At 33.2% G+C, this 135,189-nt stretch overlaps 15 protein-coding genes, 1 long non-coding RNA gene, 1 other non-coding gene and 1 pseudogene across 25 annotated transcripts; 8 read left to right on the top strand and 10 right to left on the bottom strand.

The window, feature by feature from the left end:
* Nucleotides 1–9,216: 9,216 nt before the first annotated feature.
* On the top strand, nt 9,217–11,850 carry LOC107429786 (BTB/POZ domain-containing protein At3g05675). Of its 4 annotated transcripts, XM_025079344.3 has the most exons (3): nt 9,218–9,508; nt 10,411–10,576; nt 10,697–11,850. In XM_025079344.3, exons 2-3 carry the CDS (start codon nt 10,444–10,446, stop codon nt 11,752–11,754), a joined length of 1,191 nt encoding a protein of 396 aa, XP_024935112.1. In that variant the 5' UTR covers nt 9,218–9,508; nt 10,411–10,443; the 3' UTR covers nt 11,755–11,850. The 4 variants fall into 4 exon arrangements, with proteins under 4 accessions (XP_015896019.1, XP_024935112.1, XP_024935111.1 ...); XM_016040533.4 differs by having other exon boundaries at nt 9,217–9,508; nt 10,415–11,850; XM_025079343.3 differs by having other exon boundaries at nt 9,218–9,437; nt 10,411–11,850.
* A 968-nt stretch (nt 11,851–12,818) lies between these two features.
* On the top strand, nt 12,819–15,619 carry LOC107429792 (uncharacterized). The gene is made up of 3 exons (XM_016040541.4): nt 12,819–13,251; nt 14,076–14,224; nt 15,091–15,619. Exons 1-3 carry the CDS (start codon nt 13,075–13,077, stop codon nt 15,227–15,229), a joined length of 465 nt encoding a protein of 154 aa, XP_015896027.1. The 5' UTR covers nt 12,819–13,074; the 3' UTR covers nt 15,230–15,619.
* A 2,692-nt stretch (nt 15,620–18,311) lies between these two features.
* Nucleotides 18,312–20,203, bottom strand: LOC107429788 (dof zinc finger protein DOF4.6). Its single transcript, XM_016040535.4, has 2 exons — nt 19,908–20,203; nt 18,312–19,356 (listed from the first exon to the last, which is right to left on the bottom strand). The coding sequence occupies exons 1-2, from the start codon at nt 19,929–19,931 to the stop codon at nt 18,481–18,483; spliced, it is 900 nt and encodes a 299-aa protein (XP_015896021.3). The 5' UTR covers nt 19,932–20,203; the 3' UTR covers nt 18,312–18,480.
* Nucleotides 20,204–30,575: 10,372 nt separating this feature from the next.
* On the top strand, nt 30,576–35,376 carry LOC107429833 (uncharacterized). 3 transcript variants are annotated; one of them, XM_048464035.2, is made up of 9 exons: nt 30,576–30,817; nt 30,934–31,059; nt 31,341–32,524; nt 32,712–32,802; nt 32,959–33,116; nt 33,231–33,282; nt 33,864–33,943; nt 34,045–34,138; nt 34,349–35,376. In XM_048464035.2, exons 3-9 carry the CDS (start codon nt 31,382–31,384, stop codon nt 34,882–34,884), a joined length of 2,154 nt encoding a protein of 717 aa, XP_048319992.2. In that variant the 5' UTR covers nt 30,576–30,817; nt 30,934–31,059; nt 31,341–31,381; the 3' UTR covers nt 34,885–35,376. The 3 variants fall into 3 exon arrangements, with proteins under 3 accessions (XP_048319992.2, XP_015896070.3, XP_060674295.1); XM_016040584.4 differs by having other exon boundaries at nt 31,337–32,524; XM_060818312.1 differs by having other exon boundaries at nt 30,576–31,059.
* Nucleotides 35,377–37,982: 2,606 nt separating this feature from the next.
* On the top strand, nt 37,983–39,674 carry LOC107429773 (transcription factor MYB4). Its single transcript, XM_016040524.4, has 2 exons — nt 37,983–38,645; nt 38,782–39,674. Exons 1-2 carry the CDS (start codon nt 38,513–38,515, stop codon nt 39,522–39,524), a joined length of 876 nt encoding a protein of 291 aa, XP_015896010.3. The 5' UTR covers nt 37,983–38,512; the 3' UTR covers nt 39,525–39,674.
* A 2,166-nt stretch (nt 39,675–41,840) lies between these two features.
* Nucleotides 41,841–46,365, bottom strand: LOC107429790 (uncharacterized). Its single transcript, XM_016040538.4, has 12 exons — nt 46,114–46,365; nt 45,739–46,004; nt 45,122–45,195; nt 44,930–45,024; nt 44,537–44,634; nt 44,272–44,355; nt 43,972–44,052; nt 43,765–43,848; nt 43,545–43,640; nt 42,812–42,891; nt 42,515–42,603; nt 41,841–42,336 (listed from the first exon to the last, which is right to left on the bottom strand). Exons 1-12 carry the CDS (start codon nt 46,250–46,252, stop codon nt 41,990–41,992), a joined length of 1,533 nt encoding a protein of 510 aa, XP_015896024.3. The 5' UTR covers nt 46,253–46,365; the 3' UTR covers nt 41,841–41,989.
* A 2,171-nt stretch (nt 46,366–48,536) lies between these two features.
* LOC107429796 (short-chain dehydrogenase TIC 32 A, chloroplastic) lies at nt 48,537–51,529 on the bottom strand. The gene is made up of 8 exons (XM_016040544.4): nt 50,945–51,529; nt 50,181–50,412; nt 49,985–50,064; nt 49,724–49,880; nt 49,421–49,502; nt 49,184–49,271; nt 49,029–49,075; nt 48,537–48,908 (listed from the first exon to the last, which is right to left on the bottom strand). Exons 1-8 carry the CDS (start codon nt 51,066–51,068, stop codon nt 48,705–48,707), a joined length of 1,014 nt encoding a protein of 337 aa, XP_015896030.3. The 5' UTR covers nt 51,069–51,529; the 3' UTR covers nt 48,537–48,704.
* Nucleotides 51,530–54,274: 2,745 nt separating this feature from the next.
* Nucleotides 54,275–61,167, bottom strand: LOC107429789 (probable trehalase). 3 transcript variants are annotated; one of them, XR_007237890.2, is made up of 12 exons: nt 60,475–61,166; nt 60,221–60,340; nt 59,809–59,924; nt 59,599–59,699; nt 59,394–59,500; nt 59,241–59,313; nt 58,983–59,147; nt 58,798–58,885; nt 58,146–58,245; nt 57,817–58,030; nt 57,485–57,621; nt 54,275–54,411 (listed from the first exon to the last, which is right to left on the bottom strand). XR_007237890.2 is itself a non-coding variant. In XM_048463697.2 (11 exons), exons 1-11 carry the CDS (start codon nt 61,077–61,079, stop codon nt 57,538–57,540), a joined length of 1,773 nt encoding a protein of 590 aa, XP_048319654.2. In that variant the 5' UTR covers nt 61,080–61,166; the 3' UTR covers nt 57,402–57,537. The 3 variants fall into 3 exon arrangements, 2 of the variants coding, with proteins under 2 accessions (XP_048319654.2, XP_060674554.1); XM_048463697.2 differs by lacking the exon at nt 54,275–54,411 and having other exon boundaries at nt 57,402–57,621; XM_060818571.1 differs by lacking the exons at nt 54,275–54,411; nt 60,221–60,340 and having other exon boundaries at nt 57,402–57,621; nt 60,475–61,167.
* A 740-nt stretch (nt 61,168–61,907) lies between these two features.
* Nucleotides 61,908–64,936, bottom strand: LOC107429774 (trehalase-like). Its single transcript, XM_060817991.1, has 8 exons — nt 64,693–64,936; nt 63,878–63,944; nt 63,514–63,586; nt 63,257–63,421; nt 63,083–63,170; nt 62,669–62,768; nt 62,333–62,546; nt 61,908–62,139 (listed from the first exon to the last, which is right to left on the bottom strand). Exons 1-8 carry the CDS (start codon nt 64,934–64,936, stop codon nt 62,047–62,049), a joined length of 1,044 nt encoding a protein of 347 aa, XP_060673974.1. The 3' UTR covers nt 61,908–62,046.
* A 2,871-nt stretch (nt 64,937–67,807) lies between these two features.
* On the bottom strand, nt 67,808–71,667 carry LOC107429783 (probable trehalase). The gene is made up of 11 exons (XM_016040530.4): nt 70,958–71,667; nt 70,704–70,823; nt 70,231–70,346; nt 70,003–70,103; nt 69,801–69,907; nt 69,649–69,721; nt 69,391–69,555; nt 69,207–69,294; nt 68,555–68,654; nt 68,226–68,439; nt 67,808–68,030 (listed from the first exon to the last, which is right to left on the bottom strand). The coding sequence occupies exons 1-11, from the start codon at nt 71,560–71,562 to the stop codon at nt 67,947–67,949; spliced, it is 1,773 nt and encodes a 590-aa protein (XP_015896016.3). The 5' UTR covers nt 71,563–71,667; the 3' UTR covers nt 67,808–67,946.
* Nucleotides 71,668–72,030: 363 nt separating this feature from the next.
* Nucleotides 72,031–76,869, bottom strand: LOC107429828 (trehalase-like). 2 transcript variants are annotated; one of them, XM_016040578.4, is made up of 12 exons: nt 76,547–76,845; nt 75,722–76,342; nt 75,506–75,625; nt 74,827–74,942; nt 74,564–74,664; nt 74,358–74,464; nt 73,995–74,067; nt 73,738–73,902; nt 73,564–73,651; nt 73,141–73,240; nt 72,805–73,018; nt 72,031–72,611 (listed from the first exon to the last, which is right to left on the bottom strand). In XM_016040578.4, exons 2-12 carry the CDS (start codon nt 76,249–76,251, stop codon nt 72,519–72,521), a joined length of 1,707 nt encoding a protein of 568 aa, XP_015896064.2. In that variant the 5' UTR covers nt 76,252–76,342; nt 76,547–76,845; the 3' UTR covers nt 72,031–72,518. The 2 variants fall into 2 exon arrangements, 1 of the variants encoding a protein (XP_015896064.2); XR_007237891.2 differs by lacking the exon at nt 72,031–72,611 and adding an exon at nt 73,399–73,444 and having other exon boundaries at nt 72,878–73,018; nt 76,547–76,869.
* A 698-nt stretch (nt 76,870–77,567) lies between these two features.
* On the bottom strand, nt 77,568–79,932 carry LOC125419171 (uncharacterized). The gene is made up of 3 exons (XR_007238180.2): nt 78,023–79,932; nt 77,890–77,929; nt 77,568–77,809 (listed from the first exon to the last, which is right to left on the bottom strand). It is a non-coding gene; the product is annotated as an uncharacterized LOC125419171 (long non-coding RNA).
* A 7,087-nt stretch (nt 79,933–87,019) lies between these two features.
* On the bottom strand, nt 87,020–87,734 carry LOC107429829 (uncharacterized). The gene has a single exon (XM_016040579.3). It carries the CDS (start codon nt 87,550–87,552, stop codon nt 87,292–87,294), a length of 261 nt encoding a protein of 86 aa, XP_015896065.2. The 5' UTR covers nt 87,553–87,734; the 3' UTR covers nt 87,020–87,291.
* A 183-nt stretch (nt 87,735–87,917) lies between these two features.
* TRNAG-CCC (transfer RNA glycine (anticodon CCC)) lies at nt 87,918–87,988 on the top strand. The gene has a single exon. It is a non-coding gene; the product is annotated as a tRNA-Gly (tRNA).
* A 563-nt stretch (nt 87,989–88,551) lies between these two features.
* On the bottom strand, nt 88,552–95,555 carry LOC107429832 (ABC transporter F family member 3). The gene is made up of 18 exons (XM_016040583.4): nt 95,183–95,555; nt 94,526–94,741; nt 94,088–94,277; nt 93,607–93,815; nt 93,277–93,423; nt 92,936–93,064; nt 92,702–92,803; nt 92,425–92,571; nt 91,849–91,911; nt 91,590–91,636; nt 91,357–91,416; nt 90,940–91,022; nt 90,639–90,733; nt 90,184–90,270; nt 89,789–89,876; nt 89,436–89,521; nt 89,166–89,228; nt 88,552–88,984 (listed from the first exon to the last, which is right to left on the bottom strand). The coding sequence occupies exons 1-18, from the start codon at nt 95,384–95,386 to the stop codon at nt 88,862–88,864; spliced, it is 2,139 nt and encodes a 712-aa protein (XP_015896069.2). The 5' UTR covers nt 95,387–95,555; the 3' UTR covers nt 88,552–88,861.
* A 3,803-nt stretch (nt 95,556–99,358) lies between these two features.
* LOC107429775 (glutamine-dependent NAD(+) synthetase) lies at nt 99,359–104,132 on the top strand. The gene is made up of 13 exons (XM_048463692.2): nt 99,359–99,685; nt 99,836–100,141; nt 100,341–100,567; nt 100,671–100,774; nt 100,881–101,009; nt 101,687–101,855; nt 101,981–102,116; nt 102,211–102,349; nt 102,475–102,651; nt 102,821–103,006; nt 103,153–103,248; nt 103,441–103,569; nt 103,668–104,132. The coding sequence occupies exons 1-13, from the start codon at nt 99,492–99,494 to the stop codon at nt 103,971–103,973; spliced, it is 2,298 nt and encodes a 765-aa protein (XP_048319649.2). The 5' UTR covers nt 99,359–99,491; the 3' UTR covers nt 103,974–104,132.
* A 2,858-nt stretch (nt 104,133–106,990) lies between these two features.
* LOC107429819 (glutamine-dependent NAD(+) synthetase) lies at nt 106,991–113,213 on the top strand. The gene is made up of 14 exons (XM_016040569.4): nt 106,991–107,150; nt 107,244–107,451; nt 107,725–108,030; nt 108,168–108,391; nt 108,515–108,618; nt 108,827–108,961; nt 109,237–109,405; nt 109,781–109,916; nt 110,643–110,781; nt 111,428–111,604; nt 111,792–111,959; nt 112,054–112,149; nt 112,534–112,662; nt 112,765–113,213. Exons 2-14 carry the CDS (start codon nt 107,258–107,260, stop codon nt 112,987–112,989), a joined length of 2,202 nt encoding a protein of 733 aa, XP_015896055.3. The 5' UTR covers nt 106,991–107,150; nt 107,244–107,257; the 3' UTR covers nt 112,990–113,213.
* Nucleotides 113,214–113,438: 225 nt separating this feature from the next.
* On the top strand, nt 113,439–134,006 carry LOC125419051 (uncharacterized; annotated as a pseudogene).
* The last annotated feature ends 1,183 nt before the right edge of the window (nt 134,007–135,189 follow it).

Genomic DNA, 135,189 nt, shown 5'->3' with positions numbered 1-135,189 from the left:
GGCTTGTGTGATACCACAGTGTCCTTAAAACGTTTTACGCCCACCGGTGCAGGAGTTTTGTAGCGAACGTCTCCCAGGATACAACGGCTGCAAAAAACTTTCAGATACAGCACCTCTGAAGCTTTTCTCTTCGAACTCTCTGTGTATCTTCACTTTACCACTGTTTCTTTTATTTTTTCTTTTTCCTTTCTGTATTTCTCTCCAAAAAAAAAAAAAAATTGAAAAAGAACGTTTCAGTTTTTGCAACCTTCAAACTCTCATAAGGAGTTATTCTCCCGTAAAACTCTCTCCCACTATATCAAAAAGATTATTTTATTTAAATAAATAAATAAAAATATTATATCAAAACTCAACAACCAAAACCCAAATCATTCACACTAGTGGGCCTAGGCCCAACTCTAACAATCCCCCACATGAATGATTTGACTTAAAAATACAAACATGACTCTAGTGGTAAAGCTCTACAGTCGGAACCTGCATAGGATAGGTAGATGTTACTTTTTGAACCTTCCCTTAAGAGACTACATTTTCTTTACTGACTTATGGTAGAAGCGATATTTTTGAACCATTTCGTCTTTTGTGTAAATGACAACATAGCCCACACATGATTCCTTCCTGATACACTTCAGTTCTCACTATTGTGTTCATTCTGGCCCTGAACACCTCCCTGGTTCTGCGAGAGTTTCTAAAGAATTGTGCCCTAAACAATTCTCCTTTGAAGCGGCCACTCTTCTCTCTCACATAGGTGATTCCTATTTCTTTTATAATCAGCATACCTATGCATAGATTACTAAACACACGCTTATAGGAATCATTTAAAGCATACTTTTATGCTTAACCTCTTTTTATCACTGTTTCATCATAGGAATGGGCAGAGGATTAACCCCCCACAGTGATCCATACTAGTCTTTACAATTGAGTTGTCCCATTGAACCTAGATCTTGGGATCTCCAGTCAACTAGGTTGGGTTTCCATCGTATTGACTTTATTCACGGGCTTCAATCTCATTCCTCTCGATGACTTCTCAACTAGTTCTCTATTTAACCCTTTGGTTAGCGGATCCGCAATGTTATCTTTTGACTTTACATAGTCAATTGAGATAACTCCAGTTGAGATTAATTGTCTAATGGAATTGTGTCTACGACGAATGTGTCTAGACTTTCCATTATACATAATATTCTGTGCCCTGCCAATCGCAGATTGACTATCACAATGTAAACTTATTACTGGCACAGGTTTAGGCCACCTCGGAATGTCCTCTAAAAACTGGCGTAGCCATTCTGCCTCTTCACCACATTTATCCAGAGCAATAAACTCGGATTCCATAGTGGATCGAGCTATCACAGTTTGTTTAGAGGACTTCCATGTCACAGCTGCACCTGCTAATGTGAATACATAGCCACTAGTGGATTTTGAATCCTTTATATCTGATATCCAATTTGCATCACTGTATCCTTCTAATACAGCAGGATATCTTGTATAGTGCAGTCCGTATTCACGAGTATATCGTAGATATCTTAGTACTCTAACGATCCCTTTCCAATGATCTTCATTTGGATTACTCGTGTATCTACTTAGTCTACTTATTGCGTAGGCTAAGTTTGGTCTGGTACAACTCATCAAGTACATCAGACTTCCAATCACCTTAGCATATTCTACTTGAGATACACCTTCTCCTTTATTTTTGGATAAGTGTAAACTCATATCTATGGGTGTTCTGGCTATACTAGTATCATCATTACTAAACTTAGCCAGTATTTTATCTACATAATGAGTTTGACTAAGAATGATTCCATTCGAAGTTCTCATGATTTTCATACCTAAAATCACATCTGCAAGCCCCATATCTTTCATGTCAAATTTAGAATTTAACATGACTTTTGTAGTTCGGACCATATTGTCGTCACTATCTACTATGAGTATGTCATCTACATACAAATATAGAATAACATATCCATTCTCTGTATCTTTTACATAGATACACTTGTCATATTCATTTATTTTGAACCCATCTTTTAGCATGATATTATCAAATTTTTGATGCCATTGCTTTGGAGCTTGTTTAAGTCCATATAAGGACTTTACCAATCTACAAACTTTCCTTTCTTATCCTGGAGTAGTAAAACCCTCAGGTTGCTCCATGTAGATCTCTTCCTCTAGATCTCCATTCAGAAAGGCTGTTTTCACATCCATTTGATGTACTACAAGATCCCGCAATGCTGCGATTGCCAGTACCATCCTTATGGAATTTATCCTCGTTACTGGAGAATAAGTGTCAAAATAATCAAGGCCTTCCTTTTGCTTGTATCCCTTAATTACAAGCCTTGCCTTGTATTTATCTATTGTCCCATCTGCTTTCATCTTTCTTTTAAAAATCCATTTGTAACTCAAAGGTTTACAACCTGGAGGAAGATCTACCAACTCCCAAGTGTGATTCTGCAGGATGGAATCAATTTCACTTTTAACCGCTTCTTTCCATAAATTCCCTTCAGGAGAATTTATGGCCTCTTGGAAGCTTCGAGGTTCACTTTCTAGCATATAAGTAAGAAAATCCGGACCGTAGGAATTTTCAGTTCTTACTCTCTTGCTACGTCTAAGCTCAACTTCAGTTTCTTGTTCTTGATCACTATCATGATTATCATCATAAATAGTATCATAAGTTCGTTTAGACGTACTCGGTCCTTCTTCCACTTTATATGGAAAAATGTGTTCGAAAAATGATGCATTTCTCGATTCCATTATTGTGTTCTAGTGTATATCAGAAATTTCTGACCTATACACGAGAAACCGATATGCATTACTATTCTGTGCATATCCTATGAAGATGCAATCAACAGTTTTGGGACCTATCTTCACCTTCTTAGGTGTAGGTACTACTACTTTAGCTAGACACCCCCACACTCGTAAATATTTGTAGGAGGGTTGTCTTCCTTTCCATACCTCATAAGGTGTCTTTACCTTATCTTTTCGGGGCACCTTATTTAAAAGGTCATTTGCCGACAAAATGGCTTCCCCCCATAAGTTCTAAGGTACTCCAGAACTTATCAACATTGCATTCATCATTTCTTTCACGGTTCTATTTTTCCGTTCAGCCACACCATTTGATTGTGGCAAATATGGTGGAGTAACTTCATGTATTATGCCATGTTGAGCACAATACTCTCCGAAAGGAGTTACATACTCTCCACCACGATCACTTCTGATCACTTTAACTTTCCTGTTGAGTTGATTCTCAATTTCCGTTTTATACAAAATAAATTTCTCTATAGCCTCATCCTTACTTTTAAGCAAGTATACATAGCAGTATTTCGTGCTATCATCAATAAAGGTGATAAAATACTTATTACCACCTCTAGTCGGTGCGAATTTTAAATCACATATATCACTATGTATTAAATCCAAAGGTTCGTTATTTCTATCAATTGTTTGATATGATGACCTCGTTAATTTTGCTTCCACACAAGTTTCACACTTATGATTGGAATCAATTTCAAATGTGGGAATATGATTTAAGTTAATTAATCTCCGCAGAGAATTAAAATTAACATGTCCTAGTCTACCATGCCATAAAATGGAAGACTCAAGCAAGTAAACAAAAGAACTACTAGCTTTATTCATTTCTTTAGGCTTTACAGTCATTACATTCAGCTTAAATAAACCATTGACTACATAGCCCTTTCCCACAAACATCCCAAATTTAGACAAAATAACCTTGTCTGACTCAACCACTAAGCGAAAACCATGTTTGCTCAGCAGCGATCCAGATACCAGATTCTTGCGAATGTCTGGAACATACAATACATTATTCAGAGTCAGCTCTTTCCCTGAGGTCATCTTCAGGATTACTTTGCCCTCACCTTGGATTTCTGAAGTAGCGGAGTTACCCATAAATAGCTTCTCCCCATTCTTCTTTGGTTCGAAGGAAGTGAACATACTCCTATCCGAACACACGTGGGGGGTCGCACCAGTATCTATCCACCACTCTCTAGGATTAGATCCCACCAAGTTCACCTCAGATATCACAGCACTTAGGTCAATATCGTCAACCTCTTTAGTGATGTCTTCCATCACTTGTGCCTGATTCCTCTTTCTTTTTGGCAGCCTACATTCAGTAGCTCTGTGACCCATCTTGTCACAGTTGAAGCACCTGCCTTGAAATTTGGCCTTCTTGGAGATTCCTCCTTTTGGCCCTAGCTTAGAAGCTTTTCCAATTTGCTTCTTATTCTTGGAGCCCTGACCATGCTCCACAACATTAGCCTTCAACACGGCTTTCGAAGTTCTCTTATCAGACTTCCTGTTGTCATCTTCTATGCGAAGCTTGCTAATAAGAGCCTCCATATCCATCTCCTTTCTCTTGTGCTTCAGATAATTCCTGAAGTCACTCCAACTCGGAGGTAGTTTCTCAATCATGCAGGCCACTTGCAATGCTTCATTCATTATCATCCCTTCAGCAAGCATTTCCTGAATCAGCACTTGCAACTCATGTACTTGATTCATTATTGGCTTTGCATCCACCATCATGTAATCCAAGAATCGGCCTGTAATAAACTTTCCTGAACCCGCATTCTCGGTCTTGTACTTTCGGTCCAGTGTTTCCCACAGCTCTTTTGCTGATTTCGTGCCACAGTATACACCATACAGGGCATCAGACAGGCCATTCAGGACATAATTCCGACATAAGTAATCAGAATTATTCCACGCATCCACCGCCATGAGAGTCTCCTTATCACTCTCTTCATTACTGGGTGGCGCATCTTCAGTCAAGTACCGCTCAAGTCCCAGGGTGGTCAAATAAAATAGCATCTTCTGCTGCCATCTTTTGAAGTTTGCTCCATTAAACTTCTCAGGTTTCTCTGCATGACTAGCAGAAATCAATTAGTTGTTATTTTCTATATTAACAAACTAATTATATGCAATTTCCATAAGGAAAACACACAAAAAATGATTTTTAGGGTTTCTGCCATCGGTACTGTTCATGCAACGCGTCATCATGCTGATGTGGCACCAGGCCACGTCATCACACTGATGACGTGGACGTGCCACATGGCGATCCTGTTGGCACTATTTACGACATGTGTCGCTACTAGAGACAGACACGTGTCACCTGTAGGAGGTCGACACGTGGACTGTCCAGAGCATGAAACGTGGCCGTCCGAGAATGAGACACGTGTCATCTGTATCAGGTCGACACGTATTCCATCCATTGGGTGACACGTGGCTCATGGTGTTTGCGACACGTGTAAGCCCATGGCCATTGGACCGGGTCTCTTGGGCCTTGATCTCAATCGGGCCTGGGTCATAGGTTGAACAGTAGCCTGTTCTAACCTAGTCTGGGCTTTAGAACTGGGCCTGACCCAATAACATTAGAAAAACCGGCCTAGCCTTTCACAAACAGCCCAAACCCTATTTCTTTTCTTCTTCAACCTTCAACCGGGTCATTTTGACCCGGTTTCTCTGGTAAACGGGTCATACGACCCAGCAACAATTTTCCTCCTCTTTTCCACTCTCCCAGTGGCCAAAAAATTACCAAAATTACACCAAAATGTTTAGAAATTTATGGGTAATTCAATTTTGGAAAGATTTTTGATCAAAAACAAAAAATTAATAATTACCCATAAATTTTTATACCCACGGGTTTAATAAAATATATATATTTTTTTTCAATGGTGAAACACACATAGAAATATTTAACAGTAAACAATAACATAATAAATAACTTAAATTTCCACATTATATTTACATATATAAAAATTGTAAAACGTCTTAAGATTGTTGGGAAAATATCATGGATGAATAAATGTAAATACATGTGGACAATTTAATACAAAATCAATAAAGCATTTTAGAACCTGTAGGTCTTTAAAATTGATCTACTTTTTACAAAGGTTGACCGAGGCCTGTGTGATACCACAGTGTCCTTAAAACGTTTTACGCCCACCGGTGCAGGAGTTTTGTAGCGAACGTCTCATAGGATACAACGGCTACAAAAAACTTTCAGATACAGCACCTCTGAAGCTTTTCTCTTCGAACTCTCTGTGTATCTTCACTTTACCACTGTTTCTTTTCTTTTTCTTTTTCCTTTCTGTATTTCTCTCCAAAAAAAAAAAAATTGAAAAAAGAACGTTTCAGTTTTTGCAACCTTCAAACTCTCATAAGGAGTTATTCTCCCGTAAAACTCTCTCCCACTATATCAAAAAGATTATTTTATTTAAATAAATAAATAAAAATATTATATCAAAATTCAACAACCAAAACCCAAATCATTCACACTAGTGGGCCTAGGCCCAACTCTAACGGTTCTTTGTCTTCTCTTCCCCTCTGTCTTTCTGTCTCTTAATATCTCTTTCTTGATCTAAATATTTTGGTACACATCATTTGGTATCAGAGCATCTTTCCATGGATGCCTGTGGGAAAACAGATGCTGAATTCCAAAGTGAAGTTCTGGCCATTTTGGCAAGGCATGAAACTAAATTTGAACGAATCAATGCGACATTGCAGATGATTCTTACCGATTTACAAGATCTGCGCGTCCATCTAGTGCAGCAACCAATGGAACATGACCTTAATTCGTTCCATAAAGGAGATTCTTCACAGGTTTGTCTTACTCCTTGCTATGGGTACATCTCTGTACCTTCTATAATGGACAACAATTCCATGACTTCCTATTTCCTTAGCACAACTAACATCCAAGTGATAGATGACCTCCTTCGCAATCGACACCAACTTCCAAAGGATTTACAACACAAGCTCACCATTATGGGGATTTTGGTGTTTTGTGCGGGCTTCCTAATTTACAATACTTTCCATATGAGTTTACTCAAGAAACAAAAAGGCCACGGGAATCAATCTACACATCCAGAGGAACCATCCATGCCAGAAATTTCATTTCATGCAATGACAGGGTCTACCAATTTTAGACACGAGAGTCATACAGAGAGGAAACTATCGTTCTAGAAAAGAAATGTTGATCAAATGGGCAGGTACTACCAATGTGGATGCAACTTTGGAGAATGCAAGACGGTTTGGACGTATCTGCTTTCATCCTTGAGGGCAAAGATGATTTTCAGAGGGGGAGAATGATGTGGGCCTCATGTGGATAGTTCATTAACATGCAATTCATGACCACTTGAGCGTGGGATCGTGGTAGAAGGAGGTTATAGGAGGAGATTACTGCCAGTTATTTATTTGTATGTTTATGGAAGTTATGTGTTAGTAGAAACTGAATCTTATTCATGTATATATATATATATATATATTTAGAAATAAAGTTGGAGGGAGGTATTATGAATGAATGAAATTGACTTCCAACCTATCTTGTTCTTTGTCTTCTCTTCCCCTCTGTCTTTTGTCTCTTAATATCTCTTTCTTGATCTAAATATTTTGGTACACATCATTTGAAACCTGGCTCTGATACCAAATGATGTGTACCAGAATATTTAGATCAAGAAGGAAATATTAAGAGACAGAAAGACAAAAGGGAAAAGAAGACAAAGAATAAGATAGGTCCGAAGTTAATTTCATTCATTCATAATACCTCCCTACAGCTTTACTTCTAAATATATATATATATATATATATTACATGAATAAGATTCAGTTTCTACTAACACATAACTTCCATAAACATATAAATAAATAACTGGCAGTAACCTCCTCCTATAACCTCCTTCTACCACGATCCCACGCTCAAGTGGTCATGAATTGCATGTTAATGAACTATCAACATGAGACCCACATCAAGTCATTATCCAGATTTTGTTAATATTCATGCCTCTGCTTGCCTTTTTCTCAGATTGGCAAATGCATTCCTGTTTAACGTGGCCAATGTCTTTAAGAGAGGGTTTAGTGGCAATGTTCACAGCGTTCTCAATAGCTTAGTGATAATGTTTGGTGTGGGAAAAATAAATTCAAGACACATGGTGCTATCACTGCCTTTAATAAGTATTGATTTCACTACTAACCAATGATTGATTAGGAACTGGTCTCCCAGCGATTGGACAATAAATATTACAAATATCACTGAACAAAGTTTTTGTATATTTAAGATTCAAATGATAATAGATACAATTTAAATTTAAATTAACTATCTTTTATTCAAATAATACAGTATCAAAGATAACGGATAATATCTCATAATTTATTCAGGTTTGAACTATAATTTGATGAATTTAAATTCAAATGGCATTGCCATATTCAAAGTCGAGGCACCACTATAAATAGCCCTCATTTCTCTAGAATGATATGATCTAAAAGTTCTCTCCAATATTTCTTTTATAAAACACCATGGTTAATTTTTTATTTGAATATTAGAATGTCTTTGGTTTATACCGCATCGATATCCCAAAGATTTAACTTTGTTTTTGGTTGCAGATTAGTAATCTAATACTGACAAGAAGTAGTTGAATAATGGTTGATAAAATGAAATAACAGTCTGTCAGATAAAGCGACAATTAATTAGATAGAATAATAATTGATCAGACAAAACAATGGTTGATCAGACGGATAAATAAGTAATTCGATAAATTGATAGTCCATGTACGAGTTGGCTAGACAAACAATTAATCAACTTGATGAATTGGTGGTCGATAAAACAATCAAATTAAAAAAGATATTGAATGATAAATTTTTTACATTTATAATGTTCATATTTTTCTTCGTAGCTTAACGATAATATTTACACTCTTGCATATGAAGTTTTAAATGCCCCAAAAAAAAAAAAAAAAAAAAAGGTCCAAGAATTATTTTTTGCAAAATGGGTCAATTGTCTTCTTCTACTTTTGTACATGGCAATCCTTTCAATCTTATCCTGCCCTCTTTAACTTGCAGCTTGTGCCAGTTTTATTTATTTATTTTTTTCTAGGGTCAATGCAACTTGTGCAAGTTGATACAAAATCAAAGCAAAAATTATCTACTTTTTTCTACTTCAATTTTTCCATCTTGTCGTCACTTATAGGAGATGCTATATCCAATTAAATAAACTACAAATTGGATTTTCTTAAAGTCATGTATCCAATTGAATTGAATTAAATTTGATAAAACAAAAAATAAGAAAAATAGGGGGGAAAAAAAAAAAGAGTAAACTAATAATAATAATAAAGTTGGATGCAACGAGTTGAGTCTTACATGCTCAGATCCAACCAAGTGCAAAGAACCATAGTTTCTAACCAATCATTTGCTACCCATCCTAGGGGTAGTGTCACAATTTATTCTACAAGATTACCCTTCGAAAGTGTAAAAGTTTCCTTGCCATTATACAGTTTATGTTATAATCAGGATAAAATTGAAGGCCATTTCTGTCATTTTATTGGTATTTCACTTTTCGAGTTTAGCTTCTTCAGGTTCTTACAAGCTGAAGCTTAGCTTATTGTCAGAGCCTCCAAAACCTAATGGAGAGATTCACAAATGCCTTTTTCGCTTCAAATTGCTGGACAATCTACGGTTAGAGTTCGAACCCATTACTGGGGTTGATTCAATTTGGGTTTTTTATTCTAAAGCAAACTTTTTTCTGGGTAAGTTGCTATTCATTTCAGATTTCTCATATAAAAAAAAATCTTCTTTTTTCCATCACAGCTCATGTGTTTTCTCTTTTTTTAGCATATTAATATCATATAGCTGTTGTGGGAGAGCTTTGATTCAGCTTTTGAGTAATGAAATAGTGATCTTCTTCCAGGGCTAGAAAAAATTGAGAAATTGAATACTGCATATGATCAAAAACCCAACTGAAATGAAATTTTTCTGTCATACAAATCCAAAGTATATAGATTTATTGTTCTGTTTTCTGTGTGAACCTTAAGTATCTGAAATTCATTATAGTGAATAGTTTAGAACGATTAATTCGCTATCCTTCTATGTTAATGGATGTTTGGTAATTAGTGTGTAGATTTGACTGGTAAAACTCATCCATTTCTGTGCTTGCATTCTAAATGGTTTAAATTTTTTGCTGTGGAATAGTTTTTGGCTGAATTAGTTTTCTTTGTTAATTGTGGGTTTAATACTTTTTGTGAATATATGGCTGTATATTTATGATACATATTTTGATTGGTTGTGGAAAAACATAGTTGAAAAATATTGTGGTGGGGCTGGTCACAGTACAAATGGATGAATTTTCCTGATCTCTAAATGAACGGAAGGGTAGAGCTACCTAATGTATATTATCATGTTTCTTTCTACTTTTGGGATCGATTTTCGTTTTAGGGTGGGATTAAGTATCTTGATTTGCAGTATTACAATCACAATGAGGGGTGGAAGAATGTGAACTTATGCATGACCATTGAACAGCTTATATCTATGTCTTTACCATTGTATTCTCCATTGCTTTTGCAGTAGCATTTATTTTCCTATTTGATGCATTTTCAAGCTTATCAGTTTGCAGCAATCTTATGCATTTTGATGGTTTGCTCTTTCGATGTAGAAAGCATGAACTTTGTTGTGATGCCTCTTGCACATGGACAAAGCCACAATAACCAAGCCTTGCCGTCTTGGTAACCAGAACAAGAAGGATGTTATTATATGCTTGAAAAACGGAGAAGGAAGACCTGAATGGTTCTGCTCCAACTCTTCAATTCTCACAGTTAAGAGTAAGTACTTTGCTCAGAGGCTCTCTGATCAAGACATTAGTAATCTCATCGAGATTCAGTGCTCAGAGTTCAATTATGATCATCATGTCGACCTTTTGAAGCTGCTGTATCTCCCTGCAGACTTGATTTTGGAATCCTTTAACTCTGTTAAATCTGCTCTGGGTATTCTTGAGGTTGCAGTTGCCTTCCAATGTGAAGAGATCATACAGTGCTGTATCCAGTTCCTGGAGGCCATTCCTTGGGAGGAGAAGGAGGAGGAACAAATTTTAAAAGCTGTCTCAAAACTGGGTTCAATAGCCATGCCCATATTAGCTAGGATTCAACCAGTGGATTTAACTGCCACGAAGAATGTTTTTGTCTCGGCAGTTAGAGTTGCCACATCCATTGGTGAACCTTGCCCTCCATTTGGCGATGAGCTGAAAAGTTCTGCTCAAGAGCAAGTTGAATACATGCTTGGGGAAGATGAGGACACACCATTAATCACAGTGGATGATGAAGTAAGATCGGTAGTAAGAATGGGTCTTTCGAAGATCTGTTCATCATTTGAAAAGGAACTGTCTTCCCTTACAGAGCCTAACTTTGCATCAGAGACTGCAGAGTCTCAATTGTTGCGTAGTTTGTCTGATCTGGAATGGATGTGTAACATACTTCCTAAGATGGACTTGATGAAAGATTTTGTTTCTAACTGGCTGGACATGTCCAATAAAGTTTTAGGAGTCATCGAGGATCAAAAACTCGATTCTCATGTGTGGGGCTTGAAAATTAAGCTCATAGAAGTGACTAGTAAGGTCTTGGATGCAGTAGGCTATGGTAGTGTGATTCTTCCTGCACCAGGCCGTGTAACATTACTAAAGACATGGCTCCCTTACATTAGGAAAATGAAACCCCTTTTAGATTCGAAGGGCAGTGAGGAGACCGGTTTTCCTTACAAGATGGATGAAGAGCTGTGCCAGAGCATAGAAGGAGCAATCGTTTCGTTGGTATTGGCATTGCCATCCAATGATCAAGCAGACATTCTTGCAGACTGGATGAAAGCACAGCAGGTTCGATATCCGGACTTGAGTGAAGCTTTCGAAATCTGGTGTTACAGAACAAAGTCTGCAAAGAGGAGATTAATGGAGAGCTTGAGCAGCAAAGTTGAAGAAAGCTCTATTAGCCTTCAAAATTTAGCTCCTTGATGCTTTTGTTGTAAAATCAATTTTACCAAACAATGATGAACTATTATTTTATCCATTAATATTCTGATATAATCCAAGCTCTATTTGATTCTCTTAGCTTTATCTCCATCAAATTCTATGTGTCCTTTTGTGGAATGTCTGGTTTGGTAGATTATACCAACCTTAACAAGAAATCAAACTCTAAGATTGGAGGTTGGTATTATGGGGCACAACCACCTTTGCAGCGTTCTTTCTACACAGTCCTGGAGCCCACCGACCTCTTGAGAAAAAATCATAATAATAATAATAATAATTATAAATAATAAACCATATACTATTTGTGCTAACCTCCACCATTTGAACATGGTTTGAATTTTATAGACAATTTGGTTTGGAATATGTGGTCTGTCGGTTTGTTGGGTTCTATTGGAGTTGTATTAAAAGATCATAAATAAAATTCAATAAAGCTTGGCTTCCATGATTGAAACTGGGTGTGTGGTACTAAGGTTGTGAACATCATAATATAAAACTTTTTATTTATTTATTTTTAATTAATTATTTATTTATTATATTTTTCAGAGAGCGAGCATCATAATATTGTATGCATTGTTGATAGTCCTCCTTTGCTTCTAGTGGTCTACAGGCGTATATCATACTCATCTCCTTCTCGTCCATGGATCGCAAGCTCAATGGACACTTTTATATTACTCGATAATTTAAGAATAGTGAATTTTTGTCGATCAAATTATTGTTTAAACCCCAAATTGACTTATTTTATAAAATATTATGGTTTCGAAAAAATTTAAAAAAAAATAATAATAACAATAACAATTATTAATATTGGGACTGTTTTTTTGTTTATTTTATATGAGAAGAGAAATGAGAAGATCCACTCAATATTCATAATAAAAGATCGTTCCTAGAAAGTGGTAAATCAAAAAATCTTCAGGGTCCCACCAAAACCAGCCTCAGTTGCGAGGGTTGGATGATCTGGACCGTTGAAATTCGTCAAAATCTGTGATCAAAGATGCGTGATTTGATCTTTGTTACGGTGCTCCCAACAGCACAAAAGAACCGGTAACAATAAAAACGCCATTTCCCCAATTTCTCAGCTGTTCTCTCGTTGTTTCACGACTTCCATTGTCGTTGGTGATAAGCTCTTCGTCATCCCTTTTTCTATAATATATATATATATATATATATATATAGTCGCTCTTTTTCCTGATTCTGATTATTCAAAAGGGTTGCGAAATTCACGAAGAATAAATTAATAATCGAAAAGAAGGAAGAGAAAAATAGAGGAAGAGGAAGAAGAAGAAGAAAGAAAGAAAGGAAAAGAAGATGTACGTAAGGGCGGTTCCGACGACGGATCTGAACCGGAACACAGAGTGGTTCACATACCCTGGGGTTTGGACTACCTACATGTTGATTCTGTTCTTCTCTTGGCTCATCGTTCTCTGCCTCTTCCGATGTTCGCCTGGCATGGCCTGGACCATTGTCCACATCTCCCATTTCCTCGTATGCCCACTTCTTTTTTCTATTTTTTTTTTTTTCAATTCATCGCTATGTTTCGGTTGATTTGGGAATCTGGGTTTTCGATTTTATGGATTAGTATTCTGGTTTTGATTGTGAAGATTGAATCTTTGTTTCCTTTGAAGTTTGATTTTCTCTTTTTTTTTTTCTTTTTTTTTTTTCTGGGTTTGGATGATTTGTTTCTCTTTGTGTTTTGGGTAGTCTTGGATTTTTGATTGGGTTATTTTGTTTGATTTCATTGTTTTTAGAGATTTGGTTGGGAAATCTTTAGGGTTTGAATTGAATTTGTAAGGATATTAATTAGAAAATTTTCACCACAGACGAGACAATATCGTGGTTTAGGCTTTATCCAAATTGGGGGCGTAAGATACTAAGATAGATATTATAAGGTTCTTCTTTTGATCCCACTTAATGGAATCCACATATAGAAATTATATGGGTCGATATAAACGCCTGAAACACACCAGATCCTAATTCTGATTCAAAGGTTAACCGTTTAGGTGCTTTGTGATATAGAAAGGTTAATCATAGAAGCAATAATATATGTTTCTCACAAGCTCTAGTAGTCGAGACTTATAATTGCAAAGTTTGCTTCCATTTAGTTGATGCTAATAGGAGAATTCTTATTGCATATTGGGAAGAAAGAGAAAAGAAATTATATTTTGCTGGGCATCAGCCGCTTAGCCAGTTTAATTAATTGTATGCACATCTTTTGAACTGACACAAGTTTTAGTTTGTTGCAATCTCTTCTTCGGTTGTAATCTAGTGGTTACCTTATTGGATGATAATAATTTGCTTTGCACTTTCAGGTTACTTACCAATGCTTTCACTGGAAGAAAGGAACACCGTTTGCTGATGATCAAGGTATCTACAATGGGTTAACTTGGTGGGAACAGATAGACAATGGCAAGCAACTCACTCGAAACAGAAAATTTCTAACTGTTGTACCTGTTGTGTTGTAAGTACTCAACTTTACATCATATTGGATAATATAGATTTTCAAAGCTATAAATATTAACTGTATACTATTTCAGCATTGTCAGCCATATGCAATTTAAGATTATGTAAAATGACGACTTGGTTTTTTCAATCTTCATTTATCAAAGTCACTTGCCTGTACCGTTACAGAGTCTTCTGTTAGCTAATTTTTCTATACTTTACGTATGCTATGCACATCATACTTCGGTTTTCTTTTTGTCCATGGACTTGGGCTAGGTCACTGCAGAGTTTTAAATAGTCATTTCTGGGTTTACATACATGGTGGATAAACACTTGGCTTGCAATTACTATATCTTTCTTTTCCCTGATTATTTGAGGATAAGATTTCTGATATGAGGCTGAACATTAAATATCTTCCTTTCCTTCCAATCAAGTTATGATGCTAAATTTTCTATTTATTCCCTCTCTGTTTCTGTCATTTGGACCTGAATGTTCATTCAGTTTCGCAAAGCTGTCAGCAATGACATATGAGTGGGTTGTTCATTTTATAGTCGCTTTGAAATTATTATTATTATTATTTTTGGTAATAACTGCTTTGACATGTTTGTTTACTCTCTCTATCAATTCTGTGCATTATCATGGCTAGTTTTGACTTTCCTAACTTGCATTAAAAGGCTGTCTGCTTTGAATAAAAACTTTCAATTGTTTTCTTATACCCATTCTTAAGAGTTTCCATGCAAAAGGTCGTCAATAGTGTGACTTATTGTTTTGATCTAGTATTAAATTGTACAGACCAAGAGCAAATTCATGTTATTGGATGCTCTGCACCTCAAAATTTGATAATTTTTACTCTTAACAAGAACGATTTTCTCTTTGTTTTGCCAGGTATTTGATAGCCTCACATACAACAGACTATGAAAACCCAATGCTTTTCTTCAACACACTGGCAGTGTTTGTACTAGTGGTTGCAAAGTTCCCTAACATGCACAAGGTCCGAATATTTGGCATCAATGCTGATCATTGACTTAGCAACGGGAATTCGAGTATCGCAGCTTAACTCGAGTTTATTTCTCTCTCTAATCATATTGGATTTTCCAATTGAATAGTAAATCCATGTAAAAGTGTTGAAAGTGAAGAAAAAGGGGGGGTTGGAGAAGAAGGTTTATCATATCTCTTAATGTAGTTGAGATTTTTTTGTATCCCGCTGTTACGCGTTTTGGGGGGTGGGAAAAAATGTTTACATGTATTTTTCTAGTTGACGAGCTAATCTTGGTGAATTTCAATGCTCGTTCATTTTTCTCCATTTTCACTTTGGAAGAAAAATTTTCTTATTTTGTGAAAAATTCCCCTTTGAGATTTATAATCCTGAATGAGTAGTGTGGTTTTGGGAAGAAGTCGAAACCAAAGTTCTGCATCTCTGTAAGGATCCGATTTTATTGCTGAATTGACAGTAAAATAATAGCTTACAAGGATAGCACGAATGTGTTCATAATTTGAAAAATAAATGCGCCAAATATTATATGGTTTAGGGTCAGAATGTAACTAGCCCCTTTTTTTTTGGGTAACGATATATTATGGCGGTTGAAATTAGGCCTCTTGTGAATGGTATGCTAGTGGTGGATTTGATTACATAATTCCAAAGTAGGAAGGTTCTTGTATGATAAAGCATTTTTTTTTTTTTTTTTTTTTTTTTTTGCTAAGAACAAGTGTTGTATAAACACTTCTACCCAAAAAATAATAATAATAATAAAATAAAATTAGTGTAGGTATAAACACCAATTTCTTGTTTCTTTTTAATAATAATAGACAGTCATAAGAGGCATTCATTGCATTAGCAGTGATAACGAATAATATTTTGGTGCAACATTATATAAATTATCCCGTGGGATTGATATTTGTGGATAGTGGCTATAATAATTCATAATTGGGATGACGTACCGACAATTTTTGACTTTGTTACGTTCTGAATGGAGTGTGAGAGAGAGGGGAGAAAAATGATGTACTTCATGGTTTTTTTTTCTTTTTTCTTCCTGAAGGATGTGACTTGAGACCATACAATATAAGATCTCTAATGGAGGCCATATGAATATATATATATATATATATAAATACATAAAACATAATGCTGTAATCTTAAGTTTCAAACCCACGAGATTATGTAATATAATTCCACCACAATATTGTTGGCAAAATCATATGATCATTTTCATATCACTTCTATCTTTATATATTTATATAAAACCCACTACCATATTCAACCCTTGTTTCAGATCAGATCTCACTTCCAACATGTGAAAATTGATATAATCGTGCACAATATATATTATATATGATATTGCATCCGATAAACAAAAGATTTAATTATAAAAGCATGTCGCTGGAATTAATTCTAGGTCGAGAAATATGTCAAGTTCAAGTGTATATATCTGGTCAGGTGGTGGTTCAAATTCATTAATTAAGACTTGCCTATAGTTTCTGTCAACAGAGCGACAAGCCTTTAGAAGTTAGAATGGATGGTATTTTTTCATCTCTCTCTTAACTTTTCAGTAACCTATTTTAATGCAAAACTGGCTTTTAAAAAAAATAAATAAATGTTACATATATATAGTTTTGGAGCTATGTGCAATTCATTCTTGGTGTACAAGGAATTAAAGTTGATCAACTTGGACCAAAAGTGGTGCATGGGGTGGCTGAATATTCCAGCTCCATGAACAGCCCACATAGAAATTAATCAAGGTATAATTGAAAAAAAAACAAGGTAATTAATTAATTGATTAAACCGTTAAAATTTTCCTGGAAAAAGACCTCCACCATATATATAAAGGAGGTGAATCATATATATTACATTTTGATTGCTATGTTAAGTGCCTTACAGCAAAGAGCCAAAATATATACATATTTTATCTAATATTTAATATTATTTTGTACATAGAATTTAATAAATGGAGGGTGTAGATCTGGATGGATCAACTTAGTGGGGTGTATTATTCTTGAGCACACTTGCCAAGGAGAATGTTTTGTGGGTCCCAAACTAGGACCCAAGAAAGGAAGGTTTGTCAGATCTTTCTCAATCTTTTTCACTTGGAAAAAAAATTTACTGAAGAAAAATAAATAAATAAATAAAGAGTGGGCATGGAAAAGCAATGATCATACATGGAAATAATGGGACATTGTAAGAGAGAGTCTTTCAAAAACTGTTTGGATATACCAAGTCAGTAGGTGAGCTTTTGCTTTGAGGCGGGTCTTTAATCGCTCTAAATAACATAAAAACATTTCCAGTTACTTTTTTTGAAGACTGACTCACTTTAGTTTTAATTATTTTTTTTTAAAAAAAAGTCACGTGATGGAAAAATTCCGATCGCAGAGTCTTACCCGCTGGCTCTTTTTCTTCAACTTAGTTCTTTCTAGCTCCTTTCACTTGCTGCGTAATGACTGGAGTTTTGAAATTATATATACACATATAAGAAAATAATCTGCTAAACAAAACATAAACCAGCAGCGAAATATATATATATATATATATTGGAATGAAAGAAAAACTTCATTGATGAAAAAACAAGCTTTATATGTAATCATTTCATCCATTAATTAAAACTCCTTACAAAGTTTCACATTATACAATTTATTTCTTTTTTTTTTTTTTTTTTCGTACCAAACTCAACAAATTACACATGATGGTAGTAGTACTGGGAAATTTCCTTTGCTCTTCATCCTCTAGTTGATCCGATCGATAGAAGAAATTATACATAAAAGAAAATGGCATATAATAATATGTAGTAGCTAGAATATGCCTTCCCTTCTACTTGTTATGCACCCTAAAAAAATTTGGGTTCATCATCTCTCTTTTATCTTTAATATCTTCTATCTTTACAGGCTACTATCCCAAATCAGTCACCCTTCCTTTTTTTTTCTTTTTTTCTTTTTTTTTTTTTTTTTTTTTTTTTTTTTTTTTTGTTCTCTCTGAAGCCAATCTAAAATAAGCTTCAAAATTCCCACCATGTTCAAAGTCTAAAAAGAAGATAAATGAAAGGAAAATTAAGAAAACCCGAAAAAGAAAAAAAAAAAAAAAAAAAAAAAAAAAAGAAGAAGAACTAGAAGGAAGAATATAGAGAAACCCATGTATCCTATCTGTTAGTTATCGAAGAAATCCAAACAAGTCGACCCACAATGAGAAATTAAATATAAAGTTAAAAGAAAAAGAAATTAAACCCAGGAGAGGGGGAAAAAAAAAAAAAAAAGGGGACGAGGATCTTTTTTTTTTTTTGGTTTTTGTTTTTACCATGATCCTCCACCTAACATTCCGGTCCAATACCCAGTAGTTTCAGCACCTTGGTCTTTACTTGGCTCAATCCCAGGAGTGGTTGAAACTTGTTTCAAGTCTTCAAATGGAAACAAAAGCCTTCCATTACTTTCCTGAACTCCTTGCAAGCTTCCATAGGCAGCACCTCCAAGCCCATCCAATGAAAAATTAAGAGTTGGCTTGAATTCCTGTAAATTAGGAAACCCAGATGCATATACAGCTGTATTAGGATCTGCAGGTACTGACATAGGCATGAAGGAATTGAAACCCCTTGAAGTGAGTCCATTGAGAAGCTCCAAAGCTGAGAGATGGGTTGCAGAACTTGTACTAGTAGTGCTAGTAGTAGAAGAAGAAGAAACATGAGCTAAACTATGGTTCTTGTTGTTGTTGTTGTTGTTGTTGTTTTCAATATTATTGTTTGGAAGTTGAACCAAGTCAGAGATATTTGGGAAAGCAAGGTTTAGATCTTGGGGTTGGTTGATATTGATCTTTGCGTTTTGATGATGATGAGGTTGAACCAGATCAGGAAGTCTCTTTGAAGAAGAAGTTTGATGAGAAGATTGAGATGAAGAAGATGATGATCTCTTGTTCTTCCTTGAACCTCCTCCAACTGGTATATTTCTGAGGGACCCACCTTCAGTCCAGTACCTTCTACAAGTTTTGCAAAAGTACCTGGGTTGTGTGAGGCTGTAATTGTTGTAGTAGCAGAATTTTGTATTTGTTGAATTGCACCTTGGACAGTTTAGGGCTTGTTCTTTCTGAGGCCTTGCTTTCCTCTCTGCTAAATTCCCAGGTTTTGGAGTACATGTATTTGTCACTACTATATCTTCTATTGGTTTCACCACAATTTCCTATCATAAAAATTAACGATGATCATATAAAGAAGAAATTAAAAGTTTTTAAAAAAATAAAAGTGTAATTAACAAATTAAATTAATATGTAAGGAAAAACCCATATACATATTTAAAAGTTGAAGATCAAACAAAAGAAAATTCATCAAGGAGAAATATTTTAAAAAGAAAGAGTATACTGCAGAAAGACAAACAAAACAAAACAACTTAGCAGCTTTGCTTTTTCACTTTTTTTTGAGATTATATTAGCTCATCAACAAAAAGAGTTGGAAAAAAAAAAGAAAAGAAAAGAAAAGAAAAAGGAAAAGATAAAGTGAAACATGTTGAAGATTAACTGATAAAAACTAAATCCGATACAAGTGGGGACTATCTCTTCCACCATACACCATGAATATATAGAAAGAAGAACAAAAGGGCACTCTTAACCAAGCAAAAGTCTAGATTATTCTCTTGAAAAATAGAAGCCAAGGAAAACCCACCAAGAAAAAAAATTTATATAATTAAGATGATAAAGAGCTAGCTAGCTAAGTGGGTTCTGGATCTCTCTATACCTGTGGCCATTGAGCAGTATCCATGGTTGAAACTGATGAAGAAGAAGAAGAAGAAACTGTTTATCCTCGGAGAAAGAAAAAGAAAAAGAAAGACGAAAAGAGAGAGAAAATCACTTCCTTTCAAACTGGTTGTAGAGCTGGAAAATGGAATGTTTATTTTTTCTTTTTGGGATGGTTTATGTGTGTGGACGTTCCTGTATGAATGATCCTCTCTTTATTTGTTCGGTGCATAAGGTAGAGAGAGAAGGAGAGCCAAGGGGAGAGACAAAGAGAGAGAGAGAGAGAGAAAGTTATTTTCCATAATTTATAATACTAATAATAATATTCTTTTTTATTTTTTATTTTTGATTTGAGAGTATTTTATTCTAAACTTCCGAGTGGGAATATTTGTCTGCAGATTTAATAGTTTAATATTTATATACATATATATATATATATATTATATTTAATTATATGATTATGCAGAGATTTCAAATTGAAACTTTATGGTGGCTTTCTATGTGGCTTTCTATGTACATTAATATTTTGGTGGTGGCTTTCTCTATTCTGACCAGAATACTGGGACGACTCTCTTCTCTAAATTTAATTCCATCGGCCAAATGTGATCTCTTTTTATATATACTTAGTATTATTATTATTATTATTACTTTTTTTCTATTGGCTCGAACTTGATCTGAAACATCATTAATCTGTGCTTGATACTTTTGCTTCTTGCTTAGTTATCTCATATTATAAATACATTAATAAAATAAAAAAGATAAATTTATATAATCTTTAAAAATATATAGACAAATTAAGATATATAGAATTTACAGTACCTTGTATACAACAAATTAACCAAAAATGCCCTATTACCAAAAAATAAAAAATAAAAACCCAAAAATGTCCAATCCCAGCCGATGATAAATTTCACAGGTTTTGCACACACTTTATTGGTTTTCTAATAAAAAATAAGAAAAATTAATTTAGTTAGAAATAACTAGTGTTGACAAGGTACACTGTCCAAAGAAATGGACTGTATACAAAAACTGCAATAGGAACATATATGCTATGTATATTCAATTGATGGGTCATATTTGATGGACCAAATGTGGGAAAATGGTGCTCAAATTCTTAGATCCGTCTATGAATTAAGTGCAATCCCATCGATCTTGGCAAGTACATACATATGAGAAAAAGCAAAAGCAAAAGAATGAATATATATATATATATATATAGTTTTATATGTATCTATGTATGTATATATATGTCCAAGTTGAAAGGTTTCAAAACCCTCCATATATATCTACATTACTTTAGACAGCCAGACTCCCAATAATTTTTCTTAAAGCAGTACAAACCCTTTTTGCATGAAGCATCTAAAAGTGAGTCAGCATTCATTCTCATGGGCATGAATATGGTAAGCCTGTTGGTAGTGCCACTTCGCACATGGTTGATTACACCACATATTGTTCTTAACTCATGCTATAGAGGCTCATTAATTAGGGCTAGCTTTACCTTTCTTTACGTATCTATAAATAATGCATGATGACAAAGTGTTCAACGAATTAATTCGAATTAAGTAGGGTGGAAGCTCATTAATCAGGATGGAGCTAAGTTCTAGAATAATCAAAACTAAAATACTAATCAAACTTTTTGTCTGAAAAGACAATAATTTATGGTTTCAAAATTTTTTTGACTACGATATAACTATGACCTAGTCACACTGAATTTTTGTCACAAATGAATTTTGATGATATGTAAAAATCTAATTTATTGTTAACGTAATTTGTTTTAGTGTTGTTTAATTTAAATAGAAAATTAACATTTAAGAAACGGGGTTTGGCTTAAAAATTTTATGGACTTTTTTAAATTGAGATCTCATAAATATTTTTTTACATGATATTATGTGGAAATTACCTCTATATATGTATATATTGAGAAGGCGACTTGACCGCACCAACAAATATGTTCTTACATCCCATTTTCAAAATCGACTTTACAAAAACCCATCTCTTTCACCACCTTAAAAGACCCTCTATCTAATTAACGTCTACTTTGAAAAAATACCAGCAAACAAAAATGTCAACCATTAGTTGCACCATCTATGGCAATATGCAGTTAACTTTGTATAATGGAAATGATGAATTTGCCATCTTGGGTAAATCATGGTTAGAAAAGTTTTCATTAGAGTTAAAACAAGCACTTAAAAACGACAACTTCTTTTTCTTTTAAATTACAAAATTAGTACAGCAACTTGTCCCTATTTCTCAAAGTGAATACTTAACTATACCATTTTAAAGACTACTCATCTTAATAGAACCCTACATCCAACCACTACAATTATAGGTATAATGATGTTCTAATAGAATAAGCAAAATTTAAAGCACATAAAATAACTTATAATCAAGGCCATGGTATGTTTATTGTCAATAGCTTATCCAAAAAAATCAAATTGTGAGAGCTAAATCTTCTGCTCCATATATATAATTTTTATTTGGAGCTTGACCTATGAAGAAAAATATACATATATATATATATATATGTATAATTATGATATGTGGATTTTGTAGCCTACTTTATGGTATATGATGTAATCATAAAATAGGCAAATTATAAACGACAACTTTTGTTTTATTTGTAAATTCCATTGGATTTTTGCAAAAAAAAAAAAAAAAAAAACAAAAAATGAAAAATTATATGTTTTTCCTTTGTTGCCCCGACCTACTATTGTACCGTATCAGGACTGTCATATATCATAACATCATAGCATAGGCTATACAGCCTACTAAATTAAAACTTTATATATAACACATTTCTTCTGGGCATTGTTCCCGTGTTTTATTATTAATGATAACTGGGCGCTAACATTCAATTTAATTTGAGCAATAATATGCCTAACAAAATAAAATTATACATAGTTAGTGCTCTATCATATTCATTTGAATTGATTCATATGTAAATAATAAATGCCTACTAATTTAAAATTTATACATGGTTTACTAAAAAAATAATTAATTACTTAAAATATTTTTATTTTTATTTTAGACAAATTAATTAATTTACAAATTATTCAAAATTTTTATATAATTCAAATCTATATTTTTATATAAATACTGATAAAAATACTCAACTATTAAAACTACCTCTTCGTCTGCTTAAAAATATTTCTTGTTAGTATAATTTTTGTTTCTTTTTAACATCATATGAAACATTGTTTACATAAATAATTTAAACAGTTTTCAAAATGGATATTCAAAAATGAAGAACAAAACAAACACTGCTTCACCTTTCACATGGAGAGCAGTTGTTTAACTTGTCACTTAAGATTCCAAAAGAGCATGTATGCATGTTTAGTTTACTGACGAACTGACACGTGCGCCAGCTCTATGCGAACGACTTCTTTGAGGACAATGAGCCAACGGTCCTGATTGGCTGAATCAAAACCTCGTAATCATGGCTTTCGATCGATTTAAAAATGGGGCCCACCTACTAATCAATCATGTAGGCCCACGTGGGTGTCTTTCTTTCTGAACAAACTGCTACAATGAGCCTCCATCATTAGCATTCCCAAATCATAATTCCCAGTCTGGCCCACCCAATGCTTCTCAATCTTCCAATTGGCGGTATCCTTTTTCAAACTTTCAACACGTGGAAAACATCTGACGGTTTGATGCTTTACGTTTTGAACACTCCTCCTTAACTACCTTAATCTCAATTTTGTCATAATTAACTTTCCACAAATGAATGGTAATTAATTCTTTGTCCTACTTTGTCAACCAATTGTCCGCGAATTTTTCTTTTAATCAAAATATTATAATATATGACCCAAAAAAATAACTATTTTTTTCCCGTAATTATATGAAGAAAATAATCTACTGAGAATAGCTATAAATGGGGTGACATTTTATTTATTAAAATGATACTATTTTAATTGACACTTATATGAGTAAAATAGATAGTGTCGGATCTAATAATATAGAACATAGATTGGTTTTTAACATATCCATTGAATTTGACTTGAAAATTATTTTCTATAATAAGGAATAGAATTTTATGGAAAATTTTTGAATCCACGTTCGATTAATTGTCAAATTCAGATAATAAAATCCATTTGGTTTTGACAAAATCTTTACATAAATTCACTTTCAGTGAGTAAAATTATTTTTCCTTTGCTACAATGCTTCAAATTTAAATTTGAATTTTTCTACTCTTATATATATAAAATAAAGTGTATATATGTATATATATATATATATATATATATATATATATAGTTTTGATTAATCTATACAAATAAATCAGGAATAAAATCGTTTTTTTAATTTAAAAATAAAATAAAAAGAAAATCGATTTTCTTTGTATTGGTTATGAAGTTGTGGAATTGTAATGTGCCACGTACAAACGGCTGTAGCTGTCGCAGTAGGCCGTAGGCTATTACCACTAACGTACCACTGAGAAGAAGTACTGTAGGAAATGGCGGCGATTTGAGGCCGTCAGATGTGGGGGGTATCTTAGATGGTTGGGACCCACATCGGAGCATACATCGCGAAATTGGGCCAATCAAACACGTCCCACGATGTTGACCCCACGGTAGGCGCGCGCACACAGACACCCAACCCCGATTGAAATCTCCGAGAAGGGGGCGGTGCTGGTGGTGCTGCGTGTGGGGCCCCGGTTATATCAAAACCACGCGCATCTTCATTTCAATTTCTTTTACTCAACCAAGTAAAGAATCCAACCACAGCCGTCTGATCGTAACTTTTTTTTTAAAAAAAAAGGAAAATTCTAAGCCAGCCCCTCATTTCCGATCCTGCGGTCTGATGATGTCACGTGATTGGGCCCCCCACCACCCCCTTTGACGTGGACCGCATGTGGTAGTGCGGAACACATCAGCGGATAAAAAATTAAAAAAAAATATATATATATATATATATAATTTTTATGGCAACTTGGAGGGAGTGACTTTCTTATACATTTCACATTCAAAATCTCCCAATTTAGTCAAACTCCATTTAAATCAAACGTGAATTCGTTGGATTGTTACAACCGTCCGATATTCTTTGACACGGCTCATCACGAACCTAGCGTGAAATATCTCCTGTGGGTCCCCACTAAATCCCAGTTGGATTGCTTTGCCTCGTTTTTTCGTCCGCTATTCCATCGGTCTTACTGTGTATGAAATTCGGTCAACACACTATAAAATTTTCAATTTTTAAATTTTTTGAAGGCATTTCTATTTTTTTTTTTCTTGACTATCCTTTTCTTTTTCACAAATAATATTCTAAAATGAAAAGGGGAAAAAAAACAAATGTCCGTTTTATAAACCTATCTGAAAATTGCATAGACATGTTTAAATATATATATATATTTATTTAAATTTGTACATAATTACTTTCATTATAATTATTTAAAAAACAATAACACTTTCACATGGAAATTTCATATAAATAAATTCTATTTAAAGGGAAAAAAAAAAAAAATAGAGCCGTGTTTGTTCAGGAGTAGTGTGGGCAGTTGGTTGATATTTAGTGAATACAAAATGAGGTATATGAGTGAATGGTTGGGTTCGTTCTTGTGCAAAACATGGCTCAACTATGGATTTGAATAATCAAATAAAACACAAAGGCACGCCAAACACCAACTAAAATGACCCCCTCCCAAACAAAGACTAGGCCAAATCTCTATTTAAATATACATTCTCTCTTTAAGTAATATTTGAATGTTCATCCACATGCTAATTATTCATGCTAACCAACATTCTATTCCTTTTTTTTTTTTTTTTTTTAAATAAAATATTAGAGACAAAGATCCATTGAGATCGAGATCAATCACTTTCTTTTTAGCAACGCATGGTTTTGGCCTCTAAATTTTTAAATTTTATACTACCTATAAAACTATTACTGCCTAAATAATATTTTGTTGCGAAATTCTTTTGTCTTTTAATTAAACATATAATTAACAATTATTTCATCGACCTGCTTTAATGAATGGGAGTGTAGTCGGGATGCATATATAGACTTCTCTCTTTCAATTTTTATTTTAAGTATTTTTTTCAATTAGTTGGATATTTACTCTTTCTCGAATTAATTTATGCACTTATCCATGCATGTACATAAAATATCAATTAATATTAGTTGTCACCATTTGTGATAAATAAATATAAAAGAAAAAAATCTTTATTTTTCAATTATAAATCCAGGCATTTTAAATGATTATAAACTTAAAAAGAAAAAACCACCAACACAATTTAATGGTTTTCAATCTGGTATTTACTTATTCTTATTTTATCTTTTTTCCACCTAATGATGCCTGGATTTTATTACTTGTACGTGAAAATATATGTTCAATACCAAACTTTTATTCGTTGAACATCCACCACAAAGCTCGTATATATTAGTCGCACGTTCATAAGTATTTACTTTTGAGGTGGGAAAAGGAAAACGCGAGAAAATCTAAAACTTGGTATATAATTATTCATATTGGATAAAACTACTGTTTGAGAATCACTTGCCAAACTCATGATTCCACTAATAACAGAACTATTTTTAAACGGCAGTAGATGATGGTTTTGCGTTTCCATTGATGCCAAACAAGTGTTTGATATATGCAATATTCCCCCAGTAAAATCAGAATAAAAATCCATAGAGCACCCATAAAAAATATAAATAAATAAAATTATTAAGACAATTTTTCAACTTTCTTGCCAAATTATATGTTATTATTTTATCAATATCACATCATTTGACACGTCGGATATCCAGATAATTATAATAATATTATTATTATTGTTGTTGTTGTCAATGTATGGAAATCAAAATTCAAATTCAGAATAATTGTTTAAAAAACCTGATTAATTAAGCACCCACTAATATTTTTTTCTTAACATGGATTAGGTGTTTATATACATGTAAATTGAAATAATTAGGATAGGATAAGAGACTTTGGTTGATTATTGAAAATTGGGAAAGAGGGGACCATGCAAGAATAGGGCCTATAACGGTGACTGTCTAACAAAATGAAGTGGCATTAGGTGATGAAGACAAGGCAACCATACAAGCGGCCATTGATATATATAGTTTTTAGAAAGAAGAAGCACAACAAATGAAGCCCACTTGGTTGGTGCCTAAAGAGGGCCTCACTAACGCACTCACTCACACTCAAAACCCTCCAAAGTTTTGACTCCCATAAGTCTCCCAAATTAGGGCACACATCCACTGCTCTTGGACCACTAGGGTTTTAATTTGTTTCTTTTTTATTTTTTATTTTCATTTTTGTAGGTAATTTAGGGTTTTTCGTCCTTTCAAAAAACAAAAAGTTAGGGGTTTTTTTGTTTTGTTTTGCTTCTTTGTTTGATAGAGCTTAGTCTGGTTGTGGAGTCTATGGCTGAGTTTTCTTGGGCCTGACCCATCATTCTAAGTTTTGCCCAATTGTCATTCTCAAACCATCAATTTGTATTTTCTGTTGTCGAAAGATCATCAAGAATAAACAAACACCTTAATATAAATAGAACATAGAAAAAGGAAGTAAAAAAAAAAAAAAATCTAATATTTTGGAATGAAACTTCTAGGTTAGAAACAAAGATTTACTAGCTCTATAATTATTTATTTTTGTTTTCAAATCACTTATTTAGAGTTAAACTGGAGCTTAATTTCTGAGCCAAGATTGGGAACTGTCTGGCAATGGTCTCTGACCCTAGATAAAGTTTTGGTTCAAAACAAGGAAAGGGCCTGCAAAAGAAGAAATAAGGTCTTTATGGGCCATGGTTAAAAACTTAGAAGTCTTGGACAGCCATTAATGTCCATGCAGGTCTCCATTATTAATAATTAATTAATTACTTAATTAGTACCAAATAAAGTTGAAGTTGATAAATTTTCAAGCTGCCAAAATCCTATACCTTGACTTCGGGACCTGATCCTAATTAGGAATTTATGATTGCTGATATTTGTTAATTATTATATGGTTGGATTTTTTAGAAAGCCAAACCATGGGTTTTTTATTACTTTTTCAAAACCTGCTTAAGACAGAGGCAACCCCCATAATTTTTGCTATCTTTCCTTGCCTTTGAAGCTGTCAACAGTATACTGCCTTTTGTACGGATAAACTCTCTCTCTCTCTCTCTCTCTCTCTCTCTCTCTCTCTCTCTCTCTCTCTCTCTATGTGTACTTGAGCTTTAATATGACCATGGTTGTCTTCAATTGTATAATAATTTTTTTTAAAAGAAATATATATTTTGGAAAAATAATTTTTTTAAGCAATCGAAATGATATATAAGTTTAACAGTATTTTCCTTTCTTTTTTTTAGTTCTTTTTTTTTTCAATTATTTTAGATTTATATGATTATTTAGAATTATAAATTTAGGGGAGGGTTCTATCATTATTTATTAAAAAAAAATTATTATTATTATTATTATTTTTTATCCAATGATCAATAATTTTTTATCTTTGGTAAAATAATTATTAAAAAAAAATCAAAATTTAAAAGTTGTAATCCATTTCATATAATACAGTTTTAAATCTCCTCCACTGTTAAAAAAAATTGTTAAATCCATTTTATCCAAAGAATGAGCCCCATAAATTTATATCACCCATTTAAATTTTATTTTTAAAGATAGATCCAATAGATTCAGTCCAATAAAATAGATACAAAAGACTCTGATAATGGTCTTTAACGTAATGCGTTCTATTCAATGACTTGGCTGAAAAGTAAACTTGGAAAATGAGTGATCAAATTGACGAGCTAATCACAATTTTAATGAGAATTTATGAGACTTTTTGAATTCCAACTGCCTCTAAAGTCCAAGTCAAAACACAAGCTTAATTAATTATGTTAATGCGCTCCTGCTGTGGAAGTTTCTCCGAAACATTAATATGACGATTAATCAAATACCTTATCATTATTCTCATCCAAATTTATCGTTTATCGTACTTTATATACTTGTTTAGTTCAACTAATATGTGTGACAAACACGGCATCATAAAAATTAGTATTACTAATTTATATCTACTGCTTAATAATTAATAATTCACATTTTGACCAATACATATAATATAATATAGAATTCCTTGATTATCCTGACAAAATATATATTTTTGTGCTTTGGGTGAAAAAACTTTTGTCTGATTAAAAATATGTTCATGTGTTTTTTGTGAATCATAATTTGTGTCATTAGAAATAGGCTTATTTTATTGAATTCCATATGGATCATGATAATAGTGTACGGTTGTAGCTCGATGATATTCTCGGTGGCAAAAGCCCATCAAAGTCGACCATGTATTAAAAAAAAAAAAAAAATGAAATGTTACAAACCCAACTGCTTGTAATTTAAAAAATATAGAAAATGAAAATAAGAAGGAAATAAAGAACACCAATAATCAACTAATGATCTAAAGTCGTAATTATAATAATTTACCGTTTATTTCAGCAAAACAACCTGGAATAAATTGGTTGTATCGTAAGGATTTTTTTTATTTTTTTGGGTGAATTAGGTTGACTACAAGCCTAAAAACTAGGTAAAATGTTAATTAAAACTAAAATCCTCAACAAACTTAATACTTACATAACACTAAACAAGTTTTGACTATTATATATATATATATATGTGCAAAGTTTTGATTAAATTCATTGTAAATAAAATCGCATAAAACTTTTATTAAAAACGTGTGACATTCTACTAACCAAATAATATAAAAATTAGAAAATAAATATTTAACAAAATTGTGTTCGTAACATTAAAGTTCCTATGAAAATAGTGCATGTGTCTTACAATTAGTTTTTGCTACAAATTACATTATTTTATTTATTGTTTGGTGAATTACAAATTATATTTATTTGATGGTTGATATATATATATATATATACAATGTGTTGGGCTGTGTGGGCCGTGTGCTTGTCATGGCTAAAATTTTTGATAAATTGAAAAATTCAAAAGAGAGAGGGAGTGGGACCCATTGGCAATTTGGGAAGAGGAAATATTCATAAATGACGACGAGAAATTCAAAGTCAAATGCACACTGTCCAAATTCCAACTCTGAATAGTCTCTTTGATGGTTGCTTCTCGACTAACTAATTTTCTTTTTCGGAATTATGATAAATACCAAAAGCCCACTTCCCAATGTCCCCAAGAAAATAATAATTATAAAAATAATAATAATAATAATAATAAAGCATGAAAACAAATAGTAAGGCCCCATTTATTCTTCTTCTTCACTTAAAATTATTAAGATACAGACAAGTGTATGGTCAAGATGATGTCATTGATTTCTCCTAATATTTCTCTCTTTTTTAAAAATATTAATAATATTTTTAAAAAAATAAAAAAAAAGTGGCCAAACGGTGTGTTAAAATGTTTTTAATTTTTTTTAGGTAAAAAAAACCCTTATAATTATATATTGCAAGAACCAATTAATTTCGTATATTAGATCCTAAAACTAATAGGTAGGCACTAAAAGTTAGTGGACAAAATGGTTTGGTAAAATGTTGAATGAAAGTAATTTACAAAAAAACAAAATTAATTTAATTTTTTTTTTTTTTTGCAACGAAATTAAAAATGAAAAAATTGGTTGGTAAACGAGGTTGGTCCAACGGAAGCATAGAAAAAAAAAAAAAAAAAAAAAGAAAGTGAAAAAGTAGGAGGTAAAACTGGAATGGGGAAGGTAGTTCAAAGAGAAGCCAAATTAGAACAACAGAGACCATTCGACATTACGAGAACACACCCCATCCGTACCAACCGATTGAATCCAGACACTGAGACGTACACAGAGAGAGAAAAAGAAAAAGAAAGAAAGAGAGAGAAAAGAGTTAGAAAGTGATAGACAAATTTTACGCTTTCATAAACACAAACACAAAAAGAGAAAAACACCACCTTCCCAGTCTGTTTTTTAACCTTCTCTTTCCTTTCCTTTCCTTTCTTCGCGCTACCAAAACGCCGGTATCGAGGCAATTTTTGTTTTGTTTCTTTTTTTATTTATTTATTTATTTATATTTTTTGATTATTAAAAAATTTTTGTTCTTTTATATTTTGGTTGTATTCTTTGCCTCCCCAAGTGGGAAACTCCTGTGGGTGTGAGAAACATAGAGAGAGAGATAGCATCGAGGTTTGCTTTGAAGGTGGAAATCCCTATGTGATTGAGTGGATTTCTGGGGTTTGACTATAATTTCAAGACGACCCAGGTTGGCCAAATTCTTCCTTTTGTTGTTTGTTCGTTAGTGTTTTTGCTTTTGCATTTCATATGGGTTTTCCTTGTGTTTCGAAATCAATTTGTTTATTTTTGGATAGGACTGAATAAATTGTTTGTTGCTAGATCTTTGATGCGTATTTCTATTTTCTCTTTTCAAGGGTGATTTTTTTTTTTTTTTTTCTGAGGCATCTTTTGAGAAATAAAATTGAAAACCTTTATCAATTAGGGGTCTTATGATTTTATTTACTTTTTTCTATTCTTTTTTCAAGTCAGGATTTCATGGGGTGAAAGCAAAATAATAAGAGATAAAAAAGATGATTAATTGCAGTGATGAACAAGAAGATCAATTTTACGATACCCGTGAGGACCTCTCTTCTGTATCAGATTGGGGTTCGGATTGTTCTGAGGACTCTAGTTTTGGTGTTTTGGGTAGACTAGGATATGAAATTTGGGCTAAGAACCTGGATGGTGTTCAGGAGCGCCGTCACAAGTTCCTCAAATGGATGGGTATAGATTTGGATCGAGATTTCAATATGAGGGAGGAAATGGAAGATGAATGTTATGATAAAACTGACTTGGGTATTGATAGAATTGCAGAAAATGGTGGGGCGGTTCTGAGAAATTCAGGTTTGGAGGAGGATGTTTCCTCAAGTCGGTCTATCATGTCTTCCCTGTCAAATGAAGCTCCAGAGTCATCAGGAAATGTTGCTTTGGAGGAGAATTTGTTTGATGGTGGAAGACGGTTTTCTACGTACGAACGGAGTCTGGATGGACTGTTTGAGCCACAGAAAGTTCGTTCCAATCAATCAGTTAGCACTGAGAATTCTAAGAGAAACTGTGTTGGATCTCCTTCTGTTCAGAGAGTGTTGCAGAGAGAAGTTCATGACGCCAGATATAAGGTTGAGTTAAAAAAGAAAGTGAAAAGGGGCTGGCTAAGGAAATTAGGTATTGGAATGTGTGTTGTTGATGCAAATGGGAATGCTGTTTCAGACCCTGGTGATCCTGAATCAACCTTGGGAATGGGAATGCAAAGAGTTCGGAGTCATCCTTGTAAAAAGCGAACAAAGGAACTCTCTTCCCTTTATGCGGGACAAGAGTTTCAAGCACATGACGGCTCAATTTTGACTATGAAGTTCAGTCTTGATGGACAGTACTTAGCAAGTGCTGGGGAAGATGGCATTGTGCGTGTCTGGAAAGTTAACGAAGCTGAGAGATTGGACAAATTTGACACTACGAATGATCCTTCATGTGTGTATTTTACAATGGATCACCTCTCCAGGCTAGAGTTGCTGGATGTGGAAAAAGAGAAACATGGTAATACGAAGAGAATGAAAAGATCATCGGATTCAACTTGTGTTGTTTTTCCTCCAACAACGTTCCATATATTGGAGAAGCCTCTACATGAGTTCCGGGGACACAGGGGTGAAGTCTTGGATCTATCATGGTCGAACAAAGGGGTCAGTACCGTTAAAATTGATACTATTTTTTGAGGCTATGCTATGTTGTCATTTAGTAAAGAGCTTAAACTTTGTGGAAGTGAAGAATTTGATTTCTTGTCTTTGTCACTATCATACCTATTCATATTGGTTTCCTGAACTTCGTGAAGCTAATGAATTTTTCTATCTTCTCTTTTATGGCCTGCAGTTTTTGCTCTCATCATCTGTTGATAAGACAGTTCGCCTCTGGCAAGTTGGATACGACAGATGCTTAAGGGTTTTCTCTCATAACAACTATGGTGAGATTTTTTATTTCCATGTGAGCGTCATTCTTTTGTCCTTTTATTTCTTTATTTATTTTTGTTATTATTATTTTTTTCAAGTTGTTTGGCACTGATTTCCCATCCTTTCTGCTATATTTGTTTCCAATTGATTTGCTGTTATGATTGGTGCAGTTACTTGTGTTGATTTCAATCCTCTGGATGATAATTATTTCATCAGTGGTTCAATTGATGGGAAGGTTCGCATCTGGGAAGTTATTCGCTGTAAAGTCGTTGACTATATTGATATTCGAGAGATAGTCACTGCCGTGTCTTATCATCCTGATGGACAGGTTTAGATTTTATTTATTTATTTATTTTTTCTTCTCTTGCTTGGTTACTGTAATGTAAGTTTAGTTTCAGTGGATTTTTTTTTTTTCATCTGACTTATTTACTTGATCCTTCAGGGAGGAATTGTAGGCTCCATGACTGGCAACTGTCGTTTTTACAATATTTTAGGTATTTTATATACATTGGACCAAAGCTGAAGTTTTCTTACTACCATGCGACTTCATTAGAGCTGCATTTGCTAATAATCAATAGAAGATTTGGATCTCTATGCCAAACTTGTAAAATTATTATACGAAATTATTTATCTTTTTAGTCTATCAGGGGCTTGTTTTTTTCATCTTGTAGTAGCTGATATATTAGGAAAGAAATTTAGGATGGTAGATAATTTGAATCTGTTTCTTAGTTTTAGTTTAACTAATAATTTGAATCTGTTTCTTAGTTTTAGTATGACTGACAGTGAAAATTATATTATTTTTAGTTTCTCACAGCATTGTTATAGTAGATTGCTGTCATTGATTAATGACAAGATTCCACCATGAGCTATAAATTAAAATATGCTTTTGGTGATTGGATTTCTATTTATAGTCCTCTTTTACCTTTTGCTTATTCATCTCCTAACATGATTTAATGAAAATCTATCAGACACATATATCATATGATATGATTTGATGAAATGATGATTGAAAAGTTTATAACCAATTGACATTTTCGTTGCCTCTGGCTTATGTTCATGTTTATGATGTTTCCAGATAATCATCTGCAACTGGATGCTCAAATTTGCTTACAGGGAAAAAAGAAGTCGCCAGGCAAGAGGATAACTGGCTTTCAGGTAGTTCAGTTGTATCCACTTGTTTACTTTACAGTCTATTTTTGCCTTCTCTACTTTTTCCTTCTATTTACAGTGAATGCTAATTTTAAGAGCTTTTTCAGTTCTCTCCAAGTGACCCAAGCAAAGTCATGGTCAGTTCTGCTGATTCGATCATCCGTATAATTTGTGGGGTGGATGTCATCTGCAAATTTAAGGGTATGTGCCAACTATTACTTGTTCCACTTGCACTGATAAGTGTTGAATTCATTCTTTGGTAGCTGGGTAAATTATATCTTACTTGTGTGGATAGCATTCTGAGAACTTTTTAGAATGTTAAAAGATTATAGTTGATGGAGGATATTCTACTTTAGAATCTATATCTACATTGATTCTAGAGTAAAAACACCTTTTCTTTTCCATGATTAGGTCTTCGAAATGCAGCAAGCCAGATGTCTGCGTCTTTCACCTCTGATGGGAAACATGTTATCTCCGCGAGTGAGGATTCAAATGTATACGTCTGGAACTACTCTGGTCAAGACAAGGCATCTCCTCGGACAAAGAAAATATGGTCTTGTGAGAGCTTTCCATCCCACAATGCATCAATTGCAGTACCTTGGTGTGGTTTGAAAATCGTGCCAGATACCATTCAATCCCCTACGCTTATTAGCCCCAGGCAGGGAAGTAGATTTGACAATGCTTCACCCGATTGTTTCTCTCTAAGCCGGGGGTTTTTGTTAGACTCCTTGTCAAGGGGAGCTGCAACTTGGCCAGAAGAAAAACTCTTCAACTCGAGTCCAAAAGCCCTTTCACCGACAATGTGCAAGTCTGAGTATAGGCTTCTGAAGAATGCTTACCAGAGTATGTCTGGTTCACCTCACATGTGGGGTCTTGCTATTGTAACTGCCGGCTGGGATGGACGGATTAGGACATACCAAAACTTTGGATTGCCAGTTCGTGATTGAAATCTTTAGGTTCAGCAAAATTCTGAGGACCTGCAGGATCAACAAAACACATGGCTGGGGAGAGCAGCTATCTTAGGACCTAATTATGCTCTTGCCCATATGCAGTATATATGGTAGTTTGTGATAAAAGTGGTTCATTTTGTGCGTACCCTTGGAGTTGGAAGTGTATCATAGTCAAGTCAGGCCATGCCAGGGAGCCAACCGGAGTCAAGAGTCACCGAGTCGCTGGGCATTGCTTTTTGTTCTGTTTTTTCCCCCAATATACAGGTAAAGATTATATGATTCTTTGATTTGTCAAAAGTCTACCTAAAATTAGATAAAGAAATTCTATCACCTCAAGCTCCCTTCAATCTGTAACTTTAGCATACAAGTTTTGTGTATAATATAGGTGGTGTCTGTGGGGACTTTTCCCTCAGTCTTATATCTAGTATCTAGAAAATATACGTTTTTGCTACCGAAAATTTTTCATTTATGAAAGTAAATTTTTTGGTCGGTTGGGGGAGCTACCTCTCAGCAAATGCATTATGATAATATGTTACTTTTTGCTGTCTCTGATTATGGCAGCACTGATATAACATAGCACCTGCAACAACTCTCGATTACAATTGAGGGGCCCAAAAATGTTTATCATATAAAATAAAATAATTTTCTTATAGAAATATAAGATCTTGTAACTTTTTCTAGAATTCTACAAGACTACAACCCACAAAGAAAATTTTGATTAGGCCATCTTAGTGCAAAAATGGGGTCTGTTATCCCTTATATCTCTATGGTTTAAAATCACCAATTTTTTAATTTAATTTTATTATTATTATTTTTAGTATTATTATTTTTAAAATTTCTAATAAATAAAGAGTGCATCTTTTTGCACGGTAACAATTTCTGGTTACACAAGGTTTGTTTTCTTCCCCAAAATACACAATAGCAAACTTCAAACAATGCCAAGGATTTCCCTTGGTTCGCTTCTTCATCTGTATCTTCCCCTTATCATCTTTATCTTCGTTTTCTTTGTTGAGCAGAATGTTTAATGCTGATTTTGTAGCAGTCGCTAATGGTGCCTGGTTAGATGAATTAAAAATGGCGCCAGAAAATGTAAAAAAAAAGAAAGTAAAAGGACATTTTAATAATTTTACAAAAATGGGATGTGTGGATAGCAATTTAGCTCATTGAAAAAGCACCAGTCAAAATTTTTGGTGACTTATTCATTATTGGAGCCTTTGCCTTTTTTTTTTTTTTTGAGTGGGAAAAAAAAAAAAAAGCACCACTCATGAATAAGTTACAAAATTATGAAATTTGTGTGTATCAGTATTATGAAAAGGAATAAATTTTGTCATTCGTGAAAAGTCAAAACTCAAAATTATGAGATGGTAGGAGTAGGATCCTAAATTATTCCAGCAAGTTATGTCTGTTAAGGCACAGGATGGTAAAAAATGACCAACTGAATAATTAACTTTGATGCCTAGATCTGTTGGATGTGTATTGCTACCATCCTCTAAGTTATATATGCTGGTAAACCAAGGGTTAATGCTTATCAAATTCACAAGGTCACAAAAAACTTGGTAACTTAAGTGAATAAAAAATATAGAACAGGGTTGTTGGAATACTTTATTTTGTGGGGTTTTTATAATGTGGCAAATAATATTGGTGATCCTTTATTAAATATTTTAAAAACTAAAAAATTAGTTGGAGAAGTGAGAGTTCTTAATACTAATCACATAACTTTTCCAACATAATCTGAAAAATAGTTGTAGAATATCAAATTTGTACTTGGTACATATGGATTTAATAGAACATTATTCATGTTGACATTTTCTTCTAGTGATGGGACACAATAAATAAATCTGAGACCAACAATTTTTAGTCAACAGAAATGTTGGGATTTGTGATGATGAATTTGCCATGAAAATCAAGAAATCTTTTTTAGGAAGTTGAAAAGGATTAATGTGCCAGATAAGGAAGCATGCAAAATAGAAAAATAAATTTATTCATTTCATTAAAATCAAGTGTTTGGATTCTGAATCAAAAAGTACCAACAGTGGATAGAGTAGGAAAGGGGCATTAGGAGCATCATCTATAGAAGACTTTTTAAAATAAAAAAAAATTTTTTTTATATAAAAATTATTTTTTAAGATAATTAGTAAAATTTAAAATGCTCCTTAATAAAAATTTTTATTTATGTTTTTTATTTATTTTTTTTAATAAATATTTATTGTTTTACTTGTAGTTCTATTTTATCTTTATATATAAATTATCTACATCTTAAATATTATAATAGTCACATAAAAATATGTATTACATTCAATTAAATTTATATAATATTGAAATAAAGAGTGGTTATGCCTCTTTATATTTGAAGAGTCAAACCAATTCTTTATATCAAAAAGTCAAAATAAAAAATCAATTGGAACTCTTTTTTAAATATTGTCTCTTTAAAATAAATTTTAAAGAATATGATACATTTAAAAAGTCCATTAAAAATGTTTTAAAAGAAGTGTAGCTGTCATTTTATTTGCCAACCTACTTAAAAGTTGCAAATTATTATTATTATTATTTTTTGAAATAAAAGTTGCAAATTAGATATAAGTAATTCTGTTAAAAGCATCATTTTGATTTGGTGAGAAAGATATCTCTTTGGTAGTTAGGTGGATATACAATGAAAGCTATTAAAATTACTTGCGCATACTGAAAAATCTTTTGGCTTTTTGGCATTCATTGCTGGGACCTTACAGAACTATTTTCACACCAGAATTTACTTGCTTATTTGCTTATAAGGGTTTTTTTAGTACTTAAATTTTGAATATGACTTTGAATATCCTTAAACCCTAGTGATTTTTTGTTTTTTTTTTTTTGGTGGGGTTATTTTTTTAACTTTCATTTCTTTGGTGGGGCTAGCCCTACAACGTGCTTGATTAACATATATATATATATATATATACACTTTCTCTTTTTTTTAATAAGATTCATATATGTACTAGTAATCCATCACTTGGACTTATTTTATTCTCTTTCAATTTGTTTGTTTTTGGCTTGTAAAAATTTAGGCACAAATTTTTTTTCCTGTACATTTAAATTTAGAGGCTGAACATTATGGCCACCCAATTTGAGAGTGCAATGAGAAATACAAATAATATAATATATAATGAGTAGACCCCAAGTAGAGATTTTATGGAATCACGAAGATTGGTAGTGGCATGACCAAGGTGCTTCAAAAGAAGGGCAGTTGACAAGGAAGAAAGGTTGTTGAACTTTTTGCTTCCTAATACCTTGTCTTGCCAAAATATTTTATGCAGATTCCTTTATAAAGGGGTTAAAAAATGTTATAAAGCTCATTCACGCTTGTCATCATGAATAATTAATTTCTCTATGCATTAATTTTGCAAACCCCACTGTTTGTTTTAACATGTAACTAACAAAATATTTTTGCGCAAGTTGATTTTATTTATTTATTTAATATTTTCCCTCATAATATAAAAAATGTCTTAGAAGAAAGACATGTTGTGGTAGGCTTTCTAGCCTCATGTGCTCTCTTTAAGCTTGAGCATCAATTTCTGTTTTTCTTGTCCGTTTTTCAAGCTCATCTTCTAATAAAGGGCCAAAAAAAAAAAAAAAAAAAAGAGAGAGAGGGAAAATGGGTAGAGCTCCATGTTGTTCAAAGGTTGGTTTGCAAAGAGGACCATGGACCCCCAGAGAAGACACATTGCTGATGAAGTACATTCAAGAACATGGGGAAGGCCGTTGGAGATCTTTGCCTAAGAAAGCTGGTAAACAATACTTTCTCTATATATTAAATATATATTGTAGTACTTTACTAGTTACATGTAATCCATGTAAAAATTATTATATGTGTTTATTTTTGAATGTAAATTTGAATTGACTTTTGGTTTTTGTGAGTGAAAGGGCTACTAAGATGTGGGAAGAGTTGCAGGCTTAGATGGATGAACTATCTCAGACCAGATATCAAGAGAGGAAACATCTCTGCTGATGAAGATGACCTCATTGTCCGACTTCATTCCCTCCTCGGAAACCGTTGGTCCCTCATTGCCGGAAGACTTCCCGGTCGAACTGATAACGAGATCAAGAACTACTGGAATTCTCATCTCAGCAAAAGACTCAAAAACAACAAGGAACAAACTAGCAAAAACCCTACTACTACTCATAAAGGAGCACCAAAATGTGAACAGAAGAAGAAGAGCAATAAGAATGATGGTAGTATTGCTCATTGTGAAGAAGAAGAAGAAGAAGAAGAAGAAATAATTACAAAGACCAAGGTTCATCTCCCAAAACCCGTTAAAGTTTCTTCATTTCCCAATTTAACATGGAGCAACGACAGCTTTGATTATGGTATGGTAATTAGTAGTGGTACTTCATCATCAAGTCAAGGAGAGGGAGTTTCTGATGCAGAGGTTTTGAATGTTCATCCATTTTGGCCTGAGCTTGTTAACGATGCTATTATTCATTTTGATTATGAAGGAAATAGTACTACTGACCCTTCAAGCCAAAACAATGTTGCTGCTGAAAATCAAGCTCAAGCTCAAGATCATAATATGCTTGATAAGATCTATGAAGAATATCAACAACTTCTCAAAGCAGAGGATCATCATGACCAATTGGATTCTTTTGTCCAATCCTTACTAGTTTGAATTGGTGCCAATAAAAACTATCACAATCAGTGTCTTTTGAAACTGTAGAGTTTTTAGTGATGAACCTCTTCCTTATTGCCAACCTTTTGTCATTTTCTTCTCTGTTTTCTTGTATTTTGCAGGAAATAATAGTATATATATAAATATTTATATTATCATGAAAACAAAGTGCACGTGTATATATGTTGAATATATAATGCATTTCTTCTATATACTGAATTAATAGCAGGTAATAATGACTCATAGAAACAAAGATTAAGGTCTCCGCCAAAAAAGAGAAACAAAATGATTGAGACAAATTAATTAATAATGAAAATTCCTTTTTTTTTTTTTTTTTCAAAAACTCATTTAAAATTTTTTTATTTATTTTCGGTTGTCTTTTCGAGTGTCACTCTTTATATTCTGCTTTGGGAGTGTATTTCTTTCTTATTCACCAACCAAAAAAAAAAAAAAAAAAAAATCTTGAAATATGCAAAATTCCATTATTTTTTTTCTTTTTTTGCTTTCTTTCGTCACATTAGTTGGAAAAAGAAAAAAGTCAAAGCCGCAGACCAGTAGTCCCATTATCCACCTTTAGAGATATTTTTTAAGAAGGTTCCGTTTAACACATCTTGGCCAAGCAGGAAGAGCAGGAAATAAGTGGTTTGTCGGTTGAAGGTTGCAATGTATATTTCCATATAATAAGGTTAAAAATGAAATTCTATGTCTAAGGGAAAGAGAAGGATATGGATGGTTAATAATGCTAGTAAATGTTGAAGCTTTATGGTAACAAAGCCTGTTATCTACACTTTAAGATTATGTTTTAGCTACCGTACACTTTGTCCATACGCTCTAACAATCCCCTGTAACCAAACACCAAAGCCAATAACCTCCATAATTTTTTTTCTCATTGTTATCAATTTCTTTTATTGCAATCAATAATGAATTTCATAGCCTCACAGAAAGCTACCACCTTCCAGAAGTATATAAATCAAGCAGGACAAAAAACCAAATTAATTTTTATCCTCGATTATTGTGAAAGTTTATATATTATCTTTAAACATATAAATTGAACAAAGATGATCCTTTTTGGAGTTTGAGATTGAAATGAGAAACAATTTAGAAAGAGACAGTTCTTGCTGTACTGAAATGAGAGAGAGAGAGACTTTTGTTGGATGTGATATCAGGCTACTTGCTTTCTTACATTATATTAATCATATCTCACATCCAAGCGATTTATGGTAAGCTATTGTCTAAGATGGTTTTGGCCTATGAGCTTGTTACTTTCTTGACACTTAATTCGTTTCTTTCTTATTCTTAGTCTCTTTGCATCTCTACTCAGTTTTCAATATACATTTTTTGGGGGGGTGATATCTTAATGAATCACGGAGAAAAATTAGTTTATATGGATCTAAAAGCCACTAGCTAGGTTTTGTAGATTAATCAAGCTTATTAGTCTAGTAAACCACCCCATATGAACTTTAACATTTACATCCACTTAAAGCTCTGGATTGACTTTTGTTTCCTTGCCAAAAAAATGGATCAAGTTGTGGTCCTCAAGGACAGCTAACTTGTTTAAATCCAACTCATTCCCAATAATGCCCAGATTGATTTGGGAAATCGACAATCACTTAAGAAGTGCATTGCAGCAAAATTACCCATCCAAGATAATCTGGCACCATTAATCAGCCAATTTCTGGGATTTTGACATCATAATAGTTGGGAGCTTGGGGCTACCAACTCTATGGTAAGTATTTATTAGTATTTATCCAAAAAAGAACTATTTATTAGCACAGAAGAGCAATCAATGAGTTGACCTTGTAACAGTAAGTAGAGGAGCAATACATTTTTATTCATTTGTAGAGGAGGCAAAACCCAAAAACATCACTTGTAATCTTATATTAGCTTTTGAAAGAACGGAAAAGAACCAATCATGTTTTCAATACTCTTGGCTTCACCGGCCTGAAGGAGGAGAAAAAAGGTATCTGTCGGCTTTGTTGGTCAGTTTGCAGAGTGAAATGCAGGAAAGGTGAAAAATAAAAAACGAGAGACATGCCTTGGAAAAAGAAAACTCAAAAATATATTAAATGTTGGTCCATATATACACCAATCTGTCAACATTACACATGTACAGTAGCCCCAGCTAGGCTTATGCGACCGTTGTATACAAGTTTTTCTCCACAATGTGTGGGACTGAGGCAGGGGCTCTGATCTTTTCAAAATGTAATATCCAAGTTCAGAAAGAAATGGCCTCCACTTGAAAATTACTAGAGGCAAGAATATGTTGCATTTCCTTGGCAGTTCATAAAACTCAAATTGGTTAAATGACTCAGTAGATATCAGTAAGCTTATGACTCTTGTTAGATCACATTCTATCCCTCGGAAAACAATGATGAAGGTGAAACATACATTTAGATTTAATAATGAATCAGCATTAAATATAATACACGTTTTCTATACGGTTACAGGAAAAATACAACTCAACTTCAAAATGGCCACAGGTCACCCCAGAAGGATTTTCGAGCCTGATGATGTAATGTAGGGTTTTTAGTCTTTGTGACAACAATTCGCTGAAATGCACCCTCTGAGGCATCATGATTGGTTGATCGGCAAACATCCATTGTAACATGTCTCCCTCTCCGAACAGGCGCAAAGATAATTCTACCCCAACCACCTCCTAGATCAGCACGAGTCGCTCCTTCATCCTCCTCTTCTTCCTCTATTTCGTCATTATCGTCAACATTATCAGCTTCCATAACATCAGAATCATAAGTAACAGGATCTGGTTCCTCATATGGAATAATATCTACTTCTTGCGACTTAATCTGGTCCTCTGTCAAGGCCAAACACATTTGAAAGGAAAATATCATTGTTTTCATTTAGATTTGTTTGAAATGCAGACTGACTATGCAAGCATGTTAATTTGTTTCTGCTAGTAACAAAATCATAAATTTAGAAATGAGATTTTGTTGATGTTACTAATGAAACACGGTGCTGAGATGCATATATACCATCGTTTATTTCAAGATCTTCTATTTCTCTTTCAGCATGTTGTTCTTTTAATTTCTCAAATTCCACACCATCGAGAGGCCATGGTTCCCTTATCATAATTAAACATCATGAATCAGTAAAAGAATATTTACAAATAATTACCAGGACATTGCTGAAGGAGAACTGCCCCTGTAGTGGTAGGGGAAATATTTATAAATTATGTTGAATCGTTCATCATTTTTTGTCTGAAAAATGTCTTCTGCAGAAGACAATACAAATATGAAAAGGGTGGGGGGAAAGGAAAGAAAAAAGCTCACCTTGGTCGGTTCCCTCTCCTGAAAGCAACAAAACAAAATTTCTCATCTTCAAAACCACGTAAAGGCTCACCCTTGGAACGCTGTAAAAGGCCACAGGTGATAGATGAAATCATTAATGACATTACTTGCTGAATCTTTGATAAAATGAAGGAAAAACATCTTGCTTCCCTATACTACAGGATCGGAATGTTCTATTCATGATTAACAAGATTTAGAAGTAAAACTAAACCAAAAATTGTTGGTAAAACTAAAAATAACGGAATAACCTACAGGTAAATTATAAAAGATTGTGATGGCAAATGCTGTTATCAACATAAACACCTAATTGACTTGTAACTTATGAGTCTAAGTAGTAGAAGATGGCATGGGGTAAAAACACATCCTATGGGGCAGAAGGGCCCATTAATGAATATACATATATATATATATATATTATTAACAAAAAAGTGGCATATAGAATAAAAGAAGAAATTTCTAGTCAAACTTCTTCCTTTCATATGACATATGTTTTAAATGGGTACAGATATAAAAATTGCCACAATAAATATTCACCAAAGTCTAGTTAAGGATGAAAGTGTACATTAGGACAAGCTAGGTATTATCTCAGTCCAGAAAATTTGAGAGAATAAAATCAACAATGCACACCTGCAGTTAATCTGGCTAAAAATCCACATACACAAAGTAGCTAAATGAATCTTTTAATGACAAATAGTAAGGATACAATTTACGGAACCTTGTATACACGCTGTGTAGATGTCCTCTCCAAGCGTTGAACAAAATGACAGAATTTTCCAGTTTTCTCCAGAGGACATGCCCCATCATGAGGACACTGCATCATGAGAACTAATGAATAAAATGAGAGAATTAAAAATTAATATAAGGTGGAAAAATTTTGGCAAGAGCTTAAATTCCGAAAAAGTAGAAAAAAGGAGGTGAAAAATTTATATACTCACAGGAGCAACTATAAATGCACCACTTCTTTGCACTGTCAAGTCCTTAGAATCTTCATCTTTTCCAGCTTTTAATTTCCGGGATTTCTAAGTCATGAGCAAGTCATTGCATGAAGGATAAAAAAGATGACTATATCCACAATAGCAATTGAATAGGCGTCAACACAAATTTTATCCCTAAAAACAAAATAACCAGAAGATATCACTTACCCTTTTTTCCATCCAGAGTATATGTGATCGCATCTGAGATATGATATTAGAACCTTCTGGTGTTCCAGGTTCCACCAAAACCTGCCCAACATTTGGGTGTTAAAAGAATAGAAATACCACCAAATATTGCTTATGATATTATTTACAAGTACCATATCAAGTATTTCTTCTTTCTTCTTTACTCTAGTTCCAAAATCTTCAGAAATAAAAAGGAAATGTTTCTCTTTAAACTAAACAAACCTTCAAATACTACCATGAATGCTCATGGAAGACATACTTTATAATAGGTTGAAAACTTACCAGAACATCCTGTGTAAGATCCCAAAGCTGGCGTACTATAGTAACCCGGTCCTTCAGTGATGGGATCTCTCCAAGCACATATGACTTTACCCAAGGAAAGACAGTAAATATTAATTATTTCCAGCCAAGAGGTTGGATAAAATGAATACTCCCAAGGTCCAGAAGATATTAAATAAACAACTATAGGAATTAGAACTACACCTTTCATTCCATGCCGTGAAAAACATGTTTCAAATAACTACTAGATTCTAAAAATATGACTTACAGCAATTACGAGGTCGTGTTGTCTCTCTGACTTATTTATATCTTTAGTTAGGGCTTGGATGCTATCATAACTGTGAATAAGTGGCAAGTTCTTCTGACCTAAAAAAGAGTATAACACATAAATGTAAGAAGTTTGCTTAACTCAGAGATGCTTTACTAAATGAAATTAGGATTGCTTGAGAGTAGCCATAGCACATGTTGTTAAGAGTCATAAGGAATAATTCGAAAGAGATGCCTAGGGCCAAAATTTTGAAAAATTGAAAGAATAACAAAGTACATTATGCTTAGACATTCAAACAGAAGGATCTATTGCAAAACCAACGAGAAATGGCAACTTAACAAATTATATCATTTTACCATCAATTAACTAGTTGGAAAAATAAAACATTAGAACCTTGTATAAGGCTTTGGCCTGCACGCTGCATTGATTGGGAAGGCTCAACTATATTAACTTTTTGCAAAGAATTTGGCCAAACTTCACGTAATGCCCTACAAAGTTACATTCATGTAATTGGAAATTTCACAACTATATAATAATGTTTAGCAAATATGCTAAGCACTAAGATATATAAAATGAATATTTTACCAGAAGGCTGAGCCAGTACCGGCACCGAAATCCAATACTCTTGATGGCGAGAAACCAGGCAGCCTTCTACGAACCTGAAAAATGTCAAGTATATAAATTTGGGTAAAACTTGTATTTTAAAATATAAAAAGTGATAACTTTCCATTGGCTCTCTAACATCTAGAACTACTGCTTCAAGAATTTAGACCAGAGGAAACTAGAATTTTACTCAACTTATCCTAGTACATTTACAAGACAAATTTGAGCCAGCTTCTGATTTTGAGTTCAGAAAAATCAAAACTTTTATTTTCCTGAATTTTTTCAGCTACCAAAGAAACTGAGGATTCATTTCCCAAAATTTAAAACTAGCATTAATGAACAAAAGAAAGAAAAAAGGTGACTTTTTTAATGGCTCTCTAACATTTACAACTACAGTTTCAGGAATTTAGATCGGAGGAAACTAGAACTTCTACCCAATTTATCCTAATACATACACAACACATATTTCAGCCACCTTTCCATTTTAAAAAACTTCTTTGTTCCCACAATTTTTCAGCTACCAACCAAAACTGAAGATTCACACCCAAAATTCAAAACTTACTAAGAAAATCATAATTACAAATTTCATTCATTTCTACCTCACTGAGAACTCTGTAACAGGCAGAGTACACGGCGGGCATTCGGGAAGCCACATAAGCAATGGTTTCTTCGTCCCTATACTTAAGGCCAATGTCGCCATAAGAGCTCTTGATCTTCCACCGCTTTGATTGCTCCACGGACTTCAATGGGTCTTCAACGAGCTCCTTCGAAGTCGAAGCAATTAGCTGCAAGTTCACATCTTTGATTTGATTCAAGGATTGTGATAATCTCAGCACCTTCCTCTTTAGGTGAGGCTCTTCTTGCTCTGCAATTCCAGAAACCCACACAACCCACAAATTCAAACACACAATGCTTTTAGATGTATACATATAGATACACAATCGGATTTAGTGAGAGATAGAGAGAGTTTATACCTCGGAGATACTTCTTAATGGCACGGCGTAGACGAACAGGGACGACGAGACAACGCGAGGACTGTTTGGCGGCAGAGCGAAGCGTTTCGGGGTTGAAGATCTTTTGTGCAGTTTCATTGATTATGGCGGTGGTCGCCATTTTCGGAGTGAGAGAGGAGCTTCTTGGAGCTCTAGTATTACTATGACTCTATGGGAGTTGGTTTACTCTGTTTTCTTCTCGGGAGGGTTTTTGGGATTTTGAGCCTTTTAGGGTTTTAGGCTTTATTTGGGCCTACCTTGGAATGTCACTTGTTGGACCTGACTCATAGAGCAGGGTTTAAACATAGATATATGCATGTGAATAGACCAAAACAGACAAACCTACTGTATACACACACAAACAGTGAAATTGCCAGGTAATAATATATGTAGCTCGCTGGAATTGAAATTTACATGCCTGGAAATAATAATTACATTTACATATACAGCGGTTCTATTGTCAGCGAATTCTGTCCGGGTCAAATTTTTGTCGAGAAAATCATCCATTACATATAATGCCTTTTGCTATCTTATTATATATAATTGAATGAATTCTTAGATAAAAGCTTGTATAGGATTTACGGCTAAGAGAAAAATTATATGTATAAGATAATATAAATAGAAAGCAAAGTCCAAGAACAGATTTTTCTTGGAAAAATTCCATTGGTGTCTGCTATGAGAAATCTGTTTTTACATTCTTCTGTCTTTAGTAGTTTAATAACCATTGTGGTTATTCTGCATGAGAGCTACAATGAGAAAGGTATAATCCCATTCCTTGCAGTACTTTTCAGCCCACAATTCATCACGATGCATGACGAGGATTTCAAATCCTTCGGCATTTGGAGAAGAAATTTCATCCTTGGATAAATTAAAACTCCAGATTCAATCGAACACAACAGAAATATGTGTTTCTCATATCTATATATATATATATATATATACTTATTTGCATGGCCGTGGAATTGGTATAGGCATATAGGACTTTTCATGTTAGACAAAGCATAAACCTCATTTTTTTTTTATTTTTTATTTTGGTAAGAAGCATAAACCTCGTTTATTAGCACATAATTCAAACATGGATGAGACGTTACCAATAAAAAGAATATAAATCAAAATCAGAAAATGCATTATATATATATATTTCTCAACCGACTGGTCTCTGTCCATTAATTATATCTATATTGACCATCTTTGGAACTTTGCATATAAATGGGGATGTGATCCACCGGCAAAATCTAGCAACATATTTTCAATAGAAAAAAAAAAAAGAAAAAAAAAATACCACTGTAGTATAGTTAATATTTTTTTTATATTATTTTTTGAACATAAAACTTCACATATTATAGTTATGATATAATATATATAGACTATAAATATTTAGTGTATATAGTAATTGGTTATTAAATTTAGACCGTTGTACTGCTAGTGTTATACAGTGCTTGTTTAGAGATTAGATTAGAAAGAAATTGGGTTCTCTGTAACTGACATAAATATGTGCTATCGTGTCTCTGTAGTCTGTACTATAACAAAAGCTATTTTTTTTATTTTATTTATCCTTCCTATTTTGCAAACTGAGTTGACAGAACTATTGCTGCTGTCTTTGCTGAGCAAAGGCTGGTCTCTCCTCGATGCTTCATAATATTATTTTGCCAAATCTAATATTACCCTTTTGCTTTGATGTTTCTGTTTTTGGAGAATTTGGATTCAATCATCAAAAATATTATTGTAATTCCAAAAATAAATAAATAAATATGAGAAGAAAAAGAAATGGTATATGATCAGAAAGCTCTTGATTTTTCTTTCCTTGAACGCATGCATCAGTAACCATAGCCCGTGGAGCATGTTAGTAGGACCCAAAGATACTCATAAAAAAAAAAAAAAAAAAAAAAAATCAACCACCACATGGTACTACCCGACCCCATGTTCTTAATGCTCTCACTATTATTCTTCTCAATTTTCTTTGCACCCAAACATAAAATATTTTCCCCCCTAAAGATATATAAACTCAATATGTACCTTTTATTCCCCTTAAATATAATCAATTAGGGTTTCCAAGCACTTTCTTCTCCAATCAAAAACCCATTATATTACAAAACTAAAAATTAAATTTATATTATATTATCTCAATATGATCATTGTATCATTATGCCATATAACCAATCAAATCTAACACCACCAGAAAAAAGAAAAAGAAAAAAAAAAAAAAAGGTTCCACATTAATAAAGGATCACAATCAAATTGCTTTGCTAACACGTACCCAACTAAGAGGATCAATACTTATATATATATGCTCATAATATATCTCCTACATACACCTTCACAAACCCAACTTTATATCATTTATCTATATCACTATATATATCACTAAGGGCTTACTGTATTTAAAGCTGTGTACAACGTATTCATATATATTGTTTTGGTGTTATATATATATATATATATATATAGAATATTCCATCTTCCTAGTTCTCCTTCCTCTTCATATCACAAAAATTATAATAAGGTCTAATATTTTTCTAGTCCATCTCAATTACTTCTAGATTTTTTTTTCCCTAGTCATTATTAACTAATAATTAATCAAAGGCGTTGAATAATGGATCAAAACTTGCTTTAGGGTCTTCGGAGACCATGATTTCAGATGCCGACCATAACCGAGCAGCTTCGCTGAAATTCGAACCCAGTTTCACCGGAGAGGCTTCGTTGCAATCGGCGAAGTATTTTCCAGTAACCTTTTTCAGTCTTGGATTTGTGGCAACATAGCATGTAGTAGCAGCAGCCTAAATTGTTTTAATAATTAAACCCACAACAAAACAAAAAATTGTATTAGGGAAAATTTGCACATTTAACCAACTCAATATAATATAAGGTATAGAGTAAAAGGCCAAATTTTCAAGTACCTGAGGGATTGTCTTTAGGAACTTGGAAGTTAAGAAGAATACCAAATCTGCATTATTCAAATAAGAAAAAAAAACTCTAAATTCAGTACAAAAACTAAAAAGACAAATTCATATATTTTTATCTTTAAATTTAAAATAAAAATAAAAATAAAAACCTGTGACAAATCCTTCACGTTCTCTTGTGAGCCTGGTCCTTACTATACCAGGATGAACACAGTTTACGGTGACATTTGCCTCCATTTCCTGAAATTATTATTTTCAAAATTAGGAAGTAATTAAAGAAAAATAATAATAAAAAGGAAAAAAATCCTCATACTAATTTTTTTTATTAATTAATTAATAAATATTGAAATAAATAGAATATTTATGTGGTTTTTAATTAATGATGGAACCTTGAGTCTCCGTGCAAGTTCCTTGGTGTGCAGAACGTTGGCAAGCTTCGAGAGAGCATACGCACGTGTCGCATCGTAGTGACTGATGGGAAACACAATTAATTTTCAACCCCCCAAAAAAAAAGAAAACATTATGGAAAAAATTATCAAAAAAAAAAAAAAAAAAACTAAAAAATAGAAGTCAAACTGAAAACACATTTAAATTTTCCATCATTATGATTAATTTTAGAAAAAAAAAAAAAAAAAACCAATTTCGTTGATCATTTTATTAATTTTTTAAACTTTTGCTTAATTAATAATTACCGTTTGCTTCGGCTTATCTCACCGAGATATCGGATCATATCCCCGGAGAACCAGCAGTGGATGCTCGACGACACGTTCACGATTCGGCCCTGAACGCCTGTCACTTTTGCCGTTTCAATCATATTCTTCAGCAACAGTTTCGTCAACAGAAAATGGCCTAAAAATATATATATATATATATATATTCAGTTAATTTTTGGTATATAATATTCCATAATTTTAAATTAAAATATTGAAAAATATGAGTTAATATTAATTTACCTAGATAATTAGTAGCGAAGGTCATTTCAATTCCGTCTTCAGAAACGGCATGCTCGTGAGCAAACTTTCCGGCGTTGTTTCTATAAAACAATGAAGAAGAAGGTAAATTAGCAGAGTTTTCTTTTTTTAATTTACTTGGCAGCCAAACAGTAAAAACAAAGAAAAAAGTAGTTGGGAGGTTTGGAGTTATTTTTACATGAGGAGGTTGAGAGGCAAACGAAGGGTTTCGAATTCCGAGACGAATCGTCTGACAGAAGCTAAAGAACTAAGATCAAGCGACATGACAACGATCTCCGAATCCGGATTCTCAGACACTATGCGAGCCTTGGCTTCTTCCGCAGCTTTCAAACTCCTAGCCGGCAATATCAGTCTCGCACCGCGTTTCGCTAATACCCGAGCCGTCTCTGCTCCGATCCCCGACGTAGCACCTTACAAATACACACAAACAAACCAACCACACGTATTAAAACAAAAACCAAAAACAAAAAACAAAAAACCAAAACAAAAACAAACAATTTCTACTACTACAGTAGTAAAATCATCCCAAAATGATTGCTTCCAAAACTAAAAACCAACTCTGATTAGGATAGCTTTTGCTTGAAAGACGACGTACGTCTTTCTGATATGAGCTGTTTGGCAGTGTTTTCTACTTTTAGTTTTCAAAAACATTGTTTAGAGAACAAAACCAGTTTTGTTTTCTAGTGTTTTAAGAAGAGAATGAAATTTTAAGGCCCTAAAACTTCGCTATAACTTTTTAGAAAATAATTTTTAAGCCTTAAAAAAGTTTATAACAAGCAGTTTAATTTTCAAACAAGAGCGAAGTGAATAAGAAAAAAGTTTATAACAAGCAGTTTAATTTTCAAACAAGAGCGGAGTGAATAAGAAAAAAGTTTATAACAAGCAGTTTAATTTTCAAACAAGAGCGAAGTGAATAAGGCTTTCTTGTACTGAAACAAGTACCTGTAATGATAGCGGTGACGGAGCGCAGATCGGGACAAGTCTCGGTGACCTCTTCGGCCGTAGATTTGGAGCCGTAGCCACTCGCTCCGACGGCGCCGATGAAATACTTCACCGTCTCAAGCATTTTTTTGGGTTTTTGTCTTCAAGCTCTCAGCAGGACCTTATTGAACTACGTTGACTAAAGAACAATAACAATGATCGATACAGACAGAGAAAGCTCAGACACTTGTTGGGCTATTTGCAGTTTCTATACAGTACAACAAAAACAAATTTATATATATAGAAAAAAAAAAAAAAAAGAAAAAGAAAGAGTTATGGTAGGAAAACAGCGAAAGGTGGTGCTGTCAGAGTTTTTAGCATCCCTACGCCGCTTTGCATTAAACTCACACACACACACAACCGAGAAGAAGGGAGACAGAGAGTCAGAGAAGGTTAAGCCAAGCTTCTAATGCTGGTCTGCTCTTGAGGAGGGTTTGAGAGACAAAAATAATATGGTTTTGTTTGGCTAACGGGAAAAAAAGAGAGGGTTGTAGTTTCTCTCTCTCTCTCTCTCTCTCTTTTTATTATTATTTTTTTTAGCTTTGCTTTTGTGTGTGCATGTTTGTATAACTAATTAAAGCCACAAAAATTGTCAAATTATCAATGGGATATTGGATTAGATTATAATTAAATTAATTAATCATAAATTTATAATGGTCTAGTTCTTTCTAAGTGGAGAATCAATTTTAGAGAGAGTTAAAAGACCGGATTACATATTTGTCAGTGATTGATAGAGAGAAGATTAAACTTTGCATTATTAGTTTTTTTTTTTTTAATATATATATATATATATATGTTAATATGTTTTTATCTGTTTAATTATTGTAGCCTGGTCTAATCCAAAAGGCTCTTTACAATAATGCTTTTCCTTTAAAAATATCTGATGACGATTATTTGTTTAGTTGTAATGAACTGGGACAGAGGATCCTTAAAAGTCGGTGCTTTGAATTTTTATGGAATTTAATCTTTAGGAAAATTATATATATAAATAAATATATATATATATATATATATATATATGGCAATGCCATCACAATTTACAGTCAAAACGATTCCTCTTTGATGTGGATATTTTTGGCTTGATTTGGTTATATATTCAACTACTACATTTATTTTTTTCCCTCTAATTTTGTAAATTAAGTAAGAAAAAAAGGAAAAAAGAAAAAAAAGAAAAGAAAATTGATATATATATATATATATATATCGATCACACAGTTTATTATATTTTCAACCATAAAGAAGTTATTTTTTTTATTCTTTCTAAATATAGTATATTATCAAGAGATTAATCAATGTCCAAATTTGAATGGTTTTTCATTCTTTGAAAATTTCATTTAAATTAATTTTCCATATAAAACCTTTTTTTTTAAGTTAAATTTAGTAATGGTTAATTAATTAAATGGAAAATAAATAAATACAAGATTAATAGCTTAGTTACATCCTAATGGCCAAGAGGCATATTTGATGGTTGGTTGGTATACCATAGGGAAAATGCTGGTTAAGAAAGCCAAGTGTCGGCGGTTGGTTGGTTGGGAACGAGTCGGCGACTAATTAACATGGAAGAGGCACGAGGGTCGAGGTGTAGATAGGGATGAGAGAGAGGGAAAGAGGAGTTCGAAGCTCTCGTCAAAGGAGAGAGAATCGCACGTGAGGGTTCCCAAAGTTTGCAGATCGGTCAATTCTACGGCCTCGAATCTGGCATTTCCTCGGGATATGAAAGCCTTCCTCCGGTCAATCATTCTGTTCAAACTTCCACCTCCCCATGTCCCAAACTTTTTTTTTTTTTTTATTAAATCAATTTTCTTTTTCTTTTTTCTTCTCGTTTTTTTCTCATGCTAGGCCCTCTATTATGATTTTTATTATCATCCCCAACCCTACTATTGGATTCTATTTGAGAACTCTTACCGCTTATTTTCTTGATATTGTTCTAAGTATACAGCTAAGTTTATAATATAACAGAGAAGTTCATTTTTATATAGTTTTATCTTTTACATTTTTAATCATTGCATATTTCATTTTAATAGTCCATATCATATATAATCTTAAGCTATATTTTTTTAAAAGCTAGATATTGGACAATTGAAACAATTTTTGTGTTGTTTTGGCTACATAAGATGGAAAGTAAGATTAATAATATTTTTATTAACTTAAACATATGCTCCTATTGAATCATATCATAGTACTAATAATGTACAAAACAATATATATGGGCTAATATTGTTCAAGGAAAACATATATAATGTTCACAATTCGAAACTAATGCCAAATTTTTAAAGTAGATTCTAAGTGGAATATTTACAAATACCAATAATAAAGCTATTAATTTGAACTAATATTTGTTACATATAGCTACCATAAAGAACTATAGCAATAATGGTTGCCAATTTAATATTGAAGGTCTCGAGTTTATTTGGAACATCCATATTTTATAACCTTAATAATCATTAATTAAGACAAAGAAAGGTTTTTGCATATAAACAAAAATACAAAGTAAAATGAACTCTTTTAACACTTTCTCACAAATGAGTTCTTGTATATAAACAATTATTTTATGATATCATTTGGATATAAAATCTCTTAAATTGATCATCATTGAACAAGACATGAGGGAGGTGTATTCTAGCAAGTACATAAAACGCATCCTTAGAAAATCCGAATAAATAATATATATTTTTTATATCTATGATGATAATTAAAATTAAAAAAAGATGAAACAATAATAATGAAGGGGAAGGATATAATTGAGGAAGAGAGAATATGCTTTCTAAGGGCACGTTTGTTTGTTGTATAGTGAGTGAGAATAGTGTATGTAATAGTGTTGGATATTATTAGCCAAAAGGTAGATACTAAAGGAAAAGAAAGTCACGAAATTTCAGCTTTTTGGGGCACTCGTACAGCCCCCCCCGTGCCTCAATGCTGGGTCCCTATATTGCATTATAAGAAATTCTTTCCCTTTCTTTAGCCACAAGCTCCAATTTTTTATTAGCCTTTTATCTCATCCCAGCCTTTTATTCTTTTCCTTTATATATTATAGCTTTTTTTGTTTTTTATCTTCTGTTTAATTATCATTTTTTATATATATATATATATAACAAAAAAGACAGTTCAATTGTATTGTTTTTCAAAGACAATGATATGGAGTTGGAATCTCTAACATTTCAATGTCATTGAATTTAAGAGGCTCAAAGTAACTTAATAAAAAAGGAAAAACCAATTCATGAAAGATTCAAAAACTGGATAAAAAGAAAAAAAAAGCTTTTTTTATTTTAACACTAAATTTAACACTTGAACTTGTGTGTATAAAATCCAAAATAGAAATGAAGGACAACAGTTTTCTTTTTAAGAAGCACATGGGGAAAGATATTGACCTAACTATAGATTCCGCCAGGCAAAAACTCGTGGCAATACATGGACTTCAACTCCTAAACCTGCAAATTCCAGTACATTAAGTCCCCACAATTTAAAAAAAAAAAAAAACAAAAAATATTAAAATTCCCTAATTTATTTAGTAAAATTGCAAAGCGTCCCTTTTCCTCTCCAAAATTTATCTGTCCCTCCCTAATCTTCTATATTGTTGTTTACCCTTTTGCTGAAAGCTGTGCATGAAAAAAGTGTTCTTATCCTTCTCATGCTGACAGCTTGTCTACCATCTATTTTGCTTTTCATAATTTTTTTTTTTTCCCAATATATAAATATATATCACTATCTCTAAAGGTGTAAACCTTTACTCACCTCAATCATCTTCATTGTTCCCCAACCCCCATAAGAGGAATCAGAAAAATTTTACAGGGTATACATATATATAAATTTTTTAACTTCAATTCAAGAAGATATTTACGGGGTTTCAATACCCACTCATTAGACTATTATTTGGGTAAAAGTTAATTAAGCAAATAGATTCTCCGAATGTTTTCCATCCATTAGCTTATTATATTCATAATGAATGATATCCAAACATACCTTGATTTGTCACAAGAGTGGCAAACCCAATGGAGCTTGGAGCACAAGACTTCATTTTCTTTCTTTCCAAACATCGAGGCTATAAAAAGTTCAAACTCTCTCTTAGTGACTTCACCTCTAAGTTTGATTAATTCAACTTTCTAAAGCACTTAAACTTAAAAATTATTAATAAAATATAATATAGAAAAATAATATATAGAAGATTATATAAAGCAAAGGACCTATTTGGGTTCCTGGTTTTCAAGCTTTGATAGGTTAAACTTAGGCGTGTAACATGTTAATCCTATATAAATATATATATATATATATATATATAGTAACGTATAGAAATGTGAAAGTTTTAATAGGCTTCCCTGGAAACACATTCTAGTATTTGTACCCAAAGGTGGGTTTGATGCTGATTTGTCTCCTATATTTGGATACAACCCATTTCAGATCAAACATTGGATTTTGTGGGAGGTTCATTATCTTAATCATAGCTTTGTAACCCTTTTTTTGCCCTTAAAATTTTGGGTGTTTAAATTAGTTAATTAGTTCGCCAACTCTATTTGACTAATAAAAGATGCGCATAGAAAGAGGACCAAATCACATAAGATTAAATAATATGCAAGAAAAAAATTGGAGCGTCAAGTGATTGCTTTTTCCACTCACTCATTTGCCAATCAATTTAAAAAAAATATAAAAAAATAAAAATAGATGATCATCAAAAAAGCATAAATTTTTTAATATTGCCATTTGAATATATACTAGCATTGTTCAATGATTGCCACTCTTTGCAGTGGAGCTCCGAATCTTTCAGGGTCCCCTTTCCTTAGATTTAGCTCTTAGTGTTCCAATCTGTTACTCTAATTAATTCTGGTTTCATTAGTCTAATCACCCCTCACTTCCAAAAAGATTAAAAAAAATTGTTGAATATAATCAATATATATATATATATATATGTATATCTAGAGAGAGAGAGAGAGAGAGAGAGAGAGAGAGAGAGAATCTGTCAACTGGGTTAATTGAGTCTAGCTAGCTTGCAATTTAATAAAACAACAACAGGAAACCACAGAACAATACTCTTATTATAATCAGTAAAGTGAAAAAAAGATGACCTGAAAAAAGATATGTACTATAGCAAAGAATGACAAACCCAAATTGATCAATTATAATAATGAGATTTGGGTTTTTGTTTAAAATTTGATAGATAAGGAGTGAGCTATAGCAAGCTAGATAGCTGCTAAGTGGGCAACTCAAAAAAAAAAAAAATAAATAAATAAATAAAAAATGGTATCCCAACTTGGAATCCTAATTTGATTCCTGGAAAGAACTGAGTTTATGTGTCACTTGTGTGGTGGGTTAGATGAGTTGTTTTTTTTTTTTTTTTGGCTTTTTTCTCTTCTGATTTTATCACGAAAAAGAAGAAAAATTGAACCCAAATCAGCAACTATGCCAATCTCACTGCTAATTTTCTTATGATTAGAGATCTTTCAATGGCTAAAGAAAAAAAGGAAGATTATCTATCTACAGTCCGTTTATGGTGCGGACAGTCCTCATACTGACCATAGTATTGATGACAGTTTTTTATAGTATTGGTGACGATTTTTTAAAAAATCGTCGTTAATACTATGAAAAACCGTCACCAATACTGTAGTTTTCATATGGACCATCCTCACCATAGAATTTCCATATCTATCTATATCATGCTGATCCACCACCCACTTTGCAAGCCTTTTAAATCTTGATCCACTACTCGCTTTGTAAGCCTTTTAAATTTGTAATGCAAATATTTGCTTCTACAAAAAGTTGAATGCCACATACGAGGCATGAGTTGGAGGATTTTTTTATCAAATTTGGTTATGAAAAATTAATTAATTATGGTTAACCTTTTGTTAAATCCATTAGTAAATCTGTTCATGTCATTGCACTAAGTATATGTTGAGGCAACTAACTCCACCAGCTTTGGAACATTATTGAACAATCAAAAACTGCTTCTAGAGATAACATATCAAAAACCTCTTTCTGTCCTAATCACAACAAGAGAATTAGTCTTTAGAAAAACTTTAATGGAAGTTGAAATCCCACCAATTACTTATTAACAAATTGATCAAGAATCACTATATCTTTTTGTTAACTACTCGTGGAACATTATCAGCCATAAAAATTGTAATTATTAAAAATTATAGTCATCATGATGACGATGATGATTGGTGAATAATAGCGTATGAGAGTTTTGGACACAGAAAGTACAAATAGCCCAATTTCAAGATGATGAAATTGATTTGAACTTGGAATGATTTCCTTGGTGTATTTAATTGCCAAATTTAGAAAAATCTTTAAAGAAAAAAAAAAAAAAGTGAGATAATCTAAAGTATTCCTAACTGATCTCTCACTTTAGCATGAGGACCAAGATTACTTTTCACACTTTTGGAACAAGTGGATTAATTAGTGGTGGAAAATCTCACTAGAAGAGAAATAAAAAAAAGAAGTTTTAAACATTAGTGCAAAAATCAAATCACATTTAGGCCATGTAGTTTTGAAATTGCTAGGTAAACTAACCGATTGTTTGCAGTTTGAGAAAAAGAAATCATCTGCTTTGGTTGGAAAGCCTGTCAACAGTCTATGTTTAGGTCTTCAGGCCATCCAAACTCCTCCAAGAATGTCAATACTACTCCATTTGACCACCCAAAACCAGTCTGCATTGCGACAAATTTCAATTGAAGTAGAAAATAAATTGACAGAAATTCACAGCATTGACAAATCTACATTCAATTTAAAGAAATTGTAGCTACTTTAAAGTTGATGTTGATTCTTCTATATATTTGCAGGCTGATTTTTGGGAACTGAAAAGGGTGATAATCCAACAAAACTAGTGTGATAAAAAATCATACCTGGGGTATGTATTCACCACCACCTCCAAAATCTCCACACTTTTCGACATTGTATTTTTCGTGCATGGCGCTGGTTTTCTTATATGCAACATGATTGGTTCTGATCCATCCCACAGCAATGTCCATTGCTAATGACCTTGCTTGTTTTGATCCTGATCTTGCCAAACCTTCAACTATCATGTGTTGTAGTGGAGCCCAACCATTCGGGAAGTCCCTGTTTTTACAACTTTATTAGGCCATAGGCATTCAACCATGTTCTAATCTTCAATCGTTTCTGGCTTTTTCCAAAACATTGATATAGAGTTGAGCTCTATAAACAAGTTACCGACCATTGTTGTCCTGACTTTGTCAGAGATGTTGCAATACCAACAGAACGTAGCAAACCAGAACTTTGGAGACTCCTTCTGACTTTGTCCACCAGAATAGTATCTTCATATCAAACAGAACTAGATTATACTCAATATAATGGAAAAATTGAAAGGAACAAACACTAAAATTTTCTGTTTATGAGTCAACAACCAATAGCTCCAACCTTGTTAACATTATGGTAACTACCTAGGTTTCGACGGTGATTTGGAGTATGCCAACAAGTTGTGAAATCAAATAATCTTTAGGCTAAAAGCCACATGATATTTTGAACAACTGTATAATCTATTAATTAAAGATGTCCCACTACTTTGAAATCAACTACAATAACCTGACAAGAAACTGAACTTCAACAGGGATGAACAAAAACAGGGCCTGACTTGGATAAAATTAAAAACAGAACCATGCCAATGATGCTTATCAAAGCACTCATTTGCCCTCATCTAGGCTGCAAAGGAAGCTAATATAACTTCAAAGTTCAGGACTTAATCAGCAGCCTAGCTGTGACCAAGATGGATGAGCACTGTTAGAGCTCAAGTTTCACTGACATTATTCAATCAAGGCATTCATGAACAGGCTGTCATTGACACAAGATGAACATTCATGATCTCTAACCTGAATAAAACGATTTAATCCACAAAGGAATGAAATTTGAAGCAAATACTTTCGGATTCTGGTTCCGAGCTTCCCATTTTTCAGCTTCCTAAACATCAAAATGATGCAAAATTTAAACAGCTGCAGGTTACTCTTAGAAATGTTAGTAATTAAAAATTTAAAAACGTTTAACAAGTAGATAATACCTTCCATGTGCCATTGGCAAGCCAGTAGTCAAGCCACTGTCCCTTATCTGCATTCCAGAAAACAGATCTTATTGCTTTTTCTCTAGCCTGAGAAGCTTTGAGAAAGTGCTTAGAGATGTTATAGTCTCCTATTGCTTTCGCCAATGATGCAATATTGAGTTCCATCTGAATCAAGTACGCAACAGAACTTGTCACATGAAAGTGGATCCAAAGTTTTTAGAACATATTCAATTTAGAGCTTACAGCTCTGGCACATACCCCGAGAATGAAAGCATTTAAATCAGCTGGTAAGATTGATGTAGTGGCCAGTGTTGTAAAATCTGTGGTGTTTCTGCCACATAGCAACAAAACCTTATCGACCATCCTATACAAAGGTTTTTGTAGGAAAGATAAATCAGTTACTTAAAGTACCTCATCCATCTTGTACTAAAATCCCAACCAGACTCCGCAGTTGAAGCCACTTCACGAAAAAAATGTTTCTTTTCCACATCTGGGATCTTCGAAGCAAATTTCTCATCCTAAGAGACAGAATGAATCAGAGATATCAGTTCTAATTGATTCCACTGTTTGTTCATACAACACAAATTATACACCAAGTAAGATGCAGAGGACACACAAGCGTCGAAGATTCAGGCCTCGGTTCATTCCACATTGCATAGTATCGACTTAAAGTATGAGTGCAAGCCTGAGCATCCTGAATGGTCACCTTGTGTATTTCTACAACAACAAAAAAAAAGGGTTTATTCTGAAAACAATACTTGAGACAATGAAGAGTTTTATACAGTGAAACATCAAACTAGAAATAAGTATGACCTAAGTCATATACCTGAATTCCAAAATTGGTGTTCCTTGATCAGTGCAGGAAGACACTTTTTAGCAAATTCCAAATCTCCAGTCCTCTTGTATATTTCATAAACCATTGCACTTAGGAGTGGTGGCTCGCTGCAAAAATTGGCCCAAGATTATGTTTTCAATTGAACTACAGTAAGGTAGTCATGCAAGAGAAACTTCAATAAATGCAAAGAAAACTAGGAAATTTGTTAGACGTATAACATGAATTCAAAGGAAGCATTTAGTGAGAAATACTATTAGATTTCAATCTATAAAGTGAAACTATATTGGAAAACTAAGATCAAATTTTAGTATTTCTTAGAAATATCATTAATTGATAAAGAAAAGGGATAGGCAAACAGGAATAGTACTAATAATAAGGCCATGGAAGCTAACAAGATTATTACCTCCTGTTACTGTAATAAGCCCTTGCACCATTAAGAACGAAACCATATTCTTCTATAAGGGAAATTAGATTAGTCACAATTGCTTTAGCTGTATCATGCATTTTACTTGCTAGCAATCCCCTGAAACAACAAATTATATGATAAAACCATTGTCAAAGAAATGCAGTAGAAAACATAGTGGACCACTCTACCATAAAACTTTCAGAAACCTCAAAAAGAAAAAAAATAACACAGCAAATGTGAAAATAATCGACCTTATTATCCAATAAGAATCCCAATAGTAGACCTCTCTAAATCTTGAACCAGGAATTATGACCTGCTTAGGCAAAGGAAGAAGAGTATGCAACTCAGGATGTTTGTGTGTCTCACTGGAGACTCTGCGGCTCAAATTCTTCCAAAGAGAATGAACCTCCAAAGCCCAAGCCCTCACTTCTTGGTTCTTCACCTTAGGCAAAAACCCCTCTGGCTCAGGGACAAAATCCTCTGGCTCTGCATACACCACGTCATCCCCAGCAGCCTCAAAATATTTCCCAATATACCCTCTCAAATCTTTAACAGACACTTTCCCATTTCCAGACCTTGGAAGCTTATCAAAAGCCTTCTCTGCGTCTTCCAAATTGAACTTCAACGACAAGTCAACGTAGAGTTTTGGGTCGAAGTTGGATTCTCCAAAGGTGTAAAATGCCAGTTGTTGGACACGTTCTAGGAAAGTGACTAAAGGGGTTGTTGGTTTCACAGGACCAGGATCAGAATTGCTTGGAGATGAAGCTTCTGTGCTATCCGTGGCTATCAGAAGCAACAACAAGAAAAGTAGCAGAGAAAAGCATTGGATAGGCCTTTTGGAGAGATTGAAGTCCATGATATTTGGAATTGTAAGCTGAATATAGCAAGGGAAGAGAAGATATAGTATTCTACCCCATGGAAACTATAAATGAACGTATATGATGGCCAAAAAAAAGTCATAGCATAAATAAAAGTACATGAATAAAATAAACGTTACCTTTGGCTTTCTATTTTTGTCTGTTTTCGTTTCTTTTTATCCTTTTTTTTTTCTTTTTTCGTTTTTTTCCCCTTCAAGAATGCATAATGCATAATTATGTCGTTATCTATATGAAAAAGGACTTTTACTGTACATTTATGCTTTACTATTATAATACTCGTGCATTTATATATAACTGTTTTGTATACAGGAAAAAAATAAATAAATAAACAATGGTATTGCTTGAAGAGTGGTTCAAACCTCGAACAAATCAAAATAAGTTTGTCCGTATTGGAAAATGTTTACTATTGATGATAACGCAACACATAATCAAATTTCTTTCGTACTGTAAAAAGAAAAGACATGCAATAAGAATGTGTGCATATGTATGTTTACAATTTTGCTACGATGGACATTGTAAATCAGCTAATATCTGATTACATGTAGTTCAGGTAATATATCCCATGATTTACATGTAATTTGATTACATACACGTTGTATACATACATATAGATAGATAGATTGATTGACAGATATATAGATCTTGTTACGGAAAGAAAAGTACACTTAAAAATGGGTCAAGCAGAACATATAGCAGATTGCTTTCTTTTCAACCATTGCCATGGTTTATGCTAGGTGACGCTCTATCACTTAACATGGTGACTAAAGAAGATCACTCATTTGGTACAAGCGGATTAGTGGCACGTGGACCTAGAACCCCTCAAGAGAAAGAGAGAATTTTAAGCTATTTTTTTTTACAAGGAATCAAATCAGAAGGCCATATGATTTTGAAACTGCTAGGTAAATTAAGTGATATGATAGTGTTTAAAATGCACATGTTTGGTTGCTAAGCATCGCAGCAGTCTATCGTTAGGTCTTTGGGCCAACCGAAATCCTCCAAGAATGTCAGTACAACTCCATTTGACCATCCAAAACCAGTCTGCATTGCAACAAATTTCCAATCAGTAATGAACAAATTGACAGATATATTAACATAAAAAACTCTCGGCACCAAAATTTTTTAATAGTTCCATAAAATTTCATGTTGGTTCTTCTGTATACTTTCAGGCTGCTTTTTGGGAACTGAAAAGTGTGATAATCCAAACCAAAAAATGTTTGTGATCCAGGCATACCTGTGGTTCATATTCACCACCACCTCCAAAGTCTCCAATCTTTTCCACATTATATTTTTCATGCATGGTTCTGGTTTTCTTGTAAGCAACATAATTGGTTCTGATCCATCTTATCGCAATATCCTTTGCTAATAACTTTGCTTCTGTTGATCCAGTTCTTGCCAAACCTTCAACTAGCATGTGTTGGAGTGGAGCCCAGCCATTTGGAAAATCCCTGTTATTAAAAAGAACCTTTTTAGGCCATTCACATTTTTTACTATATACTAAATCTTGAATTGTCTTTAGCTTTTCTAAAATATATATTCAGATTTGAAATTTAAACTGGTCATTAATTACCATTGTTCCCCTGAATTTGTCAGAGATGTCGCAACACCAGCAGCGCAAAGCAAGCCTGAATTTTTAAGACTTTTCATGACCTTGTCCACCAGAAAAGAATCTTCATATCAAACAGAACTTAAATTATTCACAGTAAACACCAATACATTAAGATAATAGTAAGGAAAAAAAAAAAAAACAAAAGATATTTCTAAACTGTGTCACAACGTATCTCAACAGTCCAAGTCTCCAATTCTTGATTGCACTAACCTGATTTTTCCTACCCCAACCATAAATAAATCATCCCTAAGTTTCACTGGCGAATAGGAGTATGTTAACAAATTAAATGTAAAATCTATTAATCTAGAGATTCAAGCCACATAACAAAGGAATGAAGTTTTTTGGTTCAAAAGATGAAAATCTGTAATTAGAAACCTGAATAAAATGATTTAATCCACAAAGGAACGAAGTTCGAAGCAAATGCTTCCTGATTCTGGTTCTGAGCTTGCCATTTTTCCACTTCCTAGGCAGCAAATGGAGAAAATTAGAACAGCTGAAGATTACTCGAATAAATACTTGTAACGAAAATGTTAAACAAGTAGACAACACCTTGCACGCGCTATTCATGAGCCAGTAATGAAGCCATTGTCCCATTTCTGCATTCCAGAAAACAGATCTCATTGCTTCTTCTCTCACTCTTGAAGCTTCAAAGTATTTCGTAGAGGTGTTGTAATCTGCTACTGCTTCTGCCAAGGATGCTATATCAAGTTCCATCTGAATCAAGTGTACAACAGACATTGTCACCAAATAAAAAAATGGATGGGAATTTTTTTGATTTCTTCCATTTAGAGAGCCCTGAGCCATACCCCCAGGATGAATGCATTTAAATCAACAGGTAAGATTGATGTTGTGGCCATTGTTGTAAAACGTGCCCGGTTCCTGCCACATAACAAGAAGTTGGAGAAATCTTTTTCACTTCTAATATGATTTTAGAAGTCCTGAATTGCTCACTTATAGTAGTAAAAGTTATCCAAGGTCTAAAGTTGGCAGTGGACGAATTTGACATTTAGGATGTTATTGCTTGTCAATACTCAGATGGCAAAGTTTTGGTATGCGACTTAGTTTGTCAAATAGTTTCTTGAATGGACTTGAGTCATTAATTGACAAAAATAAGTAAGTTAAGCCAAACAGCTTCTTTCGTAGGAAGGGTTCTTCTGAACAAAAAAGTACCTCATCCATCTTGTACTGAAATCCCATCCAGATTCAGCAGCGGAAGCCACTTCACGGAAAAACGTTGCTTTTCATCATTTGGGATCTTGAAAGCAAATTCCTTGTCCTAAGAGACAGAATAAATTAGAAATATTAATACTAATTCATTGCACCATTTTTGCATACAATAGGAGAGCCTATGCTAAGTGAGATGCAGAGGACTCACAGTGGTTGAAGATTCAGGCCTTGGTTTATTCCACATCTCATAATATCGATTTATAGTACGAGTGCAGGCCTGAGCATCCTGAATGATCACTTTGTGTATTCCTACAACAAAGAAAAAGGCATTACTCGTAATTTTTTTTTTTTTTTTTTTTTTTTGGCTTAAAAGACAACAATCTGCAAAGGAGTTGGCTACGTGCCACGCTCCTGATTAAAAAAAAAGGAAAAGGAACTGGGAAGAGAGTTTAAAGATAAAACACCATACAAGTCATTTTTAACAGCCCAGTTACTGACAAAATGAGCAAGAAAATTCTTTTCTCCTGGGATCCAGACTACGTGAGCCTCCTGAAACTCACTCTTGAGCTGAACAATTTCAGAAATAAATCCATCTGCTGCCCAGTGACTTTTATGAGCATCCGGGTTATTGATAATCTTGACAATGTTTCTGGCATCAGATTCACACCATATTTTGTTCCATCCTTCTTCTTTTGCTAACTTCAAACCCTAAAAAACTCCAAACGCTTCAGCTACTTCCTGGATGTCTGAGCAGCATTTGACTGCTTTAGTTTTATGTATTTCCTTCTACTGATCTCTTGCTATAGTGCCAATCATACTTGCACCTCCCTTGACTGCTGCGTCTGTGTTTATCCTGATGCATTGTGAGGGAGGGTTCCTCCATTCGGACCTGCTGGGACTGAAGGCAGAGACTTCCACAGATTTCTTGTTCGCCAAGTTCCTTGTCTCTTCAAACCTGGTTTTCAGCCTCTCCATTGTGGCTTCCAAGGAAAAGGTGGCATTCTCAAAGATTGCCTTGTTCCTGATTTTCCATATTTGATCCAGCACAAGAGTTGCATACATCAAGAATTCTTCCCTGTCATTGCTATGAACTGGAAGCGCTCCCTTGGGGTCTGTAAGCAAAACCAGCTTCTCCTCTAAAGGTCTTTCTTCGAGGGTGTCCCATTTGATGCTCCAAGTTGAGGCAAACCAAATGGCCCTTACAGTTTGCAAGTGAAAAAGAGGTGGTTATCCGTCTCCACGCATCTGCATCCATGAATACAACAACTATTTTCAATTTCAAAATTTCGCTCCCGAAGATTAGAGGCTGTCGGGAGACTAAATTTTTTTCAGGTTGTTGAAAGCAAGTTATTCCTATTCATTTAAAATTTTGCAAAGATCTTATTTCAACATAAAAGACAAGGTAAAATGCCTAAGCTAACTTCAGTTTTTTCCCAAATGCCTTGAAAAGAGTTAAGTTCAGTGAAACATTTGTCCTCCTTTGTTATGCAAGTTGTTGCAGAAAAGAAGTAAAAAGTTTTCTTTTCCTGCCCTAGATTTTAATTGGAGATTTTTCATCTAAGAATTGTTCTTATTGCTTTTGACAGATTGTTCTCAATATTGATGGCATTTTATACTCTTATAATATGATTATTACTGATTCTCATGTAACTACGATTGATAGATTTGGAATTAGTGGTTGGGAAGTTGGGGGAATTGAAGACGAGATGGGAATGCTTGACAGGTAAAGGATTGCCAACTTATAGGAACTTAGGAAGACTTGAGCTGGTTCTTTTTTAGTTGCTAATCAAATTAGATTTCTACTAAATGATTCATTTTTATTTTTTATTATATAGGATCCTTGGAGAATATATTAATAAACTGCATTGGACAATGGAGATTATAAAGATTTAAGAGGTATAGGCAACCATCTTGTATATATATTTATTTTTTTCCTAGAATTACAAACTGTTTTTGTTTATATTTTTCTTTTAATGTAATCTTATTGTATTTGATACACATTATATAGTATTAATTGGTGTCTAATGAATTTTGTAATAGAAGATAACCATTTAATAAAATATTATTCTTTTATGTTAATTGCATTTCAAAAGTGGCATGTTATATTTGTAAATGATAATTAATGATATTATAATCAATTAGTAATATCTAATAAAAAAACAATTTTTATCAATTAATATTGGTAATTGATATATTATTTTTAGTTGTAAAACTGCTGTCACCAAATAATAAAAAAGTAGTTTGGATGACAAATTGAATAACTTAACCATGGTTTATGTTATACAGTAACAAGTCAATGACAAAAAATTGTTTACTTGTCACTGGAAGGGTTCAATGACAAATCAGTTTTGTCATTGATGTTTTAAGTGACAAATTGGATATGCCACTGATAGTTTAAGTTACAAATAATATTTTATCACTTAACTGTATGCATTGTCACTAATGAATAAGTTTGATCAGATTTTACATATGTATTGGTGACAAAATTTGTATGAATAATGACAAAAAATATGCTTTACATAACAAAAACTGATGTCACGGTAAAGTTCCAATCTATGATGAAATTTTTTTTTGTTGCAGTTACATGCTCTTTCATTGACAAAGTAAAATGTTCATCATGAAAATGCTTTATGATGAATCTATCATGCTAAACATAAGACAATCCAATCCTGTCACCTAAACGCTATAATGCGACAAAAAATGACCCTTACGTGACAAATTAGTTGTGCAGCGATTGTCCAAATTTTTTGTAGTGAATTGATCAATTATAATAATGAGATTTGGGTTTTTGTTTAAAATTTGATATATAGGGAGTGAGCTATAGCAAGCTAGCTAGCTGCTAAGTGGGCAACTCAAAAAAAAAAAAAAAAAAAAAATGGTATCCCAACTTGGAATCCTAATTTGATTCCTGGAAAGATCTGAGTTTATGTGTCATTTGTGTGGTGGGTTTGATGAGTTGTTTTTAATTTTTTTTTTTTTTGGCTTTTTTCTCTTCTGATTTTATCACCAAAAAGAAGAAAAATTGAACCAAAACCAGCGACTATGCCAATCTCACTGCTAATTTTCTTATGATTAGAGAATCTACCAATGGCTAAAGAAAAAAAGGAAGAGTATCTATCTATATCATGCTGATCCACCACCCACTTTGCTGGCCGTTTAAATCTTGATCCACTACCCACTTTGTAGGCCTTTTAAATCTTTTGTAATGCAATATTTGCTTCTACAAAAAGTTGAATGCCACATATGAGGTATGAGTTGGAGGATTTTTTTATCAAATTTGGTTATGAAAAATTAATTAATTGTGGTTAACCTTTTGTTAAATCCATTAGTTAAGCTGTTTATGTCATTGCACAAAGTTATATTGAGGCAACTAACTCCACCAGCTTTGGAAACATTATTGAGCAATCAAAAACTGCTTCTAGAGATAGCATATCAAAAATCTCATTCTGTTCTAATCACAACAAGAAAATTAATCTTTAGAAAAACTTTAATGAAAGTTGAAATCCCACCAATTACTTATTAACAACTTGATCAAGAATCACTATATCTCTTCGTTAACTACTCGTGGACCATTATCAGCCATAATAATTGTAATTATTAAAAATTATAGTCATCATGATGACGATGATGATTGATGAATAATAGCCTATGAGAGTTTCGGACACAAAGTACAAATAGCCCAATTTCAAGATGATGAAATTGATTTGAACTTGGAATGATTCCCTTGGTGTATTTAATTGCCAAATTTAGAAAAATCTTTAAAGAGAGAAAAAAAAAAAACAAAAAAAAAAAAGTGAGATAATCTAAAGTATTCCTAACGGATCTCTCACTTTAGCATGAGGACCAAGATTACTTTTCACACTTTTGGAACAAGTGGCTTAATTAGTGGTGGAAAATCTCACTACAAGAGAACGAAAAAAAAAAAAAAAAAAAAAAAAAAAAAAGAACTTTTAAACATTAGTGTAAAAATCAAATCACAATTTAGGCCATGTAGTTTTGAAATTGCAAGGTAAACTAACTGATTGTTTGCAGTATTAGAAAAAGAAATCGTCTGCTTTGATTCGAAAGCCTGTCAACAGTCTATGTTTAGGTCTTCAGGCCATCCAAACTCCTCCAAGAATGTCAATACTACTCCATTTGACCATCCAAAACCAGTCTGCATTGCAACAAATTTCAATTGAAGTAAAAAACAAATTGACAGAAGTTCACAGCATTGACAAATCTACATTCAATTTAAAGAAATTGTAGCTACTTTAAAGTTGATGTTGATTCTTCTATATATTTGCAGGCTGATTTTTGGGAACTGAAAAGTGTGATAATCCAACAAAACTAGTGTGATCAAAAATCATACCTGGGGTATGTATTCACCACCACCTCCAAAATCTCCACAATTTTCGACATTGTATTTTTCGTGCATGGCGCTGGTTTTCTTATATGCAACATGATTGGTTCTGATCCATCTCATAGCAATGTCCATTGCTAATGACCTTGCTTGTTTTGATCCTGATCTTGCCAAACCTTCAACTATCATGTGTTGTAGTGGAGCCCAACCATTCGGGAAGTCCCTGTTTTTACAAGTTTATTAGGCCATAGACATTCAACTATGTTCTAATCTTCAATCGTTTCTGGCTTTTTCCAAAACATTGATATAGAGTTGAGCTCTATAAACAAGTTACCGACCATTGTTGTCCTGACTTTGTCAGAGATGTTGCAATACCAACAGAACGTAGCAAACCAGAACTTTGGAGACTCCTTCTGACTTTGTCCACCAGAATAGTATCTTCATATCAAACAGAACTAGATTATACTCAATATAATGGAAAAATTGAAAGGAACAAACACTAAAATTTTCTGTTTATGAGTCAACAACCAATAGCTCCAACCTTGTTGACATTATGGTAACTACCTAGGTTTCGACGGTGATTTGGAGTATGCCGACAAGTTGTGAAATCAAATAATCTTTAGGCTAAAAGCCACATGATATTTTGAACAACTGTATAATCTATTAATTAAAGATGTCCCACTACTTTGAAATCAACTACAATAACCTGACAAGAAACTGAACTTCAACAGGGATGAACTGAAACAGGGCTTGACTTGGATAAAATTAAAAACAGAACCATGCCAATGATAATTATCAAAGCACTCATTTGCCCTCATCTAGGTTGCAAAGGAAGTCAATTTAGCTTCAAAGTTCAGGACGTAATCAGCAGCCTAGCTGTGACCAAGATGGATGAGCACTGTTAGAGCTCAAGTTTCAATGACATTATTCAATCAAGGCATTCAGGAACAGGCTGTCATTGACACAAGATGAACATTCATAATCTCTAACCTGAATAAAACGATTTAATCCACAAAGGAATGAAATTTGAAGCAAATACTTTCGGATTCTGGTTCCAAGCTTCCCATTTTTCAGCTTCCTAAACATCAAAATGATGAAAAACTTAAACAGCTGAAGTTTACTCTTAGAAATGTTAGTAATTAAAAATTTAAAACGTTTAACAAGCAGATAATACCTTCCATGTGCGATTGGCAAGCCAGTAGTCAAGCCACTGTCCCTTCTCTGCATTCCAGAAAACAGATCTTATTGCTTTTTCTCTAGCTTGAGAAGCTTTGAGAAAGTGCTTAGAGATGTTATAGTCTCCTATTGCTTTCGCCAATGATGCAATATTGAGTTCCATCTGAATCAAGTACGCAACAGAACTTGTCACATGAAAGTGGATCCAAAGTTTTTAGAACATATTCAATTTAGAGCTTACAGCTCTGGCACATACCCCAAGAATGAAAGCATTTAAATCAGCTGGTAAGATTGATGTAGTGGCCAGTGTTGTAAAATCTGTGGTGTTCCTGCCACATAGCAGCAAAACCTTATCGACCATCCTATACAAAGGTTTTTGTAGGAAAGAAAAATTAGTACTTAAAGCACCTCATCCATCTTGTACTAAAATCCCAACCAGACTCCGCAGTTGAAGCCACTTCACGAAAAAAATGTTTCTTTTCCACATCTGGGATCTTCGAAGCAAATTTCTCATCCTAAGAGACATGAATCAGAGATATCAGTTCTAATTCATTCCACTGCTTGTTCATACAACAAAAAATATACACCAAGTAAGATGCAGAGGACACACAAGGGTTGAAGATTCCGGCCTCGGTTCATTCCACATTGCATTGTATCGACTTAAAGTATGAGTGCAAGCCTGAGCATCCTGAATGGTCACCTTGTGTATTTCTACAACAAAAAAATAAAATAAAATAAAATAAAATAAAGGTTTATTCTGAAAATAAAACTTGAGACAAGGAAGAGTTTCATACAGTTAAACATCAAACTAGAAATAAGTATGATCTAAGTCATACACCTGAATTCCAAAATTGGTGTTCCTTGATCAGTGCAGGAAGACACTTTTTAGCAAATTCCAAAGCTCCAGTCCTTTCGTATATTTCATAAACCATTGCACTAAGGAGTGGTGGCTGGCTGCAAAAATTGGCCCAAGATTAGGCTTTGAATTGAACTACAGTAAGGTAGTCATGCAAGAGAAACTTCAATAAATGCAAAGAAAACTAGGAAATTTGTTAGACGTATAACATGAATTCAAAGGAAGCATTTAGTGAGAAATACTATTAGATTTCAATCTATAAAGTGCAACTATATTGGAAAACTAAGATCAAATTTTAGTATTTCTTAGAAATATCATTAATTGGTAAAGAAAAGGGATAGGCAAACAGGAATAGTACTAATAATAAGGCCATGGAAGCTAACAAGATTATGTATAATAACAATGCAAAATAAGGACATTGAAAAAACAAAACAAAACAAAAACAAAAGCATTACCTCCTATTACTGTAATAAGCCCTTGCACCATTAAGAACGAAACCATATTCTTCTATAAGGGAAATTAGATTAGTCACAATGGCTTTAGCTGTATCATGCATTTTACTTGCTAGCAATCCCCTGAAACAACAAATTATATGATAAAACCATTATCAAAGAAATGCAGTAGAAAACATAGTGGACCACTCTACCATAAAACTTTCAGAAACCTCAAAAAGAAAAAAAATAACACAGCATATATGAAAATAATCGACCTTATTATCCAATAAGAATCCCAATAGTAGACCTCTCTAAATCTTGAACCAGGAATTATGACCTGCTTAGGCAAAGGAAGAAGAGTATGCAACTCAGGATGTTTCTGTGTCTCACTGGAGACTCTGCGGCTCAAATTCTTCCAAAGAGAATGAACCTCCAAAGCCCAAGCCCTCACTTCTTGGTTCTTCACCTTAGGCAAAAACCCCTCTGGCTCAGGGACAAAATCCTCTGGCTCTGCATACACCACGTCATCCCCAGCAGCCTCAAAATATTTCCCAATATACCCTCTCAAATCTTTAACAGACACTTTCCCATTTCCAGACCTTGGAAGCTTATCAAAAGCCTTCTCTGCGTCTTCCAAATTGAACTTCAACGACAAGTCAACGTAGAGTTTTGGGTCGAAGTCGGATTCTCCAAAGGTGTAAAATGCCAGTTGTTGGACACGTTCTAGGAAATTGACTAAAGGGGTCGTTGGTTTCACAGGACCAGGATCAGAATTGCTTGGAGATGAAGGTTCTGTGCTATCCGTGGCTATCAGAAGCAACAACAAGAAAAGTAGCAGAGAAAAGCATCGGATAGGCCTTTTGGAGAGATTGAAGTCCATGATAATTGGAATTGAAAGCTGTGTATAGCAAGGGAAGGGAAGATATAGTATTTTACTGCTATAAATAAATGTATATGATGGCCCCCAAAAAAAAAAGTCATAGCATAAATAAAATAAAAGTAAAGTATATGATGGTGCTCAAACCACCGAGCTCCCACGCGAGTGTACTGTACATTCCGTGCATTTATATCTAACTGTTTTGCGTAACGATTTCGTTTTTTTGGTAAATGTGTAAGTACGTCGTTATCTATATGAAAAAAGGACTTTTACTGTACATTTATGCTATACTATTATAATACTCGTGCATTTATATATAACTGTTTTGTGTACAGAAAAAAATAAAATAAAATAAATGGTATTGCCTGAAGAGTGGTTCAAACCTCGAACAAATCAAAATAAGTTTGTCCGTATTGGAAAAAGTTTAGTATTGTTGACAACGCAATACATAATCAAATCTCTTTCGTACTGTAAAAAAAATAAAATAATACATGCAATAAGGATGTATACATTTGTATGTTTACAATTTTGCTACGATGGACGAACGCTGTAAGTCAGCTAATATCCGATTACATGTAGTTCAGGTAATATATCCCATGAATGACATGTAATTTGATTACAAGCACGTTGTATACATACATATAGATTGATAGATAGATTGACAGATATATAGATCTTGTTACGGAAAGAATAGTACACAGCAGATTGCTTTCTTTTCAACCATTGCCATGGGTTATGCTAGGTGAAGCTCTATCACTTAACATGGTGACTAATGAAGATCACATTGATCATCATTTGGTACAAGCGGACCAGTGGCACGTAGAACTAGAACCCCTCAAGAGAAAGAGAGAATTTTAAGCTATTTTTTTACAAGGAATTAAATCAGAAGGCCATATGATTTTGAAACTGCTAGGTAAATTAAGTGATATGATAGTGTTTGAAATGCACATGTTTGGCTGCTAAGCATCGCAGCAGTCTATCTTTAGGTCTTTGGGGCAACCGAAATCCTCCAAGAATGTCAGTACAACTCCATTTGACCATCCAAAACCAGTCTGCATTGCAACAAATTTCCAATCAGTAATGAACAAATTGACAGATATATTAATATAAAAAACTCTCGGCACCAAAATTTTTTAATAGTTCCATAAAATTTCATGTTGGTTCTTCTGTATACTTTCAGGCTGCTTTTTGGGAACTGAAAAGTGTGATAATCCAAACCAAAAAATGTTTGTGATCCAGGCATACCTGTGGTTCATATTCACCACCACCTCCAAAGTCTCCAATCTTTTCCACATTATATTTTTCATGCATGGTTCTGGTTTTCTTGTAAGCAACATAATTGGTTCTGATCCATCTTATTGCAATATCCTTTGCTAATAACTTTGCTTCTGTTGATCCAGATCTTGCCAAACCTTCAACTATCATGTGTTGGAGTGGAGCCCAGCCATTTGGAAAATCCCTGTTATTAAAAAGAACATTTTTAGGCCATTCACATTTTTTACCATATACTAAATCTTGAATTGTCTTTAGCTTTTCTAAAATATATATTCAGATTTGAAATTTAAACTGGTCATTAATTACCATTGTTCCCCTGAATTTGTCAGAGATGTCGCAACACCAGCAGCGCAAAGCAAGCCTGAATTTTTAAGACTTTTCATGACCTTGTCCACCAGAAAAGAATCTTCATATCAAACAGAACTTAAATTATTCACAGTAAACACCAATACATTAAGATAATAGTAAGGGGAAAAAAAAGAAAAAAAAAGAAAAAAAAGATATTTCTAAACTGTGTCACAACGTATCTCAACAGTCAAGGCTCCAATTCTTGATTGCACTAACCTGATTTTTCCTACTCCAACCATAAATAAACCATCCCTAAGTTTCACTGGTGAATAGGAGTATGTTAACAAATTAAATGTAAAATCTATTAATCTAGAGATTCAAGCCACATAACAAAGGAATGAAGTTTTTTGGTTCAAAAGATGAAAATCTGTAATTAGAAACCTGAATAAAATGATTTAATCCACAAAGGAACGAAGTTCGAAGCAAATGCTTCCTGATTCTGGTTCTGAGCTTGCCATTTTTCCACTTCCTAGGCAGCAAATGGAGAAAATTAGAACAGCTGAAGATTACTCGAATAAATACTTGTAACGAAAATGTTAAACAAGTAGACAACACCTTGCACGCGCTATTCATGAGCCAGTAATCAAGCCATTGTCCCATTTCTGCATTCCAGAAAACAGATCTCATTGCTTCTTCTCTCACTCTTGAAGCTTCAAAGTATTTCTTAGAGGTGTTGTAATCTCCTACTGCTTCTGCCAAGGATGCTATATCAAGTTCCATCTGAATCAAGTGTACAACAGACATTGTCACCAAATAAAAAAATGGATGGGAATTTTTAAGATTTCTTCCATTTAGAGAGCCCTGAGCCATACCCCCAGGATGAATGCATTTAAATCAACAGGTAAGATTGATGTTGTGGCCATTGTTGTAAAATCTGCTGGGTTCCTGCCACATAACAAGAAGTTGGAGAAATATTTTTCACTTCTAATATGATTTCAGAAGTCCTGAATTGCTCATTTATAGTAGTAAAAGTTATCCAAGGTCTAAAGTTGGCAGTGGATGAATTTGACATTTAGAATGTTATTGCTTGTCAATACTCAGATGACAAAGTTTTGGCACGCAGCTTAGTTTGTCAAACAGTTTCTTGAATGGACTTGAATCATTAATTGACAAAAAGAAGTAAGTTAAGCCAAACAGCTTCTTTTGTAGGAAGGATTCTTCTGAACAAAAAGTACCTCAACCATCTTGTACTGAAATCCCATCCAGATTCAGCAGCCGAAGCCACTTCACGGAAAAAATGCTGCTTTTCATCATTTGGGATCTTGGAAGCAAATTCCTTGTCCTAAGAGACAGAATGAATCAGAAATATTAATACTAATTCATTCCACCATTTTTGCATACAATAGGAGAGCTTATGCTAAGTAAGATGCAGAGGACTCACAATGATTGAAGATTCAGGCCTTGGTTTATTCCACATTGCATAATATCGATTTAAAGTATGAGTGCAGGCCTGAGCATCCTCAATGGTCACTTTGTGTATTCCTACAACGAAGAAAAAGGCATTACTCGTAAAAATTAGAACCAAATATTATAAGGAAACAAAGAAGGATAAGCAAAATTTCATTTCCAAAAACAAAATTGAGGCAAACGTAAGAGAATTTTACAGTGAACATCAAACTAAAAGTACCTCAGTAAGTCATATACCTGAATTCCAAAATTGATATTCTTTGATCAGTGTAGGAAGTGATTTTTTAGCAAATTCCAAATCTCCAGTCCTCTTGTATATTTCATGAACCATTGCGCTAAGGAGAGGGGGCTGGCTGCAAAAATTTCCCCAAGCTTATATTTTGTTTTGGAACTATAGTAAAGCTAGTCTCAATGAATGAAAAGGAAACTAGAACTTGTTATTTGTATTAGAATATCTACAAGCATTTAGTAAGAAATACTATCAGATTTCAATCCTCAAAATACATTAGTAACTACCAGCATTTGAGCATTTTTGCACTCTCAAGCATTTCATCAAGAACAAAAAGGTTGTGTTAAAATAAAATTAAAAAAGAAAATCAGGAAATTGAGATGGTAGAGCTAAAAATAAGAAGCATATAATAACATAAATAGTTAAGGGAGAAAATAAATTGCTTTTAATTTCTATTCACAAAAATAAGCACTCCAAATGCCCCATTGAAATCATATGAAGAAGTTTTCCTAGCATGCATAGTTTATCAGAGACAAGAAATCCATAATTGATCAAGTTTGTCATGATCAAAAAACTGAATGACAAAGAACAAGCAAGCAGGACAATAAGTAGAATGATGATTGATATGGTAACCAACTATTACACTACTAGATCATGAAAAAGAAATAGGAAAAGAAGAAGAGTTACCTCCTATTAGTGTAGTAAGCCCTTGCACCATTAAGGACATAGCCATATTCTTCTGCAAGGGAAATGAGGTTTGTCACAATTGCTTTTGCTGTGTCATACATTTTGCTTGCTAGCAAGCCCCTGAATTGAAACAACAAAGTGAAATATGTTATTTTCCAAGGTTCAGAGTCATTTACAAAAGAAAGAGACAATGTAATATAACATGATCAAACTAACCTTATGACCCAATAAGAATCCCAATAGTAGACCTCTCTAAACCTTGAACCAGGAATCATGACCTGCTGAGGCAAGGGAAGCAGAGTATGTGACTCAGGATGTTTCTGGACCTCATCGGAAACTTTTCGGCTTAAATTCTTCCATAGGGAATGCACCTCCAATGCCCATGCTCTTACTTCTTGATTCTCCACATTAGGCAAGAACCCCTCTGGCTCCTTGACAAAGTCCTTTGGCTCAACGCACACCAAATCATCACCAGCACACTCAAAGTACTTTCCTATATACTCTCTCAAATCTTGAACAAACACCAACCCATTTTCACACCTTGGAAGCTGATCAAAAGCTTCCTTTGTGGCTGATAGATCTAATTTCAAAGACAAATCGACATATAGTTTTGGGTCAAAGTTGGATTTTCCAAAGGTTTCGAATGCCAATTGTTGGAGTCGTTCTAGGAAAGCGACTAAAGGGGTTGTTGGCTTTACAAGGTCTGAATCAGAATTGCACGGCGATGAGGCTTCTGTGCCAGCCATTGTAAAATAGCAAAGAAAAGCAAAGGATAAGGGCCTTTCCTTTTTGTTGTACGTCAGGGACTATAAGGCTTTTAGAGCTCTGAAAGTCCACCTACAACCATTGAAAAGTTGAATTTTGTGATCGATATTCGTTAACATACGTTAGCAGTACTACTATTACTGCATATAACAAAATGAATATAAAAGAAATTCTTTAAAAAAAAAAAAAAAAAAAAAAAAACTTTAAATCAAAATCATATTACAAAGGAAGGAAAAAAAAAAAAAAAAATAGAAGAGAAGCATATATATACATTACCTGCTTGTGACGATACTATGGGGCAGTCGGAGGAGAAGCATATATATATTGCAAGATGAAAGTAATACTAGATTGTCTGCTATTTATAGCTAGGAGATTGAAAATTTTGGTACTGTTACTGCCTAACACTAACATGGTGAAAGAAGAAGAAAATTAAACCTTTTGAACCAAAAGATGGGGGAAGAACAAAGTCACATGCACAGGAACAGCATTAGCTCTCATAAAAGGTGTTCGAATCTCGATTAAAATATTAATCTTTTTTTTTTTTTTGGGCTTTAAATAAAGAGAATCAATCTAATCTTTTATTCTATTCATAAATTTGTCCTAATCCGTACGTTGTTCTATAACATCAATTTTTTAGTGTAATGTTCTTACAAGAAACCATTGAGAAGTTTTTCTTTTTCCTTTCTTTGTTGTGATATATTTAAAAAAGTTTAATTATTGGTGATCCATACTTTTATCTTTTGTAATAGGAAAAATTTCATTGACCCTTTCAAGGTTTAATAGAACATTATTCATCTCTCTAAAGTTATTTAATTTATCATTCACCTCCCTAAATATTAACATCTGTTAACAAATTTTATATTTTAATTTATTTAGATGATAAAAAATCTATTTTACCTTTAAATAGATTAAAATTAATATTAATTTAATATTTTAACATTTTACCATTGTGTTACAATCTTTTTACTAATATGTGTTACAAATTATGATAAATATTACCTTATATATGTACGTACATATATTAAAAAAAAAAAAAGAAGAAAATTCTACCAATTTTGAAAATTTTAATATTTATATTTATTTTATTAATTATGAACATAAAATGAAATATCACATATAAAATACTTATTAAAAAAAATTCAAAGCTTAAATCATTAATTAAATATTTCATTCATTGTTACATTCAAAATGTGAAATATATGCATTTAAATACAATCAGCTCTTACAACCAAAGGTTCAAATCTTTCATTCGATAAAGACCATACAAGAAAGAGTCATAATCCAAACATTTGCAGTGTAATAAAAAGAGATCATTCCATGTATTTCAACACAACTATAGCCATCATAGTTGGATTAAAGAATAGTCTCCATACTTGTGATCAAAAATTACAAAAGGAATAGATCTTCATACAAAAGATTTCACTAATAGCCATAAAAAAAACTTCAATAACAGCCATAAAAATAGAAAAGCATAAGAAATGAATTTCCTCCCACATGATTGACCTTGTTCTTGGTTAGTTTGACTTATTCGTGAACATGCTGGTTGCATATCATAAAAACAAGTTAATAATTCCAACAAAAAAAAAAAGGTTAATAAGAAAATAAAGAAAATTTTATACCTGGTTGAGAAATGGAAGGCCCATACCAAATTGCTTCCTACTGAACTCAAAAAAAAAAAAAAACTAAGTTAAAAAAAAAAAAAAGAAATTCCATAAATTTATAATGCAAAACCAACAATAAAATTAATTTTACCTTCAATTGATTGCTAGCCACCTTACAAGATCTTTTGTTGTGACCAAATTCATTGCAAAGTCCACATTTGAGAGTGAATGACCTTTTCTTTTTCTTCCCCTCATCTGCTGCTCTTTTCCTAGTAATTTTTGGTTTTACTGGCATTCTTCTTCTAATTGGAGGCAGCAACTCATCACAATCCACCTCTGGTTACATTGATTCATCGGGGATTGGATGTATCATTGACTTGGTATGTTTCAATATAAGCTTTTTTAGTTAACATGAGATCAATACATTACTCAAAATCCAATCTTTTATAGGTAATGCATGCCACAACATGCTTGCATGGGACTCCACTAATTTGCCATTCCCTACATTGACATGTTTTTTGCTGCAAATGAACTACATAAACTCTAGTTTGAGTTGCTTCATCCATAACTTCATATTCATCACCCCTAGTCCATATGAGTCTAATATACCTCCCTTCCTTTTGAGTCTTCACAAGCCTTTATTGAATATTTGGAGGAATAGTGGTTGGCTAACTCATTGCCTTTTCATGCCTTTTCTGCAACCTTTTCATAACTTTCCTCCTTATATCTTCAATAAGTGTAACTATTGACTTTTGTCTACTCTCACCAAGCCAACTATTGAAATTCTCAGTCATAGTATTTGTGATATGGTATTTTTTAACATTTTCATCAAAATCATGCCTAGACCAGTGGCAAAAAGGGATTTCCATTAACCATTTATATGCATCCTCCTTAACAACCTTGATCTCATCCATATTCCTTTTAAAATCTTGAACATTTGTTGCCCTTGCTGCTGCCCAAAACAAACCCATAAGCTTCAAACTTGTAAATTTTCCTCCAAAATTGACATAAATATGCCTTGCACAAAATCTAGTTTTATGTTGAGGGAAAATTTTGTGCAAACTTGCTAATACTCCTTTTTGTCTATCAAACATAAATGAAATAATCCTAGTTTCAGCTTCCCCAATATATTCATTCAACAAATTTAAAAACCAACCCCATGTCTCTGTGCTTTCCCCCTAACATATACATATTGCAATTGGAAATATCCCACTATTTGCATCTAATGCCACAGCAGATAATAAAATTCCACCGAAAGGTCCTTTTAAATGGCATCCGTCAAGGCCAATAAAGGGCCTACATCCAATCAAAAATCCTTACTTTTGTGCAAGAAAACTGAGGCAAAACCTTCGAAATTGTAGATTGTTAATGATGGTTGGTCTAGCAGCCTTTATCAACAGCATAATCCCCTCCCATCCTATCAAGAGCCTTATTCTTTGCCTTGTATATTTTCTACTTATCACATTTAACCCCATAGGTTGTTCTTAACTCATTCTCTAATACTCCTATTTTAACATCAGGATTTGATTGAATCAATGATTCAAGTTTACTTGCAATCCAATTAGAAATTACCTCAGCATTTTTTGTTTTCCTTATGCAAGTATGTTGTTCTTTACATATATTGACTTTAAATGTCACACCATCTGGCAATTGAGAGACATAAATTCTCCAAGGACAATTATAGGTACCACATTTAGCACTTACTCTTGTCTTTTCATTTTTCTCTCTAACTAATGTAAATCATTCTTGTATCACATAATCTTTCAATACTTTCCTAAAATGATAAACATCTTCAAAAATTTGACTTTCTTGAAACTCTATCTTCCTTGTAGATTCTATAACCTCCCTCCCTATCATATATCTAGCCATCCTAGAAATGGGTGTCTCTTCATCTGCATCACTGCCTAGGCTACCATTATCAACAGATTCATAACTAGATAAGGTGTCATCACTTTCTTGACCACTTGCTTTTAAATCAATGTTACCATTCTCAAGTAGATGCACCTCATCTTCAAATTCTTGTTCCCACTCAACTTCCTCATCAAAGTCTACACTACTCTTCAATTGTTATTCATTTGAGTGATTTAGACTAGTAAAGGGAAGGGTTGAATTCAGTTGGGTTAGACTACTAGAGGTTGAAGTTGATTGTTTTTGAGAGGAGATTTGGTTATTAGATATATTTAATTCAATGTGTACATGGATCTCCCTCTGTCCTTTCTCTTCAAATAATTCAAATAAATCCATTAAATCTTTATTAGAACTTAAAAACTTCCTACCTTTAGCTCCTGAAATGTCAACCCCTAACTTGAAATAATCCTCAATTATAATCCTCTCTCCAATAGATATTAAATTAGAATCAGACAATCGACGAACCAAGCTAAAATCATTAGGGTCTACATCTTCTATTTTGTATATCTCACCAAAAGCATGAATAATTACATCAAACTTTATTTTACCCTAAAAGAAAAATAACTCAATCATAAAGGGAAAATATAAAGCTCAAATATGAAATTTCAAAGTACCATTTTCTAAAATAAAATTTTACATTATGGATATTTTGGTACTTCATTATGTCTACAAAATTTTATCACATTTTCTTCATAACAATATATATATATATATATATATATATATATATATATCATTTTTTTTCAAGTGTCTACAATCCTAAAGCAAAACAAAGTGCATTTAGTATGTAGAAAGAAAGAAGAGAAGGGAAAAAAAAAAATAATAATACAAGAACTAACAAAATTTCGAGCAATGACGATACAGTCAAATGGAAGAAATTATAAACCACGAAAGAAAAAAAACCTCAGAAATTTCTCCTTCAACAATATGTTCCAAATAGTCCATCTTTGAAAGAATTTCAAAAACTCAAATTTCTTCAATAAAGGGTTTTCATTAAATACTAATCTAAGAGTCTTAAAATAAATCCTTTAAAATCCCATATGTATTCAAGAAAAAAAAAACCATGAAAAGGGAAGCAAAAAATGTAAACAAACCTGAACTCTATGAATTTCTAAGGTTTCAGCTCAAGGTTTTAAGCCCCCTCTTCATTTGTTTCTCTTCTTCATTGTGGAAGCCACAAAGATGGATTTGTTTGGGTTGATAAAATTTTATTTTTATTTTTCTTTTTGCTATCTAGAAAGTTGTCATACAATGAGAAGGGTGCAAATGTGCAAATCAAAGTCACTCTTTTTCCAAATCACTTTTTACTCTTTGTTTTTTTTATATAAAATATAAATGAATGGACCAAATTAACGCTTTGTCCGTTACCTTTAACGGAAATAAGTAATAGTTGAGGTGTTTAATGATAAATCTGAAACCTGAAGGGGTTTAATGATTTTTTAGGAAACCTGTGGGGGTTTAGTGATTTTTTCCCTTTGAAATATTACCTTTTTTTTTTTTTATAATAATACTTATCTACTCTTTTAACATATTAAAAAATAAAAATACTTGCTGTTATCATTGATGATTATAGATTATCAACAAAATCTTTTGCTAGTAGCCATTAAAATATTCATCTTTTCTTTAAAAAATTTAATTTAATTACAATTTATCATATAAAATAGAATTATCATCAATAATAACAAATAAAAAATAAAAAATTATTTGATTTTTTTTTTCCTTTCTTCGCTGTCATTTAGATCTCTCGAATCAATACATTTTTGTCATTTAGATCTCTCGAATCAATACATTTTTGATCTAGATAATGACATTCAACCAACGAAACTAAACCACTTCATCAATATTTGATTTATTTATATATGGCCGGCTTAAATTTTGTTTTGTTTTGTTTTACTTTTGTTATTATTATTATTATTATTTTCTGATGAAAGTGATTATTGCCATTTACACCATCCAGAAAGGAAAAACATTTGTGAGCAATCGGATGATATAATGCAATAGATCATTTACGAACAGGCATTTAATAAACATTTTATAGCACCCACAAAATTTATTTTATTGACCGATGCATCATTATAAAGCAATGAATTTAGTTGGCATGTGAATGATAAGGGAGAGATATAAATTACAAAGTGACATGGTATGGCAGTTGTATTAAGATTTTCTTCCCAAAAGAACCTTTTACTCGAGCATTTGTATGTTCTTGACATGTAAATTATTATGATAAAAAAAAATGTAAACTATTATAAAAGGGTATAATTTATTTCACATCTGATAGAGAAAAACATTTTATATCATTATACCATACCAACATTCACTTTTATTAAAGACAAATAGAAAAAAAAAAAAAAAAAAAACACTTCACTTTTATTAGAAAAATGCTATTTGCATATGCAATAATATTTTAATTAAAGTGTCTACTGTACTTCCATAAAAAATTGAAATTAAAGTAAACGTAGCCATTTACAACCAATGAGAATCGCACACGTTAACCTAAATCCTCTGCTTGTTTGTTCTCCTTATTGTTCTTTTACAATCGTCTTTTATTTCATTTTTTTTTTTTTATCTCCTAGACCTCATCGCATACGTTAACCTAAATCCTCTGCTTGTTTGCTTTCCTAATTGTTCTTTTACACTCGTCGTTTATTTTATTTTGTTTATTTTATTTTGTTTATTTTTAATCTCCTAGACCTCATCTGATAGATATCGAGTCTTTGTACTCATCATATTGTTTTCTTTAACATTCCAAACATATTTGAGCACATCTTAAAATTAAATTCATTTATCTTTTTTAATTTTTTTATAAAATAATTTAATCTTATCCATTGAATTTGACAATTAATATATCAAAATAAATAATAAATAAATAAAAAAGAAGAAAACACACAGAACCTAATTCATTTGACATGAGATCGCTTCCACTATTAGTTATATTCAGATTTTCATTGCTTCACATCTTTATTTAGGAAAAACTAATCAGAAAGGGAAAATAAGATTTTCTTTTTTAATATTTGTATTATTTATATAGATGAAAAATTAAGACTCTCGGTAAGAAGCAAAGCATAATTTGGTAAATAAGAATCGATTCAATAATGATATAGATGTAATAAGTTAGTAATATTATTTCATATTCGAATTTTTTTTTTTTTTTAAAACAATGTAAAAGGATCAACACATTTTAAAGTAGAAATAGATAAGAAAAAAAAAATTTGAAATGAAAAAAATTAGAATACATTTGATATAGTTAATAAAAATAAAATTTTAATTAATAAAATATTTTATAATAATTTTTTTAAAAAAATTATTAAAAAACTAATAAATATTTAATTATAAATAAAAAATTATATTAAATACTTATTAAACTGTATTAAATTTTTATAAGTAAATTTTTTTTAAAAACAATTTAAAGCTTATAATAACTTTTAATTAATAACAAATTATTAATTTTTATCCAACATATTTATGTTTTATAAAAAAATTTAATTATCAAATAAAGCTTTTAAACCCAAAAAAAAAAAAAAAAAACTGCCAACCAGATCCTTATTCTCGTATCCCAAAACATTTTTTTTTAAAAATAATATTAATTAATATTTTATGATAATAATAATAAAAAAAATTATGCCAAAAAAAATTAGATAAACCTCATGAGCCGCCGAGGAACACCGCACCTCGTTAAAAAGAACTTAACAAAAAAAATGCCAGAGCTCCTCAGATGGGGGCATTCGGTTCCACACAGAAGCTTTTTATTCAAAGAAAAAAACAAAAAAAAAAGCTTCGGAAATTGGAACGACGACGAAAGTGTTTTTTTTGGATCATCATCGGAGCTACCACTAAAAAAAAAAAAAAAAAAAAAAAAAAACCGATTTTTTTGAAAGGTACAAGAGAAAGACATGTGGCTGAGATCCATGAAAAGCAGGGCCAATCCTGAATCTCGCCGACAAAACAAACACTTTCGGGGCTTTCAAAACGGTGAAACCGAGAATTTATGACGGTTTCTGCTTTGTCCGCAACAACTAAAAGTAGAAGCAGAAGGTGGTCTTAAATCTTTATATTAGACTCCTTTAAGCTTCCGCATGTTGCGGGCTTTCAAGTCTCTAATGGCTAATACCATGCGTTACGACACATATAAAAGTAATTAAATTGTGTTGATGAGTAAATCTCCACCGTCCAATTAGGACATTTGGACCCTCACCCCCCACATTCTTCTACTTTCTTGAATTTTCCAGACACATCACTACGTACGTGGCCTCCTTTCCATCTTTATTAAATAATATTTCCACTCACCAAATTAAAAATACTTCCAACTTACCAAACTTTTACTGTTAAAGCTCAAAAAAAAAAAAAAAAAAATGTATAATGTATTGGCTTAAAAATTAGAAATGAAAACCAAAAATAGCCAGAATAATATTTACTAATATTTTTAACCCACACATTAGGAATCAAGTGTCTTTTCTGTCACAGTTATGGCATTCGTCACCTTTATTATTATACTTCACCAAACAAAATAATTATAAATTCAGCACCTATTAAATTGGAGCACAGAGGCTCGGTCAAAACTCAAAACCAAGTCAATTTTGTTCTATTCAATTTACAATTTTATTTTTCAAAACATAAACAAAATGTAAGATAAGTGAGTTACTTGGATAGCTTAATGACAAGCTTAGGAAAAAGCCGGAAAAAAAAATGAAAAAACAAAAAACAAAAAGAGGGTTTCTACAGTACTGGCATTTCCACAGCCCATATAGAACAATAGAAGAACAAAGTAGTATAAGAAGAATCTGATATATAACTAATCACACCTCTAAAGGAGGGTTTATATTGTCAGAAATCCAACATTCTGCTAAGCGACTTAAAATGGTACTTTTTCCCTTCCTAGCTAGCTCATAAGACTCTTTAAAGTACAAAACCCACATCTACTCTAGCCTCTACTCGAGGCCTCAGCTAAAGTAGTACCCAGAATTTAATTACTTAAAAAAAGTACTAGGAAAAACAAAAAGAAAATTAATCTAAATACAACTCATAAATTTGTCTTAATGGTTATAACTATGTGGTCCAATTGTCCTTTCTTTGCAATAAATCCCGGAAGCAAGACTCACCGATAATAGTTTGCTTAGGAGACAACTAACCTGGAAGTCGGGATATTAGACCACAAGGAAGCACAACACAGCATTCGGTAGCAGAAAACCAGCTCCCTGGTTGACTGCGCCAGAAGCTCAGGTCTCAGTGGAGTCAGTCTCACAGGCTTTTACTGCTCCAACAATAATTCACTGACTTTCAAAAGGAAAATAATGATAATAATAAAATTTAAACAGCCACTAGTAGTTCTTGAGTGAAGATTCTTGTAGGAAAATAAATTCCATATAATCTGAGATAAAACAAGGCAAAATAGGTTTTTTGCAGCAGAAGGAGAGAAGAGAACCCCAGAAGAATTCCATCATGGAGCTCTCTTCTTCTACTTCGCCAAAGCAAACTGAAGCCCGGTCATCGAAGAAAGTTTTCAAGGGGAAGAGTGCTCGCTTGTACATTATCAAACGCTGCATATTCATGCTGCTGTGTTGGAGGGAGAAGGGAGACTAAACATGATGGTAAATTTAACTGTTCAAGCTACTTGTATTACTTTCTGATGGTAACATAATTTAATTTAGAATTTTCTTACACCATGGAATTGTAGAAAGTGATAAAAGGGTTTAATCTCCACCTGTGAGTTCTAAAGAAGACAATGCAGGATTGAATAATTCACCTGGCAAAAATATAGTGCTCTGTTTTTTCTGCTATGCTATGGTTAATACTAGCAACCCAATATGATAATGAAAGTAACCATTTTTGAAAAAAAGAAGAGGCACAATAAGAGACACAAAGGATAGATGACTAATCACAAAAAGGGTTTAAACAAATATCACCAAAATGCTAACTTGAATGATTTATTTTACATGCCTATAATTGTTCTTATTTTTATTTTTCACAGATTCATACACAAGATAAGGTTCCAGAAGAACTATAAGTGGTGTCTTCGAGATGAATATTTTGCTACACACATATTGAAGTAAAAAAGTGCCCTACCCTACTACAAGTTTGTTTTAAATTATGAAGCTGACCGCAGAATGGCACCTGATGGCCACTATACTTGAAACAGTAAACAGCAAGCACAGTCAGATTTATCTGAATATTTGCTCAATTCTATAGCACACAACGCGAAGAGCTAACAGTGGCCTTTTGGAAGCAGTCATATCTAAAGAGGTATGTCGAAAGCTAGTGAAGCTTATATAAAATGTTTAATGAACATGTAAATCCTTCTAAAAATGACACCTCAATGTTGATAATATAAGCCATAGGCGATGTGACTTCCATTTTGGGGTACCGGGAGCATGAGGCAGATATGGGATCTAAATCTAGTATTCAACACTATCCATCTGTGAATCTATACTGAAGGTATTACAACAGCAATCAGTTAGGCCTATAATCTGTATGATAAGCTTTCAGATGCAAAACTAAGCAAATGGTTTGTCATGATCACCAGCAGAAGTTGATGGTGAACAATATCATCATTCATACCAACTTATTCCTGTGATGTGGAATATCTTTGCCATGAAAATTTACTTATAGCAGATACAATCAAGGGTACTTTTTCTTTTTCAATTCACTGGAAGCATTCTCATTGACAAACATCCAATCTCATAAATCCCATATAACAGATTTCACACTGCATTGAACACACGATCTACCAAGCAAACAGCTTTATTTACATCTTAACAACTTACATACTTCATGGCTCGATCTGCATCATTACTCAAAACTTATCTGATGATTAGAATAATGCCAAGTCCTTTTTTTTTTTAATATAAATTAAGAATCCAGTGATCTAGTACTTCTTTTTTATGTTTTCTAATAAGTAAAACAAAAATATTTTAAAATAACTAGAATCAAAATTTGTTGAAGTAACAAATTACCAGTTACATTTTCAAGAAAAAAAAAGGTATCATTTATCCTCTGCCCATATGATGAAAAGCTAAAGGCACCAGCTTGCTTCCCATAAGTCTATCACCGAAATTAGAGTGTTGAGTCTTAAATTGCTTGCAGATACCCTTTTCAATAGTTGTACTAAGGGATGAATAATGGACCAAATAGCAAGCCCACATTCTAAAAAGGAATTTTCCCAGTATAGAAACAATAAAAATCCAACCTTTTTTGTATCCTAAATTGCAACAATCAATATTAGGAGTTCAATAAATGAAGAATAAAATAAAGAAATTAATCAACTAAAGAAACAACTTATTTCAAAATATAGCTAATATAATAATCTTCACCAACACACTAACTTGTTGATAATCCCCGACTTTACAAACAAAACAAATTCCCACCGAATAAAAAAAAAAAAAAAAACATAATAAGCTGTTTCCATAAACCCTAGTTTTTGCATAACATAATCAAAATAACTACAGGCTCTTTACAATGCGACGGAATTGAAAGTGTAAAACCGTTAAAAAAAATACCGGAAACAGGTTAGAGATTTACTCAAACGGGAAGCTTGACGACGTCATGAGGGGGAGCGTGATCGGTGGTGGTGGTTGTGGTTGTGGTGGTGGTGGTGGTGGTGGAGGTGAGAGGACGATCATTGGCCTCCTCGTCGTCGTCGTCGTCAGGGTCGGTGGTGGTGAGGTTGACACAGGAACAACGTTCCAAGGAAGAGAAGAAAGCGGAAGACACCGTGGCACTCACCCAATTCGCCACCTGATCCAGCTTCTCACGCGATATGATACCGTTGCTGTTTTCCATTTCCTTTCAGCTCTTTCTTTTTTTTTTCGTTTTTCTTTCTTGTTTTCTTTCCAACCAAACAGAAAACGATATAAGTTTTCGACGGAGCTTTTTCAACGAAAGGATTTAAAGCGTGGGTTTGAAATTGGAGGCGCACGATGTTTCGATTTTAATTATAGAGATTAGTTTAAGTAATATATCGGTGATTATTTGCCCCAAAAAACAAAAACAAAAAAATTATAGTTATTTATTTTTTTTAATAATAAATTATATTGATATAATTTTACACGGAAATTATCAACAACGACCGATGGATAAGATTATCCTGGATCGATATTTTCTTTGCAAGATAAATAATTTAGGGATAATTAGGCAAATCGAAATGAGCGCATCTGGTGTAGTGGTATCATAGTACCCTCCCACGGTACTGACCGGGGTTCGATTCCCCGGATGCGCACGTTGTTTTCACTTAACATTTTATTTTTTTAATGCTTCTTTTTGTGGAATCTGAACAAAAAGAAAAAAAAAAAAAAAAAAAAGTTTCACCAAATTTGTTATTATTATTTTTTTCATTTCATTTTTCTATCTTATAGATGGGGCAACATTTTTTTTCTTTTTTTCTTTTTTTTTTCTTTAACGACAATGAAGATAGGTCTTTTTCTTTTGCTTCCTTAGTTGGGGCAATGGGGAGTCAATAAAATGGAAAATTTTGTATAATTTAGAGGCCAGAAAAAAAAAAAAAAAAAAACGCAAATTATTGAAAATTGTCCTTCCAAATTTACCAAAGAGATGAACCCCACACTTTCACCAACTTTACATTAGACGGCTCATATTTATAAATATATATATATATATATATATATATATATACATATATATATATATATATATATATATATATATTTATTTGGTAGAAAGAGGACTCAGCATTGCCCTGGGGATTAAAACATGCATGCAAACTAAATTTAAGCCCTTTAATTGAGTTCTAGTTTCTATTTATGTCATAGGAATTGCATCAAATGAACCAAAAGTAGGGCCATACTACAAGTGTTCATTATCATATGTAATATGCATGCATGCACATGAGCATAGGAAAATTTTCATTTGTGTTCAATACAAACTTGACAAAAAATGTGGAAAACTTGGGGGGGAAAAATCCTCTAAAGCCTATAAATATCAACTATATTCCTCAACCTTTGAATTTGAAACAAATTGTTCTGCGTATTACATTATTTTCTAAATAAATGAGCTGTGAAACATGTGGCTTAAAAGGTCCTGCTATCCGTTTATGATGTTGGGCCGTAAAAATATGCAAAGCTAACAAGTCATTTTATGCAGACTGGAGTATCTTCTTGTAATCGTGGAAGGTGCCATGGAATGGTGTCGCCTTACCTTCTGAGACCACCCAGAGCTCCTCCACACTTCCAGATATTAGATGCTCATCATGACTAACCTGAAACCAACAAGACATAACAGAATTTGTAACCCAAAGTACAAAATAAAATGCCAATGGCCATAGTCATACAAGTTTGTGCAACCCAGTTGTTGTCCTTCTTCTTCTCCTTTTTCTTTTTGGGGTGTGTGTGTGTGTGTGTTTCAGTGTGCCAGTGGGAAAAGCAACATCAATAACTTACCATGAGAACGCCCCCTTGGAAAAGTACAAGTCCTTGAATTAATGCCTCCACAGCATCCAAGTCCTACATTTTTCCAACAACCAATTGGAATTTCAGAAAATCCCCTAAGGTTCTAACAGACACCATGTTGTTTTAGAGGACTAAAGTGGCCATTTTGTTTGGCCATGAATACCATATCAAGTAAACTATCAGTATTCAATGTCCCCAACAACAACTAATGCCTAATAAAACCAGTAAACATAAGAAATGAAGAAAATAATATTGATTTACCAGATGATTGGATGGTTCATCAAGCAATATTATGTGTGGTTTCTTGAAAGTTATCTTAGCAAATGCAACTCTGCTCTTCTGACCACCTGGCATGTTACTCAAAGCAATTACACATAAATGATAAATAACAGAACTATACACATAAAATAAAGTTTTAGCAATTAATTACTGTAGAAAATTAGTTCTTTTGTATCTAATATCGATGCAGCACCAGGTCTGCATTACTTGTCATAGATCAACTTTAACTTAACCATTCAGTATGCCAATCTTTTTGTGCTCCAAGTTAAATACCAGTTGTAAAAGAACAATTATTCTCCATTTTAGAGTAAACAGGAATAAGAAAGGGGAGATACCAGACAAAGTGTACATTGGCTGAAGCGCTAGATTTCCAGTCACACCAAAAGAACCTAAGTGAGCTCGGAGCTTCTGTTCAGGCACTCCCTGAGAGAAATACTTGAATGAGAATTACTCTAAATAGCATACATTGGCAAAACCATTGGAAACAAAGTCCGTTTGAAGCAGAAATCTCTGAAGGTAAGATTGCCTTCTGGTTTTCATTCTCAGATAGTTTAAAGAGACGAGGTTGCAGACAAGTGAAGAATTGCAGCATATAAAACTTCAAATTCTAAACAACCCCGGTAAGAATTCACAGTCAAGTCATAAGTAGCATTCTGGGAACACGAGCAAAAATTGAAAATTTTGCCCCAGAAAGAATACAGAAATACATTTAGTAAAATGAAGAACTTACTGGATAGCAGCGCATCAAATACAGTAGTGGATTTGAAGTTAAATCTAGTCCATCAACATGGTGCTGACTGAACACTGCAATTCGAACCTGTAGGAACAATAATCGTCTTGATCAGATTAAAGCATATAAACCAACTCCTGGAGCAGCAATGAGTCAGAAAGACTAACTGTATATTCTTAGAAAAGGATGAAATAGAGGAGCAGAAATGTACTGCCATACAAATATAACTGAAATGACAAATCAAGACCATTTTAAAGTCATTTGGACTTAAACCAAATGCAAAACCCAAGATGAGAACTGTATACTAGATACTGTAGGACTAGAAAACAACACCTAACAGTTGCTCAATTATGTTTTTTATCATTCTAAATAGCCCATGAAGGTAACAATCAAAATTAGACTGCTAGTTTCAAGATCATTATGAAGACAGATAAATTAAGCAAAAGGCAGGGTACCTTAGCTGAGCGAAAAACAGTTCCAGAGCTTGGTTGTAGGTCCCCTGCAATTAGTTTGAGTATGGTTGATTTGCCAATGCCATTTGGACCAACCACTGCATATTATGACATCCAAATATCAGATGAATATAACGAAAGTCCGCCACAAACACAAAAGAGAAAAGACAAGTAGTCATTGATTATATTGTAAATACACATACGAAACATGCAAAATATCAATTATATATACATCATTAATTTATAGAGATGAATAAAAAATAAATAAATAAATAAAAGAGATTTCATGGACTAGCTTCCTTACTTGCAATGCGGCTATCAAGGTCAATCCCGAAATTTAAATTCTTAAACAATAAGGGTCCCCCAGGATAACCAAATGATGCATCACTGCAAATAAATGGCATCAAAATAAGCCAACGAAGTATTGATTGATGTGAGAAAATGGGAATCATAAACTTTATAAGAACTAAATCAAATTAAAAATGGTCATCATCTTAAAACCAGAAAAAAAGATTTACATCTAATTACTTTGAAGTCTATCAAGAATATTTTTTTAGGATATGCCATTGCTTCAATGAAATTAAAGCAATGAAACTTAAATATTAATCAGCTTGCGATATGAAATAACTGCCCTGAAGGCATTCCATTGGCACTAGAAAATTCAAATAGTATCAACAAATTTGTTTTAAAAATAAAGTATAAGCTAGATGAGCTGAAAAACCTGAAGCTTATAATAGGGGCCCCCGGTCTGTCATCAGGAGTTGGGAACTCAAACTTATAGCTGCATTACAAAAGGCCAAATAAATGTTAATAAAATAAAATTGAAGAATATAAATTCAAACATAAATTTTGGTTATAGCAGCTTCTATCTTAAGTAACTGCAAATGACTAATGTATAAATTTTGGTTATAGCAGCTTCTATCTAAAGTAACTGCAAATGACTAATGTGCTTACTCAGGGTCATTAATAATTTCATCCACATGACCCATCCGATCCAGTGCCTAAATGTCAAAGGCAAAAGAAGAAAGTGACTGATTAGAATTTACAAGAGACAAAAGCAAAATATAAAACTATACAGTCCTAAACAATGGAAGGAAAACTTGTCAAATTAAATTACATTCTTGAAAAATACACAAACCTAATAAAATCATGAAATAAAACAACATTCAGGATGCATACATGTATCTAGCAACAAGAGAACGATAAGTGGTACCTTGATTCTTGACTGAACAAGAGAAGCCCTCTTTGCATTGTATCGAAACTTGTCAATAAACGACTGCAGCATCAACAAAAATATTTCAAATATAAGTCCTAATGTGACAGTATGCTAGAGAGAGTGAAAGAAGACAGAAAAATGTTAAGAGCTAGCAATTGTAACTTGTAAGTAATCATATAATCCAATAACTAAGAAAGGACAGTGCAGCAAATTCCCCCCAACACAAATTTAAACTCATAATTAAAAAGTGGAATCAGTAATTAGGCTAACAGAGGGATAAAAACAATAGCATACCACCAAAGGGAAACACCAAAAGAAAATACGCATTCACTAAATCCAACAAAAACGCTCGATCAATAGGCTACCCACAAATGATTCAAACAGATTCCTTACATATGAGTACATTACACCAGATGAATACTCAAAAACAGAGGTAAGCAGATTGCTGTCTTCAATGATCAACATAGCTTCACCATACCCATGAAAAGCAATATAGAAAGGCAGAAACAAATAGTAATTTAGACAAAATTATATACTAATTAATTTCTAATTAAGGTGTATAGAAAGAAAAACCTGCATATGGGATCTTGCACGCTCATTTGCCTCCAAAGCTTTCTGCTGGTTCTTGAGCTGCTCCTCTCGTGTCTTCTCAAATGTATCATAATTACCCTTGTAAACATTCAGTTTTTGCCCATGTAGGTGAAGGATATCGGTGACAACCTGAAAAAATTTGAGAAATTAGAATGAAACATCTAAAGGACAGTTTTTGACTTGCAGAAAAATTAATGCATTGATAAAAAAGACTTCATTTGATTAAATGAAAAATGGACACATAGTTGCTTTACATTACCGTGTTCAAGAATTCTCTAGCATGAGAAACAACTATGAATGTTTTTGGCCATTTCACCAGGTAAGACTCTAGCCATAAGACAGCATGAAGATCAAGATGATTCTGAAGAAAAAAGATTTAAAAAGTAATCAGTACTTTCTTTGATAAGATGAAGTAATTCAAAATAAAAACTAAATACCAAGTTCTAGTGGTGAAATGCATATCCTCATAGCACCAAAAATGCACACTACACACCGTTGGTTCATCAAGTAATAATATATCGGGCTCTATGAAGAGGGCACGAGCAAGAGCGATCCGCATTCGCCATCCTCCAGAAAATGCTTTTGTTGCTTTCCGCTGCATTTCTGGAGAGAAACTGAGACCCTATAAAATAAACTGATTAGTATAATAATAATTTAGAAAATGAAGCTACTTTCATAGTAGCACATTTAAATATAAGTGCAAGTAACTTTATTGACAAAAGAGAAACCTCCAAGAAACAATTTCAGAACACAGAAATATACACATTTGTATAAATCCAAGCTTAAGCCAAGCAGACACTTCAAAATAACCGGTACAGACAAAATAGAACTCACTGCAAGAATGGTAGCTGCACGTGCTTCTGCGGAATATGCATCAATGAACTCAAGCCGTTTGTATATCTCCTCAAGCCTTCGTGAAATGGCATCTTTTTCAATTGTACCATTACTCTTATCAGTCACTTCCTCAAACTCCAGCTCTCTCTTCAGGTCGCAATGATTCATTGAGTGCAAAAGTTCATTTAAACATTAATACAGCCAAAATTCATTTAAACATTAATACAGCCAAAACAAGAAAGGGCATAAAAAATAAAAATCAGATGAATATTAGAAAATACTGTGTTCGCAAGAAATACAACTCTATAATTTCAAAAATATGTATTCAACCTGTTGAGCTACAAGTCGAGCTTCTTCTTCCAAAAGCTGGGTTCTCTCAATATCAGAGTTAAGCACACACTGCAAGGCTGTTGTATCATCACCAACAACTTCTTGCTCCACATGCAATATTCGGCAGTTTTGAGGAATACCATCAATGGCATGCATAGCCATGTACCTAAGAAATGTTGTTTTTCCTGTACCATTTCTTCCAACAAGACCTGGATGAATTACATTGTACATAGTAATTTAGAGTCGTAACCGCCAACTTCAAATTCATTATTCCATCTAGAACTAATGCCAAAACATATTCAAAGTTAAAAAACTAAAATTTTATCATTTACCATGTACCTTCTACTTTTTATCTTCTTTCTATTTAAATGTGTTTTTCTATACCGAGGAAAGAGGATTCATATGGAATACAAAGAGATTTGGCTTCTCCTGCTTGAAGATAAAACGGAAAGGATCCTAATTTAATGGAAATCTAACTCACCATAATGCCTTCCAAATGAAAGGGTGAGTGAACCATCCACAATGAGATCACGACCACCAATAGAAATATTGAAATTTTCCATATGAATGTCCTTGACAGCTGGCCCCCCACTATTGTCATGAGTAACACATACCACAGGCATCCCTTCCCTGGCTGCTTCCATTTCAGCTAAATGCACTTGGTATTGTGCCTTAAACGATCAAAGAAACAAATTTTAGAAAAGGGAAGAAAGAGAGAAAACAAATTTGAAGAAAAATAGAACGAAAAAATTTATCAAGTTTGACCAGAAATGACTTCAAAACTGATAATGACCAGCTTAAATTTACCAAGTAGTGTCAAACTGATAACAATTGTAGTCAACATGGTCAAGAGATATGAGTGTTTATGACTTGGACACTCACAACTTGATTGGCATATATCTTGCTAATGAATCTTTACCTCTCTTTGACGCTCCTCCTTCCTTTTTCTTCTTTCAAGCTTCGCTTTGTCACGCTCAGTGAGAACAGGACCTTCCAAAGCCTCGGGCTTCTTTTTTGGAACTTCCTCCTCATCCATCCCATCATTCATTCTTAAGGGTGTTGCAAGACTACGCATAGTTGGTTTTGCTTTGACCAACCCATGATTTCCAAACTTTTCAGATAATTTGCTACATACCTTAATAAAACAACCACAATGGAAAATGAAAATGAATAGATTCTTTAATGGAATAAGTTAAACAACCTTTATCATATAATTTCAGAGAGCACCATTCTTTATGCTAACGAGATAACAGTTCCAACTTCATATTTTTTCACATTCAGCTTCACGATACATATATTATATATACACGCCGAGAAAATAATAAAATGTGAATGTTCGTTTGTGCAATATTCAGGAATAATCAATCAAGATTAAATCAATGATAACAACCTTTCCCTTTGGTTTCCCTTTAAGCAAATTGGATGGCGAAAATGAACGAAGCTCAGCAAAGAAAAACACTAGCGAGCAATTAACATCAAAGACAACTTCTGTTTTCAAATTGATTTTCCAACATTTTCCGAGCAACCAAACAGACCAAAAATAAAAAAGAAAAAAGAAAAATTTATAGAAACTTACAGAACGACATTCAGAGAAGTCGGTGACGCATTCAGCTCCGACAAGAAGCTCTCCGATGGCTTCGAAAGCCCCCTCGCCGTCGACGCCGAAATCGAAGTCTTCGTCGGCGAGGACATTGACGATGTAGTCGATTATAGGCTGATCCACGTCCTGTGCTCGCCGACCCAGCACTTCGTGGACCACCGAGCTGGCGACCTCCGTCATTCTCAGAACTCGAATCCAAACCCCGATTTCGTTTTCTAAACTATTTTATTTGATTGTGCTGAATAATGGTTTTGCAGGGATTGAAGACCAAAGAGAAAACCCTCGGCTTGGATAGCTGAGAGCCTTTTTTCTCTGTTGGTGCTAGTAGCGTGGAGTAGAAGAGGGGCCAAACGACAGCGTTTAGAAGATATTTTGATGATGTGGTAGTGTATGTTTACGGGGTTTGGAGCGTCTAACATCGGGACAGGAATGATTGATTATTCCTGGTTAGGTTGTCTCTGAACACGGTGATAATTGCAATTATCATACTTTCTCTTATATTCTTTTATCACAATTACTATTTGAAACCAAATACGAGAATATAATAAAATCTAATTTGAGTAGCTCAACCAGCTAATTTCAATTATGAAAATTATCAGGTTCCCCCTTTAATTAATTTAACATCCAGTGAACCTTAATATATATTTTACCAAATATATATATATACATATATATATATATATTGGACCCTTTGTCACTAAAATTTATAAATCTTTAATTTCTACAACAAACTTACAAGTTATATATGGTTCTCCTTTGAAATCCATGATAATGAAAAAGAAGGGGGAAAAAAGTTCCCAAAAAAAAATAGTGTAGTCCAATAAATATTACTTGGTCATAATCGGAATTAATAAAGAATTATATGGTTTAGTATTAACACCATTACATCAACACTTTTAGAAGTTTTTTAAAATTTATTAATGAAAAAGATGAAAAATCTAACAAAGAGCTAGAGTTTGAATCATTAAGCTTTAGATCAGACTTTTAACTTTACATCTTTTAAAAAATATATATATTATGAAAAATTAATTTCTATATCTCAAAAAAGAAAGAGAAAAAGAAAAGAAAAGGGAAAAAAAAAAAAATATATATATATATATTGTTCTATGCTTTCTACAATAAGTTAATAATTAACCAAAGAGTGGATATATGATGTGGAAATCTCAACGTTCAATCAGTAGTAGAAGTGAAAACTTTGCTTCTTAATCTCATAATTATAAAAAGGAATGCAAGTGTATTTTTATTTATTTTTCACATAAGAGCAACAATGCTACAATTTTAATTTGTTTATCAACTTTCGAACACCAACTTTTTTTTTTTTTTTTTGGAAGAATAACCTAACCAAAATCAACTTTATTCACCAACTATACATGTTAACATGATATAAAATGATTGAAAATGTAATAAAAACTAATAATGAATAAGTTACAGCTAAAACATAAAAGTAAAATTGATCATTTATACAAACTCCAAATTAAATAATACTACACATAATTAAGTTGACATCAATATATAAGGAGGATTTGGGAAAGTGATATGCATGATTTGAGAGAATTGCTATAGACATAAAGTAATTTGGGATGGAATTCTATATGTATAATTTTTCATGTTTTTAGTATGATGAATTACAACCTCTGTTGATTTCTCTTTTTTTTTTTTTTTTTTTTTTTGGTTTTTTGTTTCTGCTTTCGGAGTGAATAAACTATAATAAATTAAGATGAAAAATTGAAATATATTTCGTATATCTTGGATGCATGCTTATTATTGGCTTTATTGAAATAAGAAAGGCACGTGATCTTCCATTGAAAATGTGAAAGGTAGGTTTCTACCCACCCCCCCCACAAAAAAAAAAAAAAAAAAAAGGTGAAAGGCATGTTAATATATAGTGTGGGTGAAATTTTGTCATCCAATGTGTGGATGGAATTTTTCAATCTGACGTGTGTGATATTAAGTTTAATCATATATTCACCAAAAAAAACAAAAAAAAAGTTTCATCATACATTGCATACATATATATACACACGCACACAAACAGCTGTTATTGTGCCTATCTATCTTGGGAATAACTTAATTTTTTGGTCCTCCAAGAATCAACTAGTGGTGGTCAGGTCCATCACGAAATCTAAATATCGGACCTTGGTTAATGGTGCTGCAGAAATAATGTGGATTCAAGCGTTGCTTGGTGGATTACAAATTTACACAACCCAAGTTCCTATTTTATGGTGTGATTAATATGAGTGCCAGGTCTTTAGCTTTGAATCCAATGTTTCACGCACGAACTAAGCATATAAAGATTGACAGTTCATTTTGTGAGGGACCGTATTACACAAAGGAAACTTGAAGTCCGCTATGTTCCCACTTCCAACCAAATTGCCAACATCATGACTAAAGTGCTATCCACTGCTCATGTTCTCACTCTTCGGTCCAAGCTCAATCTATTTAAAAGCCCCTTGAGCTCAAGAGGGGGTGTAAAGATAAATATCAAGCCACACAGTTCTGGTGTCTAAGGGACTAATCTTTTGGTTAATAGCTTGTACTATTAGGATACATATCTTGTGTACTATCTGATATGTAACCAGCTAAACCATCTTGTTGTAATCTCTAATTTTCATTGCTGTATTTATTCACTTACAAGCTAATGAAATGACAATTCAGTTTTTCCCTGCAAAAACCGTGTTACACATTCCTATTTCTTTCAAAAGGAAGTTTCCATCCAGGAGAGATTTCCAATTTAATATTCTTGATAGTCAATTAAAATAAAAAAAACAAACAAACCATTCCTAACGTGGATTTGGGTGAGTGATGCATGATTTGAGAGAAAAAAGTTTGATTAATTGCCACAGACAAAAAGTACTTTGGGATGGAATTCTTGGAATTCTATATATAATTTTTCATGTTTTTAATATGATGAATTACAATCTCTGTCGACCTCCTTTTTTTAAGATCAAATATTAAAATATATTTCGTATTTCTTTGAATCATGCTTGTTATTATTATTATTTTTTTCTGGAAGTACCATTATTAACAACTTTATGGACGCACAATTATTAACAGCTTATTATAAACGTTTTAAAAAATATTACATAAACATTAAAATAATCATAATTTAAGTTGCATGATAAATACCCAAATTAATTAGTTTCCTTTAATTAAATTTGATATTATATAAAATTCTCTTAGCTAAACCTAGAGATGCTTAATATTATTGTCTCTTACTCATTCTCATATTATATTCATTTGGTGTACATGTGTTTATGTGTGATAAACAAATGTACAAAGAGTAAATTATACATAATTGTAATCATCTTCCAATTTTTTTCACTTATATATATATATATAAATATATTAATCATGAAAAAAATAATATGTTATTTGCCAGTATTTGATCTAAATGTCAGTTAGATGTGTTCAAAAAATTTTAATTTTCTTTTTTATAAAAAAATAAAATGTAATTAAATATATCTAATTTATATTCTTTATATCAGCGAATGGATCTTACTTATATTTATAATTAATAATAGTAACTAGTAAAATTCTAATCATAATTAACGTTACAAAGAAAATTTAGAGGATTCACCAAAACAAAAAAAAAAAAAAAAAAAAAGGTCCGGCTTTTTTTTTTTTTTTTTGTGTCAAATAAAATTTTTCTTTTTCGAATTTCTAACTTGTGACCTGTTTCTCGAACCTTTTTGTTTTGTTTTTTTTTTTTTTTTTTTCTTGTTTCGTGGTTCGTCTCTTTTCTCGTACGTTTTATAATAGCTAGAGAGAATATCCAAAACGTGGCCGTCTTTTATTGAATTTTTCAAACGCGCAAGTACTTTTAGACACTAATTTAACGTGCATTTCGGTGTCCGGGACCTCCGGGGCCCACGAGCGACAAAACACCCATAAGCTTTTTATTTTTTTATTTTTTTTGTTTGGAGACTATCTACTCTGTGTATATATATTATATTATATAATATAATAATAGTATCATCATGCACGCTATGTTTTATTTTTTTGATAAAATGCACGCTATGTTTTATGCTAATTCAAGAAATTAATTAAATCCAAAATCAAACAAAATTATAAAAAGAAAAAAAAAAAAAATAATCAACGATCCCACACTATCAGTTTTACACCTATATAAGGATAGCTGAAACCTTGAAATTTGCATCAACTAGTTTTGAATTTTTATTTTTTTGTTTTTCTAGATAGAGAACTAGCTAGTTCTACATTTTTGGTGCGGACAGCAATAGTACTAGTTTTAGCTAGTGCTTAATTAATTTGGAGCTCTATATACATCATGAGGGTGCTTAAGGTAGCTACATTTAATTTGAACCAATGGGCTATGGATTTCGACTCTAATTTGAAAAATATTAAGGAATCCATAGCCAAGGCAAAACTAGCAGGGGCTGTGATAAGGCTTGGTCCTGAGCTCGAGATTACTGGTTATGGCTGCGAAGACCATTTCTTCGAGATAGATACTGTTTCTCATTCGTAAGTGTGTGTATATATATATATATATTATATAAAATATACTCTTCGAAGTTTTCCCTACTTTTTTTGCTCTTTTGGATTTAATATTACTTATTTATTTTGTGTTTATGATATATATATATATATATATATATATATCTTTGGTTGCAGATGGGAATGCTTGAAAGAATTACTAACGGGTGATTGGACGGATGGGATATTATGCAGCTTTGGGATGCCTGTGATGAATGGTTCAGATCTTTATAATTGTCAAGTTGTATGCATGAACAGGAAAATCATAATGATACGTCCCAAAACGTGGCTTGCAAATGATGGAAATTATAGAGAATTTAGATGGTTTAAGGCTTGGAAAAAACAAGACCAACTTGTTGAGCTTCATCTTCCTTGTGAAATTTCTGAGGCTCTTCATCAGAAAACAGTGCCTTTTGGATATGGTTATATTCAATTCATGGACACGTAAGTGAAATATATCTAAAATTATATTATGTATCACCTAATAACAAACAGCAATAGTATATGTGATAATATATAACTGATAATTAACGCAATAACAACGAATCTAATTATTTATAACAATATTATTATTTGTCATTAATAATGACAAATACTGATTATGATATGATAACTACTTATTTATCCGTTTAATAATTATCAGGGCTGTGGCAGCCGAAGTTAGCGACGAGCTATTCGCTCCAAATCCTCCGAATTTGGAGCTCGCATTGAACGGAGTTGAAGTTTTTATGAACGCAGGAGGAAGTCATCACCAACTGAGGAAGAATGAAGTTCGAGTTGGTGCTATTATGAGAGCCACAAAGAATAGTCACGGAGGGGTCTACATGTACAGCAATCATAAGGGATGTGATGGTGGCCGTGTTTATTATGGTATAACAATTATATATATATATATATATATATATATATATATATATAATGATTTTTATATGTAGCTTTATTATTGATAAAATTAACGGTATATATTTGTCAGATGGATGTGCTTGTGTGGCTGTGAATGGAGATTTGGTCGCTCAAGGCTCACAATTTTCTCTCAAGGACGCTGAGCTTGTAGTTGCTCAGATAGATCTAGATGTGGTACGAATTAATATTATCCATTATTTCTTTATATATATATATATATATATATATATATATTTTCTGAAATTGCACCATAATTATCACATCCATGCCTGTGGTGCAGGTTTCTAATATAAGAAAATCATCGAGTAGCTTCCAAGACGAGGCGAGCAGATCAGTTCCTTCAGTAAAAGTGCCATACAGTCTCTGTCACTCTTTCGACCTCGAAACGGGCCTTTCTATTCCTATTAAGGTAACTGAAAAAAAAGAAGAAGTCTAAACTTAAAAAAGAAAAAAAGAAAAAAAAAAGGATAAATTATATGATTGATCTCTAAGTTATACCACTGTTTATAAATTGGTCTGAATTTTTTCTTTTTATATATTTTAATTTTGAACTCGTTAAAACATTATACCATTAGTTCTTCCACTCAAAATTATATTTTTTTAGAGATCCATTTATAACACAAGATATAATTTGGAAATTAATTTGTAAATTCTGATATAATTTGAAGATTTAATGTGATAATATATTAACTACATATTTAATCTTCAAATTATATTAGATGTTATATATTAATCCTCAAATTATATTCTATATTACAAATTGATTTTTAATACAAGATTTGCAATGGTGAATTTTGGTTGGAATACTATCGAGTAACTAAGGGTGCAATGTAACTAAGGGTGCAATGCTTTAAGGAGTTTAGGAACTAAAATGCCAAAAAAAAATTGTGTTAAGGATTAATTTGTAAATAAAGGTATATTTAGGGACCAATTACGTAATTTAATATAAAAAATAATATTAATAATAATTGGATTTTGGTAGAATTTGAGTCAAACCTTAAAATAATAATTATAAATATATAAATAAATATGTAAACTCTGTAATTGATTAGAGTTGGTAGATGATATGGTTAATTCATTAATCAGAAAAGTAAGCACAGTACTGAGGAGGAAATAGCATATGGACCAAGTTGTTGGTTATGGGATTATTTAAGAAGAAGCAGAGCTACTGGTTTTTTGCTACCTCTTTCTGGTGGAGCAGATAGCTCCTCTGTGGCTGCTATGGTGGGCTCCATGTGTCAGCTTGTTGTTAAAGGTAATATTTTTGTTTCATATATTTCACCATTAGTGATGAATATATATTAATTAATTAATTCAGATTCCAAAATGTGGATTTTCTTAATATAATTGCCAATTAAATAACTGTGCATTTATTTGCAGAAATTGCAAATGGCAACGAACAAGTGAAAGCTGATGCAATAAGGATAGGGAATTATAAAGAGGGAGAATTTCCGATTGATAGCAGAGAATTTGCAAGGAGCATATTTTACACTGTATTTATGGGATCTGAAAACAAGTGAGTATTACTAAGATTAACAATTTTGATCATTGAATTGATTTTTTAGTATATGGTTTTGATTAAATGTCTTTTTTAATTAATCAATTTGCAGTTCTGAAGCCACAAAATCACGAGCCAAGGTGCTAGCCAATGAGATTGGCTCCTGGCATTTTGACATTCGGATAGATAGTCTTGTATCTTCATTTTTATCTCTGTTTTTTGCAATTACAGGGATGCGACCACGCTATAAGGTAATTAATTAATAAATCAAACAATTTTATTTATTTATTTGTTTATTTTTGAGAATATTGAAGTTCAGTAATAATAACATAGTTGGTTGTGTACATATGTATAATTGGTTTGTCTTACATTACAGGCATTCGGAGGATCAAAGGTAGAGAACTTGGCACTACATAACATTCAAGCAAGAATAAGAATGGTTCTAGCTTTTATGTTAGCATCACTCTTGCCTTGGGTCCATGGCAAACCTGGGTTTTTTCTTGTGTTGGGCAGCACTAATGTCGATGAAAAACTTCGAGGTAACTTAACAAAGGTAATATATTATAACTATATATATATATATATACACACATATTGGTGTTTAGGAATATTTTCATATAAATCAAACTAAACTGGTATTTGGGAATATCTTCATTTGAACCAATCTATTAAGTTAAAATTCAATTTATGATGATTGAATTTTGGTTTGTATATTATTACAGTATGACTGCAGCTCAGCGGATATAAATCCAATTGGAGGTCTAAATAAAGTAGATCTTCGATCCTTTCTAAGATGGGGTGCTGTAAATCTTGGTTACTCTTCCTTAGCTGATATTGAAGCTGCTCCATCCACTGGAGAATTGGAGCCTCCTCTACCTAAACGTTCTAACAACTACAATAATATTAAGGTATATATATATATATATATATCATCAATTTTCAAAGCAAATTTAAAAACGGAAACATATCCGTATTTTTCAAATTTGAAATTGACTGTATGTATAAAATCATATATAGGTAATTAATACTTATAAATTATATATGTTCAAAACAGGGGGATGAAAAAGACATGGGAATGACATATGAGGAACTGTCAATCTATGGAAAATTGAGGAAAACTTTAGGCTGTGGTCCTGTTTCCATGTTCAAGGTTGGTTACTTTTTTATTTTTTATAAAAAATAAAAATACTCTATTATCATATGGTCTTTATCTTTTATCAATACTATTGTAATTTCTTCAACAAAAAAAGTTTGTAATTAACATTGAATTAGATCAAATTTTAATTCCAATTTGTTAATAATTAATTGTTTCTGATTAATTTCCTTGTTGCATTATTTGAAGAATCTATGCAACAGATGGGGTGCAACATTAGCGCCATTAGAGGTTGCTGAAAAAGTGAAGCACTTCTTCAAGTACTATGCCATCAATCGCCATAAATTGACTGTATTAACACCTTCTTATCATGCTGAGGTATATACATGCATTCATGTTGATCTCTATCTACCAATATCCATATAAATATCCTACTAAATTAATTTAATCTAATTTGTTGAATTAACTTTATGCAGAGCTATTCACCAGAAGATAATAGATACGATCTTCGGCAGTTACTGTACAATGAAAAATGGACATATCAGTTCAGAAAGATTGATGAACTTGTACGTGAAGTTGGTGGTGATTATGAGAAAATTCAAAGGAGAGAAATATCAAGTTGTGATGGAAAGTTGGAAGCTGCTTCAATTAATGGACGAGTAAGCAAAATTTATAAGAGAGAATCAAGCTGTAACTTCGAAAAGCTCGGATCAAATGGTGGTGTCGGAATCAAAGTTTTGGCAGGAGGCGTGGGCTTCGGCAGCGGAGATGTTGGCCTTTAGTTTTGAATTCTAACTTTCTAAGAACCAAAAAATATAATTTTTGTTTTTTTGTTTTTTTTTTGGAACGCTAATTCCGAGAGAATATATTGTATTTGTATCCATCCAAAACTTAGTAATATATAGTGTGACACTGTGACCTATTGAAGCTTTTCATTTTCACTTGGTTTGTTTTCCAACATTTCTACTTTTCTCTCTCCAACAATGTCCTTGTAAATATGTAATTAAAAAAACAAAGAATCAACGTAAGTACTTTTAAAAAACAATGTGGTGCAACTTTTGCGACCCAAAAAAAAAAAAAAGTGCAAATTTGCATAGATAATGCAATTATGCAAATAAATGCAAACGGTCATTAATTTGTAGAACCCATTATATGTGAACTTATCCTCCTATTTAATGAAATGGCTGCATGGATATTTAAGGGAAATATTTGTCCTTTCCCCACTTACATAGAAATGGACCTCACTTTTAGAGGAAAATAAACTAATAAATAAATAAGTGGACCTCACTTCCATAAAAGAATAAAAAAAAAAAAGAAAGGAAAAAAAAAAAAAGGTTAATTTTATAGGCTTCCTTTAGTTATTGTATAATATCAAACATATCCCCTTAAATTTCAAAGATTTCAAACACACATCTAAATTAACGATAAGAAGATAAAGAAGGTAAATTGGCAAGATGATTTGCATTAAAAGTAGTAGTTAAACAGATTATGGTGTAAAATATGTCATTAGGTAGTGGTGTAGCAGGTTGCTCAATCTAATTTGAGACTTAGGAACAAGCCGTCATACGTATATTGGTGATTCCTCATCTATTAGCAGTGGCTGAGCGGCCAAGCATATCCGTATGATCTTGTGTTAGTTTGAGCAAATTATGTAAAATGTGTGTGGTTTCTTTTTCTTAAAGATTGTAAGAAAAATTTGTGGAATCTTTGATAAATTATATATAATGAAACATTGGTGATCTTGCATTTATTTTGCATTTTATAATCCTTGACATCAACAGCCATTTTGATTTTGACTTTTTTTTTTTTTTTTTTTTTTTTATGTTTTATTCAAATAGCAGCTAAAAGTGTTTGAATTTTGTAAGTAGATTATTAAACGTACTTTGGACACATATAAATTTTCAGTGGTAAATAAACTATTAACGGTAAGGTTATTGCATGAAATATTCCTTAAAAAAATGATTGTTTTATAAAATTTTAGAAAACTTGATGGTGTACCAAGAAACTATGGAAAAAAAAAAAAAAAAGTGGACCACACCTGTGGTCCCCACACAATTAGTAATTTATACTGGTTTTTTCAAAAATAGAGTGATGCTGCATTATTACCAAAAAAAGGAAAAAATGTCTAAATTTAATTTTAATACCAAATGGGAATTAATTTCCTATCAATAAATGTAAAGCTTATCTGCCAATACTAAATGACATAGAAAATGACAACAACCTCCATATCTGGAATTTCTATACAAAAATAAATGCTTACCTATGCATTAAATGCAAATGGGTGTCAAATTTCTATATAAATTAGCACTCTGGTAGGCAGATTATAACACCAAAGTACAGAGCGCAAAGTTATAAAATAAAATCTCATCCTATTGTTTTGAGATCCAGGAGAAGAGAGGAAAAAAAAAAAAAAAATGCATTTGTTCATCAAATCTCATCAAAATCACTAACGAGCAAACATGTGCTCAGTTGACAGCATTAGTGGCGGAATTCATCGGTGTTACACCGATGATTTTCCGCATGGTGATCCAGCCAAGATCCGAGGAAGAGAAGCTGTGAAGCAAAATTACACATCTCTCTTGCTTGGATTTGTGGCTGGAAATGGAGTTGGGGGCTAAGACCCCCAGCCTAAGGTACCGCCTTTAGACATCATCCACAGCACCTCCTTCATTTTCGGCACCATTAGGTGAATGGATGCAGTTTATGAGGGTTTGTTTTGGGAATTTTCATAGGCAGTTCCCAATTTGTGTTGAGTGGAGAAAATGATGAGAAATTTTTGAAGGTGGTCCTCCTTCTCCTACATATATTATATGGAAATGGAACACAACCATATAGTTATATAATGGGTTGCAAGTCAATTCCAATGTTCAAAATGCCATGGAGATGGAAAACTGAATTCTTTCAAATACTCTTTTTCACTATTCATTCTAGTTTCCTCTACCTTGCCTAATGGATTTATCTAGAATTTTATGTCTCTCTGTTTCTTTTCTTTATAGATTTGTATAGAAATTGTATTGTTAAATGGATTTGAATCAATTGTATGTAAGAGTTCTGATAATAAACCAACATTTTCTTTTCATTTTTCTTGTCTATTTTTTATTTTTTTTATGAAACATATATATGGAATTTTCTGTTCAAATTCCAAAATAGAGGATTTTGAATAATCAAAGTGGGATTTGTTATTTTTACTTATTATTCAAATGAAAGAAATGACATCCACATAGAAAAATAAATAAATGAGATTAAATATAAACAAATTACTAGAACAATATCCTGACCCAAAAAAAAAAAAAAACAAAAAAAGATTAAGAGAACAATGTCATATTAGTTTTCAAATTTTTGATAAATAAATTTATTATAGTTGTAAATCAGTAAATGGCTTAAATAAAAAACGAAAAAAAAAAAAAAAAAAACCTCGATTTTTTGATTTGATTTCCGGTTGGAAGAATAAAAAGAGAAATAAATTGTTGAAACCATTCCTCACGTTTTTAGTCAAAACGGAAACAAGACAGTGAGGTCTGACTTTTGAACGTTGAAAAATTGTCCCAGTTTGACACGCGTCCAGCCAAAATCAGCTTCTGAGTCACGTTCAAGGTCCTTAACCCATCCCAGGGTCCGGGAAGGCGGAGAAGAGCACCGCTACTACAGCACCATCAACAATAAAAATCTGCCATGTGTATACCCATGGGATTCAAGACTTCCACATGGCAAAATTTGACTGATGCCAACGCAGCCGTGAAAAGTCACGAGTTGGGCTGACTGGCGGTTTTTGGGCGAAACCGAAAAATGATCGAATTCCAAACACAACCCGTATATATTTAAATCCAGCAAAGGGAATCAAATTCCAATATTTCCAAACACAAGGCCACTAAAACGCACACGCACGCACACGTACTTCATTTTGCTCGCCCAGGCTCTCTTTTCTCTCCGAAAGCTCTGCAAATTTCGCAGCCAAGAAAGTGAGACAAAATCTCTATAAATTTGCATAAGAGTTTGATTATTATTATTAAAACTATTTTTTAATTATTGATTTTGGAAATTTTTTGGTGCAGAGGAAGTGGTACAGATGAGGCTGCTTAAGGTAGCGACTTGTAATTTGAACCAATGGGCTATGGATTTCGACTGCAATTTGAAGAATATTAAGGAGTCCTTAACTATGGCAAAAGAGGCCGGGGCTGTGATTCGTCTCGGTCCTGAGCTTGAGATTACCGGTTATGGCTGCGAAGACCATTTTTTGGAGCTTGATACTGTGAACCATGCGTAATTCTTATTCTATCCCTTTCCAATTTCGAGCAGAAATACAAGTTCAATTTAGCGGACAAAGAAAGGAAAAAAATGTTATTCATTTATTGACTGAATGAAATTCTTTAATTGAAAAAATACCTGTTCAGTTTAGCGTCAAAAAGAGAGGGGGGGGGGGGGGGGGGTGGGTTTTGTTTTTGATTGATAAAAAATTTTGTTAATTGAAGGCTTATTCAATTGAGGGCTTGCTGATAGTAATTCTATGTATTGGGGGATGGTATGTGATCGCAGATGGGAATGCTTGAAAGATTTACTACTGGGTGACTGGACAGATGGTATCTTATGCAGCTTTGGCATGCCCGTGATCAATGGCTCAGAGCGTTACAATTGTCAAGTTCTGTGTTTGAACCGCAAAATTATCATGATACGCCCAAAAATGTGGCTTGCTAATGATGGGAATTATAGAGAACTTAGATGGTTCACGGCATGGAAAACAAAAGACCAACTTGTTGACTTTCAGCTGCCATATGAAATTTCTGAGGCTTTGCAACAGAAGAGGGTGCCTTTTGGTTATGGTTACATTCAGTTTCTGGACACGTAAGCCCGAATGTTACTAAGCTATGATCCTGTGACTCACTAAGTATTTGATAATTTAGTAGATAGCTTATGATTTTGCTTCTAATAAATTGTTTTAGCGATATGCTAAAGCGAAACTTTATTTTATCCCTTGTTAGAGCTGTGGCAGCTGAAATTTGTGAAGAGCTCTTTGCTCCTTGTCCTCCCCATGCTGAGCTTGCATTGAATGGGGTCGAAGTGTTTATGAATGCAAGTGGAAGTCACCACCAACTAAGAAAACTTGATGTTCGTCTCCGTGCTTTTATAGGTGCTACTCACACCCGGGGAGGAGTTTACATGTACAGCAATCACCAAGGATGTGATGGTGGCCGCCTTTACTATGGTACAAAGATTTTGCTAATTGATTGACTTTTTTTTGTTTTAGTTTAGACGTGAAAATACTATTGTTGATTCCCTCATTATGACTTGTCTGTAAATGTTTTTCATTGATTATTATTTGGTGTAGATGGATGTGCTTGTGTTGTTGTTAATGGGGATTTGGTTGCTCAAGGCTCACAATTTTCTTTGAAGGATGTTGAAGTTGTGGTTGCCCAAATAGATCTAGAAGCGGTATGTAATGTTTTGCATTCCTTGTATATCAGGATGTTTGGGAATGTGTCTCTTTAGAGTCAAATTTAGATTTACAGATATGTTGAAGTGTACATTATTACCACTTGTTTGTTAACACTGACAGACAATACGAATTAGTGGCATTTCTTATGGCTAAGATTTATGTATTGCAATCATATTAATTCCCTATGTTCTTGCTTCGTTGCAGGTTGCTAGTCTTAGAGGATCTATTAGTAGCTTCCAAGAGCAAGCAAGCTGCAAAACCATAGTCCCTTCTGTAATGGTGCCTTACCGTCTTTGTCAGTCCTTTAACCTGAAAATGGGTCTTTCTAGTCCACTGAAGGTAAGTTCCTGATCAAGCAACGTTCATAACGAATTTAGGTGTTTGGTGTTATTGCATAATTAAAAGCTGGAGTTAATTGTTGTTTCACCTAAACATAGCAAGAAATTGAATGCTAATATAGTTTCTTTAGTGCAGCTTGGTTTTATTTCACCTCAAAATTCTGGTTTTTAGATAGATACCTATTTATATATATTTTAAATAAAATATATATTATATTTATAGCTCTCATTACTAAAGTAGTCATCTTTATTAAATTTTATATTCACGATATTTAGATTAGTTATCACTGTCCCGAGGAGGAAATAGCCTATGGCCCTGGTTGCTGGTTGTGGGACTACTTAAGAAGGAGTGGAGCTTCGGGTTTTTTGCTTCCTCTTTCTGGTGGAGCAGATAGCTCCTCTGTAGCTGCCATTGTTGGCTGTATGTGCCAGCTTGTTGTTAAAGGTTAGTTTCCATACTATTTTGTTTCTGCATTCTGGGTGAAATGAAAGGGGCATCTGAAATGTGACATATGTTAAATGTTGGATTTATTGACTGTTCGCAATCAGAAAAAAATGGAGTAACTTGGAACCTTTCATCAACCAAAGATATATTAGAAAACTTCTCACAAACTCTTTAGTGAGCCATGAGCTAATGATTTTGTGTTGGGAAACCGATTTTAAGGTAGGTTTCAAGCTGCCAACTAAAATTGTTAGTGTGGTTGCACCCTAGGCAGGAAGAAGTGCTGTTATTTTATATTATTTATACTGATTTTCTAATAGGCTTAGGAGAGGAATTATCCTTAGGATGTCACTAATGATCATTTGCACTTGCTTGTAGAAATAGCAAATGGAGATGAACAAGTTAAAGCTGATGCAATAAGAATTGGGCATTATACCCAGGGACAGTTTCCTACTGACAGCAGAGAATTTGCAAAACGCATATTTTACACAGTATTTATGGGATCAGAAAACAGGTGATTGCGTATGCTCTAAACCTGTTAGAATTAATTTTCCTTCTGTGATTAATGATTTGTAGATAATGACTGAGGACATGGTGGACATACTTTCTTATCTAAACTTGGTTTTTTCTTCAATCTCTGCAATGTGTCTGTCTTGCAGATGCATTATAGATTAGGCTATTTAGGGGGTTATGTTCAGTTTGTAATCATATTACTGGGAACATTTGAAGGAAACCCCTTTTTATTTCTTTGAGCTGAATTATCGTTTGACATTTAGTACTGCAAGCTAATGTTTTGAGCAATAATTCTCATACTTGTGCATGAAACTCTGATTTTTTACGTTATCAATAAATGTACTTTGAGGGTTTAATTGGATAAAGCCAATAAACATATGTATATTTTTCATTAAACTTCCTGCAATTTTACAACTTTTCATTTTAATAATACTATAGTTGGTGAATCAATGAAGCATGTAATACTATAGGGTCTATGGAGGTGAGTTTCAATAAATAGGAAATATAATATATGATTAAGGTCCTGAAAAAGGCTATAGAATGTCTATGGTTGACACGAACATTCATGTCATTTTATTGATATGCAGGGAAAAATATTTATGATTCACTGGAAGACCAATTTTAATAAATTAATGTGTTTTTAAAATTTTATTTTTGCCCTTTCCAGATCTGTTTACAAGTATGTGCTTAAAATGAAATAATCCAGTAAATGGTTTGTTCCTTGCAGTTCTGAAGCCACCAAATCACGGGCAAAAGTGCTAGCAGATGAGATCGGCTCATGGCATCTTGACATTAGCATAGATGGTGTTGTATCTGCACTTTTATCTTTGTTTCAGACAGTTACAGGAAAGCAACCACGTTACAAGGTAACAGGATTATGACAAGTTCTTCCTATCCCACCGATTAGACCTATATGAATTCTCAAGTTTAAGAATTGGACTTAAAAAAACTGTTAAAAAACAATTGTTCTATGCTGCGAATTACTTCTATCTCACATAGATACGGAGTTACCAGAGGTGAAGCTTTTGTATGACAAGAGTAGTTGTAAGGTTAATGGCAATAGAAGCAATGAAACCACGAATATTTCTAGCATTCACGTCAAGGGAGTTAGGTGAGAAATGACAAAACAAAATTAACACACTGGTCACAAGATGTTTTTAGGAGGTGAGAGTTACTGGTGCTTGTAGTGAGTGGAGTGTTATAGTTGTGGCAATGGTGGTGTTGGACGTGGCAGTTGAAGTGAGCAGTAAAATTATTCAAGAAGAGCAGGTGGACATGGAAGTAAAGATTGGTTGATCTTTAGACTTGCCTTCTTAAAGTTTTTGAATGCACCAGAAACTAGATGTCTGAAAATTTGAGGCAAAATCATTTTTAGATTTCTGACTATAAAGTCCGTGCTTTCCTTGAAGAAACTTTATAAGCATGTGGCCATGATAATTGGGATTTGATCTTAACCAAACGAGGAACTGTAAAGAACTGTGTTTATTCATTTATAATATGCTTTTGTTTCAGGTAGATGGAGGATCAAACATTGAGAACTTGGGTCTGCAAAACATTCAAGCTCGAATCAGGATGGTGCTGGCTTTTATGTTTGCATCACTCTTGCCTTGGGTTCATAGCAAACCTGGGTTTTATCTTGTTTTGGGTAGCTCTAACGTGGATGAAGGATTGCGTGGTTACCTAACAAAGGTAGCATATTTAACTGATTCATGTCTGGCATGATCTTTATTGTTATTTTGTATGTTTAGTGTTGCACTCTTGTGCAAAAGAAGACTTTCTTTCGTAAATGAATTGGCTGGGTAATTCTAAATTGATCCATTTCTTTATTAGTCCTAAATGCTGTATATAAGATCTTATAATGTTCTTTCCTTCAAAGTATGACTGCAGTGCAGCTGACATAAATCCAATTGGAAGTATTAGTAAGCAAGATCTTCGGGCATTCCTTAGATGGGCTGCCATCCATCTTGGTTACTCATCCTTGGCAGATATTGAAGCAGCTCCACCAACTGCTGAACTAGAGCCTATACGTTCAAACTACAGTCAGGTATTAATGCATTATCTGTGTTCAACCATTCAGTGGTACATTTAAGCAAGTTAAAGGGATAAGTTAAGCTACTGTTATATTCTTTGGGAAACAGCTGGATGAAGTGGACATGGGAATGACATATGAGGAACTCTCAGTATATGGAAGGTTACGGAAAATTTTCCGTTGTGGTCCTGTATCCATGTTCAAGGTTTGTTCTAAACAACTGGCTTCCTACTAACTACATGCTTCTATTGATCTGGCCTCCACTTGCATGATCAGGATCTTTCTCAATATAAGTTAAGGAGAACAAGAAGAGTCTAGATCCAATACAAATTTGAACTCCATTGTGTTATATTAGTTTGAAATAAATAGTGGGTAAATATGAATTTTTTACGGCAAATATTGATTAGTATCCATGTTCTTCTACCAATTTTAGAGACAGTTTTTTTTTTTTTTTTTCCCCAAGAATGGATCCTTTTAGAACAGAGATTATTTGATTTTATTATCAAATTTATTAGGTGGTGGGGTTCTGTATTTATGCTGTTGATAATGCAGTAATCTTATATGTTTGGTTCTGATTTCCTTGTTTCAGAATCTCTGCTACAGATGGGGAGCAAGATTGACACCATCAGAAGTGGCTGAGAAAGTGAAACACTTTTTCAAGTATTACTCCATTAATCGACACAAAATGACTGTATTGACACCTTCCTATCATGCTGAGGTATATTGAACTCAAAATAACCCAAGTTTCTGCAATAAAAAAGTTCAACCAGCTGTAGATCTTCTGATATAATACATTCCCTTATATTTTTCCTTCAAGCAGAGTTATTCGCCGGAAGATAATAGGTTTGATCTCCGGCAATTCCTCTACAATGCGAGATGGCCGTATCAGTTCCAAAAGATTGATGATCTTGTACAAGAGTTGGATGGAGAAAGAATTCATATGCGAGAATCAGGGGATCATGAAAAGCTAGGAGCTGCTTCAAATGGTATAGGTGGAATGGGAGTTGTTGCAGCAGGCTCAGGCAACCCCAATGTTGGATTATAGTTTGAAGAAAACAAGAAATAAGCTTATAGGCAAATATATTAAATCGATGCAAAAAATATATATTCCTGTTTTATTTATTTGTCACACTGGTTTCCTCAATCAAATTAGTGTGACCTCTTGATTTGTTTGAGTTCCTTGGAAAGTTTAATTTCCGTTCAAGAATGTGTTCTATATACTTTCGCATTGATTTTAATATAAAATGAGCATATTTTACATTCTGACAATTCACTTTGTGGCATAATAAACTATGTATTAAATCTTTTTATTATAAAAGAAAATATATTCTTGGGATGAAACTGGGGCAAAACATATGAATATAAATCTCGTAGAAACCTTGTAGTTGTTCAAAGGGTGTTAGAAATTTTTTTTGGCAATGGGCAATAGCTGTCTCGAAGGGGTCTTGGAGGACTGTTCCAACTCTCAGAATTCTTACAGATTCAGGGTCAGTCATGGAGTTCAATGGCCCTAAACTAGCGGGTAAAGTCCTTAATGGTTATCCAGGCTATGGCATTTTCTTGCAGTGTAAAGCTTCATCACCTTCGCCAAGCCATGAACGCCTAGTTAGTGGCAAATTCTGCTACCTTCTTCCAATTGTTGACCAGAAATGCTTTGCAGTAATAGGGTGAAAGAAGGTTTGGAAGCAAGTATATGAGTGAGGATGCAGCTGAGACCAAGACTGCTAAGAAGTCATTGTTTGCAGCATCAGAATTAGTTGAAAGTTTGTTGAATGGACTGGCTCTCAAGGTTCTCGAGGTCCTTCTATCCAGAGGAAATGGTGTATGGAGAGTTAACTTGATGATTGATACTGAACAATTGGAGGAGATTTTTCAGAGCAAGGAGACATAGAGGCTTTGATTGAGAAGACGAGGATGGTCAAGCTCTGTTAGTCTCACAGCAAGGCATGCCAAGAGCTTTAGAGGTGGGGGTTGGAGGCCTAGCTACTCCGGCTTGTTTAAGGATCCCAGATGACAAATTGGAAGTAAAGCAAAGTTACAAAATGGCTTGGAAAAGGGAAAAATGAAACTTCATGTTTCTCTGTCCCCATGGAGTTTGTCCTGTTGGAGGCCTAAAAACACACCTAAGAGCTATAAGCTTTTAGTTGTTTTTTGTGGTTTTTAAGGATCTTTTGCTAATCTATGTTGGAGTGTATGTTGTCCATATAATGGGGGAAAATGAAAGTCATTGGCAAAAATTCTATCACTGTTGAGGCTTAACACATTGTATAACTATAATTCTTGCTTAATTTACTTTTGTTGAAGCACAAGGTTTTTTTTTATCAGAATCATCCATGTTTTCCATCCTTATGAAGAATATAAACCATAATTTTGATCAAGTATAATTTTGTTCCTTCCAAAATGATTGAAAGTTAGTAATGCTTATAATATGTCATGACCATTACAATATCTAAATACACAACCATTACAATATCTTTCTTTCTTTAGCTTTATTTGTGTGTTTCTTGTATTGTGCAATCAGTTTGATTGTTCTATTTTGGGTTTCACTAAATTAAGCAGTTACGAGACGATCTGCATTCTGTTTTGCTTTATTTTTGAGATTGGTATGGTTTTTTTTTTTTTTTTTTTTTTTGGGGGGGGGGGTGGGTGGGGGGGTGCAGTTTTTGCTTTGCTTTCGGCATTCTTTGTTGCTTGTTCCTTCCTGTGCACACGTACGATGTACTACATATACCTAAATTGTTCCATATCATTTCGTTGATGATGATTGAAATTTGGAACTGGGAAATTCAGGGATATTTTTGCTGTTATTTTCACTCCTCTTCAGCTGCTGGTATTGCTGGTGTTAGAGCTATGAGATTTTTTAGTCTTTCTAGAATACATTTTTATTTGTTTATTTTTTTATTTTCATATTTGTTTAGTTTTCTTTTTTTATGTTTGCTTATTTTCCTTTTTTGTATTTGATTAGTTTTCTATTTCTTGTTAAATATGACTCTATATTTGAGAGAGTTTGACAAAATGTACTTGTACTAGTAGAATGCTTGGATTCTTGAATGTATTCGTTATCTTACAAATGAAGCATTATCTCCTTTATATAGAGAACTTAGCACATATCATAAAAATTATAACATTTTAGTATACATTTGGCGTACATCTATATAGGTTCTAAATTATTTTAGGATTATCAACAAAATATTTACATAAAATATCCTAGAGATATACTACACATTAATGTAGGATTCTCTAAAACATTCTGAATTTTTTTTTTGAATTCACAAAGAGAGTGTAGAATCTTTTGCTTTTAGTACACACATATTATATTTTATTATATGTACTAATATTCTATAGAGAATTTCTTTTCACAATTATAAGAGAACTTTATATAGTATCGTTTTTTATACACTACTAATTGAATATATGAAAAATATAAAATAATTTTATATAATATTTCTAATACCTAAAATATCTACTATTCAAAGAATCTTCATTTACCCAAAAAACAAAACACAATTTTTTTTTCCACAAATTACGTACAAATTAAAATCACTTCATGAAAACTTTTCACAACATTTTTGGACGAAATTGATAATCATGAAAATTTCATAAAATTTTCTGTCCGGTTAAAACACTTTTGGAAAATGGAAAGATGTAATTGATGAAATATTTGGTCTCAAAATTATGAATATTTTTAAAGATATTCGATCGTATTCTTCTGAACACATTTGAAATATTTAATTACATAATTATAAATATATGTAAGATATTCGTTCTGAATACGTTTAGTAGTATATTTCTAAATACATTTAAGATGTTCAATTGTATACTTTTAAACAGATCTGAAATATTTATGTCTAAATATGTTTAAATCTCATACTATTAAATATATTTAAAATATTCAATCATATATTTTTGAACACATTTAAAATGTATTCGACTTAAAATGATATTTTTAACTTTTTTCAGTTTATTTATATATACCTATAATTCATTTATTATTTTAATTTTATAATTTTATATATATATTTTTTAAAAATATATATTTTTTTCAAAATAACAACTATAATTATACTTTTTAATTGTTGTAGTCATAAATATTGTAAAATTTAATGAATAATCAATAAATTATAAAGTATATATATATATATATATATGTGTGTGTGTGTGTGTGTACAATCTTGATCCAGTGTAGATATTCTAATTTTATAAAGTTACGATATAATACAAATCTATTATGATAAATTTGTTCTATTCACTTCAGCTTGATTTTTTTGATTGTATCTAGACTGGATTTATATATGTTTCTTTTTTGTGAATTTTTTTATTTTTTATTTTTTATTTTTTTTATATTAGGAGTTGGGGTTTTGAACTCGGAATATTATGAAAGGAAATTGTGGCTTTTATAATTGGGCTGTATTGTAGTTTGAAATAAAAATGCATAAGTTGACTAAAGTTTGACTAGCAATTATGCTAAATTGAAACATAAATGAAACATGAATGAATTATAGATGCATATGTGCAAGAAAAGTGTCACCGGATCAATTTACAAGGTGAACCACTGACATCAATATACTCTATATCAGTTCTGATCTAGATAGAATCAATCAAGGTAAATTGGTTATTTTCACATTAGCTTTTTATAAAATTAGGATAGTCTGATTGGATAATTATTTATTTTATATCGTATGGACTTTTATCACTTTCTCTCAAATTCTTTGACAGAAAAGCAATTGAATGACTCACACCTAAACGACTCACATGCCTTGGTGAGTATTCTATTGAGAATGTGCAAAATGCAATTTTAATATAATTTATGAGCAATAGCTTCAATATTCTAAAATCATTTATGTCTAAATTTATTTTTGTCAAAAAAAAAAAGGAATTAAAAATATTGACTATCCATACCAAAAAAAGGTATTTAAAAGTATTTGGTAGAAACAATAAAAGAGAATAAATGTTTATAGCTGTTTCTTTATTAAAAAAGAGAGAAGAGAAAACAATTAAACCGACCATAAAAAGGAAAATGAAAAAAATAATTATTTGACAATAATTTTTTTTAAAAAAAAAATCGTATAAATAATATAAAACATATAAAATTAAATGTAAAAGGTAAAATATTACAAATAGTTGTATAATTATATCTTCATAAAGAGTTGGGAAATAATTGAACGAATAATAAGTAAATATGAAATTAATATTTATCTGACAATAATTTTAATTAAAAAACCATATAAATATTTTAAAATATACAAATATATTTTACTAAAAAACAAAGATGGTTATTGCGTACTAATAATAAAAATGTTAAATCGTTATAAATAAATATATAATTATTGTTCATAAAGATTTTGAAATAAAAATTGAACCAACATTAAAAAAATATGAATTAATAATGATTTGTACAAAAGGCTCTATAAATAATCTATTAATGTTAAACCAAAGATTCTTGTGGGGGTCAGATGTAGGGAATGGTTCATTAAGATTGCTCGGTGAAAATTTAGTCGTGAGAGTGCCCATAAAATGGCATGACCACACTCCAACAGCTAAACCCAAAAATATATATAAATATATAAAAATAAATAAATTCAAGAACTTTTTTTTTTATTACAATTTTTTATTCATTTTTTGTTATTTTTGCAAAATGTTGGTGTGTAATGTTTCTTAAATATATATGTAGTTTTTTTTTTTTTAAAAGCAAACTTGGTATTTAAAAACAATAATTAGGATATTTTTAGGATTAATTATAAAACTATTTTCTTAGTACTCTGTACTAATAAATGTTTGTACTTATTGTAATTTTTAAACAAATAATTTTGCAGTTTTTAAGTAGCAATAGTCAATAATTTTTATATTTTAATAAATTTAGATATAAATATTTTTGAAATATTGACATTATTATCCCTATACAAGATTAAGAATTGCATTTTGTCTTCTCGCGGCCAGCTTATACAATAAAATGACCATTAATAGCCTTTCACAAGTTTTGCATGTGAATTTTTTTGTTAGGAATCCATAGAAAATTGTACGCATATATGAGTTCAAGGAGCTAAATGCAAAAATAATAAATAAATAAATAACTAAATGCAAAAAAAGAAGAAGAAAACCTTAATGGCTAGCTTTATTATTATTTTTTGCTACTTTTTATTTAAAAAAATAATCAAGCAAAATACAATTTGTGCCCCTCTCAATTTCTGTATGCACACGTTAAACTGGTTTGCAGTTTTGAAAGAGTTTCAACGGCCATTCAACAGGTCCCTAATATTATCTTTCAGTGACCAATTTTAAACAGTCACTGAAGGTATTTACCCAAATATTCATTATTCAATTTCTTTATTATTTAGACATCGGTAACCACATAATCGATCACTGATAGGAACTTTTAATGACCAATGAACCTTGATCATTAAATGGTTTACATTTATGTTATTTTCTAATTATCTCAACTATCACTGACCAACTTCTTTGTCACTGCTAACAACTTTTAGCGACCAAAAAGGTATTGGTCGTTGAAAGCCCTTTTTCCCGCCAAAAAATTATGCTGTAAGAATTTTTCGGCCTTCACTTTTAGCCACCAAATCTTTATTGATCACAAAAAAAAGCTTACTAGTGACCAATTTTTTGGTTGCTGAAAGTGGCCGACCAATGCTTACCAATATTTTTTTCTACAATAGCTACCAAATATTTGGTGACTAAATTTAGTTGCTGTTGGATTCCTTTAGTGACAAAAATATTTTGGTCCTTAAAAACCTGGTCACTAATTTGCAGTTTGTCGGTTGGAGTGGATTACATATACTCATTAATATGGAACTAAATTAACTTAAAATTATGGGATCTTATATTTTTGTTTCAATTAGATGATATAATATATTAGATTCGGTGCGCGCTAGCTTACTTTTTCATTTTACAAGTCAAAATAATTAGATTTGATGAAAATTTATTTATTAGATATAGGAGGGAATAACATTATATAAGTAGAATTATGTTAAACATTCTTAATAATCTATACTTTTGGGATGTTATTTTGATTATTATGATTATTATTTTTGTATTAGATATAGGACGGAATAACGTGGGAATAACATTATATAGTAGTATTATTTTTGGGATGTTATTATGATTATTTAGTTTGCTGTATTCACATTTGTTAAGTTTCCTATTTTTATATTTACTTAGTTTCCTTTTCCTGTTTTGTTTAATTTTCCATTCCTAACTAAATTTGGACTTTAAATAGTTGTACCATCTATTAGTATTTTATATCATATTTTGTGTACTTAGATTTTACATTTTATCAAATATAATATTTTATATTTTCTTCTCCAATTTTCTAGTTCAAGAAGTTTGGAAATTTTATTTTCAGATAGCTTTAGAATTTTATTTCAATCTATTCAAAGTGTATCATAGTATTAGAATTTTATTTCAATCTATTCAAATTGTATCATAGTTTTGAAATTATAACAATGATGGTGACAGCTGGTGGTAGGATTGGACAAAAAAACAAAAGTGAGAAGATATTGGCCCGTTTGGGCCGTTTATGCTGATGAAGAAGGGGATATTAGGATGTCTGCTCTGGAGGACAGAATACATAGAGCAGATCACCGGCTCATCTGTCACGCTGAGATTGTTTCAGCAATTGAAAAAGAAGCTAACAGGCAGAAAAGTTTACATGCAAAAGAGGAGGAGGAGGATGTAGATGCTTTAGATGAAAGGAGAAGGAGGATTAAGGAGAAATTCTGTCAAAGGGAGCAAGAAGAAGGTCCACTCCTTCCATCAGAAGATGATGAGGAAGAGGAATCTCAATATGAGACTGACTCAGAGGAAGAACTGACTGGTTTAGCAATGGTGAAGATTGTGTTTGTTCCCAAGTCGGAGAGAGATACTGTTGCTGAGCGTGAGCGCATTAAGGCTGAAGAATGAGTACTTTAGGAACTAAAGAAGAAGAAATTGGAGGAGAGGAAAAAGGAGACAAAGCAGATAGTGGTTGAGGAAATCTGGAAAGATGAAGAAATTCAGAAGAAGAGTTTGGAATGGGACACTAATATTGCTAACATCGATACTGATAATGAAACTAACGAGGCAGAGGAGTATCAAGCTTGGAATGTTGAATTAAATTAATATTTGTGGACTTGACATAATCAATTACTCACTTACAGGGCCTATTTATGCCATTAATGGGACTGGCTTATTTTATTATTTGTAATAGGGCCCTTGGTCACACACTCTCTATAAGACTCCAGTTGGCCCATTGGACCGGAGGACCAACTCTTTTTATAAGCCCATTGACTTATCCGTATTTTTCCTAGTATAATTATATTATCAAATTATTATTATTTTATGTGTGTCAAAATTAATGGATAAATCTGACTTGCAGAGACTATTTAAAGGGTCTAGGGCAAGCAAACATGATATACCATACAGTATTTGGAGATTAGGGTTTTCAGAAATCTGAGAGTGGTTTGAGAGTAGTGTGTCCATAGGCACTACTTTACGTTGTTTCTATTTTGTAGGATTAAAGATCTAATTTATCAATGGCTGCGTTTGGAGGTTAGTAATTTATAATTTATGGAATTTATTATGTATATTTAGATCCATGAAATTTTCTAACAATTGGTATCAGAGCACATGGTTAATATGCATAGTAAATTTCTTTGTAGTTTATCGCAGTTAGCATGTGAATATTAATCTGTGTTTTGGCCATTATTATCAGTGTTCTAGATATATATATATACGTTGCTTTACATTAATTCTTCTTTTATTTTATTTTCTTGAATTGTGTATATATGTAAATTTTGAGATTCAAGATTATGTATTCTATTAAACATATTTACGTATATATATATATATACTCATGGTCGATTTTTGTTTGTTCTAAAAAAAAAAAATAAAAAAAAAATAAAAAAATAATAATAATAATAATAAAAATTAAAAAAAACTGGGTTTTCGGCCATTGAATTTCACATGCTTGGGTGTTATAATTTTCTGGGTTTTGGACCAAATTGATTTGGGGAAAAAGTTTCCCAAGAATACACGAAACAAACGGCACCAATTTTGCCTAAAATTTGCTGGAATTTCTTGTGTTTCCATGGGTGTTTGTTTGTGTTTTGGCCGAATATAAACCTTGCTTGTATGTTTATTTTGGGTTGATTTTGAATCAAATTTATTTGTGGGAAACGTTGCCCAAGGGAAGAGGAAACTAACGCCACCGGTATCGTCGGAAACGGCGGCCGAAACGGTGAGATATGGCTGGGTAAGAATAGCGGGTCGCGTGACCCGTTTGGACTGGAACCGAGTCACCCGTGACTTGGTTGGGTGAAGAAGAAGAGAGAAACGACGTGTCGTTTTGGGTGACTGCTGACGTCATCTGCTGACGTCAGCACGACACGTCGTTTGCTGATGTCAGCAGGCTAAAAAAAAAATTTATTTTTTTTATTGATTTATTTGTTGTTTATTTATTAATTAATTTAGTGATTCAATTGTTCAATTTATTTATTTATTGTTTGTTTATTTGTTTAATTATCACATTCCAATTTTATTAAATTAAATTAAATATTTGTGATTGGAAAATTGGATTGTGTGAGCTTACCCAAAGAGGCTTTGTGCCTAGTTGGTATAGTACCGTGGGATTTTAGGTACTCACCTGTTGTGAGACTTATTTTATCTGCATTATGTGTACCAATATAATGTATATTGGCATAGTGGATGGGATGTTTTATATTTACCTATTTCATGAAATTGCCAATATGTTATTTTTCTCCTACTTATTAACCAGGGTCTATACGGGTAATTAAGCTACCCTGTCGGCATTTCTAGTTGCTTTGTATGACGCCTGGAATGGCAGTGGAAGTTAATTAAATGCCATGTATTGCAGGTTCCGTGTTGCCCTGTTGGTGATTCAGTTCAATGCATTTGATTGTGGTTATTTGGTTGACTATCCCTGGCCCGCGTAAGGGTATCTTTAGTGCTACAAAGACCCTAAGCGATATTTATGTTTGTGTTTTTGTGTTAAGGGGCTGGAAAATAGTAATTGAATTGTCTTAAATTTTTTGAATGTCTTGTTGTTTACTATTTTTACAGCTAGTAGCACCCCAAACCTTCTGCCCATGACTGCCATGATGAAATTGGATGGGACAAATTATCAGAAATGGAAGAAAACCTTAGTTATGAATTTGACTTTCATGAAATTGGATTTGGCTTTGGAGATAGATCCACCAGAGATACCGACTGATGAGAGTACTGCAGCAGCTAAGAAACTTTATGAGGATTGGAAACATTCTAATAAGTGCTGTATGATGATGATGGAGAATTACATGGATGAGGCCATATATGCTAGTATTCCTAAAGTGGATACTGCAAAGGGACTTCTTGAGGAGATAGAAAAAAAGTTTATCAAGTTTGATATGAATGAGAAGCATCATTATTTGGACCTATTGAATAATACCAAGTATGATGGTATTAAAGGAGTAAGGGACCATATTATGGTACTTTCCTCCTATTATAATAAGCTGAAGGACCTTAAGATGGACATTGGAGAGGAGTTCTTGACCTATTCTATAATGAGGAGTCTTCCATCACAGTTTGATAATATAAGGTCGAGTTTGAATACTAAGAAAGAAGGTTGTAGTTTGGAGGAATTGACTAGTATCCTTGTCAAGGAAGAGGATGATATTAAATTAAGTAAGTCTAGGTCTGTTGCTATGGTTTCACATCAAGTAGATAAGTCCAAGAAGTTTTTCCAAAAGAAGGGACAAGGATTCAAGCCAGGATAAGGTTTCAAGCCTGGGCAGGGTTTTAACCCCAATAGGAAGAAGTTTTCTGGTATGAAGCCTAAAGGGCCGAGGGATGGGGGTTTTCAGATTAGAGAAAGGAAAGAGTACTTCAATGGAAGGTGTGGATACTGCAATAAAGTTGGGCACAAGAAGATAAACTAATGGACCTTAAAGGGAAAGCAAGAGAAGAAAGGGGATGATAAGCCGAAGGTGTCAGGACCCGTCCAGAATTCCTCCCCGGAACCCTAGACAAGCCCTGATCCCAGGGAAATACCACTGAACCTTCCAACGGAAAATCCGGCAGCACCTCCCCAAAGGGTAGGACTAACCAAAAATTTACCTGCACTGAAAACACACTTCTATAAACATCCCCTTATTCCTCCCACAATACTACAATTTGATTCCACAAATTTACAGCACTTCAAATAACAACAGCAGCAACCCAGTGCATTAAAACAACTACACGTCCAATACAGTATACAGAGCATTATACAGATACATGTGGAATTTATAAAATGACAGATAAAGAAGCAATACAAGTTCGAGAGGAAAAAGGGAAGAAAAACTTCTTGAACCTTCGGCAACGAACTGAGACGTTGGGCTCGCCCCGGACAATCAACGTCTCCAACTTGAACCTAGGGGAATGGAATTTAAGAGTGTGAGATGCTAATCATATCAGTGAGTGACCCTATCTACTATACAATATAATACCACGGTAATACAGTAGATAGATAATAATTAATTGGAAAATAATAATTTCTCTCAAAACCTTTACAAGTCTCTCAGTTGGAAATGTTCCCCTTTTAAAACCTTTTCACAAAACCCTTTGTTCGTATTCCCCGAAAACCAAGACATCAATTAATTCACTAAATAATAAGTCAAGCATCCGACAATTTTAATTTAAAGGAAATTAATTTATTGAATAATTAAGTAAAGAGAAAATTAAACCAATTTAAGATCCCCAACCAAATAAATACCAGAACAGTAATAATTATATTTTTAATTCCAATACAGTTTCCAAACATTTTATTTTTAAAACACAGTTCTAAAAATCATTTGATGCATCCACTATATACCAGTGGCGCCAACAGTACCCAGCGTCCCAAGGTACCGCCAGACAGGAGGTTATAGAAAGAAACCGGCATACGGTCGCGTGGCGTCCCACTGCGCCGCTACTAACCTGGTGTCCCGGCCATGGAGGGGTGGCCACCCTCATCCGATGGCAACCACAGGACAACCTCATAATATCACCTGCGCGCTACTCACCCACCTGCGTGCTAATCACAACCGTGTGCACACTAACCATATCACATATAAACAGAACACCAGTACGTGCACGGTGCATCTAAAAATCATAAAACTCACAAATTTAATTTATATAACAAATTTAACATTTTTGCATAAATATAGCGGGTATATTCCATCCGCTTGAACCCGGAAATCCTTCGTAATTTCTTTATAATCAACACCATAAATTCCATGATTTTCAAATCCACCAACTCCCAAATCCATCAATTCAAATATCCACATTTTCCCAATAGCATAAATAATTCTCGAAATACAATAATCAAATCTCATAATATTCCATGGGCATATTTTATAAAAATTGAAATCACCAACATAACCAAATATTTTCTTTGAAATATTTGAAAATCAAATCATGCCCAATTTAATATTAAAACCACAAAAATTTCAAAATTCTCAAACCCATAAAATAATTTCACATGGCATAAATTTGTAAAATGCACATTTTCTTAAATCCAATAATTTCACAAATAATTCCACAATAAATCAAATAAATATTTGGCACGTAGAATTTAAATTCCAATATTTAAATCTCACATAATATTCACCAATTAAATTCCCAAAATCAATTTGAAGGTGGGTCACTCACCTTAAGCACGTATCTCAATCAAGATCCTCCGTAGAATCGACTCCGCTACTCGCACGTGCACCTAAAAATCCACAGTACCAAACCACAAATATTAATATTTTATTCGGATAATTCCCAAATGGGTACCCGGGGAGCGAACACCAAACGATATCTAAAATTTACGAATTATATACCGAATCGAAGCTCGAGTGATGCTGATCACAGATTCGGTCTTAATTTCCGGTGATCGTACCCGACAGGGTCGGAATTTCGCCGGAAAAATTTTCGGGTTTCGGCTCCGCAATTCTCCCAAACCATCACGAATTGGCGGAAACGGATGCTGGATTCGGGTTCAGGAGGTCGAACACAGTGGACTGGAGCCGGCCGGGAGACTGGGTACTCGCCGGAACAGTAACTTCCGGCGAGCCGCCGCGGTCACCGGTAACCGTGGGGAGATCAATCCAACGGGACCGGCGGTGAGGCAAACGGAGGCCGGACGGCGGAAAAATTACGGTTTGAAGATTTCCGATCCCTCGCCAGAAAACGCTCCGATCCCGGCGCATCGGTGGTCCGATGACTGTGAAACTTGGTGGGTCGGCCGGAATTGAGGAGAGGATGAAGGGTGTCAGGAGCGTGTGGCCGGAAAATGGCCGGAAGTGGGTCAATCGGCGGTGGCCGGCGGTGGAGGGAAAAACTCGCCGCCGATCTTCGAACGTCTGATCCGGGCGCGTCCGGCTGCCGATCGCCGTGAAAATTTGAGGTTTTGCCGGAAATGGGGAGGGGAATCTTGCTGGCCGGTGCGTGTACAGTAATTCGGCCGGAAAATTTGAAAAATTTCGGTGCCGGTCGGACTCTCTTTCTCTTTCTCTCTCCTCCCTCTCTTTCTCTCTCTTCCCCGAGAATTTTATCAAATAAAAACCACCATGTGATACTGTTCATGCCACGTGGACCAATCAGAAGCTGACACGTGGTATCACTGTGCACTTAAGCCAGATATATTAAAATAATACGGTATCTGGCGAATTTCAAACGTCCATAACTTTTTAACCAAACGTCCGATTTAAGCGTGCCGCTAGTCTATGAACTCGTATCGACGAGTACTTTACAACCATACCAAAGTCAAAGAAAAATTCTACAACCATAAAAAGTCAACTCCCGGCACCTTTTGGACAGTTTGAACCTCAACTTGTTTTGCTCATAACTTCCAAACCGTAGCTCCGTTTTCAACGTGCTACTAGTCTACGAACTCGTGCCAATGTGTACTTCGTAACGGTACCTCAGTCAACCTAGAATTCCAACCGGATCAAAAGGTCAACTTTTGACCCTTTCGGTCAACGGTCAACGGTCAACAGTCAACCTCGGTCAACGTGCAAAAATTCCGACATGGTTCGGGACGGGGTGTTATAGAAGGGGCCCAACCAATCTTGAGCAGTATGTTTATATGGGAGATAGCTCAAGAGTGAAGGTGGACATTGTGGGAACAATCAAGTTGAAGCTTGCCACTGGATATGCTTTGGAGTTGCAAGAAGTTTCTTATGTACCTTCAATAAGAAGGAACTTGTTATCTATTTCTGTTTTGGATAGTCAAGGTTATAGTTTTTTGTTTGGAAATAAAAAAGTTGAATTATTTAAGGATGGTAAAGTTGTTGGTTTTGGAATTTTATGTGGCAATTTATATAAGCTTGATTTATTTAATAATGGTCTCAATTTCTCTGTTAATTCTATTGTTGCTTCCAAACGCCCAAGAGTTAATGACAATTCCTCAATGTTATGGCATAAACGTTTGGGACATATTTCTAGGCACAGAATGGAAAGGTTAGTGAAGGATGGGATACTTCCTAATCTTGATTTCTCTGATCTGTTGACTTGTGTTGAATGTGTGAAAGGGAAGTTAACTGCCAAAGTAAGAAAGGATAAGTTAGCTAGGTGTGGAGATGTTTTGGAGTTAATCCTCACTGACATATGTGGACCTTTTACACCAACTGCTTTGGGTGGTTATAGATATTTTATTACCTTCATTGACGATTACTCTCGTTATGGACATGTTGAGCTTATTCGTGAGAAATCAGATTCTTTAGTTACCTTTAAAGAGTTTAAGGTAAAGATGGAGCTTCAAAAGAATAAGAAAATAAAAGCTGTAAGGTCTGATAGAGGTGGTGAGTTTTATGGTAGATATGATGAGATTGGAAGGAACCCAGGGCCTCTTACTATTTATATGCGTGAGTGTGGCATTGATGCGCAATATACGATGCCTGGTACACCTCAGCAAACTGGCATAGCTGAGAGAAGGAATAGAACTTTGTTGGATATGGTTCGGTCTATGTTGGCAAATTCTAGGTTGCCAGATTATTTGTGGGGAGAGGCTTTAAGGACAGCGGCTTATATTTTGAATCAAGTTCCAAGTAAGTCCGTTCCTAAGACACCTTTTGAGTTGTGGTCAGGGAGAAAGCCTAATTTGCATCATTTTTGAATATGGGGTTGCAAAGCTGAAGTAAGGATTTATAATCCCCAAATTAAGAAGTTGGATCCTAAAACCATTAGTGGATATTTTGTTGGCTATTGTATAGGATCTAGGGGTTCAAGATTCTTTTATCCTTCTCACACCACCAGGATCGTGGAATCAGACAGGGCCATTTATTTTGAAGATAATTTTGGGTTTGGTGATAGTAATGGTCCAAAGGAATCTCAATTTAGAGAAAAAAGTGTTTTCATTCCCAGTATAGTTGTTCCTGACAGAGATATTGTTGATCTAGTAGTTGATGAATCAGTAGTTGGTCAGAATGAACTCATTGTTGAAGAGCAGGATATTCCAGCTATTGCAGATGCTGATGTACCTTTGAGGAGGTTACAAAGGACTAGGAGATCAGCTATTCCTGATGACTATGAGGTTTACTTGTAGAAGCATGAGTTTGACATAAGTGATGATTCAGATCTAGTCACTTATGAGGAAGCCATAAGCAGTTCAAATTCAAATTTTTGGTTGGATGCAATGGAAGATGAAATGAAATCCATGGCATCAAATGGAGTATGGGATTTGGTTGAGTTACCAGAGGGTAGCAAGCCTATTGGGTGCAAATGGGTCTTTAAGACTAAAAAGGACTCCAATGGTCAAGTGGAGAGGTATAAGGCTAGACTTGTAACTAAAGGGTTTAACCAGAAGGAAGGAATTGATTATACAGAGACTTTCTCTCCTGTATCCACAAAGGATTCTTTTAGAATCATTATGGCGATTGTGGCGCATTATGACTTGGAGTTACATTAGATGAATGTCAGAACTGCTTTTCTGAATGGTGATTTATATGAGGATGTATATATGGTTCAACCAGTTGGTTTCCAACAAACGGGGAATGGTAATTTGGTTTGTAAGCTTAAGAAATCTATTTATGGTCTTAAGCAAGCTTCAAGACAATGGTATCTTAAATTTGATGAGGTTGTCACCCAAAATGGCTTTAAGGAGAATGTTGTTGATAGATGCATATATATGAAGGTCAATGGGAGCAGTTTTATATTTTTGGTGTTGTATGTAGATGACATACTTTTGGCTACTAATGACACTGACCTATTAGCTGAGACAAAGCAGATGTTGTGCAGCCATTTTGATATGAAAGATCTTGGTGAGGCTTTTTTTGTTTTGGGCATTAAGATTGTTCGAGATAGGACTAATTATGTAGTGCAATTGTCTTAGAGAGCTTATATTGATAGAATTCTTAAGAGATTTGATATGCATAATTGTTCTCCTGGAAGTGTACCTGTTACGAAAGGTGAAAAGTTTTCTAAAGATCAGTGTCCTAAGAATGATAGAGAAAGGATGGCAATGAAGAATGTTCGCTATTCTTCAGCAGTAGGTAGTTTGATGTATGCTCAAGTATGTACACGGCCTGATATAGCTTTTACTGTGGGTGTGCTTGGTAGATTTATGAGCAATCCTGGTCCTATTCATTACCAAGCAGTTAAGAAGGTTTTTAGGTATCTTCAGGGTACTAAAGATCATATGTTGACATATCATCGCACCAACTCTCTTGAAGTAGTAGGTTATAGTGATGCAGACTATAAAGGTTATGTGGATGATAAGAAATCTACCACTGATTATATATTTATCATGGCAGGAGGTGCTGTGTCTTGGCGGAGTGCCAAGCAGTCAGTGATAGCATCCTCGATTATGGAGGCAGAATATGTGGTGTTTTATGAGGCTACCCATCATGCAGTTTGGCTGTGGAATTTTATTCGTGATTTAGGAGTAGTTGACTCCATTGAGAGGCCTATTATGATGTATTGAGATAATACTACAGCGGTGTCTTTCTCCAATAATTTAAAAGGTACTCTTGGTGCGAAGTACATTAATGTGAAATATTTTGCGGTAAAGGAGAAAGTTGAAGAGGGCCTCATTACTGTTGTTCACACGCCGACTTATAGCATGGTGGCAGATCCACTGACCAAGGCTTTACCGGTAGGCATATTTGAGGAGCATGTGTCCTGTATGGAATTGTTAGGCAGTTGAGACTGCTGTGGGTCAGTGGGAGTTTGTTATGTTTTCTGTAGTAATATCCATATTGAGTATTATTTATTTCTTTGAATATTTTAATACATTGATGTATGTGGATCATTATTTATTTATGAGATGATTTATATTGTTGTATCTTGTCGATACGCAATGTGCTTGAATGAAATGGTTTTGTGTGTTGGAGGATTACACATGGTTAGGTAAATCTCTACTACCTAGATTGAGTTTATGGCATTCAAAGTACTCGGTTGAAATGGTATAATGTTTTGGGAGATTTACTGAGAGAATCTCTACTGCCTAGTCTAGTATATTGTTGTGCCCTGTCGGTATACTATATATATTTGGATGAAATGGCATTATGGTTCGGGAGATTCTATAGTAAGTGAGTTTGGATTTTATATGATGATGATTATGCAGTCCAAGTGGGAGAATGTTGAATTAAATTAATATTTGTGGACTTGGCATAATCAATTACTCACTTACAAGGCCTATTTATGTCATTAATGGGACTGGCTTATTTTATTATTTTATAGTAGGGCCCTTGATTACACACTCTCTATAAGATTCCAGTTGGCCCATTTGACTGGAGGACCAACTCTCTTTATAAGCCCATTGACTTATCCATATTTTTCCTAGTATAATTATATTATCAAATTATTATTATTTTATGTGTGTCAAAATTAATGGATAAATCTGACTTGCAGAGACTATTTAAAGGGTCTAGGGCAAGCAAACATGATATACCATACAGTATTTAGAGATTAGAGTTTTCAAAAATCTGAGAGTGGTTTGAAAGTAGTATGTCCATAAGTACTATTTTATGTTGTTTCTATTTTGTAGGATTAAAGATCTAATTTATCAATAGCTGCGTTTGGAGGTTAGTAATTTATGATTTATGGAATTTATTATGTATATTTAGATCCATAAAATTTTCTAACATAGAAGGCACGAGAAATAGCAAGAATCAAGAGCGAGAGGGAGGTCCGAGAAGCAAGGTTGGAGGAGAAGAAGGAAATTGAGTGGGTGAGAAACATGGCAGAGGAAGAAAGGAGGGAGTGGGAAAGAAAGAATCCGAGACCAAAGCGGAAATGGAGGTTCATGCAGAGATATTACCACAAGGGTGCTTTCTTCCAATCATATCCTGATGATCCTTCTGCTGCTACTGCTGTATCAGATGATATATTCAACCGTGACTTCTCTGCTCCAACTGCAGAAGATAAGATGAACAAGACAAAAAGTCTTGTACGTCAAGCATTTTGGTCGCAGTGGAAGGACCAAATGGACTCGTCACATCAACGAGGATATAACTTATTGTAACAATTTCTAACTTCACCTTTTATCTTTTGTATAATTCATTGATGTTATAGGCACAATGCTAAATAATTCATATATTATTTATTAATTTAAAAGTCTTTTTTTTTTTTTTAAATTTCCTAAATCATGAATACTTGTAAACAAAGATTTATTTTTAATTCTTGCGTCTCTTCATAAATAAACTTATTATCTAAATAAATTAATACTCCTCTTAATTTTTTTTTGGGCGAGGAATTTTCCTCCATAATTGAATTTTCATTTTGGAAATAATTAATTATGTATTAGATATTATATATATAATGCCTTCAATTTATATTAATTCTTGTATTTAACTTTATTTTAAATTTATTTTTTTTCAAATAATTTATCTTAAGATGCTTCCCAATTTTTATTTATCATGGATGTCTCTAATTTTGTTTATATGGTAATTTTTTCTCTTAAATTATATAAGAGTTATGTTTTTTTAAAAAATAAAAATAAAATAACACTATATAAGAGTTTTATTTTAAAAAAAAATTATGGATGAAATTTAAGTTAGAGGGGGACCTTTGGAATTGTTTGAAACTTATAAGAATAATTTGAAATAGGGCCTAACCTTAAGGGGGAAAAAACTTAAAATATTTAGTTATCAACGATATATCTTTAATGATTAACATAAATTAGATATTTAAGGGAAAAAAAACTTAAAATATTAATTATCAACGATATATCTTAAATTATTATCATACATTAGATATTTATAAAAAAAAAAAAAAGATTATCATAAATTAAATACGCAACTCATGATTATATCATATTCATGCAAGTCAATAACCAAAATAGTGTCTATAATAATAATTGTAACAAAGGCAAAAGGAGGGTATGGAAATTGGTTATTTTCAGCATTATAAAAAACAATTCTTAGAATTGCAATTTAAAAGCTTAAACTTTTCTAGTATGATCCTCCATTAATGATTCCACCAAAGCCATAATCATTTGTCCTTATGGAATAATACGTCAATTTTAACGACCGGTTAGAAAAATGTAACAAGGCATACAGTTCATAGAAGAGTGGTGCCCAAAACATATGGAACGGCATTGATGATTAGTTTCCTGTGTAGCTAGCTAGTAAATTATAAGCAAAATAATTTGGACTTCTTAATGGTGTTTCTTAATTATAAGTAAAATAATTTGGACTTATTAATTCATCATAATTTTAGTTAACATAAAATTATATTTCTGCATCTTATTTTTTTGTGTTTTCTTTTTTCAATTAAAATAAAATTGGTACTTGGACTTTGGAGGGAAAGCGGATATAACAAAAGGACACATTGTAATTTGACCAGATTTTCCCTTCTTTTATTTGCCTTCTTTTTTATTGTGAGATTTTATTTTCTATAACAAAAAAATGGAAAGGAAAAAGAAACAACATTTTTATTCTATCAGAAAGCGAAAAGGATCAAACGTTTAAAAAAATAAAAAATAAAAAATCTTTATTATCAATTTTCCATAAATTACAAAATTAAATTAGTTAGGCTCAACCACATCTCCTCCAATTAGAGAGAGAAAAACAACTTCAGTTCATGTTCAGATATCTATCCCCCTTGCCATTTAAGTAGGTCAAAATTGTTTCAATTGCAATTAGAGAGAGAAGTTGACTGATATATTGCAGGCTTTAAACTGAACAGAAAAAAAAATTCAGCCGCTAAAATAAATACAAATACATTTCCAGCGAACTTCAAAACTATTTGGAATGAAAAAAGTTTCTATTTAATTATAAATGCTCATCATTCAACATTCCATGTAATTTAAAGAATCTCCCAACCAAAAACTAAATAAACAAAGTAGGTAAATCACCCAGCCATATGAACATTGAGAAATTGAGATCAAAATTAAAAAATTAATTGAACACGGAGGAAAATTGCTCCCAATTTACACTACTATCATTAAAACACTGGTAACAGGCAATTTTGCAGAGTATCTATTATAACAAGCCTCAAAAAACTGAATATTCAGCAAGCATTCATGTTTAACTTTGGACTAAAATTACTGTTTTGATTCATTCTCAGTAGCTCTATTGATTATGAAAAATTTTCTAGCACACTAATTCAGTTATAAATCAAAGATTCTTACTAACAGGGGGCACAAACTAATTAAAAAATATAATTGTCTGTCTTCTCTATTTAAACATTTTGTGAGTTTCCAGTAAAAGTTCAGTCACCAAAATCATTTAAAGAAAATGGAGTAGCAAATGACATGCCTGCAGCCCACTTCTTCTTCTTCTTCTTCTTCTCTGAACATTACGAGCAGTGCGTCTAAAAAGGTCCAATTTACAATACATGGATCGGTAGACTTCAAAACCTTCTCTAAAATACCATAGAAATCAGATCGACCATTACTATATCCTAAGTTTCTATTTTTCCTAAGCATCTCTATCACTTCCTGCACCTTTATTTCTCTCTCAGCTCCTGATAACATCTTCATCTTCTTCAGTTGGCTCCAACTCTACACAAAACCAAACAAAAATTCAGCTAGAGAATAGCCCTGGTTCTAAGAAACAAAAACAAAAAACACACAAATAGCTAACTAGATAAGACCGAATACAAGAAAACTAACAAAATAAGCTTAAAATCAAAACAACAAAACCAAAAAGTCAATCACTAGCATAGGAAAATAAAAAATCTAAACCAAAATCCAAAAATCCAGCGACAACAACATAGCACTAATTCTACGAAACAAAAACGAAAAAAGCTAACTGGATACAACCGAATAATAGAAAACTAACAAAATACACTGAAAATCAAAACAACAAATCCAAAACTCAATTGCTAGTAAAGGAAAATCGAAAATCAAAATCAAATTCCAAGTGAATCACTAAAATAAAAATATACACGTATATAATAATACAACATTCGAGTAGAAAATCCTACAAATAAATAAAATTAAAACAGATTAAACAAAAGAATGAAGAAGAAAAGATAGAAGGAATCGTCATCATTTACTAAGCTTACCTTTTACCCGGACGCTCGCCGAATTCGCGGAACTCTACACCGAAGGAACGAATTGAGGTTCAGTTACAATTTATAACAGAACGCTGTAAGTAAAGTGTTAGATTTTATGGATCTAAATATACATAATAAATTCCATTAATTATAAATCACTAACCTCCAAGCGCAGCCATTGATAAATTATATCTTTAATCCTGCAAAATAGAAAACAATATAAAGTAGTGCCTATGGATACACTACTCTCAAACCACTCTCAGATCTCTGAAAACCCTAATATCAAAATACCGTATGGCATTCTTTGTTTGTTTGTCCTAAACCTTTTATAGTCTCTGCAAGTCACACTTACCCATTAATTTTAACACACACAAAATACTAATAATTTAATTGTCAGAACCCGTCCAAAATTCCTTCCCTGGAACCCTAGACAAGCCCTGATCCCAGGGAAACTCTACCGGACCCTCCAACGGAAAATCCGACAGAGCCTCCCCTAAGGGATTTATTACCACAAATTACCTGCACTGAAAATACACTTCTAAACTCATCTCCTTATTCCTCCCGCAAACTACAAATTGATTCCACAAATTTCAGCACTTCAAAAATAAATACAGTAATCCAGTGCAAAATAAATACAACAAGAGTGAAAGAAATAGTACAACTGCAATAAAAGAAGAACAGGGTACTTCGCGAAGTAAAACAGCGATGAAGATCAAGTCCGCTCCGGATGAACACCGACAACCTGGAACCTAGAGGAACGAAATTTAAGAGTGTGAGATGCTAATCATCTCAGTGAGTGACCCTATCTACTATACAATATAATATCACAGTAATAGGTATATAAATAATAATTAATTGGAAATAATAATTTCTCTCAAAACCTTTACAATTCTCTCAGTTGGAAAAGTTCCCCTTTTAAAACCTTTTCACAAAACCCTTGTTCGTAATCCCCGAAAACCAAGACATCAAATAAATACCAGAAACAGTAATAATTAATTTTAATTCCAATACAGCTTTAAAACATTTTATTTTTAAACACAGTTCCGAAAATCAGTTGATGCACCCACTATATACCAGTGGCGTCAACAGTACCCAGCGTCCCAAGGTACCTCCAGACAGGAGGTTATAGAAAGAAACCGGCATACGGTTGCGTGGCGTCCCACTGCGCCGCTGCTAACCTGGTGTCCCGGCTAAGGGGGGTGGCCTACCCTCATCCGATGGCAACCACAGGACAACCTCATAATATCAACCGCGCGCTACTCACACCCACCTGCGCGCTAATCACATCACCTGCGCGCTAATCACACCCACCTGCGCGCTAATCACAACCGTGTGCACACTAACCATATCACATATAAACAGAACACCAGTACGTGCACGGTGCATCCAAAAATCATAAAATCCACATATTTAAATTATATAACAAATTTCACATTTTTCATAAACATAGCGGGCATAGTCCATCCGCTTGAACCTGGAAATTCTCCGTAATTTCTTTATAATCAATATCATAAATTCCATGATTTTCAAATCAACCAACTCCCAAATCCATCAATTCAAATATCCACATTTTTCCAAGCATAAATAATTTCTCGAAATATCATAATCAAATCTCATAATATTCCATGGGCATATTTTATAAAAATTGAAATCACCAACATAACCAAATATTTTCTTTGAAATATTTGAAAACCAAATCATGCCCAATTTAACATTAAAACCACAAGAATTTCAAATTCTCAAAACCATAAAATAATTTCACATGGCATAAATTTATATAATGCACATTTTCTTAAATCCAATAAATTCACAAATAATT

Source organism: Ziziphus jujuba, chromosome 6 (genome assembly GCF_031755915.1).
Source record: "Ziziphus jujuba cultivar Dongzao chromosome 6, ASM3175591v1".
Classification (NCBI taxonomy): domain Eukaryota; kingdom Viridiplantae; phylum Streptophyta; class Magnoliopsida; order Rosales; family Rhamnaceae; genus Ziziphus; species Ziziphus jujuba.
This window is presented reverse-complemented; position numbering and strand designations above follow the sequence as displayed.

Excerpts from the sequence above, each read along its gene's own strand:
- LOC107429786 (XM_016040533.4), top strand. The coding sequence starts at position 10,444 with ATGGACAAAGCCACAATAACCAAGCCTTGCCGTCTTGGTAACCAGAAC.
- LOC107429792 (XM_016040541.4), top strand. The coding sequence starts at position 13,075 with ATGTACGTAAGGGCGGTTCCGACGACGGATCTGAACCGGAACACAGAG. Across the intron at positions 13,252-14,075 it reads TCCACATCTCCCATTTCCTC|GTTACTTACCAATGCTTTCA; the intron begins GTATGCCCACTT and ends TTGCACTTTCAG. Across the intron at positions 14,225-15,090 it reads ACTGTTGTACCTGTTGTGTT|GTATTTGATAGCCTCACATA; the intron begins GTAAGTACTCAA and ends TTGTTTTGCCAG.
- LOC107429788 (XM_016040535.4), bottom strand. The coding sequence starts at position 19,931 with ATGGATACTGCTCAATGGCCACAG. Across the intron at positions 19,357-19,907 it reads ATACTGCTCAATGGCCACAG|GAAATTGTGGTGAAACCAAT; the intron begins GTATAGAGAGAT and ends TTTTTATGATAG.
- LOC107429833 (XM_048464035.2), top strand. The coding sequence starts at position 31,382 with ATGATTAATTGCAGTGATGAACAAGAAGATCAATTTTACGATACCCGT. Across the intron at positions 32,525-32,711 it reads TATCATGGTCGAACAAAGGG|TTTTTGCTCTCATCATCTGT; the intron begins GTCAGTACCGTT and ends TATGGCCTGCAG. Across the intron at positions 34,139-34,348 it reads TGTCATCTGCAAATTTAAGG|GTCTTCGAAATGCAGCAAGC; the intron begins GTATGTGCCAAC and ends TTCCATGATTAG.
- LOC107429773 (XM_016040524.4), top strand. The coding sequence starts at position 38,513 with ATGGGTAGAGCTCCATGTTGTTCAAAGGTTGGTTTGCAAAGAGGACCA. Across the intron at positions 38,646-38,781 it reads ATCTTTGCCTAAGAAAGCTG|GGCTACTAAGATGTGGGAAG; the intron begins GTAAACAATACT and ends TGTGAGTGAAAG.
- LOC107429790 (XM_016040538.4), bottom strand. The coding sequence starts at position 46,252 with ATGGCGACCACCGCCATAATCAATGAAACTGCACAAAAGATCTTCAAC. Across the intron at positions 44,635-44,929 it reads AGGCCAAAGCCTTATACAAG|GTCAGAAGAACTTGCCACTT; the intron begins GTTCTAATGTTT and ends ACTCTTTTTTAG. Across the intron at positions 44,053-44,271 it reads ATCTTACACAGGATGTTCTG|GTTTTGGTGGAACCTGGAAC; the intron begins GTAAGTTTTCAA and ends AATGTTGGGCAG.
- LOC107429796 (XM_016040544.4), bottom strand. The coding sequence starts at position 51,068 with ATGCTTGAGACGGTGAAGTATTTCATCGGCGCCGTCGGAGCGAGTGGC. Across the intron at positions 49,503-49,723 it reads GAGATAAGCCGAAGCAAACG|TCACTACGATGCGACACGTG; the intron begins GTAATTATTAAT and ends GTTTCCCATCAG. Across the intron at positions 49,076-49,183 it reads ACGTGAAGGATTTGTCACAG|ATTTGGTATTCTTCTTAACT; the intron begins GTTTTTATTTTT and ends TGAATAATGCAG.
- LOC107429789 (XM_048463697.2), bottom strand. The coding sequence starts at position 61,079 with ATGGACTTCAATCTCTCCAAAAGGCCTATCCAATGCTTTTCTCTGCTA. Across the intron at positions 59,501-59,598 it reads GGCCTGAATCTTCGACGCTT|GATGAGAAATTTGCTTCGAA; the intron begins GTGTGTCCTCTG and ends TCTGTCTCTTAG. Across the intron at positions 59,314-59,393 it reads TTTAGTACAAGATGGATGAG|AAACACCACAGATTTTACAA; the intron begins GTACTTTAAGTA and ends GCTATGTGGCAG.
- LOC107429774 (XM_060817991.1), bottom strand. The coding sequence starts at position 64,936 with ATGTATGCAACTCTTGTGCTGGATCAAATATGGAAAATCAGGAACAAG. Across the intron at positions 63,587-63,877 it reads TTCAGTACAAGATGGATGAG|GAACCGGGCACGTTTTACAA; the intron begins GTACTTTTTTGT and ends GTTATGTGGCAG. Across the intron at positions 62,547-62,668 it reads ACAAATTCAGGGGAACAATG|GGATTTTCCAAATGGCTGGG; the intron begins GTAATTAATGAC and ends TTTTAATAACAG.
- LOC107429783 (XM_016040530.4), bottom strand. The coding sequence starts at position 71,562 with ATGGACTTCAATCTCTCCAAAAGGCCTATCCGATGCTTTTCTCTGCTA. Across the intron at positions 69,908-70,002 it reads GGCCGGAATCTTCAACCCTT|GATGAGAAATTTGCTTCGAA; the intron begins GTGTGTCCTCTG and ends CATGTCTCTTAG. Across the intron at positions 69,722-69,800 it reads TTTAGTACAAGATGGATGAG|GAACACCACAGATTTTACAA; the intron begins GTGCTTTAAGTA and ends GCTATGTGGCAG.
- LOC107429828 (XM_016040578.4), bottom strand. The coding sequence starts at position 76,251 with ATGGCTGGCACAGAAGCCTCATCGCCGTGCAATTCTGATTCAGACCTT. Across the intron at positions 74,465-74,563 it reads GGCCTGAATCTTCAATCATT|GACAAGGAATTTGCTTCCAA; the intron begins GTGAGTCCTCTG and ends TCTGTCTCTTAG. Across the intron at positions 73,652-73,737 it reads TCATGAATAGCGCGTGCAAG|GAAGTGGAAAAATGGCAAGC; the intron begins GTGTTGTCTACT and ends TTTGCTGCCTAG.
- LOC107429829 (XM_016040579.3), bottom strand. The coding sequence starts at position 87,552 with ATGGAAAACAGCAACGGTATCATATCGCGTGAGAAGCTGGATCAGGTG.
- LOC107429832 (XM_016040583.4), bottom strand. The coding sequence starts at position 95,386 with ATGACGGAGGTCGCCAGCTCGGTGGTCCACGAAGTGCTGGGTCGGCGA. Across the intron at positions 91,637-91,848 it reads TTGTTCAGTCAAGAATCAAG|GCACTGGATCGGATGGGTCA; the intron begins GTACCACTTATC and ends TTTGACATTTAG. Across the intron at positions 91,417-91,589 it reads GAAATTATTAATGACCCTGA|CTATAAGTTTGAGTTCCCAA; the intron begins GTAAGCACATTA and ends TTTGTAATGCAG.
- LOC107429775 (XM_048463692.2), top strand. The coding sequence starts at position 99,492 with ATGAGGGTGCTTAAGGTAGCTACATTTAATTTGAACCAATGGGCTATG. Across the intron at positions 100,775-100,880 it reads CTCAGATAGATCTAGATGTG|GTTTCTAATATAAGAAAATC; the intron begins GTACGAATTAAT and ends CCTGTGGTGCAG. Across the intron at positions 102,117-102,210 it reads TTTATGGGATCTGAAAACAA|TTCTGAAGCCACAAAATCAC; the intron begins GTGAGTATTACT and ends ATCAATTTGCAG.
- LOC107429819 (XM_016040569.4), top strand. The coding sequence starts at position 107,258 with ATGAGGCTGCTTAAGGTAGCGACTTGTAATTTGAACCAATGGGCTATG. Across the intron at positions 109,406-109,780 it reads GTGCCAGCTTGTTGTTAAAG|AAATAGCAAATGGAGATGAA; the intron begins GTTAGTTTCCAT and ends ACTTGCTTGTAG. Across the intron at positions 112,663-112,764 it reads CACCTTCCTATCATGCTGAG|AGTTATTCGCCGGAAGATAA; the intron begins GTATATTGAACT and ends TCCTTCAAGCAG.